This window comes from Neolamprologus multifasciatus, chromosome 15 (genome assembly GCF_963576455.1).
Source record: "Neolamprologus multifasciatus chromosome 15, fNeoMul1.2, whole genome shotgun sequence".
Lineage (NCBI taxonomy): Eukaryota > Metazoa > Chordata > Actinopteri > Cichliformes > Cichlidae > Neolamprologus > Neolamprologus multifasciatus.
This window is the reverse complement of record NC_140453.1, coordinates 38,575,778-38,697,735: the sequence shown is the minus strand read 5'-3', so window position 1 is coordinate 38,697,735 and position 121,958 is coordinate 38,575,778. Positions and strand designations below refer to the sequence as shown.

The window sequence follows — 121,958 nt, the reverse complement described above, 5'->3', positions numbered from 1 at the left end:
CATAGCTTGAGAGTGGTTCCAGATTCTTTGTGCGCCAGTAATCCTGTACAGTATTGTTCAGGTACAAGGCAAACTGTAAATAATGATGAAACATTTTTTTTTTACCAAAAACTATTTTGGTAGTCTCTTATTGTGTTCATGCCCCTTAATGTATTAATAGCCATATTGTGAACTTTGGACAGAACTGGGTTAGCTGTTTCTGAACCCTGTTTTCATGCTATGTTATTCTAAACACAGGGTTATTTTGTTTTGGAACCAAATCAGACGTTAATGAAACTCGAAGTCTGTACTGTAGTAACTGTAGTGTCTAGACCTAGTCTTTGTCGTTTTTAGTGCCTTAATGTAACCGAATGAATTTTTGAAGAATTGATGCCAATGTAGAAATCTCTGATATATATGACTCAAACTTGGGTGTAGTGTGTAAATTCTTTGCTCTACTGCCCTTCCATTTTCCAAATGCAGACTTATTTGCTTTAAAAAATATTGATACTGTGTACAAAGCAAGATTAAACATTACATTCAGGGATATGAAAATAATGTAGGGACGCATGTGTCCAGAAACATGAATCAAGAGAACATTTCTTCAGGGAGACACCGATGGTGATTTTGGTTTGTACCCCACTAAGTTTCTTTCTTTCCACCATTCAGAATTACAACCACGGCGTAAGTCTGCAAGTCAGTTATTTCTGATCTACTACCCTCAAAAAGAATATTAAAATACACCAATACACATGAAATCCTCTCACAAATGTTTACACATTCTATTCATTTAACAACACACTTATGATACAGAATGAATATTTGCACAGAACAGATTTCTTTTTTTAAAAAAAAAATCAGCATAGAACAAACAGCTGGTTTGACATGAGTCATCAGAGGACACCTTCTTTTCTTCACTAAGTGTTGGTAACCCAATGAGAAAGCAGTAGGGGAAAAGAACAGTATACTTACATTTAAAAACACAAGCTCAAGTCTTAAATGCTTTAAAGGTTTTGGACATGGTGACAGCCAAGCTTGCAACACTTATAACTATTCTGATAAGCCAGTCTGTTCTACAGACTAGGTATTATGTTAAAAACTAAAGGAGGCCACCTTCTAAAGCAGCGGTCCCCAACCCCCGGGCCTCGGACCGGTACCGGTCCGTGAGTCGTTTGGTACTGGGCCGCGAGAGTTGAGGCTCAGGTGTGAAATGTATGGTTTTCAGGGTTTTTATCGGTTTTCAGCGTTATTTTGTTATCGTTTTTATCATTAACTCGGTTTTCCTGGGTCTTTTCACGTGTGTTATGAATAAATCTTCTTTTTTTCGGTACCGGTACTAGTTTTATTTTGTTGTATTTATCCGCGACACCTTAAAGACCGGTCCCTGAAAATATTGTCAGACATAAACCGGTCCGTAGCGCAAAAAAGGTTGGGGACCGCTGTTCTAAAGGACTGATCACAGCAGGCGTTAAATAAAACACAATGAGCAAACACAAAAGTCTACTGTGTTATACCGGCAACTGGATTTTACATGCAGTTTTGGCCAGGTAAACACCACGATAAGGAATGATGAACTTTTTCTGTTCGGTTTTGAAGGTGTTTTTTCATGAAAAAAAGCATCACACTTATAGCTTATCTAAACAGCATGAATGTCAGTGTTTGATAGTCTCTTAAAAATAATCTCTTTAGTTAATCACACAGCTCAGCACAGTTTTTTTCTCTACATGGGGAAAACATTGACAGACAAGTGAGTTCATTTGCAAGATCAAGTGCTTTGAACTGCAGCTTTTAGTCAAACCATGAAACTATTTTGTTCCTTTTTTCTTTCACACATTTGAAAACAAATTTACATCAAGTTCCTCTTATATTTGGTCACACTGTCATCCTGGTATTAAATGCCATCAAAGTGCTACTAATGTCTTTCGAGGTCTCAGAATTTGGCATTTTTAAATAAACACCAATTCAAAGAATCTCATCAGAGGAGTTTGAGCTCATCATGGCCAGTTGAATGTCCTACCAGTGATCTGGTAAAACTTCTGATTGAAGGGATGAAAGAATTTTTGCAGTTTAGTCACTACTGATGGGTCCACCTCCGGATGGGTGCGGCCCTTGCTGCCTGCCAGGCACTTGTTAAAGACAATGTTAAATCGCAGACAATAAAATCCCCTGGTGGCATTGAAGTACAGGTTATACTGGCTGATCCTGGAGGGGAGGTTAAGGAAGCGCTCAACAAGCTGCAGTTCTGGCAGCGGGTCTGTAATAAGGCGATCCCCATCCACAATGTGAAACTGCTCCACGGGAAAGTACTTCAACCAACGCTCCAAATGTTTGGTGTAGATGCTGGTCCGGACTGCTTTGTATTTCGTGTTCACCTCGCAGGTGTTGGTGTCAATGACCAGCTTCTCAAACTTGTGGTAGGTCTTGTTTTTGCGCTCCTTGCCCTCCAGCACTTGGGTATAGTCCGACACAGCTCTGGTGGTAGGCTCGCGCACGATGATCAGCAGCTTGATGGAAGAGTTCATCTTGAATATCCGTTCAGGGACTTCCTCTGTGATGAAGTAAGCGGGGCTCTTTTCAATGGTGATCTGATGAGGGAAGGAGAAGGGCATTTTCCCCCTGTACCAGTCGATGCCACGAGCGTAATTTTGGTCATTGTCAAAGAAGTGGATCTCTTGTGAAGCCTTGACAACTGCTGGATGCAGGTTGAGCATTTCCAGCAGGGCACGGGTGCCACCTTTACGCACCCCGATGATAATGGCCTGAGGCAGTTGCTGGACCAGGTTGTGCAGGCGAATTTGCTCTTTGGTGGCATTGCCCTTACGGATTTCATGTAGGAGGCCACGCTTAAACTGCAAAGTGCGGAGAGGAATTTGCTCTGGTTCAGGGGCGGGCAGTCTGCTGTCAACTGGGCAAATGGGCTGTAGCCTGAAACACAGGAAAAGAACGCATCTATCTTATTTTGTATCTCATTCTATAAGCAATTTTATCGCTCATAGAATACATTTATCACTTCAATCTTGACTAAATAAGCTACTTAATGTAAAACTTATTATTAATGGAACAATTCTCTGAAGATAATGCAAAAAAACATCCTGAAACATCTATGACCTTCTGAGACCTCTGAAAAGCCTGTGGTATGTTAAGACTAAGGCTTTTGCAGCAGATGTTTAAAGTACTGTGAGTTGCAAGTTAGAGCCACCACAACAGACTCGTCCTAGCACCAAGGACACAGCAAGCATAAAGTCACCCACTGGTCTGTCCTGTTTCTGGGGTACTGAACTGAATATTCTCACTGTCACCAAACCCCTTTTTTTAAAACAAGGAAGTATAGTGATTTATCAGTCACTGAGTAGTAACCACAAACAGCCATAAACTGCCAAAGCTGCTGCCCCCTGCTGGCCATTATGCAGGTTTAAGGAACTGTCTCCACTTTTTAGACTTGAACGCTGCATTCATATTTTACATATTTTATATTTTTCTGTGTCTAACAGATCCCTCAACTGGTTCATGGTTAGTTCCTCATCAACTATGGTATTCATTTCTTTGGAATACCATTTCTCTTATGCATACCCAAGTCCTCACACCACACCACCTTTTCAACATGCAAAATTGCAAGCACTACATTTTTGTCAATAAAGATGACTACAGCAGTGCATTTACCAGATATATGACTTGTTTGTTTTTCAGAATAACTGATGGCACTAAGTAGTGTAAAAATTTCACCTCAAGAAATGAAAAATGCAGACGATGGTAAATGCCCAGGACTTATGCAAAAGCATAACAAGGTTGCACTGATTAGACTGAGCATATCAGAGAAGTCAATTGGCTCCAGGTCATTGTTTTTAATATTGATGGGCAAAAGAATTGTATTTTCTTTGAAGACCATCTGAAATTGTTAAAAGGTTTTCTTTTTTCTGTTTTTCAAAGTAAATAGCAGTTGCGCCTCCTTCTCTGGGGAAATGATGCCCAAAGTTGAATCTTTCAGGAAGAATTTCTCTCATTTAATCTAAAGCAGAAAATCTGCCTCAGTCAGGAGAACTTCACAACCTCCATTTTAGGATAAAAAATGATTTAAATGTGTACCTGTCAAAGCTACACATTGCCGAGTTATACATACACTGTGATTGGTTTAAAAAGTATAGGACACTAAAGTTTGTAATGCAAGTTGCTTTAAATTAAGGCAATGTATGTTTTAAAATATACCCGCCATGACTTACCTATCCAAAGTCCCAACCCTGGCCACGAGATAGAGGACACTTCCGATAGCAATGCTGCCCAAAACGAAGAGCTTCTGTCTCAGCAATGCCTGCTGTTTGAATAGCATGGCCCTCCATCAATCTTCAGGACTGTGACTTCAGCCTGCAGAGAGCCAAGCACATAAACCACTAATCACCGAGGGAAGAGAGACAGCCTAATGTTTATTAACACACACTCACTCAAGTTTTACAAGTGATTAAGCCACGCTCACATAAGGCTGAAAAGTGCTGCATTGCCATTAAAGGAAACGCTTGCCCAACCACCACTTTGTTACATTTATTTATTTATTTATTTCAGACAAGCTGAGAATCTGATTTAATGGAATACACTGGCATGCTGAGAAAGATCAGTTACTGCTACGGTTTTAAAAAGTTGGCTTCAGCATTCCAAATGAACAATTCTGTATGCACAAGTTGCAGTTCATTAATCGATACTTCTTGAGAACGACCACATGACGGTGAATATTCTGAAAGAGGTCCTTCTGTTGAATAACCTGCAGATAACTGCCAGTCCTGCAGTTACCCTGAGGTCAAAATAGCTTTTCAGCAACACTGCACTGCTGTTAAGGTTTTTCTCTTGCTTGATGAGAAGCCAAGAAGCAGCCTTGGAGAGCCTTCTATGTGTTACAATGACAAATTCACATGACTGAACTCAGCTTTTCGATCATGTCGTCAATTGACCCATTGTTAATCAACAGTGTTTAATTATTGCATCCCGACTGTTACATAATGAATTTATTAAGAAACTGTGACTGTTTTATTTCAACTGTCTCAATAAATAAATAATGTTTCTTAGCTTCTTAGTGTCCTTAATGTCTGTCCTCACTTTAAAACTAAACTTCATATCTCTATTTGTAAAAACATTCAAAGAAAAGTTTAGAAAAAAATCCCCCAAAAAGCTTAGTCACATTATGGTGATGCATATTGTACTGTTTACCTTCAAAATTGGAAGAAAATCTCATATTGAGCCAAGAGAGGGCACTCCATCCTTTCAGTGGAGTGCAGAAGCACTGGTCTCACTGCCATTTCTGTTTCGCTCTCAGTGTCTGAACCTTTTGTGCATCTGCAATCTTTGCACAGCATGAGCAGGTAAATTACATTATGAAATAGCAGTTCAATACAGAAGGCAGAGGCATTGTTAAAAAAGGGCCTCTGAAAGTGCAGTCTAATCCAGCCCTTAAAACAGGCCAGCATTCGCGACAGAGCGCTCCCCCAGTGCCTCATGAATAAATACGGATGGCTTTTGACCCCTCTATGACTGGAAAACATTTTGCTCATAATGCCTCATAGTGACTTCTGAATGGAGACCTGCAAAGCAACTGCAATTTCATCAGTCTGACAAAGCAGGAGAATAAAGCCACTTAGCCAAGGGCCAGCCCTGTGGCTGCGGAGTCCCATTTAGAAAATAAATGTTTTTCATTACAGCCTGTACCACTAAAACAAGCGGTACGTCAGTCAATTCCAATGAAGGGGGAAAAAAGTCAGTTTAATACTTTTTATGTGCAGAGACAGACCATTCCAAGTGCCAAGCAATCCACCTTCAGATTGTGTTATTTGTAAAAAACAACAACAAAAAAACCCCAACAAGAACTGAGATTATATTATCAAGGTGATTTTCTTTCCTTTTACTATAAACTGATTTACAATGAGCCCCTTATCTATTATTTGTGTATAATAACAACATTTCAGCCCATCTGCATTCAGTACACTCAGAGGTTTCTGTTTCCCCACCCTCCTTATTGCTTGTCTTTTCTTTCTTCTACTTTTGAGTCAGATACTTTCTTTTTGAGAATAGTTTGGTGGTTTCATCCCGTCAAAGAAGAGTGTAAGACAAAGACTATACAATAATTTCAAAATACAAAACACTGGGTCACCTACCCAGGACCGCAACACTGTGCAATTTTTCTTTTTGCATGGTTGTAGAGTTGTGGTTACAGACTTTATTGTCTCGTCCATACACTTACATTTTGAGTTGAATTAATTTGCCAAAAACAGATTAAATACAGTTTCAAGTACTAAAATAATTTACACATTGGTAACACAGAGTGAAACGAGACTATGGAATTCAGGACGTGTTTTAGTGTTTTAATGTTTGCAACTGCACTTTAAAAATCATAAAAGGGATGAAAGTGTGTCGATATTATCTCACTGAATAAAACATACATGTATCAAAAATATTTAGTTCCCGCAGAGAATACTTTGTCCAATAATCAAAGAGCTAATGAAAATGGTCACCCTGCTCAAAAGCTACACTTGTCTCATAAGCATATGTCTGAAAGCTAGAATATTTAGCAAAGGTCAAATGAGCTCGTTCTAAACTAGGGATGGGTACCGGTATCCGGTGCCATTATGGCACCAGTTCTGACATAAACGATAGTAACCAGACCGAAAAGCAGCGCACATTTCGGTGCTTTATTTCGGTGCTTTTTTTTCGTGCTTTTTTCCCCCTGAGATGTCATACACTTTGGATTCTAGCCAATCATTTTACCTTTCCAAGGATAGTAGGTGGGCCCAGGTACGTACGTTCTTTTAGAGCAGAGCTACAGATTAAAAATGCCCAAGGCGAAGCGGTCAAAGTCTGGCTGTACTTCTCAGCAAAAGATGCAAACTCAGCAGCCTGCAACAAGTGCTTTAAGGTGATACTGTGCAAAGGAGGTAACACCTCGAATCTGATGAAACACCTGGCGACGCATAGCATTTTTTTAAAAGACGAGAAATGCACCGTATTTGATAGCTCACTGCAAGACCTCACACCGAGCACATCTACTGCCGGTGTGGTGCCTGTTATCGGACCGGGAGTTAGCAACATCCCCCAAGAACCCGAAGAGGAGAGTCCTGGCCCCTAGCCATGTCAGTGTAGCAGAAATGATGACGCATGATGACGGCAGCAGCAGCTGTTCTTCTCTGCGCGAGTAGCTTAATGTTGTTCGTGTGTAATTTACGTTGAGTACGCTAACCACGTTATGAAATTTATGCATGTAAAGTGAACTAGCAAACAACGTCGTAGTTACATGCGGCTGTCTTCTTGTTTGATGGCAGATACTCCCTTCACCCTGGCCAAAAAGGCTAAAATGACCAAAGAAAAAGTGGAAAACAGTTAAACATGAGAGGTTTTTGGACAAAGTTTGTGTTTTTTCCATTGTTTAAGTGCTGCTTCCAGCCAAGAGTGATACCATATATGCCCTATAGTTGCAGAAAAGGCTAATATTGTTCTGTTAATATCTTTTTACAATAAAACAGCTAAACATGAGAGGTCTTTGGACAAAGTTTGTGTTCTCCATTCTTTACGCACCGGTTTGAGCACCGTTTAAGCACCGGCACGGTTTCAAAAGTACCGGTTTGGCACCGGTATTGGATAAAACCTAAACAATACCCATCCCTATTCTAAACGCTAAAAAAATCAAACCCATTAAATATTAAGATCGAAACTGTTGGATTGTAGGTCTTTTGACTTGCAAATACATTTAGCAGCTCTTAGCTGATACTACATTGTACTAATAAATAGAGAACATCAGTTACTCCAAGTTAATTATGATTTATTGATAAGCATACAAAGCTTTCTGTCACTGAGTTACATCCTGAACACTGGTGGCTCTAGGTATCTGGACCTAACCTTACAGCTACAGAGAGAATTTTTAAAAATATATAAATTTTTTTGTTACAGCGCATTGTGTTCTACGTCCTGATCGGCTTTAGACCATTGTCAATTAATCTCCTCTGTGCCATGTCTCCTGTACAGTACAGAATGCGTTCAGCTTGTCAAATTTACATAAATCTTTGATCGCTAGCAGTGTGACTCTGAAGTGCTGTATTGTATGTTTGTAAGTTTTCTCCCCAACATACACAACAATGTCGATGAAATGTTTTGCACCGTCAAAGGTACCTGCTGCAGCACCCAAAAGGCAGAGGAAGATGCTAACCATCAAAAAGTTGGACTTCTGGACATGCTAAAGGAAGGTAGATCCAAGGGATCATTAACACCGCCCAAAAGATCACTGGCTGCACTCTCCCCACACTGGAAGTTCTACACAACATCCACTGTTTTAAAATGGCCCAAAACATCATAAAAGACACCTCACATCCTGGCCACTCCCTGTTTGAACTGTTGCCCTCAGGCAGACGGTACAGGGCAATCAGCATAAGGACTAATAGACTCAAACACAGCTGTTATCCAACTGCAATAACACATCTGAATACTACAAAAAAAATGTCCATCACGCCACTCTTGTGTTAATCTATGCACGGTCTGAAGCATGTATGTGGGAATGTATGTGAATGTTTACTGTTACGTCTTATTAGTATTTTAAGTATTCTATTTTATTTATTGAATTTTATTGTTTTATTTATATTTTGATATTGCTAGGGATGATGCAATGATCGGGAACCATTCTTAATTTCGTTGTACCTGTGACAATGACAATAAAGTTTCTGATTCTGATAGATCATAAGGCGCATTATGCGAAACAAAACAGTCAGATAAGGCAAACTTTACTCATTCTTCTTGCTTCCTCTACCCTACGCGCCAGAGTTTTTCCCCGTCACCGTCAAGCACCTCCCGGCTCCAACAGGAGTCCAGCTTCTCTCGTGGACGCCAAGCTGGGGTGAGTGAGAAAGACTCTGTTCCTCCGCCTTTTATGTCAGGGATTACACAGACTGTTGTCACCAAGGCATTATGAACCCCAGAGCTCCTGTTCTGAGAATACTGTTTGTTTGTTTCATCCTCATCGTTAGGTGTGTTGGAGAACACTTTCAGCCCTCTGAGGACTGCATCCCACTGTCACTGCCCGCATCCCACTGTCGCTGCCTGCTCCAAGCCAATGTGCTGCTCAGCTCCAGCCAGTGTCCACACAGCCAGAGGTCTCCGTACCTGCTGGTTCGGTGACTGTCTCCGCTGGAGGGTCCAGGAGGCCCATTCAGCCACCTGTCTCCGCTGGAGGGCCCGAGGGGTCCATGCAGCATCAAGCCACGTCAGCTGGGGGTTCTGGAGAACCCAGCCAGCATTGTGTCAAGTTAGCTGGGGGTTCAGGAGAGCATAGCCAGCATCAAGCTACATTAGCTGGGGGTTCAGGAGAGCCTGGCTAGCATTAAACTACATCAGCTGGGGGTTCTGGAGAGCCCGGCCAGCACATCCTCGTGTCCACTGACGGCTCTGGGGAGCCTGTTCAGCCACCACCTGCTCCACCACCTATAACTTCCACACTGTCGCCTGCAGCATCACCATCTACAACTTCCACACCGTCACTTGCAGCGTCACCACCTACAATTTCCACACCATCGCCTGCAGCGTCACCACCTGCAACCTCCACACCGTCGCCTGCAGCGTCTGGCTCTGCAGCTACCACGCTGCCGTCTGGTTCCGCAGTTGCCACGTTGCCATCTGGTCCTGCCTCGTCTGGTCCTGCGGTTGCCACACCGCCGTCTGATCCAGCTCGGCCTGTACCACCTCACCTTCGCCGGCCGCTTTCCAGGCCTCTAGTTGGACGTCATTGCCGTCGAGGGCGGCCTCCTGAAGGAGTTTGTCGCCGCCGCTGGCTTAACGGCCGGCCTCCGGACAGCCTCTGGACGGCCTCTGGACCTGCTCTGTTGCCGCCACTGCCTTCCACGTGGCCAGCCTCCGGATCTGTTCTGTCGCCACCGCTGGCTTCGCGGTCGGTCTCTGGACCTGCTCTGTTGCCGCCACTGCCTTCCACATGGCTAGCCTCCTGATTTTTTTTTTTTGCGAGAGTGTCTCATGACAATGACGTAAGCGAGTGCAACGTTCATGGCAACAGCTGTGTGCAGATCAAAAATGGATAATATAACGAGTGCGGGAGAGAGTATGACCGTGCAGCGTTTAAGGCGTGGAAGTACTGACCTTACTTCGAGTTTGATTCCGTAAAAAGTGACAAAAACATTAGCGTCCACTGCTCACTGCGTGGGAAGAAAACTTCTTTTCACAGCAAAAAAACCCCTAAACGTCTGAGCAAGCACCAAATACGCTGCCGCTGGAATGTGAAATCCACAGAGAAACTGCTGTATCCTTCCACTGACCGCTGCGGCACACTTGCACCAGGGCAAACCTCCGCCTTCCACACTCCTGCTATACAGGTGAAAATAGAGCAACACGACCGCTGAGTCTTTGATTTTATTTATTTTCTGCTGTGTTTTATGCGCATCTATTTGAAAGAGTGTAAACACAAAAAATTATTTTATTTTATATGCTGAAATATGCAGAAAATAGGTTTAAATGTTAAACAAATTTCTTCCAGTCAGAGAATGTTGCATATAATTTAATGTTTGCTTGATGCATAAAGTTAAAAGATTAAAACTAATAAAACAAGTTTTAAAAAGAGACCTTCTCATTTGATTACATTTTATATGAGGGATTATGCAGAAAAAGAAGAATTGGGCTGAAAGATCTATTGCTTTACTACCTATTTAGGGGATAAATCATGTTTTAAAAAGTAACTAAGTAACTAATTACTTTTGAAAATAAGTAATCAGTAAAGTAACGGGATTACTTTTTGGGGAAGTAATCAATAATTAGTTACTGATTACTTTTTTCAAGTAACTTGACCAACACTGGCAGCCACAAACGAATATTTTGATTGCCGACAAGTCACAGATTATTTTTGCGATTAGTCGACTAATCAGATTATGCATCCATTAGACATAAAATGTACAGCTTATTACAGCCAGCATGCATCTGCTCTTATATAACTATCATTAGCTTTCATCTTGAAGTGTTTAAGGTATGTGCTAACTAAAAATAAAGAGCAGATGATAGTTTATTAAACTTTTAATGAAATTTCCTGAACTCAGCCGTCGGTTGTGTACAAATTCATGGGCTGCATCCTCTACGTGGGCTGGGTCCTCAGAAGGTCCGGTAGGCCGGAAGTAAACGGCTGTGAAATTGGACTTCAAATTAGCTTTCAGATTTGTGTCACCGCTGTCTCGGTGGAGTTTAATAAACTCAGCTGTCTGCTCCTTGCTATCTAAAATCTAACAGGACACTGGTGTAAATTCTCGGCCATCTCACACTTCTGTGTAATTAGTTTTCTGTTTGACGTTTATTCAGCTGTGTGAAAACAAAGGAGGAACCCACCTGGAGGATTAATAAAGTTTTATTTTATCTATATCTAATCTAATAACTTTAATCTCAGCCAAACCGATTTACTCACGAACAAATAAAACACTAAAATTTTTAGGTTATCTAAGTGACTTATATATTACGTTTAACCTGAGTAGCGAAAGACCGCGGTGATCTGAAAATGATGTGCTGGGAGTTTGTTGTTCTCAGCAGCTCTACTGACCCTTGAGCTCCCGGCTAGCTATCGAGCTGGTGGATGACAGACGTCTCCGAAAACGTTGGAGCACTTTTGCAAATATGTAATATCTTGATAAACCGAGCAGATATTTGAAGTTTACACAGCTACATTCTCGCCTGAAAATATGTTAAAAGTTTATTTTGTGACCCAGAAAGAGTAATAAGTGTAATATTAAAAAAAGGAAAAGTACCTGCCACCATTGTTGGAAATGGGAATTGGCTGGGCCGCGCTATGAATCCTGGGATAGGTTGGGCCACAAAGGTTTTACACCAGACCCATCCTTCAAATCTGTGAAAAAGGAGTGATACTACCCAATCCGTACTGGAAACCCGATCGGTACCACGCATGCGCCACTTCCTCTCTTTGCCAACATTGCGACAGTTATGTATTTGAATGACACGGTTAGCACCCAGTTAGCTCCTAGTATTTCTCAACAGCTCTGCCTCCTTATCGACTGCCCGGGACATTTAAACAATGGATAATCCGTATACAAACAAATTCATGCTTTTCTCCTCAACAGAGAGCGTCCCGATTGAACAACAGCGCCGTAAAATATGAAGAATGGCTCTTAATTACAGACTTAATAATACTGACTTAGTAATATGTCACGTGAAGATTCGTCAGCCAGATTAAGTGTTTACTGACAACTGACAGTGATAGCAGACATCATCATCACTATTCCAACAATCTTCTCCTCACAGACAAGCAAAAATACACTAAATCAAATTTAACATGCATTTGTAATGACGCTAGTTCAGTTTACAATAGGGTTCATTCACGCGGTCAGCAGGTGGCGGTATCCTTGTACACTGGGGAGTAAACTCCCATTAAACGAAACAAAGAAGAAGAGAACATCTGCACATGCGCAGTACGGATCGGGTAGACCCGATTTGTACGGTCCGACTTTGCACATGAGCAGTAATCGGGGAGTCCTGATCCGTAACTATCTGTTTATTTTTCGTTTTTGTCTTCATTATACTGAAATGTTTCATTATTGCAAAAATTTTAAGACATACTTATTATTCTTAACATCTTAACAGATACTCTGACCCGTAACTATTGTAAAATGCTTCGACCGGAAGTAGACACCTTTCGCACATGCGTGGTACTGATCGGGTTAACGGTATGGATCAGGTAGTGACAAGGAGGACGCATTTGGACAAGTCTTTGAATTTGGACAGCCTTCATCGCGTCGCTGTAAAGTAATCGGCCCACAAATGCGGCCTCCGAAGGATGTGGCCCCTAAATTTGGACATAACTACGATACCAGAGGTTGCTTCTTTTTCTTCGGGGTTTAACGGCAGCTGGCATCCTCGTAGATGTATTGCTGCTGTCTTCTGTCTCAGTCCGTTATTACACTCTTAAAACCTACTTATGCCTATGTCTTTCAGCATCTTACAAAGCTTAAAATGATGCGTCGACTATTAGATTAGCCGTCGACAATTTTGATAGTCGACGTAATCATGACTAGTCGACTAATCGTGGCAGCCCTATACCATATGCAGGCACCAAACATCCCATACATGTATAGAGGCGCAGTCTGGATCTACGTAAGACATTGCTTTTCCCCTCCAAGTGCAGCGATATAGTCTGAATGTTATAGTACTGAAATGCTGATTATTACTTTTAACTCCATAATTTTATTTTATTTTTTTCTTTGATAAATAAGGAGGCAACGTCATTGACCTCTACTCGTTGGCTAATGACGTAATACCTGTTGCATGGAGACAGGGAGTTTTGTTATCTAGTCGTAGCCTTTGTCTGTTCTCATTCAATAATTCAGTTATACCAGTAGTACTTATTGAACTACATATGCCTTTTTGTGTTTGGTTGTTTGTTTGTTTACATACTTGGACTCTGCTTTGAAACACTCCAGCAATTACATTTGGACTTGGTGGCTGATACACAATTTCAAAACTTAACAGTAAGATAAGGGGTTTCAGCAGTGGTTAGATTGCTTCAACACCTAGGTTGTTGCTATCATAGACAGGAGGAGTAACACTTTAAATATGTTAAGTTTGAAGAGCTCGCTGCTTGTTTTTTTTCTTTTTTTTGGCAGCCATTTTCTGTTGTGGGGAGGGTTTGGGGAGGGTAAGGCTCACTGCTATGAACCTCATACACTGTTCTTTTTTTTAACCTGTTCTGAACTAATTTCCACCAACTGTAAAGTTATCCTGTTCTTATCATCTAAGGCCAGTGTGCATATTGTCTTTGCTCTATAAATCAGATGAGTCTGCAGTTAAACTTTCTAAGCTGGAATGTTAAAGGTCTAAATCATCCAGTCAAGAGAAGGAAGGTTTTCTCACATGTGAAACACCATAATACTGACATGGCTTTCCTGCAGGAGACCCACGTCAGGGCCTCTGATAATGTCCGTCTCTTCTCACGTTGGAGGGGCAGGCAGAACATTCCGTTTGAGGCCCACAATGTCATAGCAGACAAATATGGCAGATATGTCATAGTCAGTGGGAAACTGTATAACAGTCTTGTTGTCCTTGTAAATGTGTATGCTCCTAATACAGATGACGAGAATTTCTTTAAACAACTATTCTTCTCTCTACCCGACTATCTACTCTCTTTTTCTGGGGGGTGATTTTAACTGCTGGTTAGACCCAGCCCTGGATTGCTCATCCACTAAGAGTAATGTTCTCAGCAGATCTGCATCTGTCATTCATGCCTTTCTATCAGAATATGGAATGTGTGATGTTTAGCGTACCCTAAATCCTCATAAAAGAGATTACTCTATCTATAACTCTTACTATTTTTCACATACATATTCAAGAATTGATTACTTTGTAATTGACACTAATTGTCTACAGCAGGTCCACTCCTGTGCCTACCATAGCATAGTTTTTTCAGATCACACACCTCTCACTCTGTCTCTGTCTCTTCCACATCCTCCTGTTAAAGCTGCACAATGGCGTTTCAATTCGACCCCTTCTGTCAGATGAAAATTTTGTAAAGTTTATCCAGGATGAGATACGCTTTTACTTTGCTCTTTACTCTTCCCCAGAGACTTCCAGCCTTGTCGTATGGGATGCCTTTAAGAGGCCAGATTATTGCTTATTCAGCAAGAATTAAAAAAAAAAAACAGTCCACCCATGAAAGAAAAAAGTTAATGCAACAAATTAATGAGACCGATGAACAGTATGCTCTCAAACAGAGTCATGAAATGTTTAAAAAGCGTGTAGAACTTAAAACAAGACTTGACCTACTCACGATGTACTCCACTGAACGTTTATTCTTACATGACAAATCCAAATTTTATATGCATGGTGACAAACATGATAAATTACTGGCGAGCCTTCTAAAAGGTTCTAGGCAAGGCAAAGTATTCTTAAAATTCAACAACAAGATGGCAACATAGTCAAAGATCACAAAAAAATTAATGAAGTGTTCAGGACTCACAGCTTTACACCTCAGAGTCCCAAACTGACTACAATGCAATTAATGAGTTCTTAGCTAAACTTGACATTCCTGAAATTCCACCAGAACTTAAAACAAGGCTGGATGAACCCATCTCTCAGAAGTTTCCTTGGCTATAACTTCAATGCAATCTGGCAAGTGTCCAGGTCTGTCTTGATGCTGAAAAGGCCTTTGATCGAATTGAGTTCGATTATCTCATAGCAGTCCTTGATAGATTTGGCTTTGGAGCAAAATTTACTTCATGGATTAAATTACTCTATTCTCAACCATCTGCTACAATATGAACTAACCTCCAATTGTCAAAACCTTTCAAACTTCACAGAGGCACATGCCAGGGATGTCCTCTCAGCCCCCTGCTTTTTGATCTACCATAGAACCCCTTGCCATTGCGTTCCGCAGTTGCAAAGAGGTACACGGCATTTGGAGAAACAATACAGAACACAAGGTCTCGCTCTATGCAGATGATCTCCTGCTTTTTATTTCTAAGCCCTTAGCCTCACTATCATCTGCATTGAATCTGCTTAGTCAAGTTGGTCAGATTTCAGGGTATAAACTGAACCTTAATAAAAGTGAGCTCTTCCCGCTAAGTAGCAAAGCAAGTATGTTAGACTTCACCAGCTTGCCCTTCAGAGTTGAAAGGAAAAAATTTACATATTTGGGATTCACAGTGACAAAAAAACATAAAAACCTTTTCAAAGAAAATGTGAGTGCATTGCTGAACCAAGTGAAGCGGTCCCTCACCCACTGGACACCACTCTCTATGTCTCTGGTAGGACGTATCAATTCAATTAAAATGACCATTCTACCCAAATTTTTATACCTTTTTCAGGCCTTACCCATTTTCATTCCCAACACTTTTTTCAATGAGCTGGACTCTGTCATCATCTTATTTATGGCAGGGTAAACGCCCAAGGCTTGATAAGATGCATCTTCAAAAATGTCTGTGAAGGTTCTCAGTCATCCAGGTCATCGTAGTCAAAGGAGCTTGCAAAGAAAAGCATCTGGGCTTCTTTAAGTTAAAGACCATCTTCAAAAATCTAAAATTGAGGGTGGGTTTGCACTTCCCAACTTTCATTGTTTTTATTGGGCTACTAACATACGATGTTTGGTGTTCTGGTACTTTTACCAGAATCGGAGTGGTTGTCTTGACTGGGTGACTATGGAACTCCATCCCCAACCCTGTAGTGGTGCACTCATTAAAAATATAGGGCCAGTTTAGGAAATACTTTAAACTCTGTGACTTCTCCCTACTCAGCCCCATTGCATCTAACCATCTCTTTAAACCTTCTATCCAGGATGGTGGGTTTGTGGAGTGGCACAGAAGTGGGTAACTTGCTTTAAGGACCTATTCATAGCCAACAAACTAGCATCATTTGAACAACTTGCTAATAAACAAAGTCTTCCACCATCACACTTTTTCAGATACTTGCAAGTCAGGCACTTTATTTGTTCCCAGACCTCAGACTCAAGCCCTCCACCAGAGCCTACACTATTAGAAACTATCCTACAACTCCAGTAGAGGGCTGATTTCCTTGCTTTACAATAAAATGTTAAATTTGACACATCCCTCTTCATCCAAGCTCAAGACACAGTGGGAAGAAGTCTTAAACATGACAATCTCTGACGAAACATGGGCTTCTATACTCAACATGTCAACACAACATCATTATGTGCCTGCCACTGTTTAATCCAGTTCAAAGTGGTGCATAGAGCCCATTTCTCAAAATCCAGACTATCCCGTATCTATCCTGAAATCACTCCATATTGTGACAGATGCAAAACTGCTGAAGCCTCACTGATCCACATGTACTAGTCTTGTCCCAATCTCGTTCAGTTCTGGACAGACGTTTTTCATACCCTGTCCAGGATTCTCAGTGTGACACTGGCCCCTGGCCCCCTTCTTGCTCTGTTTGGCATCAGTGGGAATGAGGTGCTTCGACTGGCCTCTAAAAAACAGCCATTATCATTCTGTTCCCTGTTGGCCAGGAGGGCAATCCTACTGAGGTAGTGGGATGCTGCCCCTCCCACTCACAAACAGTGGTTATATGACCTCATGGCATGTCTAAAACTGGAAAAGATAAGACACTCACTCCAGAACTCCACTGGGAAATTTCAAAGCATGTGGGGTCCCTTCTTTGATGCATTTCAAAATCTATAAGAATTTTCAGCAAACTCTCTTATGTCAGGTGTGGAAATACAGTGTGCAGGTTTAGGGCAGTGACCTGGGTGGGAATAAATGGGATTATTTTGCAGGATTTATGTTACTTTGGGATATATCATACATATGTTTATATTTTTCTTTCTTCTCTTTCTTTCCCTTTTTTTTTCTTTTTTCCCTTTTATTTCACAGCTGAAGATACATTTCTGAACTCATTTCACAGCCTAAATGTACTACTTAATCCAAATGTACAGATCACCTGTAACCCTTTTCTTTTCTTTCTGTTTATATGTATAATATATGTTTATATTTATATGTATAAAAGGAAAACCTCTTAATAAAAAGACATTGTTTAAAAAAATGTGCTAACTACATTATAAAGGAAATGCTACACCAGCCATAAAAACCCTGCATTTCAGACTGATGCTAGAAAAACTCTGAGGATTGAGTCAGTCCTAACCTTCACCTGCATGTCTACAAGCAAGCTGAGAACTCGCATTGGTGAAGAAAACTGCCAATCCGTAGCTTCAAAGATTAACTCTTCAAATTCCAGCCAATAAAATCACATTTCTTCAAATGCTCCAACATAGCTGTTACCAATCAAATCTCATCAACCACTAAACATCAGTCATGCCCATCATCAAGTCCTGAAATGACATCTAAGTAAACACTGATGAAACTAAAATGTGATGTCGAATGAGTGGCTACATAAGCAATCACCTCCGTCTTGGGTTTTTTCAAACTGGGTGTTAAATGGTTAGCATTCCAGCTGTAGTATCTGAATAAATGCAGTGCAACTGCCTGACACTTTCAAAGCTCAACTTTTCTCAGTTCTTCACCTAAGGATATAGTCTTATTAGGTTGGAGACAATTTCGTTTCCTTTCAAAGACCAGAAACCAGGCCTGAGACACTCACAGTCAGTTGATGTGGTCAAACCCACGTTGGTGCATCAAGACGCAGATTCTGCAGTAGACCATGCAGAATCCCCCACATCAGATGTGACTCTCTACGCCACAGGTGGGGCAAATTTATAAATAAATTATATATAATTTTTTTACATTTATCAACAAACAGCTGAAGCTAGTTTATTTAATTCGTGGCCAGCATTCTACCAAAAGCAGAGCAAATTGATTTCTAAAAAACGAGTGGTTCATTCTGAAACAGTGTGTGACAGTTCAGATAATGAACTGCTACACACCCATCCCTTGTGCATGTCTATATAACTATAATTATTATATGTTCCAGTAAACAGGTAAAAAAATAACTTGTGTCAGGGTCCAAATATATATGGACCTAACTGTATGTGTCAGTCAAATGCTGATTGCTTGACAAGTAGGACGGGGAAAGATGGGAAGACAGTGAAAGTTCATCAAAAAATTGTGTTCAAAAAATTAACTATTGAATTAATTAATTCATTTTTACTTTAGCTCTTTGTAGTTTGCAGCTTTTCACATATGTAATGGTATTTAACATATGTGGGTAAAAAAATTAAAAAGACAAAACAAACTGCAACCCCCCACGAGCGCGCGCTGGACGGAAGCAGAAAAAAATCTGTCATAAAAGTAGGCTGGTTTTTACTACAGTGTATATTTATCCTTTCTTTAAACTGACAGCATGTTGTACTGATGCATTCTGACCTTATTTTGTATTGAACACTGAAGTTAAGCAGCACAGATGATCAAATAGGAAATACAGTTAAATGGTTGATTTAAAGCCGACAGGTTAAACCTTTGGTGTTGTTGTGTCTGTTGTCAGCATCTGAAGAGAAATGAAAGAGACTTTACTGCACATATTCATTTAACTAATCCTAATTCTAACAAACATTCAAGCATTAGTCTAACGTACTAACATAGTCCCATTAATAGCTTTAATGGGACTATGCTATTAACATAGTCCCATTAATAGCTTTATTTTGACAGATATGTTTTGTAATAGAGCCTATTAAGGGAAGTAAAAGGAAAAAGATGCATTAATGTTGTCTTGTGTGTGCACTGCTGGGAAAAGTCAGGAAGTTGTTGTTCTTCTATTTCAGTAAAATCCCATTTTTTTTTTTTGCAAAGTAGGAATATGTGGGGCTCAGCTCTAAAAACTGTGAGACAACACTACACTCGCTGATTTGATCCATCCAGCTCTGCCAGTTATGCACTTGTTCTGACAACCTCTCCACCTCTCATTCCAAATAAACTCTCCTAGTGGGAACTATCATTCATTTATTAGGTGTAAAAAAAAGACCTGCTTTTCATTGTTAAATTTAGCACAGTTTACTATGAACTGATTGCCACAAAGCTTTGAGTTTCATTATTTGATTGGACTCATCAGTACAGATTGACTGATTTTACCATGCCACGTGTCTGTGTAAATTTGATGGCCCTTTGATTGGTTGCAGTCAGTCCTTGTTGGACCATGACAGGTAATCTCCCACCTGAGGAGGTGCATACGGGACCCCAAACTTCCGTGTGACCAGTTGTTCGCTGTCACTGCTTGCAATCGGTCCCAGACATTAAAAAATTCAATGCAATCATTAATTTTTTTCTTTGTTGCAAAGAGGTTGCTCTCCTACTTTTCTTCTACTGTTACTGAGGCCTTAAGCAGGACAAGCAAAATGAAGCAATTATTCCACAATTAGAATAGAATAGAATAGAATAGAATAGAATAGCCTTTATTGTCGTTGTACAAAGTACAACAAAATTGGAGTGCCACTCCCTTGGTGCAAAATGCAATAATAAATATAAATGTAAAATATAAAAAGTACAATAAAACAACCGAAGTACTCAGACAATAATAAGTACGATATATACAGGATAGCAGCATAATATAATGATAGTATGAATAGCAGCATAATATAGTGACAATGGCAAGTATGGTATAGTTAAGCAGGTTTAATTGTTTTGTGCTTATTTACTACGGTGATAGCTCTGGGAAAGAAGCTATCCCTGAATCTGTTTGTTCTGGTTTTATGTGACCTGTACCGTCGGCCTGACGGTAATAGTTCAGACAGTTGATTACTGTGGTGAGAGTAGTCCTTAATGATATTGCCAGCTCTGCTGAGGTATCGGGAGTTTGCAATGGCCTCCAGACTGGGCAGAGAGCAGCCAGTGATCTTCTGGGCTGTGTTGATGACCCTCAGTACTTTCCTGTCTGCAGCTGAGCACCCTGCATACCATGTTGTTATGCCGTACGTTAGGATTCTCTCTATGGTGGCTCTATAGAATGTCACCAGCAGCCTCTCCTCCAGGTTGTTCCTCCTGAGCACTCTCAAAAAATGGAGACGCTGCTGGGCCTTTTTTACCACCGCCCTGGTATTTGCAGTCCAGGAGAGATCATCAGAGATCTGCACGCCCAGAAACCTGATGGAGTGTACCCTCTCCACACAGTTCCCGTGAATGTAGAGTGGGGCCGGGTCTGCTCTGCCCTTCCTGAAGCCCAAAATAAGTTCTTTAGTTTTCGTGGTGTTCAGGTGGAGGTTGTTAACTGAACACCACTCAGTCAATCTGTTAACCTCATCTCTGTAGTCCGACTCATCCCCCCTTGAGATGAGTCCAACCACTGTGGTGTCATCCGCGAACTTTATGATGGTGTTTGAGAGATGGGTAGGGACCCATTCAAACTGAATTAGAGGCGGGAACACTGAAGCCTTAAATATAGGTGGCAACCTCACACATATTCATTCTTGTTGACAACTTGGCCGACTTGGATTGTAGCTTGTAACAACATTCTTTTTGTGTGGTAAGAAAACTTACTGCAAGCTTAAGGTCCACACCAACCAAAACCAGAACTGATGTGCTGCCATACTGAACACACCACAGGAAAGTGGAAATAGTGTCTGTTCATAAAAATGAAGAACTACATGGAGATCCAGCTGATGATTGTCACATTAAAGAATTGAGCAATGCATTTATTAATATTTTAATATATGCCAGCAAACTCATCCTTGGAGACACAATGCTACAGTGCACCAACTGTGCTTGTATCTTCAAGTGAACTTCAAAGAAGTATAACATTATTATAACACTATTTGTTTGTGTGCACAACAGAGTGTAATATCTGCTTAAGAATTAGAATTTATTTTCATCACATGTTAAATGTTGTAAGCATTTTGGCCTCACTGTCATGATAGGCTGTGACAGGCAGGCAGAAAAAGTGGACCCAACAGCAGGACTCAAACAGGGAGATTGAACTCTAAGCGCAGCTTTATTACTGGGAAAAAACCCCTCAAAATAAGACTCACAAAAAAAGAGCACAAAAACTCTGAACAGAGGAGCTGGAATTCTGGGCCACTGGAACACGACAGACACACAGCATGTAAAGGGTACAATGCAACAGAGAGCAAAGGAAAACACAGGGCTTATGTACACAGGGGAGTAATCAGGGAATGGGAAACAGGACTGAGACACAGCTGGGAGACATTAGCCTAATGAGACAGGGGACGTAAAACTGAATACACTGACGTAAGACATGGACCTTCAAATTAAAACAGGAAACAAGAAACAATTTACAAAGATGCGGACTTGACACTGAGAGACACACTGAAGGAATAATAATAATAATCAAAATTAGCACAACTAAAGAATCAGAGCCTAAGTCATAAAAGACAAAAGTACCAAAATAAAAAAAACAAACAGAAAATGCTAGGTCAAAATGACCCAGAACTGTGACACTCGCAGATTTGCTGTTATTAAATTTCCATTTTTTTTATGTAGATGTGAATCTAAACTTAACACTTCTTTCAAAAGTATTCTGGAAAAAAATTAAAGGAAAATCAGTTTTAATTTTTCTATTATCTTTTTATTTCTAAAAGGCACTAATTTAATAACTCAGTTCAAACCCTTGTGCTATTGCATATTTACAGTCTGTTGAAGCATATAAATACAATTCCTGTGGCAATTTAAAAGACTGCTAGCTGAAAGACGTGTGTTATTCATGGGGACGGAGATGGCAAACATCTAGTCTGAACAGATCACCATCTTCTATCGCTTTTTTTTACTTGGATCACCCTGCTTTCCTGCTAAATCTTCTATGGACTGTGCCTTTTCTTCAGCTCTTCACTGTTTTGACTGACATGTGTCATTGGTGATCCATCATGCATGAGCTCACAGCATTACTGCACTAACCCTGACCCTAAGAGGCTGAAGAAACTCTAATAGAAAACCCTTAAAAAACACACACGTACACTGAGCGATTAGAAGAAAGCTGACTGGCCTATTTTTGTGTAATTAAAACACTGAAGAGCATTGCTGTTTACAGCCCAGTTAACAAGTATAATTAATTTCCAAATACCAGAATGTGGAATTAAAAAAAGTGCCTATTTAGGATGTCATTGCAGAAAAAACAAAAAAACGTGCTTACTTATAAAGGCCCTTGCTGTGCTGTGCTAATATTCTGCACTCTGTTCTCATTTTTGCAGGAGCACACAAAGGCAATCGTAAAAATAGACCACAGCAGCTGAGCTCTTATTAGAATCCTTCCTTTTCTGTTTATTCTTTGTATTACTGAAACACTCCTGTTAGGTGAAGAACAGCACTCCCTTTAGTGTACCTGTCTCACACATTCACTACAAACTGTGGGGCTCTGAGACTGACTCAGAAGGATGGCAGCAGCAATAACAGCTGGATGGTGTGATGGAAGAGTATTCATGGGGACGTGCTAAGATCTATCAAGTCAATGTCATTTTCTCCACTTTACATAATACTCTGAGGCTCTACCCTTTTATTTTGGTGTTTCAACAGGGGAAAGGACTGTGTAGACAGATGGAGAGGACATTAGTTACTTGACAAACAGTGGGACTGTTTTCATGTCCAAGGTATACAAAACCTTTTCCAATACAGTTTTTCTTTTGTTATCCTCATCTACATAAAAAACCCTCTGTTTTTGTTGTAGCTGAGTTCAGTATCAGTCTAAAAACAATAGTGATAAATAAGTATGGTTGCGATTCTCTCCTCCGTGAATCGCAACCTTATCGTGGTGGAGGGGTTTGTGTATCCCAGGGATCCCAGGGGCTATGTTGTCTGGGGGCTTTTGCCCCCTGGTAGGGTCTCCCATGGCAAATTGGTCCTGGGTGAGGGACCAGACAAAGAGCGATTCAGAAGACCCTTATGAAAAAAACACCGAGGGAACAGTTTACCCTGCCCGGGATAGGGTTACCGGGGCCCTGCCCTGGAGCCAGGCCCGGGGAGGGTGCCCGAGGGCGAGCGTCTGGTGGCCGGGCCTTAGTCCATGGGGCCCGGCCGGGCACAGAGAGGAGACATGGGCCCATCCTCCCGCAGGCCCACCACCCGCAGGAGGCGCCATAGGGATCGGGTGCATTGTGTGCCGGGCGGCGGCCAGGAGCGGAGGCCCTGGCGGACTGCCCCCCGGCTGCCAAGACAGCAATAGGGACATGGAATGTCACCTCTCTGGTGGGGAAGGAGCCTGAGTTAGTGCGTGAGGTTGAGAGGTACCGGCTAGATATAGTCGGGCTCACCTCTACGCACGGCTTGGGCTCTGGAACCAGTCTCCTGGAGAGGGGCTGGACTCTGTCTCAGTCTGGAGTTGCCCCTGGTGAGAGGCGGCGGGCTGGGGTGGGTATTCTAATATCCCCTCGGCTTGCTGCCGGTACGTTGGGGTTTTTCCCGGTGGACGAGAGGGTTTGTTCCCTGCACCTTAGGGTCGGGGAACGGGTCCTGACTGTCATCTGTGCTTATGTGCCGAGTGGCAGTTCGGAGTACCCAGCCTTCTTAGAGTCCCTGGGGGGGGGGGGGGGGGGGGGGGGGGTGCTGGAAGGTGCTCCACCTGGAGACTCTGTTGTCCTGCTGGGAGACTTCAATGCTCACGTGGGTAACGACAGCGAGACCTGGAGGGGCGTAATTGGGAGGAACGGCCTCCCTGATCTGAACCCGAGCGGTGCTTTGTTATTGGACTTCTGTGCTAATCACAGTTTGGCCGTAACGAACACCTTGTTCGAACATAAGAGTGTCCATAAGTGCACGTGGCACCAGGACGCTCTAGGCCGTAGGTCGATGATCGATTTTGTAATCGTATCACCAGACCTGCGACCATATGTTCTGGACACTCGGGTAAAGAGAGGGGCTGAGCTGTCAACTGATCACCACCTGGTGGTGAGTTGGATCAGGTGGCGGGGGAGGACGCTGGACAGACCTGGTGCACCTAAACGCGTAGTGAGGGTGTGCTGGGAACGACTAGCAGAGGCCCCAGTCCGCGAGATCTTCAACGCACACCTCCGGCAGAGCTTCAACAGCATTCCGAGGGAGGCGGGGGACATTGAGTCCGAATGGACCATGTTCAACGCCTCCATTGCCGAAGCTGCTGCATTGAGCTGCGGCCGCAAGGTGGTTGGTGCCTGCCGTGGTGGTAATCCCCGAACCAAATGGTGGACACCAGAGGTGAAGGGAGCCACCAGGCTGAAGAAGGAGTCCTATCGGGCTTGGTTAGCCTGTGGGACTCCGGAGGCAGCCGACAGGTATCGACAGGCCAAGCGGAATGCGGCTCGGGCAGTGGCTGAAGCAAAAAACTCGGGTGTGGGAGGAGTTCGGAGAGGCCATGGAAAAAGACTTTCGGACTGCCTCGAAGAGGTTCTGGCAAACCGTCAGGCGTCTCAGGAGGGGAAAGCGGTGCTCTACCTGCACTGTGTATAGTGCTGGCGGAGCGCTGCTGACGTCGACTGAGAAAATTGTCAGGCGGTGGAAGGAATACTTTGAGGACCTCCTTAATCCCACTGACGCGTCTTCCGAGGAGGAAGCAGAGTCTGGGGATGAGGGGAGTGACCCGCCAATTTCCGGGGGCGAGGTCACTGAGGCAGTTAAACAACTCCTTGGTGGCAGAGCCCCTGGTGTTGATGAGGTCCGCCCCGAGTTCCTGAAGGCTCTGGACGTTGTAGGGCTGTCCTGGTTGACACGCCTCTGCAATGTTGCGTGGAGATAAGGGGCAGTACCCGTGGATTGGCAGACCGGGGTGGTGGTCCCCATCTTTAAGAAGGGGGACCGGAGGGTGTGTTCCAACTACAGGGGGATCACACTCCTCAGCCTCCCCGGGAAAGTCTATGCCAGGGTGCTGGAAAGGAGAGTTCGTCCGCTAGTCGAACCGCTGATGCAGGAGGAACAATGCGGTTTTCGTTCTGGTCGCGGAACACTGGACCAGCTCTTCATCCTCTCGAGGATACTTGAGGGTGCATGGGAGTTTGCCCAACCAGTCTACATGTGTTTTGTGGACTTGGAGAAGGCATTCGACCGTGTCCCTCGGGGTGTCCTGTGGGAGGTGTTGCGGGAGTGTGGGGTGTCTGGCCCATTGCTACGGGCCATTCGATCCCTATACAACCGTTGCAAGAGCTTGGTTCGCATTGCCGGCAATAAGTCGGACTCGTTCCCGGTGGGTGATGGGCTCCGCCAGGGCTGCCCTTTGTCACCGGTTCTGTTCATAATTTTTATGGACAGGATTTCTAGGCGCAGCCAAGTGGCGGAGGGCTTTCGCTTTGGTGGCCTCAGGATCTCATCTCTGATCTTTGCGGATGATGTGGTTCTGTTGGCCTCATCAGGTGAGGGCCTCCAGCTTGCACTGGAGCGGTTCGCAGCCGAGTGTGAAGCAGCGGGAATGAGGATCAGCACCTCCAAATCTGAGGCCATGGTTCTCAGCCGGAAAAGGGTGGAGTGCCCACTCCGGGTCGGGGATGAGGTCCTGCCCCAAGTGGAGGAGTTCAAGTATCTCGGGGTCTTGTTCGCGAGTGATGGGAGAAGGGAGCCGGAGATCGACAGACGGATTGGGGCTGCAGCTGCAGTAATGCAGACGCTGCACCGGTCCGTCGTGGTGAAGAGGGAGCTGAGTGTAAAAGCGAAGCTCTCAATTTACCGGTCGATCTACGTCCCTACCCTCACCTATGGCCACGAGCTGTGGGTAGTGACCGAAAGGACGAGATCGCGGATACAAGCGGCGGAAATGAGCTTCCTCCGAAGGGTGGCTGGCATCTCCCTTAGAGATAGGGTGAGAAGTTCGGCCATCCGGGAGGGGCTCAGAGTAGAGCCGCTGCTGCTCCACATCGAAAGGAGCCAGCTGAGGTGGTTTGGGCATCTGATAAGGATGCCCCCTGGGTGCCTCCTGGGTGAGGTGTTCCAGGCATGTCCCACCGGGAGGAGGCCCCGGGGCAGACCCAGGACACGCTGGAGAGATTATATCTCTCGGCTGGCCTGGGAACGCCTTGGTGTTCCCCCGGATGAGCTGGAGGAGGTGGATGGGGAGAGGGAGGTCTGGGCCTCTTTGCTTAGGCTGCTGCCCCCGCGACCCGGCCCCGGATAAAGCGGATGAAGATGGATGGATGGATGGATGGAAGTATGGTATCACTCCCACTTACAGTCATAGTAAAAAGACAGCACACTCCATCTCATTTCCAAAGTTTTCTGTATCTGGAAATACTAAAACGTCATCCGGTTCTTCTTCGATCTTAAAATATTTAAACACAACCAGACGGACAACCAAACATGACATATTACACCACGCTATTCTTTATTTAACAGACACTAAGCCAAAATACAGAAGCAATGTGTGAAAAACTACGCTACATAACTTAGGACCTTGTAGAACCACTTTTAGCAGCAATAGCATTCAGTAATAACCTCTATAGCTTTATCATTATCTAAAATATTTGTTTTTTAATTTTTCTAATTCTCCTGTCATTTAACAAGGAAACTGAAGTCTATAGAGTCTGAAATGTAGATCTTGGATTGTTTGCATTTTCTCTGAGCACTGCATGGTCTAACCTTGGGGGGAATTTGCTGGGATATCCATACCTGTAAAAATTGTCTTGAATGTTTTCCACTTGTGAATAATCTTTCTCACTGTAGAATGATGGACTTTTGAAAATGCCCACATAACCCTTCCCAAATTAATTTGGGAAGGGTTATGTGGCCATTAACTAATTAATAATTAATTTATTTAAAGTGTCCACAGATGTCAGGACAGACCAGAGTGGTGTTGTTAAATGGTTCTGTATTATTGGGAAAGGCCCATTTCTATTGAGAAAACAAACCAGTACTTTCACTTTCCCGCATTTTTTTAAACCTGTTAAGCATTTCATTACTTAACTTAATTTCTACACAAAAGTGTAAAGACTTAATTCCATTTATCATTTCTGAGAACCACAAATGCAAAAGTTTACCAGTGATGTTAAAAAAATACTATTTAAAGGTAGCCGTACATCCATACTCCCCTCAGCCTATTCCCCCTACTATATATCTGGATCTGTAAGAGTGGCAACATTAAGCAGCCATCCAGTTCTCAAATACTTTGGTAAAATTGAAATGAATTTACAATAATAAATTATGTTCAATGAGTGGGCTCGCTGAGTAGTTACTTTAGAATATGAAAATAGTGACAATCCTAATACTTAAGACAATTACCAGAAGTAAATTTCCATTTCTTTGGTGGTGAAAATAATTTCTCCCAAATTAAATGAAGACAGGCAGCAGCAGCAGCAGCAGCCGTGTGTTGCTGTAGTACAGTCAGCTGAGGACATTGTGAGGAAAGAAGAGAGAGGGCAGAGCATTGATGAATTATTCACCACTGTGTGCTTTATTATTGTTATAGATCTTTGCCTTATGCACAAGGGAATGATTCTGCTGTTCAGCTTTGAGCTCCGCCCTCCTCCGACCTCAAGTCTACTCTTTCAAACCAGACGCCCATTTTGTGATATTACACTTACATTATTTATCACCCGTCGCTGCAGAAGCCGTTGTCTCCAACTCTACGCTGCCAGCGTCTTATCCTCATTGTGATATGTGTATTTTAGAAGAAGCTTCAAGGCAAGGAAATACACACAGGCTCATGAATGCATTTGCATATGTGCCAATATGCTCTGGAAAATATAATTGGCCTGCACCATCTCTGAATTCCCATATCTGAAACAGAATAACTTGGAGAGTGTATTTATCTTTAAGAACACACACACACACACACATACACACACACACCGTACAGTACACACCAGCACACCGGTTGACCAGTACACTGGACAGAACGCAGAACTCTTATAATCTGATACATTTAAAAAACGTTTCCCAAGTTAACCAAAGTATGTTTCTACTGCAGGGAGAGTAGCATCTAAATTAACTTCAAGGATAATAATTTTATAACTGAAAACGTCACCGTTCAGGGGTTATTACTTTTAACTAATACCAAAATCGGTAAGTAACTATGGATATGCGAAATGTAAAAAAACAACTGAATGTTCCTGATTTTTTCATTATTTGCACATATGTCACAGTGTTTCAGATCATCAAACAAATTTCATATATATATTCAAATTACTTCAAAACTACTTGAAAGAGTTGTTTCCAAACAGCTCAACTGATCATTTGCAAAGGAGTGGTTTATTCGAAGAGTTTCAGTCAGGATTTAGAGTGCATCTTAGCACAGAAACCGAACTAGTGATGTCAGTGCAGCATTTGCAGAATTTAGATGATACCCAGGTTTAATATTCAGCTTTTGCTTTTGTTTTTTTTCTCTTTTATTTCCCACGAAGCCAGATAATACAAATCAACTATTTAATACAACAGTACTGTGGTTAATCCTTACCAATTCCTAAACTCTGGCTATCTCAAAAGTTTGCCTTTTGTCCTTTCACCTTCTTGCTCATATGGGATCAAATGACTGTTGAGGTTGAGGTGAACTATTACTATGTTACAGTTGAGGATATCTGGGACAAATATACCGCAGAGTGCAGAGAAGTGCTATGCTATCAGAATTCAGGAATTTCTTTAAGCATTCCAGATGATGCATCCCATATGGCTTCATAGAAACTGGCTGAGTGAATGGGATTTGTGGGAAGGTGTTCTCAAAAACCAATATTTCACAGTTTTGATGTCCTCATATGATGATAACCTGGATATTCTGACGAGTATAACTGTTGGATCAAACACAGTCAATGGTGAGTTTTGCTATTCGACTATAAAGAGAGAATGAGATATGCCGATTTTAAAGCAAAGCATGAAACTAACATCAGTGAAATTTGTTAAAAATTAAGATATTGAGAGAAATTCTTAGATTGGCCAGTGGCTTTAGGTTGAGATCCTAGGTGAAACTGTCCATCACTGACAGAGGAGATAGTTCTAATTTGCTTGAGTTTCTGACAATAATCTAACAGTTGTTCGAAATCCTAAACCTGATTTGCTCTGTTGGCTGCATGCTCTCCAGCAGTGAGAAAAGTCAACCTTGGATGTAAACCCTTGGACAGCTGCAATGCTGGTGTTCATCTTTGAACATAAGCTGCTAATTATCAAACTTCAGATCAAGGTTTGACGTGGCAGGGGAGGAGTATAGCTGGACTGCTGTGTGACCGTCAAACAAGACAGCAATCATAAACATTGAGCTGCAAGACAAACAGGAGAAGAAGCTACAAAATGATCTCTGGCATGCCAGAGGTGTGACCATCTCTGACTAAACACTCAAGCAGACATCCTGAAGGTCATCTGAGAGCCCAACGTCCTCTAGTGGGCCGTGTGTTCACTGCCCAGCACACTGGAACCCAATTGGAATTTGAATAGTAGGTCCGCCACTGGTGCCCCGTGCTTTTTAAAGATGAGTGCAGGTTCACCCTGAGCACCTATGACAGATGTGAAAAGATCTGTAGAAGCCGTGGAGAATATAATGCTGCCTGTAACATTGTTCACCATGTTTGATGGTGGGGCAGTGATGGTCTGGAGATGCATATCAATGGAGGGACCCACAGATCTCTACAGGTTATTGGGATGAAATCCTTGGACCCACTCTCAGATCCTATACTGGTGCATAGTTTATGTAAGACACCACTGTTGAATTGTCCGTCCTGACTAAGACTGAACCCATCAGAAGGAGAAGATTTTGAAGCATGATGAGATGGACAGAATGCATCATTCTGCATGTTTAACATTCATTGTGTGGCAGTCTTTAAAATTGTGTTTGGACTGTACCTGGTGAGTAGATAAAAGATCATCTTTAAGCCTTTCTACCTGAAATCTTTTCTTTTCAAAAAATCCAAACCCTTTCCTTTTGTGTCCAGCAAAACCAAACAAGAATTCCACCAATCATCTAAGTCTTTATTTTCAACTTGCTTTTCTGTGATTTAGAGATGATGATGACAGATCAGCAAAGCTGGTCCACAAACATTCACTTAAACAGTGAACAGTGGAAGTGCAAGAATTGATAATGTGTACACACTGTCAGTTGACACCTACAAGGGTCTAGTTCAGCCTCCACACCGAGGTAGCATGAGAAGCTTACCTGTTTGTTCAACAGCGGAAAATTCCCCTCAATTAAAAAAAAAAGGCAAACTTGAAGTGTGCTTACGTTTTTACTCCCAAAGACTCCCCTTCTTCCTTTTCATTTGCACCCCTACTGGCAATCCTCAGGAATACCTTGCACACGTGTTGGTCGCATAAATGTCCCATTTAATCCTGAGATTAAATTATTATAAAGAATATTAATCATACCACTGGTTTAAAACTGGGCTAAATATCACCATATTGTAATAATGTAATCATGTATTGTAATCATTCTAATCATGCTACCTGAGATCTGAACCCTACAGTGTTTTTAGTGGGGTTTATAATGAAATAAGCATATGAAAGAACTGTCTCAAGAATTGGAACTTTACTGTACAGGAAAGGTTAAATCTTGATTGTTAGGTTTATCAAGGTGCTTTTCTGTTTTTAGTTTCTAGAACCTATTAATCTTGAGGCTGACTAGAACGTGCCAGATTTCATCCTTTACTAAGCTTGAGTAGCAGGCTTGTGACTGCCTTGTATTTTGAGGCTGACATGCGAGCATGCTTCACGTCACATCTTTGCCTATATCACTGTACTTGACAAGTAACATGATTAAGTGAGTCTGTTTTTATCATTTGAGCCAAGTGCCCTGTGATTTGTGAGTGGAGGGCATATAAGGAATATCCAGAAGTGTGTGTGTGTGTGTGTGTGTGTTACTAAAGGGCTCTGGATTCTCTCTGTCTCTGGGGAAAGCCTACATCGCATAAGATACAAACACCTGCTAGCTGAGAGGTCTCAATAGCATCTGTGTACCTGCTGATGCTGAACAACCCCCTGAGAGGAGAGGCTGTGTCCTAACAACCGTCCACCTTCTGGTTTCGAAAGGACTAATGAGCTGTTGGTGGATGGTTTGGGTGATTTGCTGGGTTCTTTTATTAACTCCACAGCTTGAATAATTTTGTCGGTTCATAGGTTGGGTAGCTTTGATCAAATATTGGGTCAAAATTATACCCAAATGGTTGGGTTGAAGACAAGCTTACAAGAAGCCACATCATTCTTCACAAAAGACCATTTTCAATTAGACTGTGACCTGATCAGATATCACTGAACCTCTCCTCTACTTTGAAATAAAACATGGTAAGTAAAAAGGGTTATTCTAGAATTTTACCTGCTCAGTAAAGGCTTTTTAACAGATAACACCAGCTAGCGTGTGATGAAGAAAGCTATATTTATTTCTATTTAAAAAGCCTGATGTCATATTTTAAAGTTATAACTTGAAATGAGACTTAATTTGCTTTGTTTGACAAAATATTCAGAGATCACTGTATCTAGAACAAAGAAAGTATAAGATTTGGTGTTGCTATGCAGCATTTGATTTTAAAAAAAGGGTAAAACAAATAAAGAAAAGAAAAAGGAGCACAGTTTAAACTATTTATTTAATTTAATTATTTAATTTATCCTAAATTATCTATGTTGGTAACCTAACATCTTTTCGTTTTAAAAGTTAAGTCAAGGATAATCAATCTCATTAAAAAAAAACGAATAGTTATGTCTATAACTTCTGTTCCCTGAAGGAGAGGAACGAGGTACAACACATAAGTATGGGATATCACGCCCCCGCGTGTCCTGGCTGAAGAAACCTTTGTTCACGCCTTTAAGGCAGATGATGTGTGATGACACGTGCGCGGCCCCGCCTGCACATATAGCCGCTGTCATCACAGTCATCCCCCAGTTCGATAGCCACTCTTCACCGAGCCAAACTGCTCAGTGGGGCCACCTTGTGTTGTACCTCGTTCCTCTCCTTCAGGGAACAGAAGTTATAGACATAACTATTTGTTCCCTTTCAGTCAATTCACTCGGTACAACACATAAGTATGGGACATATATACACGCCCCGCAGAGCAGCCACCGAACCGGAATCGGACCACCACATCCTTAGTGAGTGGTAGACCTAGCAGAAAGGACAGCATGAGCCACCGAAGGGGCTATAACGTCCAACCGATAAAACCGCGCAAACGTGTGCGGTGATGCCCAACTAGCTGCCGCACAAATATCAGCTACAGGCACCCCTTTAACCCTTTAAAACCGGTGGGAGCGGGCACGCACTGTTTTGCATAACTATTTTTAAATCCCGGTAGCTCTGCAACCACGTAAGCTAGTGCAATAATTTTTTTTGCATATGAAACCGGAGGAGTTGTACGTACATCTTATGCCATCAGCTTGTCCTCGGTCACAGTTTCCTTCCACATATAACTTTGCAAAAACTGCATAAAAAGCGCTTGCAGCAACAAAAACATAATATTCCAGAAACACGCTTTGCCGATCCGATCAGCTGTTCATAACACTTCCTACATTGGTTTAGACGTCGGCGCGAACTATCGCATGTCCGCCATGTCCTGCCCGAAACCGGAAGTGACGTCATTTCGCGGAAATATAGTTTTTTACCATCCGGGCTTCAATGAGCCTATACTGGTGTTTTTAAAAGTTATGTTTGACTTTATGACTTTCTGTGTCATTTCTGAGATGCTTAGGACTCATATTGCACTGCTGGAAATAGTTTATTTTGATGCACATGCTGTTTTTTTGCAAATTTGCACTATAATATTTATTTTCGTTTTTCCTGCAGTGTATAAAAATTGGTGTATTTCAAAAATAAAACTATGAAGGCACTCAAAATAAATTTCCTGTGGTGGGAAACTATTTGTACAACTTTTTTGTATTTACAGTTTTGAGGAATAAGCCTCTTAAATTTCTCTAATTTAGAAATATATGTTAAAAAAACAAAAACGATTTTCAATTTTTTTGTAGTTTATTGCACTTTTTTGCAAATTTATGTAATTACTATGCACTTAATGCATACATATTATTAAAATCTAGGCTGTAATGGTTGTATTGATGTATAGCAACTTGAAATGCTCCCAAAAATGGCTCCACAGCATGTAAAAATATAATATAAGCTCTGGCGAACTTTGTTCTATGTCTTAAAGGGTTAAAAAGAGCCCATGAGGTTGCCATCCCCCTGGTGGAATGAGCTCTCACCCTGTGGGGCAAAAAAAGACCTCTGGTGCCGTATGCCAGTGAGATAGCTTCTATAATCCAGTGGGACAGCTTCTGTTTGGACAGAGCTCTACCTCTATTTGGATTAGCGAAGCAGACAAACAGCTGGTCACATAAACGCACATTCTGAGTGGGCTCAATGTAGGTGCGTAGCACACGCACTGGACAAAGAGAATGCATCCTCCTCTGCTCCTCAGATGCAAAAGGAGGGGAGCAAAAGCTCAGCAACTCAAACTCCATTGAGCTATAAGATGCAGGCATGATCTGGGGAAAATAGGCAGCATTTGGACGCAATATGACCTTGTGGCCATCAGGAAAGAACTGTGTGCATGAGGGATGCACAGACAGCGCATAAAGGTCACCCACTCACTTTGCCGAAGCCAAAGCGAAAAGTAATGCAGTCTTATATTAAAGAAATTTCATATCCACAGACTCAATAGGTACAAACAGGGGGGCTACAAAGAGCCTCCAGCACCAAAGACAAGTCCCAAGCAGGGACACTGGACTTAAGCACGGGCCTCAGCCGGCGAACCCCTTTCAGAAAACGTATGGCGAGGGGATGTGCACCTAGTGTCACCCCGTCAAAGCCAATGTGACAAGCAGATATAGCTGCTAAATAAACCTTAATTGTCGAAAATGAAAGGCCCTTATCCAGCAGCTCCTGCAGGAATGTCAAAACATCCACAATAGAGCACTGAAATGGGAGAGTGTGGCGGTCCTGGCACCATTGCTCAAAGGCTCGCCATTTGTATGCTGTAGAAATGTTTAGCTTATTTTAGAGTTTAGAAATGTGTTAACATAGAATGTAGAATTATTGTAGAGACATTGACACTGCCCTCAATGTAATAAAGGCCTGATGGTGTCCTGAATTTAGGAGCAGAGTATAGGAGACCCTCCCCAGTTGAACTGTGAAAGTAAAACAGAGAGGAGTTAATCCTGAGAGGAAATTCCCCAGAGAATGTTTGGGTGGGGGTCTCAACATTTGACCTGGATAACTGTGGTCTGGAAGGGAAATGGGTTTTTTTATGACCTCTAGGGAGTCACCTACACCCACAGTGTTTTAACTGTCACGCACACTCACTTACGCGCACACACATACATACAGGTATGCGTACACAGTCACACACGAGCACTCACATAGACACAGACACAGAGTTTGCAGCACACCGTAGGGGGGTTTTATGATGGGGACGCCTCTATAAAGCTGGCTGTAACTAACAAAGGGGTGAAGATTTTGCAGAGGGACCACACCGGGCCTCGTCTTCCCTTCTAGAAGTGCATGCTTAAATGAAGATGAATAAAGATAAATAAAAGTTTTGTGAAAATGACTACTGAGTTCCGGTGCCGTCTCTGGAAGTTTCGACGAATAAAAGAACAGGGGTAAACTGATTTCGTAACAGTTTTGGTGCCGAAACCCTGGATTCGCTCGAGGCCCAGAGAGGATGAATTGGCAGAGCTGAGATCGTGAAACGAGGCGAACAGAGAGCTAGCTCACATGATTAAAAGGTAAGCACGACCTGTTTATTTTCGAACCGTGCATATTGTTTAAAGCCTAAATTATCTGTTCGCTAAGTTGAACGTTTATCGCAGTGTAATTCACTAGGTAGAAAAAAAGGCGGCTAGCGTCCGTCTCAGTGCGTTAAAGCAAGAGACTTTTGTAAGAACTCCAAGTTGATGTTTAGCGTACTGTGAGCGACTAAAGCAAGAGACTTTTCTAAGAACTCCAAGTTGATGTTTAGCGCCCCGTAAGAACATCTCAGTGCGTTAAAGCAGGAGACGTTTGTTACGGATTAGTAGAATCGGTGTTTCATCCGTTATTAGGTTATTAGGAAAAAAAAGTGGCGGTGTGTGATCCGTCCTCCGTGCGTTAAAGCAGGAAACGTGTGTTACTATTAGTTAGAAAGCGGGGTTTAAGGCCTCGTCACCGGCTAAGGGCCGTGTGTGCTCCGAGTTTGGCAACTCCACCCTCCTTCGGACGCGTCGTTGGGACCTGTGGGACAGGAGCCGGGGTGGTGACCTGGGCACCGGGGGCGCCTTAAATAACTAAAGCTAGGTGTTGGATCCTAGTCACGGTTGATAACCTACATGAGAGTGGGGGCAAGTTGCTTTGTTAGTGAGAGAACGACTGCTTGGCTCAGCCCACTGACTGCAGTGTGTGTAGACGGTGTAGTTGTGTGAAAGCGCCGTTAGAGTCGGCGTCTCGTCTGAAGTACGGGAGTCAATTAAAGTAACAAAAATAATTTGTGTCTAAAAGTGTGTGTTTGTGGTGTGCAGAAATTGCGGCAGGAGGCCGTGTCGCGAATTGTTGCAAACTGTGAAGTCAATTGGGGGGTTTAATTTGGTTTTATTTTTTATGGGGAAGAGAAACTGCGGTATCCAGTCCGTGGCGCAGTTTGAATAATTCGTGAGGCAAATGTGGCGCGATCTGAAGATCGTGAGCCTAATTGACCTAGTTGGGTTGAGGTGTATAAGAGCGGACGGCACCCGCTCTTTGTTCTGATCAGGGCGTTGTCCTGAATCAGCAGAAGTGTCTCGCAGAAGTTTGTATGGGACTGCAAGAAGTATGAAGTGTTTTTGAGCCAGCCTCGAGGGGCGGGTTCACAGGTGGAACGAACGAGGAGTAAAATGTGCGTGTGTGTGAGAGAGAAGGAAAAGGTGGGGGTGAGTGACCAGCCTGTGAGTGTGTGTGAATTCTTTGATGACAAATAGGGAGATAAAGTAGATTAGTTGATTTTCTGTGAAATAGTAATAGTCAAGAAGTGGTAGTTATCAAATAGGAGAAAATGAACTGAAGTAAATAAAGCAAATTAAAAGTGGATTAGCGTTAAAGAAATGATAAATAAATTGATAAAATTAACAGTGACATTTAAAGCTGACCAAGTATTCAAGGATGAATGGAGAATTTGATTGCTGACTGTATGAGAGCTGTTGGGGTGAAAGGAAAATGAGGTTGGAGGAGTGAGTTAACAGGTTAATGTGTGGGTGTAAAACAATAGGGTAAAAAAAAAAAAAAAAAAAATTTTAAAAAAAAATAAAAAAGAGAAAGAAAATGGTGAAAACAAAGAAAATAAAAAGTGTGGAAGTGTGAGAAATTGTCTCCAACTGGGGGAAGCAGTGACACTACAGGTCACCTTCTTCCCCTGCTGGACACAAAAGAAAACATAATTTGGAGTGTTGTGGATGAAAATAATTAACAACAACATCAAGAAGATTTTTTGTGTTTGCGGTTAAGACCAAATAAAAATTTCATTTTTGGGGTTTAAAGTCAGTAGAGTTCAAAACAAAATAAGTAGACATGTGTTGCTTTAGGAGTGATTAAAACATCTGGAGTCACACTGAATAATGAAAGTCTCTCAGTCTGTCGATTACAGGTGGGGAACGGACCTGGATCAATTCTCCACGGGCAGCAGTCGGAAGAAAATTATAGGTTAAAATCATTAGAAAAATAAAATAAAATAGAAACACCCAGCCAGAATTTTTGGCTGAATTGTTTTGCAGCTTCCCGTCCTCATCCTGAACAAGCAAGCTCCAAGGAAGCTAATCTCTCCCTGAAGACACAGAGTGCAGTTCCAGAAGCACGAGCTTGAACATCAACAGTGGACAGAAGTCCAAGAGACAATACCAGAGTTATGAGCAGAGAGGTCCAGCAGCACTATGGGCAAACGGCATCAGAAAGAGAAGATCCACCATCTAGATTGGATGGATGGAGATGCGTTTCCAGCAAGCTGCAACCTCACTGTGTGTGAAGGACCTTTGAGAAGACTGTCTGAGTTTGACATTTGCCATGTTTGGAGTGAGATGGCAATGAAAGAGACAGTGGGACAAAGAGATACACGAGACAAAGCTGAAGAGAACTGACTGTCATTGGACGGCAAAGTGGGAGAGAAGAACGGAGAGAAAGGAGCAGAAGAGGACTGAGGCTGCTGTTTTAGTTTGGGGAATCAAATTGGGTTAAGGAATCCAGGGGGGACAAACGACTGCCTGGAAGTGGAGGATTGACACAGTGTCCAGATCACCACAAAAGGGGGAGGAAGACAAGCACTGAGGTATGCAAAAGTACTGTTAGGAAAAATGGAAAGTGACACCACACATGCACATGATATGCACTAGAGATAACACAAAATCATACATAAAGTGGCACACATCAAAAGAGGGTATTTGTAGAAGGGGTTAACAACATACAGTGTGGTTGCCGATGGTAACCTGCAAGCATTTGGGGTTTAGCGGTGCCTGACTATGTCAGTTTTTCATTTAGATGTTTCTGAAACAAAATTTGGAGTGAACAGAGTTTTGTTTCAGAAAAAAGGGGGAAGGTACATAAAAGGATACATAGAAATAGAAAATGTATTAACCCGACTAACACACACACACACACGTAATGAAGCTCATTAGGATCAAACATAATTTTAAGTAGGCAATACTGTTACTATCATCCTGTCTGGTTTATTGAGTGGGTTGAGAAGTGATACATAGACGACGGAATCAGTATTATTTTGGGGAACATGATAGCAGGGGTGAACAGAATCCTGCAGCCAGAGTTTAAATGAGTGAAACTAGCAGATTTTTTTGTTTTTGTTTTGTTTTGTTTTTGTTTCTGAAGTATGGGGAAAGTTTTACCATGGCACCAAGTTTTAGATTTGGTGTTTTCTCACCTATAAGAGAGAATATTCTGTGACAAGTCCTAAGACCGGGCTTCTGTATTTTTATTTACTTTTGTTTTTCAGTTTTATCTGTTATTTTTCATTTTATTTTTATTTTTTGAACAGTGCACTGATTTTTGTTTGTGAATTTCTTTTCTTTAAGCAGATCTGCACGTCGGGAATTAAAAGCGCTACACGTCGTCGAGAAAATTGTTACAAGTGAGTTTCTCCACATTAAAATGGGCTCTGGAGAAAGCCACTTATTTGGGACAATTAGAAAATGAGAGTCCCTGCCTAAAAAGGATTCAGCGAGGTAATCCGACCTAAAGTTCTTCTTTTTCTTTTTGAAATGACGTCATTTTGCTGAAGGTGGAAATCAAATGCGGCGATAGTTTCCACTATCAGCAAAGAAAGAAAGAATGGATGAATGAATGAATGAATGAATGAATGGAAATAAAAACAAACTGACTGACTGGTAAAAGCTGACAAGACCTCCACCTAGACAGGACAAAAGGGTGGATGAATTTATGTGTTTCTTTTTACAGGAGCAGAAAGATGACAGCAACATCTGAGGTTGCGTGAGCTTTGGCCAAACCGATTTAACTTGTAAAGGCCACTTTCTGTGTTTGTAAATCTACCAGGGGTGTGTTATTCATGGGTTTGTGTTGCTCACAGAGATTACTGTGAGAAAGTGTGTACACACCTGTGCAGCGCTAACATTTACATTCTCTTTTCTACAGCATTACAGTTCTTCATGTGATTTGATGATGTGATTTATAACAGAACAATTGGTTGATGTTTGTTTCTCTACTACAGGACTGATGATGCTGTTACACTGTGTTGTTGGGAAAATGTTGAAGGTTACTTTGACGATGTGAATAACGTGAGAAATTTCCTGTGTTGAAACCAGTGTCATTCCGTTTACAGCAGGCTTAATTTTATGGCCTTTTACGGCACCTCTGGAATGTGGATGGCTGACGTCTGCACACCAGGATTGTCCATGTGTGCTCCTAATGTTTGTTTTTCTTTAAGAGTGGAAGGTTCAGCAGAAAACAGACAAGTGACATGAGGAAACAAATAAGATGCAGTGTTTATGGAATAGTTGAATATGAGCTCATTAGCTGGCCACTACTGAGCTCATAGTGATAAAATGGGTGGAGTGATATTGTTTAAGGGAAGTCACAGATTAAATTGTGGAATAAATTGGGATGATTCATGATTTGGGACAAATTATGGTAATAATAGTGATTTAATGATTGGAGAAAACCTGCACATGATACTTGTCTTTTACGCTGAATACTTTATCACTCTTATGATCTACAGTTGGTTGCAAATGTGAAGTTTGATTTAATAGATTTGTCTTCCAGGATACAGGCTCCAGGTGGAGCTGGGAGTTAAATAATTAATATTTAACTCCCATTTAACTCCAATAATTAATAAATAATAATTACACAGGGTTACAGGTTGGAGTATGGTTGCTCCAAGTTGGAAACCCTGAAGATTGTTTTAGAGAGAATGTGCAACATTCTTGTACATGTCTCATTGGGGAGTTGACACATGGTGGAAGCCATGTGGGGAGAGGAGTGTTATTTTTTAATCCGTAGATGTCGTGAGGTGCCATGACGAGAAGGAGTGGCTGAGAGGATCGTCCACAAGATGGGAGCTGAGGCCAGGAGAGAGGCTTCAGGAGGATCAGAGATCATCTTCAGCACAGCAGACATCACACAGAGAGCTGTGCTACTGAGCTTCCAGGAGATCAAGAGGAGACTTCCCACAGCAAGATTTTAAATAAAATGAGAGATTCATCGTTGACATTGAGGAAGACAACTAAGGTGTACGACGTGCTCTGCCTTAAATCTTCAGCAGCGTTGGACGTGACAACTCGAGGGATGGAAAGAGCGTGCCAAGCTCCAAAAGTGACAGCGCAGAGGAAGTCCAGTGATGGAATTGTGTTTCTGTGTGAAGCACAAATACTAGGAGACTGGGAAATAGTTGACACCACTTTTCCCAAGGATGAAGATCACCTAAAGTGCGTCACTTTGCCATGCAGATTTGATGCTCTGCAGAGAAGCCTTCTGAGAGGGAGAGATGTAAACAGACGAGGCTTTCATCTACATTAAATTCATGTCAACTTTTTTAGGCTGGTTGAGGTGGAATTGGAGAGAAACGGTAGTGTCAGGTGTGACTGTTGTAATTGTAACTGTGATTTTTTAAAAGTGAATTGCCCAGAGACAGATCTGAGTCCACTCCGGGGATACCACCATCACAGGCCATGGTGAAGCAAACCAAACGTAGTGAAACAGGTAAATCAGATGAGTGTTTTGATTATTATGGCGGTGTAGAGTTGGACTACGTTAAAGGGTCCACAATCTCGTATACATTTGATCTTTGTGCTGTCATTAAATGCAAGGGCTTGCTGAGCAGTTGGGTCCAACATCTTTAATGGCAGTACAAAATCGGATGGCGTTAGATATGTTGTTGGGAGAAAAAGGGGGCGTCTGCGCAATGTTTGGGGATATGTATTGTACTTTTATTCCAAATAACACAGTCCCCCGACGGCTCTGTGACCCGAATTCTGGAAGGCCTAAAGACGTTGTCCACCACAATGTATGAGCATTCGGGATTGGATAACCCGTTGGAAGCGTGGATGACCTCTGTCTTTGGGCAATGGAAAGGTTTCATTAGGTCAATTATGGTTTCTTTGTTTGTTTTATTGCAGTATCAGTGACATGTGGGTGTTGTTGTGTGCCTTGTATCAGAGCCTTGTTCGTAAGACTCATCATGATGCCACTTTTGGGAAATGGGGAGTCACAGTATGAAAACATTATGGTGAAAGATTTAGTGTAGTTTTATCTGCCATAGGGCAGATAAAAAGGGGGATTTATAGAAATGTTTAGCTTATTTTAGAGTTTAGAAATGTGTTAACATAGAATGTAGAATTATTGTAGAGACATTGACACTGCCCTCAATGTAATAAAGGCCTGATGGTGTCCTGAATTTAGGAGCAGAGTATAGGAGACCCTCCCCAGTTGAACTGTGAAAGTAAAACAGAGAGGAGTTAATCCTGAGAGGAAATTCCCCAGAGAATGTTTGGGTGGGGGTCTCAACATTTGACCTGGATAACTGTGGTCTGGAAGGGAAATGGGTTTTTTTATGACCTCTAGGGAGTCACCTACACCCACAGTGTTTTAACTGTCACGCACACTCACTTACGCGCACACACATACATACAGGTATGCGTACACAGTCACACACGAGCACTCACATAGACACAGACACAGAGTTTGCAGCACACCGTAGGGGGGTTTTATGATGGGGACGCCTCTATAAAGCTGGCTGTAACTAACAAAGGGGTGAAGATTTTGCAGAGGGACACACCGGCCTCGTCTTCCCTTCTAGAAGTGCATGCTTAAATGAAGATGAATAAAGATAAATAAAAGTTTTGTGAAAATGACTACTGAGTTCCGGTGCCGTCTCTGGAAGTTTCGACGAATAAAAGAACAGGGGTAAAACTGATTTCGTAACAATGCATACAAGCCTCTAGTAGATGAGTCCCTAGCGCACTGAATCACACTAGGTGGCAAACTCTTAGCAATCAAGTTTAACCTCTCAGCAGGTAAGCATGAAGGCGCCACAGATCTGGGCGCGGATGAAACACTTCTCCTCCTGAGAGAGGAGATCCCTGCGGAGAGGAGGATGCCAAGGACTCGCTGCTAGCAGGCTGATTATCTCTGCATACCACGACCTTGTGGGCCACCAAGGGGCCACTAGAATCAGAGAGAGGGAATGCCGACGCACTCTATCTAGAACTGGAGATATCATTTCCACTGGGGGAAATGCATACAGGAGCACGTCTGGCCATTGGTGCACTAGCGCGTCCAAGCCCAAGGGTGCATCGTGGTCGATTATGGAGAAGAACAAGGGGCAGTGAATATTTACCCTGGAAGCAAAAAGATCTATTTGCGCCTTGCCAAATAGATCCCAAATCTGAGCCACTATTAAGGGTGCAACCCCCATTCTCTCACCAGAGGACCCTCCCGGAGAGAAGGTCCGGCCTCAGGTTCAGGTGGCCCGGGACATGGTGGCTCTTAGAGACAGAAAATGAACACTGCACCGTAACAGCTGTTTTCACCATGTTTGATGGTGGACCAGTGATGGTCTGGAGATGCATATCAATGGAGCGACGCACAGATCTCTACAGGTTATTGGGATGAAATCCTTGGACCCACTCTCAGATCCTATACTGGTGCATAGTTTATGTAAGACACCACTGTTGAATTGTCCGTCCTGACTAAGACATGCTGGCCCTCCAGGACTGGACGGAAATGCGTTAGAGCTAAGAACACTGCTAACAGCTCTAAGTGGTTGATGTGCAGCTGGCGCTGGGCTGCGGACCAGATCCCTCTCACTGATGCAGCCTCGCACAGCACTCCCCACCCTCTTAGGGAAGCATCTGGACACCACCTTGCAAAACAACACCCTCCCAATCCGAGAGCCCTGATGCAGCAGCCTGGGCTTCCTCCAAGGACAGAGAGCTAGCATGCAAGACGCGGTTACCGGCAGCCTCCTCCGGAGGTGACGCGATGCACACAAATGGTGAGAGAGAGTCCAGCGTTGAAACACTCTCATTTTTAACAGCCCAAGTGGCACTACGGCGATCATAGATGCCATCATGCCCAACAAGCTTAATATTGTCTGGAAACGCAGTCTGCGTCCCAGCTGAAACTGAGCGAGGCAGCAATGAAACGCGGCCACTCTGTGCTCCGACAAACGTGCACGGCTGGAAAGCGAGCATATTTCCAAACCGAGGAAAGAAATCTGCTGACTTGGGATTAGTGAGCTCTTTTGAAAGTTCACAGAGAACCCCAGTGTCTGAATGTGTGACAGAACCAGCGACAGCTGTGTCTCCGCCTGCTCTCTGGAGCAAGCTACGAGAGCCCAGTCGTCCAGGTAGGTTAGGATGTGGATGCCTCTCTCTCTGAGGGGCGCTAGCGCTGCCTTGGCACATTTCGTAAAGGTGTGAGGAGCGAGCGACAGCCCGAACGGCAGCACTAGGTATTCGTAGGCTACGCCCTCGAATGCAAACCTCAGAAACTGCCTGTGTTTCGGGTGTATAGCCACATGAAAATAAGCATCTGTTAGATCGATTGTTGCAAACCAATCCCCCGGGCCAACTGCATTCAAGAGCTGTCTGAGTGTTAGCATCTTGAACCTGTACGTTCGCCCTCCCCCTTTTTTCGGAACAACAAAACGGCTGTACCAGCCTTTGTCTGTCTCTGAAGCGGGAACCACTCGCATTGCTCTTTTCTGCAATAGCGCCTTTATTTCCTCTCTGAGTATCATGGCCGCCTCGGTGTTGACAGTCGTGTTTACGACTCTTTGGAAACTAGGCAGCTTGACCCGGAACTGCAACCGGTAACCCATGGCAACGGTTCGCAGCACCCACGGAGAGGGGGCGCAAGCGCGCCACTGAGGGAAGAGAGCAGCCAGCCGGCTGACCTGCAGCACCGTTGGCGGGGCGTTGTCGCCCCCCCCCCCCCCAGTGTGTTTGCAGGGGACTGCATCACCCGCCTGACCTGGCTCATTCTGCCTGCAGGCTGAGCATTTGTGATTGTTTGAGAATGAACAACACTCTTTATTGATTGTAGCATGGAAAAGTGTACATTCATACATTTTGTTGGAGGCACCTTTTCTGGGGCACAACAATGAAAAACAGCGGGAACACTCGATGTGGTCACCTGAACATTTAACACACCTGAACGGGGAGTTACCTGAGGCATTGTTGTGTGCAGGGGTTTTGTGCTTGGGAGACAGTGTTAGGAAAGTGCAGCGCCTTCTGGGGCTGACAACCTGAACAGAACTTAAGCGGCACCTCTTGGGCGGCTTAAGCTGCTGGACCCCTTCTCCACTCGAAACCACAGCTAGGGGGGCTGAGGCTTCTTCCTCCTTTGAGTCGGGTCCCGCCGGGGGCCCGAGGATGGGCCTTTATTTCTCCAGGCCGACTGGCATGAGGATGTGCTCTCGCTGGCAGCACACCCACTTCAGCGGTGGGCGCCAGTCGACAGAGGAACGGCGGGCCTGTGAGAGCTAGCTGCGGGCTTGGGCTGACGTCTGGGGACGATGTTGCGCAGAACTTCCGTCTGCTTCTTCCTGAGATCAAATCTAGCCTGAATGGCCTCAAGTGAATGTCCGAATAACCCAGCCGCAGACACTGGTGCGTCTAGATATACAGCTCTGTCCCTATCCGGGACGTCAGAGAGGGTCAGCCACAGGTGCCTCTGCGGCAGTACTGTCGAAGCCATCCCTCTGCCCAGGGAGAGCGCTGCACAGATGACAGAGCTCATGGCGCGAGCAGTGCCGGCCTGAGCCTGATAAATCTTCTCCAGCTACGAAGCAGAGAATCTGCAGTGCTTGGACGGCAGAGTTGCCGACACCATGGTTATGGGACGGGGCCAGATAAGCAGCCAGAGACGGCTTCATAGGGGGTGGGTTAGCTAAGCCAGCCCCCTTGGCGCCATCCAATTCCATGTACTGTCCATAGCCGGGCACAGGGTAGACAGAGGTTTGTCCCATGATGGTGTTAGCACACAGAGAAAGTCTGGGAACATGGGAAGGCAGTTTTTGAGCTGGCGGAGGAGAGGGCCAGTACACCTGCAGCTTCTCAGCAGCACGGCGAAACAGGGAGAAAAGAGAGGTGTCATTGTGGCCGACCGGCGCAGCAGTGGCAGCACATTGGGCCGATAATGAGCTCTCCTGCTCATCCTCCGACAAACCATGGATGTCCAGGCCGATGTCCAGCACGTCATCGTCTTCCTGGGGAGCGCTGGCGGGCTTCAGCCTGGGTTGAAGAGCGTAAGAACTGAGGGATGACTGTGATGACAGCGGCTATATGTGCAGGCGGGGCCGTGCACGTGTCATCACACGTCATCTGCCTTAAAGGCGTGAATAAAGGTTTCTTCAGTCAGGACACGCGAGGGTGTGATATCCCATACTTATGTGTTGTACCGAGTGAATAATAATAATAATACTAAAATTTTTTTTTTTTTTATATTTTTAGCACCTTTCAAGACAGAATCACAAAATGCTGCACATAGGATTACAAGTCATAAAAAGATTTAAAAAAGAGAAAATAAAACAGGCAAAAAATTAACCAAAAGCAGTTTTAAAAAGGTGAGTTTTGAGTTGTTTTTTAAAAACAGCTACTGAGTCCACAGTTCTTAATGTTTGGGGGAGAGAGTTCCACAGTAGGGGCCACAGTGGCAAAAGCTCTATCACCCTTAGTTCTCCTCTTAGTATTTTTTATAGCAAGTAAGCCCTGATCAGATGACCTCAAGGACCTGCTGGGGATATAGGGCTGTAGCAGATCAAAGATGTAGGCTGGTGCCAGTCCGTGCACAGCTCTGTAGGTCAAGACCAGGATCTTAAAATTGACTCTAAATTTAACAGGAAGTCAGTGTAACTGAGATAACAACGGTGTCACATGTGAGTACTTGGAGGATTTTGTCAAAAGCCTTGCTGCAGCGTTTTGCACAACCTGCAGACGATCCAAAGAACCTTTGCTTAGACACATAAACAGCGAATTACAATAGTCCAATCGTGAGGAAATAAATGCATGTATAGCAATCTCCAGTTCAGAGCAAGATAAAATAGGGCTTAGCTTAGCCACATTTCTTAAATGATAAAAACAAGATCAAACCAGAGATTTCACATGCCCATCCAATGTGAGAGTCGAGTCAAAAGTGACACCTAAATTCCTGATAGAGGATTTAACATACACTGAGAGAGGACCAAGGGCTTTCACTATCTGCGATAAAAATCTATCAGGGGCGCATACGAGGACTTTGGTTTTCCCCTTGTTGAGTTGGAGGAAATTTGCAGCCATCCAACATTTGATCAAATCTAAGCAATCATTCAGACGCCGAAGCTTAGATAATTCCTCGGGCTTAAAAGAAACGTGCAACTGAATATCATCAGCATATCAGTGATAAGAAATGTCCTCAAAAGAGCCCATTATATGCTGGAGGGGGAGAAGATATATTAAAAACAATAAAGGCCCCAAAACTGAACCTTGAGGGACACCATAAGTAAGGTAGAGGATGACCTAAAATTGGAGACTGCCACAGAAAAGGATCGGTGATGGAGATATGAGGAGAACCACTCCAAGGCAGTTCCAGATACACCAACCCAATTTTTCAGCCTTTCAATGAGGATGTGGTGGTCAACTGTGTCGAAAGCTGATGTGAGGTCCAACATGAGTAGAACAGAGCATTTTCCTGCATCATTATTCATCAAGATATCACTAGAGACCCTAAGAAGAGCTGTCTCTGTGAGTGAAATCGACAAAAACCAGACTGAAACTTTTTGTAAATGCCATGTTTATCTAGAGCTGCCATAAAGTTGCTTAGCCACAACCTTTTCTAGAAGCTTAGCAAGTAACGGTAATTTAGAGATAGGTCTGTAGCTGCTCCAAAGAGAGGGGTCTAGCTGAGGTTTTTTTTAAAAGTGGGAGAATAGCAGCGTTTTTAAAATAAACCGGAACTATACCAGATGCCAGTGAAGAGCTGATTAAAGTGAGCACACATGGGCCAGTAGACTGGAAGACATTTTTGAATAATGATGCAGGTACAATGTCAAATGAACAGAAGGATGCTTTCACTGAATTCACAAGTTTTACCAACTCAGGTAGTGAAACAGGAGAGAAAGTATCCAAGATAATGGGCCGAGATGGGGTAGAGATCGAGATAACAGGTGCTGAATGTGAAAAATTCATTCTCACGTTATGAATTTTTGCAAGCAGAAAAGAAAGAAAATTTTCACAAAATAGGGGCCGCAGGTAGAGCAGGAGTAACAATGTCACTAATGGTGTTGAATAGCACCTTAGGATTGCCTCTGCTCTTTGTAACCAAGTGTGAGAAATGGGCAGCCCTCGCATCTCTGATCGCATTATTAAAAGAAGCTAAAAGGTCCTTAAGATAGAGGAGGTGCACATTTAGATGAGTTTTCCTCCACCTGCGCTCCGCTTTACGACAATCACGTTTTAGACAACGAATACTGTCATTTACCCAAGGAGGAGATTTGGAGGCAGAAACACTCCTCGACTTAACAGGACAAATTTCATCTAAAATAGAAAGGCAGTAATCATTAAAAAGACTGGTTGAGAAATCAACACCATTTTGAGGAGATAGCTGTAAGTTAAAAGCATCCACAAATTTCTCCGCTGTGGAGTAGTTTAAGATGCGAGAGCTAACTATCCGTCTAACGGGGGACAAAGGCTCATTAAAAGACAAATTAAAAACAATAACATAGTGATCAGAAATAAAAATGTCCTCAGAGCAAATAAAATCAATATTTAAACCCAAAGAAAAAACAAGGTCCAGTGTGTGACCTTTGCTGTGTGTACGACCGGACACATGCTGAGCAAAATGAAAAGAATCCATAATGTTCATAAAGTCTCTGGTGAATGGGTTGGAGTCATCATCAACGTGTATGTTAAAGTCCCCAACTATAAGCACCCTAGACAGCTTCATAGTAGCGGATAAGAAGTCACTGAGCTCCGATAAAAATAAACTGTTATATCCAGGTGGACAATACACCACAGCACAGTAGAAAGGATCCTTGTTACCAATTTTAAGCAGATGCAGCTCAAACGAACAAAAAAGTCCAGTTTTCACGGAGCGGCAGGAGAAACGGTCCTCGAAAGCCACGGCAAGCCCACCACCCCGACCAGATAACCGAGGCTGGGTAATAAAAGTATAGCCATCCGGGCAGAGTTCAATAAGTGACGAGTAGTCTACATCCCACTGCCAGGTCTCAGCCAGGAATAAAAAATCCAGTTTTTTAGATAATATAAAATCATTCAACAAGAATGATTTATTAGACAGAGATCGAGCGTTACAAAGCACCATATTCAGTGAGCTAGAAGCCTCATTATTTGCAGAGGCTCGAGTTAAGGGACGTCAGGGCATCGATCACTAGACATCCCTGTGCTTAGCTAGCTTGCTAGTAATCAAAATGTGATGGCGACAGCGACACATGTGAGTTTATACTGCCAATACACCACCAATATTTAGCCACCATCTTTGATCCTCACTAAATAAACTACCTTTGTGGGTGGCAGAACCTGGATATCTGTCATTGTTGATCAACAGTGGTATTTGATCAATGGGATTTGATCAGTGGTCATGACAGTTTGCATATTAATGATTAAGGAACTGACCTCACAGCCCATTGTTTATTCAGTGAGCTGGTTTCAGTCATTGTGCAAATGTACTATTTATAAGATTGGGGAAACCTGCAGTCAGTTGAGACTGAAGAAATCACTTGGATGAGTGACGAAACCCTTTTGGGGTTCCTGTTATTTAAATATCACTAAAGTTACTGTCACCATACAAGATCACCCAGTCACACATAGTCAGAGCATTTTTATCTAACACTCACACACTACATCGTATGCATCGTTGGAAACTTGGGGTTCAGAATCTTGCCCGAGGGTTAGGATTAGTTAGTTAGGTACTTTGACACATGGCCTAGTGGAGCCAGGGATCGATCCACTAATTATCTGGTTGGTAGATTCTACAACCTAAGCCACAGCCACTGAAAAACACCCCAGCACCATCTGCACTAAAAAAAACCTTGTGATGACATTCATACCTGGACTAGCAAAGGCCTCAGGGGATCGAGTAGTGACAATAAGGTGGGAGGACGAGGTTAAAGCTGAGTAATGTGTAAGTGATGAGAGTCTGAGTCATGACAACACTGCAGGGACTGCTGAGATATCTCCCTGCTGAATGACCAGCTTGTGCCATTCACCTTCTTGGCAATCAACTCAGTCTCTGATTGGTTTATCTTGAGTTGAAATGCAGCAACCTTGGGGGCATCCTAACCGTGCAGTTTCAGTCAGGCATCAGCAGTGAATGCTTTATGTGTATGCCCTTCGACAAACCGGGTCTGACAGCCTGCGTGAAAATCCTGGGGATTGTTGAAGATGAGGTGAGGGAGGGAAGGTGGGGGAAGCAGAGGTAGCTGTAGGTGTAGGGGCAGCCCTGCAGTGAAGCTGACATGTGCACAGAGCTAATTGGCCATGCAGCACTTATGCAAAAGCCTTTTAACTGTTTCCAGCCATCAAGCACCCTCTGATTTACTCTGACAGACCCTCTGCTCCACTTTGCATAAAGACGCGTAGGTGTTTAAAATTTCATCTGTCTCTCTCAGCAGAGGCCTATCATCACTGTCCAGGATTATTTATCCATCAGGCTGTCAGCAAGAAGCACAGCTCAGCAGGACATTAACCCTTTCAGGTCATCCACTCAGTTCATCCATCACATTTCTTTGTTTTACACAAGAACATAATCAAAAAATTTTGCAGCTGCTATGAATCATCTAAACATTGGCACAATCTAAATATGCTGATCAGAAGGAGTATATTGGTCCCCAGTGAACTCATCATCACCCACCTGTCTCCCCAGTTGATTGCTTGGCACAGTGCACCATTCACAGGGCATCAATAAATTATCTGACAAAGGAGAACTTGAGATGTAATATATATCAGGCTCTTAAAGCCAGGATGTCTCCAATACAGAATATACTTCAGTTTCGGGTGGTCTTTTATAGAGATCTCATCACTAACAGCACCATACTTAAGTTAATTGCTATTAATTTAGCAACACTGCTAAAGAAAGGTCAGAACAGGAAAGAATTTTGCCTGTTTTAATAAACATCCAGGATTTTTTGCTTTTTAGAACATTTTAGATCCTTTTCCAGCATAGCCAAAAAAGTACTCATGTACAGATATTACTGTTTATAAGAAATAACAAGCAAAGACTCAATGTCATGACTAAAGGTTTTTAAAGCAGTGGGCTTCATCCTGCAGTTTATTGTGTCAAAAACCGCTTTCAGGCTCTTGTCACTGTCTGCTGCCTCAATACAACCTGCCAGGAGAAAGTTCCAAAGTCAGTGCTGGGTAACAAGACTGTGGGTTACATCCAATCTGAACATTTTCTCTTATTTGGTAAATTGTATATAGCACTTTTCTACTCTCCCAGAGCACTTTATACAACAACATGCTCACCAGCTAACATTCACACTCAGATGCATCGCAGAGCGACTTAGGGTTAATATCTTGGTATGCAGACAGGGATCGAACCACCAGCCTTCCAAATAGTAGATGACCTGCTCTACCTTCTGAACTACAGCCACCTCTTTATGTCCACTTGTTTCATTAATGTTTTTCTTTTGCTTTTACTCGACTTGTTTTGTTGTAGGTTAAAACTGTGGTTTGTATGTATGGATTGATTGATTTTTTTGGCATTTTTTATTTTATTTTTCTACTTATTTTAGATTGGGCATCTGACAAGGATGCCTCCTGGGTGAGGTGTTCCGGGCATGCCCGGGCATCCCAGGGCAGACCCAGGACACGCTGGAGAGATTATATCTCTGGCCTGGGAACGCCTTGGTGTTCCCTCGGATAAGCTAGAAGAGGTGGCTGGAGAGGGAAGTCTGGGCTTCTCTGCTTAGGCTGCTGCCCCCGCGACTTGGCCCCGGATAAAGCGGAAGAAGATGAATGGATGGATGGAAATATATTTTGTAGTATCTCAGAAAATGACGATTAGTTCGAAAATTTCCCAAAGTGAGGACACCTATAACAGTTTAAAGGCCCACATGTATAAAAACACATTTTGCATAATTTTGTTCAGCTAACATAGAGTAATTAAAATGCATGAATAGGATATTGTTAGTTGTTTGTTAATAGTAAAGTTTTGACAATTAATTACATTGGGTGAAGATGAGCTGGTCTGTCACTCTAAAATAAAAGGAAACCTAACTATGCATAGTTATAAGTGGATTGTCAGATTTTCCCTGTTTTTACACAGATGAGACAAAAATGCTGATTACGTCAGTGCAACTCATAGATAGCTGTCATGTTCATATTTAAAAACATTTGCGCTGTTGTTCATGTCAATACTTAGATAAACATGTTTCCATGTTGAAGTGACTCTGTCCCTATCACACTCTGTCAAGTCGCATCATCATCGTCTAAAATTAGTCATGCATTGTTTGGTTACTGGGATTTTTCCTGGGTCAATCCACCTGTGTAAACTGGTTTGCCACATAATACGGAGTCAGTTTCACCATTTCTATACCTTTGTATTTTCACTAATTCATAATTATCCACAGTTACTGCTCCCTTCTTGATCTGAGGGCTACATTTGAAGCCCCATAGCTGAACAATAGTTCAGTCAGGATAACTACAGTGAACAAAAAGACATTTATTTGTTACTGCAGTAACTTATAATGGAAGGGTGGTTCTCTTCTCTGTGAGAGGGTACACTACCTTACTACTCTCATGTACATACATGAAATTCATTAGTTAAAAAAAGTAGAACTGATACGGGGGGGGGGGGGGGGGGGGGAAAGCTTGGAATTGTAAATGAACTTGGTTATCCTGGGCTCGCTTTGTACTCTACATTTAAAAGCCACAATAAAAAGTTGCTGTGAAATTTCACTCACAGAATTTTGAATAGACCCTGGAGGAATAGCTTAACCCTGGAGAACCCAGAGCCGACCCCATTGGTTTACTAGGGAAACCATGGGGTCAAATTTGACCCCATGGGTTCTCCAGGGTTAAGCTATTCCTGATTGTCACTCAAGCTAAAATGTTTCTATAACTGGTTAAACAACACTTCAGCAGTGGTAATCAAGACTTTAACAATAGTGAATCAGATCAGTTATAACTAATTATTGTTTGATTTGTTTTTTGGTTTTTTTTTCGTATTTTTGTATATCTTTGCATATTATAAAGTCTTATGTGACTTGCCATTGGACTAAAAATGTAAATTAGAAGTTCTGCCATAATCTGGCATGTTTACTTTATATATTTATTAGCATTCGATGCTCATTAACATGCATAGTCTCTGTCAAAGAAAGAAAGATGAATGGATGGTTCTGTGACAATTGAGGGCAGACTAATATATATGTCCAATAGATTGTCCACTCAGCTGAGCCATCAGATCATGGGGGGTGGTAATCACCTGATGTACTGGCTTGAAGATGGTCGGTACTTTACATTCATTTTAATGCTCATTTATAGCTTGATCCCAGTCAAGAATAAAAGACTGTTTTGAGTGGTCCCATTATATAGAAGGACATTTTAATGTTTTGGGTTATGTGGACTTTGATGCTTATCTCCTGCATTTCATCCTATCCTCTTTGCTAAATTTCACACAGAAAGATCTTTATATTCTTTGCTGCTGGCAAACTGGCTCTTAGATTCCCATATGGGGTGGAGCACATTTGGATACAGATGTTTAAAGGCAAACTTTGCACAAAGACATAAGGTGTGTACTTTTTCTGGCTGCTCTGCCAGTATGCACTCTGCATCAGTGAGTAGAAAATTGGTACTTGAGTGGCTCACTAGTCATAAATTCGCCACAAATGTGTGAGGAAATAAGGTCCAAATTGCCAAGGGATAAAAACAGTTTTGTGTTGGCTAGAAGAGGCAGTTCGTCTGCCCATAAAGCTCTTGAAAATTTGCCTGACTCTAGAAGTGCACTTGATGTCTAAAATGGTTTAAGTAGGAGGTGAAATGCAACACAAAAAAGAGAGTTTTTCTTTTTTCTAAGACTGCAGGATGCTGTTTTCACACTGTGAAAGAAAGCAGCAATGAGCTGCCCATCATCTGCTCAGGGAGCCAGTCAACTGTTGCCAGTCAGGGCAGGGAGCTCTGCTTGGTTAGGCAGATTCCTCTTCACATGTCCATTTAACTGTGTCTCCCTGCAAAATTTCATCCTAGCATCAGTGAGCTGTGAACTGACATGGCCCAGCAGACAGCATTGAGAAGGAGAGTAACCACTGTAGCACAATATTCTTCATTCTAGGCATCACTTTATTCATTCTAAACATTGTGTGAATTAATATCTTTCATAACAATCTTAAACAAATGACAAGCTTTAATCTCTTAACATCTATCAAGTGGTTGGCAACCACCTGACTGATATCTGTAACTTGAGAGTTTCACATATTTGGACACCCAAATGGAATCGTACAGCAAAAGGACTTGAAAGGTAAAAACTTCCAATTTTTGAAATTATGCTTATTAGCTACATCCACTTCTGAGTGGTTTAGACCTTTATGCAGAATTTCCATTTATTATTTATTTATTGTTATCCACAAATAGAAATCTTAGGAGAACTGTAAAGCCAAAATGGATCTTCGACTGTTGATATGAGGGTCAGCAACCTCTAGTTTCTGGAACTATGATTGCTTAGCATATGGCTAAAATGCAATGTACCCTTAAAACACTACCTTACCCCTAAGTGGTCTGCCTGTGGCTTGCTAAATGTTAAGAGGTCGGAAGAAAAGGTGGTGAGATAGTGTGAGACAGTGTGACTTTCACGAGTCATATTTGCTAGAATCTGAAACATCATCAGTTTCCAGCGCAAACCACATTAGAAAGATGGCTTAAGGGAGGCACTCTTGAGTGTTTCAAGGCTGAAAAGGAGCACTTAACTTATTTTGCACTGCCCCTGCGTTATTTCATGTTTGTGATGTTTCTTGCCAGATTTCATGGAATTGTGGAACTACAAGTTAAAGTAACTTAATATCTGTCAGGGTCTTTTTGTTTGGTGTTGCCTACACTAAAATACGTAGGAATGCCTCTAGTGACCACTCATGATCAGAATTACAGCTTAGCTATGTCCACAGCTGGACTGTTAGAGAGGAGTCCAAATGATGATAGAACAGACAACTAATGTGTAGCTTAAAAAAGGAAGTTTTCAAAGGACTCTTTGCAGTTCTGTGGAAAACATAGTACACCCTTCATTAGGATTGAAGAGGATAAATAACAGCCAGATTCTGCTAATAAAACACACTTGACTAATTGATTCACCTCTATAAAAACATAAGTTTTGGCTATTTAGTTATGTTTTAACACAAAGTCACAATTTTCCTGGGAGAAGATTTCCCAGCAAAGTCACTTAAATGCTCAGAGCATGTAAAAAACTCAAGACCTACATCTTAGACTACAACCTCATTTAAAGTTCATGACAGCATATTTAGTAAAAGACTGAACAAATATGGCTTGTTTGAAATATTTGCCAAAACCCCCTCTTCTGACTACAAGAAACATGGCAGCACAGCTAAAACTTGCTAAAGAACTACAAATTCTAGAAGAATGTTCTTGGGTGGGCGATATAGCCTAAAAATTATATCATGATTTAACTTTTGCCACTTGCAGATTTATAAGTATAAATAAATGAAGGGCATTTACCATCCTTCATTTTCAATGAGCCATTTTCATTGATGACACACTTCCTAATCTAAAGTGTGAATCTACTGAAACAAGGTGTCTACAGTGAGTGAGGGGAGAGTGGAGTGTGAGATTGACCGACAGCTTGGTGTAGTGCCTGCAGTGATGTGTGTGCTGCCGTTGTAGTGAGGAGAGAGCTAAGCATTAAAGTGAAGCTGTTGATTTGCTGGTTGATCTACTTTCCTACCCTCACCTATGGTCAGGAGCTCGAGGTAGTGACCAAAAGAACAAGGCCATGAATACAAGGGGTGGCAATTAGTTTTCATAGAAAGTTTGAAGGGTCCTCCCTTAGAGATATGGTGAGAAGCTTGGTCATTTGAGAGCAAATTAAAGTAGAGCCACTGCTCCTCCACCTCGAAAGACACTAGTTGGCGTGGTTCGGGAAGTTGGTGGATGCCCCCTCCGTGATGTATTCCAGGCATATCAGACCAGGAGGAGGCCCTGAACAGACCTGGGACTCACTGGAGAGATTACATCTCTTTAGGCTGGCTTAAGAATGCTTCAGTGTCCCCCAGATGAGCTGGAAGATGTGGCTAGGGCGAAGGAAGTCTGGACTTCTCTACTGAGATTGCTGCCCCCATGATTGGATGACTCAATGGATGGATTGATGAATGGTATGAAATAACTCCTTAGCATTTTAACTTAACCACAAATAAAATACCCTAACTTTGGGACCTTTCAGAAGCCTGCACAATGTTGTCACATAATGAAACTGTAAAATATTTTCTACCTGGGATCTTGTATCTGGTTAAAGCCCTTGCTTCCAACAATGCAACAGCATCAGTCATTTTTATCCACCATTTGCTCTGTCTGGGGTGTAGGTAACAAGTACAGCTTGTGAGTGGTCCAACAATGCTCAGTGAAGTCATTTGTTTACATGTGGGTTGCTTATCATCAGCTGTATCTACTTATTCATAGCCGGGTTGTACACACCCACCCCAACCCAAAGAGCTGCGCGAAGGGGCAGAGCAGCGGACCTGCAAGGAGGACCCCAAAAACGCATCACACGGGCCAGGACAATGCATGGGAGGCAAAGCGAGGAAAAGGGAAAAGAAGGGAAGGGAAGGGGAGGGAGCCAGAGAGCCAAGTCAGAAAGAACCAGCAGTTCCCCCCTCACCCCCTCACCCCGGTCCCATCAGCCTACATATCTAGTGAAACTCCCGCCCCACCCGGAGCCAAGAGATAACACAGGAGAGAGCCCCCGATGACCACCGAGGTACCCACATAGTCATAGGGACCTCTCTTAATCATGATTCCTTATGAAAAAGGATTAATCAAGATGACAATAAAGCGAAGAATCTATCTAAAAATCTGCTGCCTTCTTTATCTTCAAAGGATGATACCACAGTTGATAATGCACCCGTTTAAAAAGCTGTGGTGGAGGTGACATGGTATCACAGACCTTGACAAATTTCCACTAGGTTAAGCTCTATACACTGTCTCTTTATTTGGTCCAAATAACCTTTGCGCTCTGCAAAGCATCCTCATTGTCCTTCAGTAAACAAGCCATAAGATTATAATGCAAGGGCTGGAGGAGAATCCATTAAAAGTCTCTTGATCCCCCACAGCCAGACACTGGAAGGCTCATTCAATTCAAGAAAGGCCTGGAGTCACAAAGGAAACAAAGCTCTGTTATTAATGGGCTCCGTCTGTCTTGGACACATTTGCCATTTCTGTAATGTCACAGAGTGGCGAATAAGGACGCAATAAAACTCAGAGCCTGGAAACTCCACTTATTACAATTAATAATTCATTTGACGGCATTAACTAGGCAAAACCCTACATCTTACATAGCTGGAATAGAAAGTGTGTGGTAAGTATGTATACCACCAGGGACAGACCAAATCAAAGAGATTGTTACTGCCAAAAATGACTGCACCAAGAGCACGGATCATGAATAATAGATTTGATTTTAGATGAACACAATGATCACCAAACATGGGTAAGAGACTGTTGCATTTCTTCAAATTGGCAGATAATAGTCATCTTGAAAATGAGGTATCTTTAAATTGGCAGAAAAAGGACACCTGGACATTCTTCTAAGTTCTGCACACGATGGGTTGAGGATACTTCCAGAACACATTAAAGATGTAATCTAGAAAACCAAAGAACAACCATAGCACAAGACGGACCTTTGAGTGACATACAGGCAACGCAATCTGATTGGTTTATATGCGAGCATATAAACATCAGCAGTATAAGCTACAATTACTTACAAACATTGATGAACACATGAAGAATCAGCGTACTAAAACTAAAGGAGGTGGATAATGTAATACACTAAACAGTGGGACTAGTTAATTTTAAGAACTCTTGGTCGACAAGTGTGAAACAATACCAGTTCAGGCTTCACAGTATTTCTGTTTGTTACAGCCAGAAAGTGCAATTTAACCAAAATTAGGGTGGAGGGACCAAGTACTGCAAAACAAAAATGGAAATCAATGGGCTGTTTTCTGTTTTGTTCTGTTCTGTTTCTAGAATGAAAGAAAGACGTACAGGTGAGGCTGCTCTGGGCTTCTGCTTGTGAAAAACATGTTGTTCATGTGGAATATTGTGAAGCTTCTCAGACGATACAGTTCGGCTCATATATGAAAAAGCTGAGCTGATTTGAGTGGAACTAAATATATTTAGTTCTATTCAAATCAGTCTTAACAAAGACCCATCTGAATTATGTAAACGCTTTATTAAAACAGATTGAGACCTTCTGCCACTAGTGATTCAAAAATCTGCTTTGCTTTCTGCTTTGCTTAACTACAAAGAAAACCAAGTATTTGAATAATAGAAAGGCAAATAGGTGCCCACAACTTCAGTGAGGCAGATGATGTCAAGTCCAGCTGACTACACTGTGTGCTTTAAAGCGCTGCAAAGTGTAATAAAGCACAGCTGGAAATCTGATTACAGCAGACAGTCTGAGGCAATCTGGCAAAATTTTCACTTTAATCATATTTTAAACCCACCTACGGAATAAATGTGCACTGAATCAGATTTTCAAAAACTGCTTTTAGCATTCCTAAGCAAATCAAGCTGTTACACTTTTAAGGAAAAAAAACAATCATTAAGTGTTCCTACATGATATAATTTAATTTACAGAAAGCATCTGTATAGAGCATATTTTAAATCAAGCACTCATGCTTTGGGAGTTTGGGATCTCAGTGACATTAGTAGCTCAGTATAACAGATTACAAAGACCTCGCTGCACCTACGATCCTAGAAATAGACTGAGTCAGAGGACTTCTGTAGCACCTACAAAAATACATTAGGTAGCACTTCATAATTTTACTTCACAGTCTGCAACTTTTGGTACAATTTCCCAACATTTAATTATGCAATGCAATTAAGGGTACAAATTCCAGTACCTAAAAATATCCACAGGTACCTAATTACACTTACAATGTAGATAAAATAGAACAAGTAAAAAATAAAAGTTTTAAAGGAAAAGAGAAACCAAGCACCCACTTCCCAATTTGTTACCAAGGAGGGCTTTTAATATCTGCTGTTTGATGAACTGACTTTTTATAGGCTTAGAATTTTATCATGGTGGATGGGGGTATGGTTCCATGCTTTAGTGTAAAAAAAAAATACTAGTTTTCATACTTAAATTTCTACAACATTCGCCTTCACTCCGTGTGAAAAATGCCTGTTTCCTTTCTCCAGAGAGTAGTCATCTTGAAAATGAGGTAGCTTTAATTAGGTGCGTAACCTGTGTACTGTTTTAAAGAACAACTATGAACAAGCATCAGTAAATCTGCTAACACGAATCTTTAGCCACATATGACTTCCAATTTCTTTCAGAAAGGCCATTTTACACATGAATATGGATGAAACACTGGAACATTCAAGTCTTTAACATTTGTGAAAAGAGCTTTCGTCTGATGAAAGGGCTTCAGCAGTGAAGAGAAGTACGCTGGAATATGTGTAGAAATGAAAGGCTGGTCACATTAGTCTTAATTGGTCAGAATTTGTTGCATTTCATGCCCGTACAGTCGTCTGACATGAAACAGAAAGTACAGAAACGTGAGTACAAAAAGTAAAACAGAAGCAAAAAGATGTAATATCAGCTGTGGATAACTGTTACGGTAAACACATACTGGTTTCTGTGTAGTTGTGGAAAGTTAAGTAAATCCAATAGGTCCTCAGTTTCTCTGATACCAGGAGTATGTGATATTGACCTGCAATGCTGCTGAACCATGACACATGAACATCTGTGACACAGGGGAGAGTGTGGCAAATCCTTTAACATACTACTGATAAAACTACCAGGTGAGTCTGGGCTGTAACCGAGAGCATTTCCTACACAGTGTTCAGACAGCATAAAAGTTGGATCCTGTCAAAAGCTGCAGCTTAGCTGGCTGATCCAGCACCTGTGAAAACACAGCTGCTGCGTATGAGATGAGAGCTCCATACTGCAATTTCAGAATGCTTCGTTTATATTCTCAAATGTTTTTATTTTGACACTCAGGATTAAGCTTTGATAAGGGCTAAAACCACTTTTGGGGATCTCTATGCACATTTTCAGGCACTGAAAAGTTTTATGAATTGCAACAACACATCATAAAGTCAAAGAGATGCTGAAGTATTCCTGTTGCTGCACACCTGTTGTTTAGTCTTTACTTGACCAAACGGTTTCCTGCCTTCTATCAGAATTATGTTGTCAGCACAGTCTAGGCTGAAATGAGCATGGCCAAAAATTAATGTTGCTGAAAATTGATGGCTGTGGGCTATAATGCCCAGCAGGTGTTTCAGTAATGCAGCAGTTACCCTTCATGGAGCATACAAACAGCTTGAGCTAAGGTTGATGTCATTTTGCATTTTACTCTCTCCTTCATGTTACCGTCCTGTGACTACATCTTAAGTGGTGACGCTGCCACTATGCCAACGCAATGAAGTTAAGGGCTTGTGTGAAGGGCAGTAGTTTATGTGTCTGTTTTGCTCCCTGTGTAGCCCGGTGGCAGCAGTTTATCAAGTATACTGGAAAGGTGACTGCAGTTACACCGACGTGTTATTGAGCAGCAATGACCCCGGTCCCTTCCTCACAGGACTCAGCAATTGCTTCTATCTCTTAACATCCACTTCAATTACAGCTCATCACCAGCAGCTTGTTGGAGTCGCCAGCAGCAATATGCAACGATAAAAAGGCACAAAGCCTGAGCACACTGAACAGCCCTGAATGTTGCTCATCATTTTTATCACTACATTTCTGCCAGTCAGTTCACAAATTTGCAGAAAGTAAATCATTCTTTTCCCTGTAAGGCTTTGGATATAAATGCAAATATTTTCAAATACACCTAAGTAAATAAAGTAAAAGATATAAAAAGAAAGAAATACATAACAGGTATGCAACACGTTCTAATCCCAAAACATAACATATCAACGCAATGTGACAAAATGTTATGCTTTCGGGTGCCCAACCCAACTGTATGTTACGCATGAGAGCGGGTTGGAGCGAATGTATAAATGTAAGGTTAGGGTTAAGGTTAGGTTAGTGCTGCAATAGAAAGCCGTGAAGCGAATAAAAAGGGAAGCGGGCAGCTTTCTATTCCGCTTCAATCAAGAATCCAGAGCATTTAATAAGGACGCGGAGGTGTACTTTTCGCGTTACTATGACACGCCTCGGGCCGTGACAAATCACCAGTATGTTACGCGTTGGGAATGATAATGCTCTGTAGGTATGAAACTACCCAGCATAACAATAGACCTTCTGTTTACGTTGGATACAACTTCTTTTGTCACTTTAAGCTGCTGCCTTAATCAGGGAACATAAACAGCCGGTAGCTAACGTGTTTGATTTTCGATCTGAGATTTGTGTCTTCTCCCAGAACTGGACTGGTTATTATTTCCCACCTCCTCATTTTATCTATATTTATTTTATGTATCATTTTCTTTGATCTATCTCACATTAGAACTAGTTCTTAACTGGTTTCAGGTTCTGCTTAGATTGCTTAGATGTCGAAATGAATGACCACTTATTGTAAAGAAGGTGGAGTTAGTCCGACAGCAGGGCATGAGTCTCATTGAAGAAGCAGCTGAGTGAAAGTCAAAGGCCTCTGGAAGAGAAACGTGGCCAGCAAGCCAGACAGTAGGGAAATAGAAGGGCAGATGCTGTTCAGCAGCCACTAAGCTAGCAAATCTAGCAAATCATTTGCTGATGTAGTCATTCAATCCGTCGGATTAAAAGATAAATTCAAATTCTAACATTTGTTGCTCAGTATAATTTGGTGAACATTAATGTACTCTTGATAGCCCACCCAAGTACAGCCTGTGTTGGAATCACTGAAGTCAGCATTATTTGACAGAGGAAGGCATTCATTTTCTATGAATAATTCAGCTGTCATGACATGAGCGGGTCGGGGTGAGGGGATTGAATAAGAAACAAAGAGTTGAAGTTCTTCTGACATGACTTGAAACAGAATCTCTAGCAAAAATAGGCCAGAGCTCCAGCAGATTAAAGACTTCCACATTTGCTCAGGCACCTAATTTCCATAAAAATGTACGATGAGGCACTTGAGTATTACAATATATGGAGCTGTTTAGTTTTATTAAGTAAATTGATGAAAAAATTAGATTTCTCAGTCTAAGTGGATATAATAACCTACAGTATTACTTTAAAAATCTGTGCTGCTCCCAGCTTAGCTTTAAAAGAGAATAATTGGACAGTAGAAAATACTTCTAAACCCTTCCTCTTTGCAATACCATAATAAACAGATTGGTGTGTGGTAAGGCCAGTTCAACCTCACTGTGGATTTGTCAAGGTAAATACTCGGACACATTCATTTTTACCTCATCAAGTACTACACTGAGGCCAAGGCAGTCGGCTGCAGAGAAGACATTAAATCTCTGTGCATTAACACTAACAAGGCCAGAAGAGACACATTACCCTGTGGACTAAAAGTACCTCGCTACTGGCTCGAGTAGGAGATAGGGCCAAGAAAAAGAAATACATTTAACCTACATTCAGACAAACTCTAATAAACAACTCCCCTCCAACCTTTAAACAGTTGTGTGTTATACACAGTAAAATACATTTAATGACTGGAGTCCTCTTTTGGGGCTGTTCTCTCGATTATGCTGTGAGCAGCTATTGATTTCAGGTTGTCTTCTGCCTCATTAGACCATGGCAGAGCACTGCCCTGCAAGCTAAAAGAGGATCCATAAATAAGCTGACTACACAAGATCTTTTGTAAAATTGTTAATCTTTTATGGTTACTGTGAAACAATAAAGCCACAAAAGGACAGGTACATTTGATGGCCTGAGAATGAATGCAGCACCAAAGGTTTGAGGTTTGTCGGGGTTTCAAGTTGCACTGAATTAGTCCTAACTGAGTCATTATTAGAGTCATTATACCTATTACCATTTCATTATGCCAGTAGCCTATGTATGAGGCAGAGGCTTGGGAAAGGAGAAACCAGAGTCAAAGCCACAAACAAGATCAAAATGATCCCTCTGAGGGTGTGTTGCAATTGATCTGCTTTCAACTCCAGAAATGCTGGGAATAGATGCAAACCTTGCTCACCACACAGCCAAAGACCAGTGGCCCTGGCTGCTCCTGAGTGTTTGATCACTTAATTAAAACACCAGTACAGCTGCAGGAAATGTAAAAGAATAAATGATGTCTATTTCATGGGAAACTCTTTGAATGATCAGAGGAGCAGACAAACAAACCCTTCTAACAGGTTTCACTTCTCTTGGCAAGGTTACATTGATTAGCAGGTATAATCCATCAGTCCTGTCCCATCTCCTATCTTCATTTGAGGGTTTTTTTTTGGTTATTGTTGGAATAATTGTCACAATTGTTCTGTTATTACAGCAATAAAGTCACTAAGCTAATTTCTACAACTCTTTCCAATATCTACGTGGTATAGCTCATCAAATTTATCTCTCTTTCATCACTACAGCTGCACATCCTTTCCAACTTGATCTCTCCATCTATCCAAGACAAGTCCTGAACTTCTTCTTCAGTGTCCAGCCTCACATACAACTCACTATAAGCCTTTTCTTTTGCCTTTGCCATACACCTAGCCTTGCAGTACTCAGTATTTAATTTCTTCTTCACTTTCTTTACTTTTTCATTTCCTACTCCTTCCTTTGAATAGTCTCATGCACTTTGCGTTGTCTTCATTCCTCTGTTGAGATGATACTGCAAACACCTTGACATTTTCACTTCAGCTGTACTTTCCCAGTCACCAGGTAACTCTCCCCTACCACCGAGAGCCTATGTCAACTCTTTCCTCAACTCAACACATTCTTCCTTCTTCAACTTCCACCATTTAATCCTTTCTCTCCCTAACGCCATACCCACCCAACACCTCATCATATCTGTTCCCTTCACCTACATGTCCATTAAAGTCTGCTCCAATCATCACCCTCTGTCTATTGGAGAAACTATCTACCACTTCCTCCAACTTACTCCAGAAATCTTATTTCTCTTCCAACTGACATCCAATGTAATTTCTTTCATTTGATATATGTAACTTCCTTCTCTCCATAATCTCAACAGCTCTCTCCCTTTACCAGTCATAGTTCCAAATTTAAAGACCCTACTCTCACCTCCACATTGCCTTTCCTTCTGTCTCACTGCCTTCTAACATGCCTTCCTTCTCTTCTCCTTTGTCTTATAACAGTGGCATGTTTTCCACTGCTGGTTTAACACCGCACTGATTGGAACGGCTGAACTCAATGATTTGAATGGGTGAGTGAATACTTTTGGCAATATAGTGTGTAAAAGTAACAAAGCTGGTGGACACTGGTGACCCAAACAGTGTTGGTCAAGCTACTTGAAAAAAGTATTCAGTAACTAATTCCCGATTACTTCCCCAAAAAAGTAATCCCGTTACTTTACTGATTACTTATTTTCAAAAGTAATTAATTACTTAGTTACTTAGTTAATTTTTAAAAACACGATTTACAACCTGAATAGGTGATAAGGCAATAGATCTTTCAGCCCAATTCTACTTTTTCTGCATAATCCATCATACAAAATGTAATCAAATGGAAAAGTCTCTTTTTAAAACTTGTTTTATTAGTTTTAATCTTTTAACTTTAGGCATCAAGCAAAAATTTAATTATCTGCAACATTCTCAGACTGGAAGAAATTTGTTTAACATCTAAACTTATCTTATCTTCTGCACATTCCAGCACATAAATCTTTTTTTGTGTGTGTTTACACTCACTCTTTCAAATAGATGCAAGTAAAACATAGCAGAAAATAAATAACATCAAAGACTAGCGGTCCTGTTGCTCTATTTTCACCTGTAAAGCAGTAGTGGCGTAGGCGGAGGTTTGCCCTTGTGCAGGTGTGCCGCAGTGGTCAGTGGAAGAATCCGCGAGTTTCTCTGTGAATTTCCCATTACGTCGTAGCTACTCGGTGCATGCTTGGAAGTTTAGGGGTTTTTTTCGCTGTAAAAAGAAGTTTTCTTCCCACGCACAACGGACACTAATGTTTTTGTCACTTTTTATGGAATCAAACTCAAAATAAGGTCAGTACTTCCAAGCTTTAAACGCTGCACGCTCATACTCTCTCCTGCACTCGATATATGATCCATTGTTGATCTGCACACAGCTGTTGTCACGAACGTCGCACTCGCTTACGTCACTGTCATGAGACATTCTCGCAAAAAAATCATGGTTTTAGTAACGCAGTAACGCAGCGTTCCTACGGGAAAGTAACGGTAATCTAATTACAGTTTTTGCAATAGTAATCCCTTACTTTACTCGTTACCTGAAAAAAGTAATCAGATTACAGTAACGCGTTACTGCCCATCTCTGGACCCAAATAAACTAATTGTCTGCTGACCCTTTGCGTGACACAAGAACGTCTACTCTGTCAAGCGCCAGAGTCTTGTGATACAGGATCAGTACTTACATTTTAACCAACAAAGTATTATATAGTAATATTCTTTTATTTATTCAGAACTGTCATTCAAACTGATATGCAAACTCTGCACATGTTAGCAGTACTCCAGCAACAGCTCTTTGTAAGTTCATGTAAGCTGCAAGCTGGTCTCACCCTGGACTTATTCCAGTGCATTGCATTGGCCACTGTCAATGTTATTCAGCTCCAACACAATGACTAAAAGCACCAAGAGTTTATATGCTGTGTAAGATATCCCAGATCTTAACATAGATTGTTATGATGCTATCTGCTTGAGCTGTGAGTGTATGGTGTATGGTGAGACTGTCCAGGGTAAACTACCTAGCAGCATTTACATAAACAGTGAGGCTAAAAGCTGGAAGTCTGTATGTATCTGAATGGAAAACTCACTTTAGGGAAGTGAATTTTATTCTTTTTTATTTCCCCCCCAAAAAAACTGTACACGAGTGGAAAGAACACTTTCTTCTTTTTTTATTCAGTTTGCATATGTTCGTTGGAAGAAGCTACAGCTGACAAATGTTAGTGCTTTTTTGTGAGCTGAAGAAGGCCTACAAAAGAGTCAAATATGAAGGCAAAAAATGTCTTATGATAAATGTATTATTTATCTAGAAGATAAAAGCATGCCTTTATTGATTTTCCATGTTTCTAATAATTTGGCTGCCTTACAGCACATTTTAGTCTCTAAAAGTCTTTACATTTCCCTACTCCCTGTTTGGTCGCTATGCAGAGCTGCCAGAGAAAGACTGAGTTAAATTCCTGTGATCTTAAAAGGAAACGAGGGAAATTAATGGCTAGCCCTTCACTGCCTGCACTTTATGATGGATAACAGCAGAAGGAGGGTGGTGGGTGATTTCAACAGTATGGCAAATTTTGAATTCCAGCTCCTTCAGAATCAGGGTAAATTTGTGCTGACAGGTGATAATTTAAACACACTGGAACAGCTGGTTCTCAGTAACAGGGCATCTGTATGCACGTGTGCATGTGTGCTACATTCAGCTGGCTCCATGCACGCTTGTATGAAGACTGGTTGTCATATTTCCTTTGAGTGAATTCTATTCGTTCACATCATTTAACTTCATGCATATGCAGGTGTGTTGGTCTCAGAGGCCAAGAAAGTCTTTTTTACAGAATACTGCCTGCTCAATCCACAGCTCTAGAGATATGATTTTCCTTTGTTTTCTCCCTTATCAAATGTCTCCCTTCTTATATAAACCTGCAGAACTTTCTGTGACTTCAGACTAACAAGGGGTTTCATTTCAACACTCTTGTAGGACATTTTTATAAATATATCCTGTCTAGAAAGTGCTTCTGTTGACTTGCATTCTTATATAATTTAGTTGCAGTGACTTTGGTGGGACCACACTCATTCTTCCCTAAAGGAGTCAACAGTATTTCTCACTGAATGTATCTGGATCTTCTTGATGAGTCTTTAGTTTCACAGACTATGCAATAAACTTTATAACACATATACATTTAGATGTGTGTCACTGAGATGGATAACCATTGCGCTCTACTCTTTTATTCCTTTATGTGTGCATTTATGTAAATGGCTGCGTAATGTACCATCACAAATATGTAAATTATAGTGCTTGTGTGTAATCTCCCAGAATCCAGGAAATCTTTTGAACACTTCAGCTATTTTACACTGCCTGACCACAGACTGTATATCAAAAATGGACATAGCACAGCATGAATAGGTTGGTCAAATGCAACATTGTACATTTACTCATGTACTTTACTAATATATAGCAGTGTTTTGGATGGAAATTTTGTGCTTCATACATTGTACTTGCTTGAAAGCTTTAGTTGCTTCCTGTTTTCCTGCACTTGTCAACATCCACCAGGTCAGTAAAAAACACTTAGCAAGCATAGTTTCAGAAACTAGAAGATATCACCTTCCAAATCTGTTCTTTTGTTATTCAGATAAATGTTCTATATAAAGAAGTCAATTAGATGGGATTTACATTATTATCTGGTACATGCAACACAAATGGCTCCTAACATTTCCCACATGCCCATGTTTATTTGGGACCTATAAATCTACTTGTGACTTATGAATGCAATTTTTCAAGAAGGAATGTACCCAGCATCACAAAGAGTCAGCTGAGACATGACTAATGTTGAACCAACCTAGAACAGCTGAACCACACAAAACAACCTTTAAATATTACAGGGTCAACAAAGTTTTAATAGAAGAGTTAGACATTGCCCTCCATTTGATTTGTGGGTTTTGGTGTATATTTCCGTTGTTTACACATGCCAGCAGTCTTAATTTGGTGATATTTCAGAGTAGAGCTGTCACTTCATCTCAGAATAAGCCTATAAAGCACTGAAGGTGCTGACACATGAAAAGAGATATGAGAGGTGGGATTAATCATGTGCCACAGAATGTGTATAAGGAGGGACGTACCTCAGCTAAGCTGCAGGAAATATGATGCAGGGAGAAGGAGGAAAGATGGGGCACACTGATGGATGAGTGTGGTGTGGATTTAGTTCTCTGCCTACCTACACTAAACTCCACCCCCACCCACCTGAGGTTGGTTTAAAGTAACAGCATGTGCCATGAGAAACAGCAGCAGGTTCCATCAGCCATCTAAGCAACACAGGTGGACAAGAAAAAGTCAAAAGCCAAGGTCAGGCAAGGAAGTACTATTTGCGGCTGTGTTCATAAGAGCAGAGATGATAGTAGACTAATATAATGTTCAGCCAGTATATAAAAACACCTAATACCACCTAATATTGCGTATAATGTGTAATCAGAAGCTAGGATGATGGTAGTGGATCGTTTGAGACCTGTATGTTGTAGCTTGGGAACTCTATGGATCAAGTTTTTCATGCACATCCCACAGGTGAACAGTAAGACTGGAAGTGGGAAGTCTGGAGACCAGGTTGTGTTCCTTGAGCAGTTTTTGCAGTATGACAATGTGCATTTTCCTATACAGGGAGACTACAGCCATGGGAGTGTGTTACCTTCAGTGTTATGTGTTAAAACACCGTATTCTTCTCACTAAAAATTGCATTTCTGTATTGATGTAATGTTTATTAAAACATTATATGAGCTAAAACATAGGAAAACTAAGTAACTAAGTAACTAAGTGACTATGGCACTGACAAAAAGACATGAAAACAAATTTTTCACATTTTAAGCTTTTTAAAACAGCACAATGATGTTGAACTTGGCCCATGCTGTTAGTCATATTACCTACAATGGTGTGAAAAAGCAATGGCCCTCTTCCTGATTTCCTTTTTTTATTAATGTTTGTCACACTTAAACATTTCAGATTACCAAACAAATTTAAATGTAAGACAAAGACAATACATTTACATTTCTAAATGAAGGTGTTTATTATTAAGAGGAAAATGTTATATTTCATCTTCCTTTGCAGAGCTTGTTCAATAATGTGATTTTTAATGTTGATACTGATACCAGCATTTGTTATATGTAGTTATTGGAGTTATATGGAGTTACTAAGAAAAACTGACAATGCCGTTTAAAAAAGAAGTAAGTCGTGGATTATTTGAATCCACTCTGTTTGGATCAGCTGGTTGTTGAGTTTGTGACATTCAAAACACGCAATGCCAACAAGTGCAACGTGCCCTCTGGTGGTTAAACTATGTGACACCAACACTCATATCATGGTTGGAGGGTGTTTCGCCCATCTCTATTTTACTTTTGTTCATTTGGATTTATCAGCTATTATAAATGCCAATAATCTGACATCAATTAGAGATGAGCCATCATCCAGGCAAACATGTCGAACTACATCTGTGGTAACATAGAGTAGTCACACAGACAGTACTACAGTACATGTACAGTGGGGCAAAAAAGTATTTAGTCAGCCACCGATTGTGCAAGTTCCCCCACTTAAAATGATGACAGAGGTCAGTAATTTGCACCAGAGGTACACTTCAACTGTGAGAGACAGAATGTGAAAAAAAAATCCATGAATTCACATGGAAGGATTTGTAAAGAATTTATTCGTAAATCAGGGTGGAAAATAAGTATTTGGTCAATAACAAAAATACAACTCAATACTTTGTAACATAACCTTTGTTGGCAATAACAGAGGTCAAACGTTTACTATAGGTCTTTACCAGGTTTGCACACACAGTAGCTGGTATTTTGGCCCATTCCTCCATGCAGATCTTCTCAAGAGCAGTGATGTTTTGGGGCTGTCGCCGAGCAACACGGACTTTCAACTCCCGCCACAGATTTTCTATGGGGTTGAGGTCTGGAGACTGGCTAGGCCACTCCAGGACTTTCAAATGCTTCTTACGGAGCCACTCCTTTGTTGCCCGGGCGGTGTGTTTTGGATCATTGTCATGTTGGAAGACCCAGCCTCGTTTCATCTTCAAAGTTCTCACTGATGGAAGGAGGTTTTGGCTCAAAATCTCACGATACTTGGCCCCATTCATTCTGTCCTTAACACGGATCAGTCGTCCTGTCCCCTTGGCAGAAAAACAGCCCCATAGCATGATGTTTCCACCCCCATGCTTCACAGTAGGTATGGTGTTCTTGGGATGCAACTCAGTATTCTTCTTCCTCCAAACACGACGAGTTGAGTTTATACCAAAAAGTTCTACTTTGGTTTCATCTGACCACATGACATTCTCCCAATCCTCTGCTGTATCATCCATGTGCTCTCTGGCAAACTTCAGACGGGCCTGGACATGCACTGGCTTCAGCAGCGGAACACGTCTGGCACTGCGGGATTTGATTCCCTGCCGTTACTACTGTTACTGATGGTGACCTTTGTTACTTTGGTCCCAGCTCTCTGCAGGTCATTCACCAGGTCCCCCCGTGTGGTTCTGGGATCTTTGCTCACCGTTCTCATGATCATTTTGACCCCACGGGATAAGATCTTGCGTGGAGCCCCAGATCGAGGGAGATTTTCAGTGGTCTTGTATGTCTTCCATTTTCTGATGATTGCTCCCACAGTTGATTTTTTCACACCAAGCTGCTTGCCTATTGTAGATTCACTCTTCCCAGTCTGGTGCAGGTCTACAATTCTTTTCCTGGTGTCCTTCGAAAGCTCTTTGGTCTTGGCCATGGCGGAGTTTGGAGTCTGACTGGTTGAGGCTGTGGACAGGTGTCTTTTATACAGATGATGAGGTCAAACAGGTGCCATTCATACAGGTAACGAGTGGGGGACAGAAAAGCTTCTTACAGAAGACGTTACAGGTCTGTGAGAGCCAGGGATTTTCCTTGTTTGAGGTGACCAAATACTTATTTTCCACCCTGATTTACGAATAAATTCTTTACAAATCCTACCATGTGAATTCATGGATTTTTTTTTCACATTCTGTCTCTCACAGTTGAAGTGTACCTCTGGTGCAAATTACTGACCTCTGTCATCATTTTAAGTGGGGGAACTTGCACAATCGGTGGCTGACTAAATACTTTTTTGCCCCACTGTACATGTAGAGTGCCAACAACACATTAGCAGCAAATCCTTTCATTATAAAATGCTTTAACACAGAGCCAGTGGAATTCTAACTCGTTCAGCAAATTTCTGTTTGCATTCTAATGGCAAGGGGTTACAATTTGTTTCTGGATGTGTAGTTAGCACAAATCCATCTTAACACAAAAACTGTAGCCCAGTAATGTTTTGTAAATTTCTATAATTTTTTATAATAAACCAAAGAATGGTGCATGTGGTAGGTGTATTTCTGGTAGTGTGCTGGATGATTAATGATTGTCATGGTTCTGGGCCATTTGACCCAGCATTTGGAGTTTGTGTTTTTGGCGACTATTATGTCTTATTATCATGTCTGGTTTAAGGTTAATTTCATTAGTTTTTATTCTGTGTCTCTGAGCTAGGTTCCCCTTGTGTTTTTGTCCTCTGTACCCCCTCTGTGTTTGTGTCCTTGTGTCTTGTTTCCCTTTTCTGTTCCTGTGTTTCTGTTGTCAAGCTTGCGTGTCTTTGTCTGGTTATCACTGTGTATATAACTTCCTGTCTTACTTTGAAGGTACCTTGTCTCATGTCATGTTCAGTTTTGTTTCCCCTTTCTCATCGTGTCTGATTAGCCCCGGCTGTGTTTCCCTCCTGTTTCTCATCCCCTCATGATTCCTTGTGTATTTAAGCCCTCTGTTTCCCTCTGTCCGTTGTCGCAATCTCCCTCATGGTTGTGTTTCTCCTGGTTTAGTTTGTATTATTTCCTGTCTAGCAATAAGTCAGTGACTTTTGAGTTAAAGTCCTGTCTGCGAGTCTGCGTTTGGGTACAACCCCGCCTGCTTCTCACAGCTAGTTTATGACAAATGACACCTTTGGAAAATATTAAACTATGATTTATCTCATTCTCTTGTTGTACCTCGCCTGGTGTGAAGCTACACTTATAGCACATGTCATAAATCTGAGTTTATAAATGTATTTATTTCTAAATATGAATTAAATGCATTTTAGAATACTGACTGTGCAGTACATAAATAAGATCACTGAGTATGTTTATGTGTTATACTTCTTAAAAGAGGAACACAGGTACGCAGGTCACACATCTCCATTGCATTTAAACCCAGAAAGTTTCTCTGTTCACTCAGCATGGATGAGTGGAGTGATGTGATGTGAGAAGGAGAGCTCATACATACCCTCTATTCCTCATGACTGCCAGAGCGGGTGTATTGCACCTGGATACTTCTTTATGTACTCACGTTGCTGCAGTATCTAAAATAGAGAAACTGAAATTCACTCTTCACCAAATGGACAATCACTAATTTCTATTCCAGCACACAAGCAGAGGGTTAAATGAAAAATATCCTCCCACCATCTGTCTTGAATTACAAACCATCACATCATGGAAATGTGTAAGCAAACTCAGCTCCTGAGCCCAGGGAGAGGTTCATCTACTTTCTAGTTTGCATGACAAATGGGAAGCTACATTTGGCATGCAGTTGGGAGACCGTGTGCATAGTTCAACTATACTCACAGAATGAAATAAAAACACAACTCATGGGTGTAAAATTGCTCCCCTCTTCAGTTAATTAAAAAAGCAGCCCAAAGGATTTTAATATTTCAAAGGCAGAAAACAGGTGATGTAAACATGACCACCACTGTATAAAACCTAGCTGAATGTTTGGTGCACATCAATGAATTCCCAGAAAAATCCGGTCTTAAAGAACTCTTCAGCTACAAGAGGAACTGGTGACAGGTTCCACAAAGCCCTGATATCGGTATCAGAGTCCAGAATTTTAAAACAGGAGGAACTGAGACATCACAAGTAGTTTTTCCACCTTTTTCTTTACAACCTGCTCTTTATATCTGCATCTCAGAGGCCAACTGAAACCAAATCCACCTATATAAAAACACCCCATCAGACACAGCGGTGTGAGGTAGTTAGCACACAATTTGGCCATGTAGAAAGCATCGTTTGTTTGGAACACATCAGCCGAGAGGTAGAATTCATCGCTGTTCATAAGAGTTTAATTTAATCAAACCTCATTTTACGGATCTACGTTGCTCCTCATCACTAGCCGATTCATCATTTTATTTAAATATCTGAATTTTCGGAATGGTGATCCAAGCGGAACAAAGAGGCTGCTAGTTTTAACGCACCAGAATGCCTCAAATATAAATAAAAGCCTGACTATCCCGAGAGCCTAGCCACAGCGACACTTTTCTTTCAAACGGATGCCTGCAGGTGCGTTGGAGCCGACTTTGCTACCCGCACAGTGCGTTTCTGACAGTCGGGATTCGTTTATGCAATAGAGAAAATGCGTGTTTCTCTGCTCCAAGACATCCGCGGTCCTTTCACACGGTAAGCATGTCTGTTATACCCAGCGCATAAATGTCTGTATGTCAGCGCTGATTATTCAAACCCTGTTTAAAATGTGACTGCAGATGATGAAATCCTATTTATTGGAGAAAGTGTCCTTCAGCTACTGTTGCTCATACTTACTGAGTTCCCTAGCTACTTCTTTACTATGTCAGTAAACCTTTTGAAAAGGAAGGTGTTGTAGATTTAAAGAAACATCTTAATTGAAGCAAAGGCAAAAAATTTTTGCCTTTTATGTGACTGTTCATATTAAATCCAACAACAAGTGAAAATCCAAATCGGGCTCCAATCCTTTGTATTAATGATCTCCCTCTCTCTCTCTCTCTGTGTGTGTGTGTGTATGTGTGTGTGTGTGTGTGTGTGTGTGTGTGTGTGTGTGTGCGGGCGCTCACAGAAGGAAGGTCACGGCAGAAGCTTTTCTCAAACGCATCTCTAATCAGTTTTTTTTACAAGTGTAGCTCATACAATGGTATAAATGTATTCTTTGCAATACTTTACAAATATATGCATAAACTCAAACTCTAAAGATTTTGAGTTTATGCACATTGTGAAACAAGAATCTAAATATTTGTGTCACAATGATTTCTATAAAAACATGTTGTTTATGGGGATGACGTGACAAATCTATTGTGGGCCCTAATAATGATCAATGGTAATTGAAGAGGAAGCTTGAACCCTAACTCTGGACATTTTCATGACAAGTGACAGCGCAGACATGTGCTAACGAGAGAACATGTTTTTCATCATAAAGACTGTGATATGAAGCATCGTTAAAGTGTGACTTCAGTAATGTTGACTCATGTTTTTAATAGATGACTTAAAAACACTAAACTCTAACTTCAGTGGTTTATTTTAAGTTTACAGAATATAACATCTGGTAAGACGGTGAGTTTTACTTCTCTCTGTTCGTGTTATGTGTATCTATTTATCATATATGTTGCTTTGCTCTGTAAACTGTAAAATGTTTCATTGTATTCATGAAATAAACCAGACTTTCACTGTCGGCATCTTTTAGTGTTTTTCTGCTTTTTTTCACTCCAAGTTAACAAAACCCACAGACATCCAGAGTTAACTCACTAACAGTGTGGAGCAATCTCAGTGTATTTAGCTGCTTTTTCCCTAAACACAATCAACTGAGAGAAATGGCTGTAGTCATCCACTTGGGTCATTGCGAATGTTGAAGGAGATTTGTTCCATAGACACTGTATACTAGTGTTTCCTACACTTAATCCAACACTACTATGTTCTATTTAAACTCAGATTCCTTTTATAGATTGCAGTGAAATTTGTTAAACCATTGCTTAATGGGACAGAAGTACAAGTCACTCTTTTACTAACACATTGTAGATAGGTTTATTGCTGGACAACACAGCTAACAGCCTCACACACTCTTTAGATTTTTGAAGTATTGTGTGTAACGGTTTTAGTCTATCAAACCTTACCCTTTTCTCCCAAGTATCACAACAGTATGACTCCCAAAGTACGGCTCAGTAAACGAACAAGGACTCTAAAGTCAGAACAGAAAGATACAGTTGGAAGTTTTTTATGATGCGTAGTAAACTACACCCTCTTCTTCTTCTCTTTGTTGTTGTTCTTTGTGTGTGTGTGTGTGTGTGTGTGTGTGTGTGTGTGTGTGTGTGCCTTAGAAGTCAAATAATACATTAGCCATACTTAAAAAAACATCTGAATTTCATTTAGAACTGAGATTCTAAGTTGCAAGCAGAAATCTTATGCACAGCCAGAAGCATATTTTCCCACTTTCACAATGCTAAGGTGTCAAATCCACAACCCCCAACAGATGGTTTGTTACACACGGGCGAGAAGAGCAAGCTTTACTTACATAGCCTCACAAACTATAGATTTTTTAAGTTTTTGGGTACAATGGTTTAGCCACAGATGTAACTTCTACTTTTTATAAAGACCACTCCACCTGCATATTTCTTAAGAAATTAAGCGTCTTTATTAAGCTCTTATTTAAAAATGTCTACACAATAATAGACACCGTGTGCTCTGTGACATTATAGTCTTCTACTTCTGCTTCCATTGGTTTGCATTTTAAACTCCCAACCTTTCATGTTGTTATGAACAGCTTATATTTCTAACATTTTGTGATGTAAAAAGTGAACCATGTGGCTTTTTTAAATTTTCTGTGTGATGGAATGAGTTAAGACACGAGTTATTTAAACAATTATAAATGACGGTGTGTGATGGCCATAGTACTTAGTGCGGGTCAAATATGTTAAGGATAATGTTTATCAATGTAAAATTGCAAAGAACTTTTGGATAGGATACAACATCTTGTAAACAGTTACCTCAAATCCTGTACTGTCAGATCTATGTATGTAAGGTAAAACTTTCCACAGTACTTCCACTTAAGTAAGTAACTAAACACATAAAGTTACCTTTACCAATAATCGACTGCTCCTTGAAAAAAGAAGCACAAACAGACAACTGACTCAGCAATGATAAGTAGAGATACCCCAGGCCGATACTCAAGCAGAAGAAAATTAAAAGTTGTTGTTTTTGTGGCTCGAAAGAAAAATATGTTTAATAATTCAACAAGACCAACACCTTCAACATATGTACATTCAAATTTTGGAACAGGCTCGACATTGCTGTTTGTTCAATAGTTTTTATCCGTTCGAAAAAGTCATTTTACGGCTTTAATGTTTCCAGCTGATAAGGAGAATTACTGCATTTCAAATGCGCGTCCAAAGGCTTTAAACATCCAATCTGTCTGTAACGACAGTATCAAACTACAGAGCATTGTTTTTACTAAAATTCAACATTTTCAGATGAAAATTTGGCTGCTTTTTGTTTTTTCACTGTAACACCCCCCTCAATGCAATTTTTAGGATATTCTTGGTGATCTCATTTTTTTTTCATATTTATGCTTTTGGAGTAAGCGTATGTAATACGCACGTTGTCACTGTGTTTTGTACTACCAACTGTGAGGGCTCTGCTTTTGCTTTGAGCAGTCTGTTTTTATTTTGTCTTGTGAGTGTGGATCTTTCAAAGGAGATCTTCATCAGTTTGATTTTGTTACCACAAACTTTGTGTGAAGTTCACAAAAGAGGTAAAGAGATTTAAACACACCGGTTTAATGAGGCAGGCAGCGGTTGGACCTGCTGCACAGGACAGGTGAAGCAGAGAGTGTCGTGGAGATGTGCAACAGAAGCAGAACATTTTACAAGATGATAAATGGCAGATTTTGTTGACAAGATTAAAAGACACGTCCATCAGACTTCAGCAACATTTCAGATTGATTAAATTAAAGTTTTTAAACTACACAGGGTTTATTTTCTCCTCTGATATAGTTATCATATTGAACATGTCAGTGATGGAAGAAAGAAAGAGTATAAAGAAAAATTGTAAAAGTGTGTCTAATTAAACTGTTCCTGTGAACCTTAAATCATCCTTTAATATGTTCAGTGTTACAAACTTGAAGAAGCAGAGAAAAGATCATCAGACATTAATCTAATCAATTTTCAGCCTTCATTCATATTGAAAAGTTGAAATCTTTCCTGCTAAGTGCAGCATTTGATACCGTTGGCCATAACATTTTATTATTAAATGGAGAGTCCTCTTCACTCACACTGAGGTTAATTATGAAGCTCCACGGGCTTCTGTGCTAAGACCAGTTCTGTTTACATTATACATGCTTTAGAAGGCATAGCATACATTTTCACTGCTATGCAGATGATACCCACTTTTATTGGTTAAACTGCCGGGATGTCTTAGATACATGAGCTTTAATGTTCTGCTTCTAAGTTCAGATAAAACTGAGGTTATTGTAACGGGGTGGAAAAATCTTAGAAACACTGTCTAACAAGATCCTTACTCTGGACGGCATTGCCTTGAGTTGTCTGTTGTAATGATTTGGCACATTATAAGTAAAATTGAAGCACACAATCCCGTCGCACAACATCAACATTTATTTATATAAAAAATAAAAATGCTTTTTTACAGAAAAGACTTCATACTTCATATTTTACTTAATGGTAAATGGCTTGTATTTGTATAGCGCTTTACTAGTCCCTAAGGACCCCAAAGCGCTTTACACATCCAGTCATCCACCCATTCACACTCACATTGGCAAGCTACGTTGTAACCACAGCCACCCTGGGGCGCACTGACAGAGGCGAGGCTGCCGGACACTGGCGCCCCCAGGCCCTCTGACCACCACCAGTAGGCAACGGGTGAAGTGTCTTGCCTAAGGACACAACAACCAAGACTGTCCAAGCCGGGGCTCGAACTGGCAACCTTCCGATTACAAGGCAAACTCCCAACTAGGGATGGGTACCGGTATCCGGTGCCATGATGGCACCGGATACCGGTACTGGCACAAAAAATAATCCACAGTCAACTTCTCTCTGTTTTCTGCTTAAAATTAGATATGTTATCCCATGCAGGGTTACTTAGTACAGCAAAACTGATTTGTTAGCACATAGCGTAACATATGACATAGCAACCATACAATGTGTAGTGGTTCTCCTTGCCTAAAACGGGGCCAGGAGGTAGAGCAGGACACGGTTGCCAGGATCTGTTCCGATTATAACGCTGAAGGCTAACCCAGGAGGTCGGGGGCTCCAAAAAAAGAAAAGAAAAAAGAAACATGCAAAAGAATAACTGTATGGAGAGGAAGTTCAGTAAATCACATATTACTATGTCACACATATAGCAGTGAAGCCCTTCTGCGTCACTGCCGCAGTGTGCAGATTGCAGAAGCTGTAGACCCTGACTCAGACTCTGACAATCATGACCATACTTACAAATCGTGGTGAAAAGATTGTGTTTGCCAAGCCTTGTGGGACAAATATTAATTTAATTTATCCAAATATGAACAAGAGTAGATTCATTTTAATTATTTAAATGAGACAGCTCTGTGTGCAGCAGATTGTTCTGCTGGTGAATCTGCGGCATCTTACACCTACTCTCTAATTGTTGTTGTTGTTTCATCCATGTTGTACATGGATGAAACAGAACAGAGCTGGGAGGGAGCAGGATTCCCTGTGGCCGGAATTAAATGTGAGTCAAAAGGAGATAACGTATTTTTCACACTCTGATGCTATGTTGATATCTAGCTTTCTCTCTGGCCCATCTGTCTCTTTCCCAACTCTCTTTGTCTCTCTCCATCTTAAACTTCCCAAGCTGAACTTTGATTAAAACTGGTGCACTTTAACTTGTTGGATACTTTTACTTCATTAAAATATAGCATAGGCATTTCTTTCACCCACTGATGAGATCTGGGAATGTGGTTGCTTTGACAAAAAAAGGGTGCATAGAGCAGGTTTCAATTGCCGTTTGAAACTGCATGAAAAAAGGTCACTCGTAATGACAGTATGACAAAAAAGCATCATCTTTCTCTGCAGTTCCTGTCAGCACAGAGTCTTTAAGTATGTTGTTTGATGGGTAGCAAATGTAATGTTCAATTCAGTTTTCATCAGCTTTATTTTCAAAATGCAGCTGTTCTCACAAAGAACTATGATTAAAAAGACACCAAATAGCAAATACAGTTAACAGCTTTGCATTTGATTGCTAGAAGACTCAAAAAGACCTGAAAGGCGAAAATATTTCATCTGCATTCCAAATGAGTGCTTATGTTAAGCTGGCAAAAATAAATACAACATGCCAATCCCAAAAACTGCAGTTCCTCTAATGGCCACTTGAGGCTAGCTTTAAAATGGAGTCAGTCTGCATAGAGTCCCATGTTTAAATAATAGGCTTTACAACAGAAATTAAACTATTTACAGTATCTTATAAATAGGCATCCTCTACCCATAGTGAGCAGGGCTGCTTTAGTTAGCATCTATCTTGTATCTTAATAAGATAAAGTGGCTTGTATCTTCTAATATAAGCCACTGTAGCCTAAAGCTGTCTGCTTGGTATAGTCATGGCTTATTCCACTCACAGCATTGGTACTGTTGGTGCCTTTTAGAAGATTTTGGATCTTTATGCATCCCAGCTGTCCTTTTTTTTTCTTTTCTTTTGCCTGACCCGTTTGGTTCTTTAGCCATCAGAATTATTGTCTGAAGGCCAAGAAAGATGCCCAACGGATTTACTTTACCAAGTGGATAATCACGGCCTTATTGGTCCATTTGATTGACCTTTGTTATTATTATTTATTTATTTTACTTTATTTTCAGTTGTTACAGATGTGACAGACATGACTGGGGGATAGGTAGGAAAGAAAGAAAGAAAGAAAGAAAGAAAGAAAGAAAGAAAGAAAGAAAGAAAGAAAGAAAGAAAGAAAGAAAGAAAAACAGAGGGGAAGAGGGACCAGTCCAAAGCCAAATAGCATTAGACATATCAGATTGGAAAAAAGTTGGATCAGAGCATCCCTAATTATTTAAGAAGATAGTATTATCAAAGCAGATAGAAATACTATGCAGAACTATGAAAGACCCAAACCTTTGCCATAGAAGAGAGTCTAAAAACTCAAATCTGAATGCTCTGATGCTCTGAATAAAAGTACAACGTTTCATTGTCACTGATTATACAGCACCATGCATGAAAGACACAGCGGTTAAAAGATATAAAGTTGTACATCGTGAGAAAATGGGAACATTGAATAGTTTTGTCACTGCACTATTGGAAAGTATCTGCAAGCACCACTCCTCACTCTCAATGCTTGCTTACTTTTAAAGCATAAAATAATAATAAGAAATGCATCCCTGCTATTATGATAACAAACATTAGCAAGATTAATTTGACAAACACATTTCCCAGCTTTACAATAGTATTTTAATGCATAAAGTATCATTCAACGGAACCTATAGGGCTGATGAGGCTCTTGCATAATGATAAAAGGCTCCCACTGGTGAAATGGAAAACTTTATTGCACGCAATAACATCAAGTATCAGAGAAACTATCCTGAGAATGTGGGTTAGAAAAGTGTAATTTGCTTCACACTAAATGGACATGAGCTGGTGTGCTACATTAGTGTTACCTGGTAAAATGAAACACAAAAAACATTTCTACATACTCTGAGTTTCCTTTGTTATGTCTGGTCCCCCTAGTATTTTTTAATACCCTGAAGAATTCAACTGATGTATCTAATACTTGGCGGATTATACTCAGGCAAAACTAACTCTAAGCCTACTCCTAAGTGGTCGACTAGCAACCTTATGGAAGTTAAGAGGTTAAATCTACCTGATATGAATAATATACTTATTCAAACACCTACAATATGACTCTGCACAGTGATTGGTAGTTCTGGAGTATGTAACAAAAGTGTGTCCCATGTGTGAGGTTTTTTGTGCACTTCTGTTTGGCTATCATTTTGGTGAACTCTAGGCACCACACCTGGGTGCTGTGGTTTTGGAAAACAGCATGGTTTTGGTCCTAAATAAGCATTTGTATGTGGTGTCCACATGTGTAAGTTTAAAACAATAATAACAACCTCATTAGTCAATCTCTTTCATTTCTAGCAAAGTATTTAGCCTTTTTAATATTAGAAACATGATTTTAAGTAAGAAAATTCTGTACCCTGAGTACTTGAAAGTGAATTAGATAGTCAGTTCATTAAAGTTGCCTAAAACAATCCCCTGTGTTAACCTGTTCACAATGTCCCCTGCTACACTCCTGCTGCTCTTCTGCTTATGGTTGTTAATTAGTTTGGATGTCAAATGATGTCAAATAATTAACAAAGACAAATAGCTTTCGTGTCCACTTGCTCCTATCCCACCTCCACAGCTGTGGAGATCTTGCTCTTCTTTAGCTTGTGTTTATCAGGCTAGAGAAGCCAAACCAAAACTGCTAATGCATTAATTTATAACACAAGCTGGCAAGACAGCAAGACAGCTGCTGAAAGGGAAATATAGGCAGGCTGATCGGGTGAAAAACTGCAGTGTAACCACGTGAGTCCACTATTAGCCCTCTTGCATCAAGTTACTTTGTATGTGCTGATACAGCCTTGGGAAACAGATGTCCTTGTGTGACTGATTGCAATTATTATTGTGCAAGACTTGCCAGTTTTCATCAAAGCCAGAGCTGTGCAGTGGCTTACACTTTTATTTACTGTCAGTAGGATTGCTTGTGTTGTTTACAATAATTTAGGTGGACTGAAAAGCAGGATGGAAACGGGGAAAAGCAGTATCACTTAATTAAATACATTTTTACATTTTGGGGGATATAAGGCCTTCCAAAGTAACATACTATTGTAATCACATTACATTTGTATGCAAATGCAATAATAACCTATTAGTGTAAAAATGCTTACTGCACATATATTACAGGGTATGTATAACAGATTTTGGATAGACTCGCTTACTTAATAAATATGATTAACTTGATTGCTGATTATTACTTTCCCAGGAAACATGCTCCCTTGAAGCCCATTCAGGGGAACTGTGGGTAAATCCACACTGCACAGTGTGTGATTTTACACAACATGCCCACTCTTTAGCTTCCCTACTTGCACCCCATGTTGCGAGCACAGATGTGTAAAACATTTCCTCGGCTACTGACCAAGGCCTACATGTGCCCCACTGTACAATACCACCAGCAATTGGTAAGGAATGTCGACCAGAATGCTGCTCTAAAAGAAAAAAGAATCTTTATTCACAAAGGGTCACCACCAGTGTTGGGGAGTAATGGAATACACGTACCGCCGTTACGTATTTAAAATACAAAATATGAGTAACTGTATTCCGTTACAGTTACCGTTTAAAAAGGTGGTATTTAGAATACAGTTACTTTGTTGAAATAAATGGATTACACGGCGGTACTTTCCTGTTTCATATTGTGGGGGGTCAGGACTGTTTGGGTTTTGTTTGACAGCTACGTTCTGTTGTTCCAGGTGGCAGCGTTACGGTTGCCATGGTTACAGGGTGACGCTCTCTCTCTGCGTATTCTACAGTCAATGGTATTTCCTGGGTGAGAGAGCGCCTGTTGTTGTTGTTGTGCTAAGCTAATAGGCAGAATGCTACCGGTATAGCTCTAAAGAATGTAGCATCATAGGCAGTGTAGTCCGTGCTGCAGGGAGAATGGACTGCCATACTCGTTATGTGTCTGTGAGCGAGGGAGGGAGAAAGAGGAAAAGTACGAGCTGTCATCGAGCAGAAACGGGAGCTGGAAGCATGTAAATATAATAATAACCACTGCAGCCAAGAAGAGTGCCTGACGAGCCCAGTTGTAAGTAAGCTATTAAGACTCGACTGTACACCGTGTTCGTGTTTTCCTCCAAAAACAATAAATTATGTTGGAGCAGCCTTTCAACGCCTCTCTCTGTCTCTGCTAGCAAAGTTGACCCAGACAACAAAGTAAAGCTAGTTTTCAGCTACGAGCAAGACACAGAACCCACCGTATTAGTCAGAGGTCCCTTTACTACGGTTCGGAGCCGCGGACCTTCAGTAACAGTAATAAATCACACAGCAATAGTACATTCATGTAGTTGTAAACAGCTTGATAATATATTAAGTAATCCAAAGTATTCAGAATACGTTACCACCATTGAGTAACGTAACGGAATACGTTACAGAATACATTTTGGGGCATGTATTCTGTATTCTGTAATGGAATACATTTTAAAAGTAATCTTCCCAACACTGGTCACCACATGGGTCTTGATACGACCAGGATCTTTTGTCTGTAAACAAAACAAATCATAGAAGTCTGTCTGAAACAATTCAGGGACTACATGCTTGAATTATTATGGATTAATGAACTGCAGAGTTATGTGGGTAGGGAAACCCCACACTTAGCCCACCCAAATTGGTGTGTCCACAGAGGGCAGTTTTGCCCTCTGACACCCCCTTACGTGACTACACACTCTCACAAGTCACCCAGAGCTACCTGCTTGGGCATGTTTGCTGGGTCTGGGGTCTTTTTAGTCACAATATTAATTATAAAATAGCCAATCTTTATAAGGGAACTGTCCTCATGAGTTCAAATCGTGAGAAAGTGAAAATAAGAAGAGTGACAGGAGGAGCAGTCAAAAAAGAAATCCTAATTGGTAGCAGACAAAATACAATGACCTCAGTTCAAATTTTGAACAAATATGTGGGGTCATTACAGAGACTTCTTTCATTTAAGGACCTAATGTGTATGTGATACGTCATTTCTGTCACATGGCCAATATGTGCAGCACTAAAAGTGAGCTTACTTCTGTTTGTGACTCCACCAAAGTCACTGGACTTTAACTTAGGCTCAGACTATCCCATCTGTCATGGAACAAGAGGTGGGGTACACCCTTGACAGGTTGCTGGTCTATTGCAAGGCTAACACAGAAAGACAGACAACCATTTGTATTGATAAAAACTATCTGCTTTTAAAAGCATTGATTCTATCTTCATATAATTGGAAAGGTTTGCAAGCTGGCTAGTATAATATTTTATAAGACTGTGTTGTCAGGAGAGGTGATTGTCTTTTAAGACAAGGTGACGGTTGTGTAAAAAGTGACAGTGAATGTTTGAAATGGGACTCAGAACGTTATTTGCTATAAATTACTGGGAGGATCTCTTCTCAAGGTCAGCTGTAAATATGACAAGCTTCAAACAAAGGCCAGTCAAGCTCGCCATCATCACTTGATGCTTCATCAAGGGGCCACATATCCTGCTGCTTGTACTGCCAGGGCCAGTTGAACAGGGGGCATGACCCAGTTCTATGGGAAGGCCTTTTAAAGTGCTTCTAGTAAAAGATAGTCAGCCTTCAAGAATATACGTAGAAAACTCATAACTGGAGACAGCCAATTACTTGGCAGCTTCCATAAAGACTGAAAAGGATGAGGTTTGGGACTGATTTGCTCTTCCGTGGCACTTGATGAAAAAGATGCCCGAGTTTACGGATCCCTTAAGAGATCACAATCCAACAGCTGCAGTATATAGAACTCAATATACATTGTTTTGTAATATAGAGGTTGCTTTGTATTAATTCCAAATATTTGCAGATAACAGTAGAATTACTAGTTCCATCAGAGGCTACTTCATTGACACATTTTAAAAAAGCATTGCTTACATTGCTTAAAGAGAATTGTTTGTTAGATTTTTACGAGCTGTTTCCATCAGTTGCATGGCACCAGTGATCAGAGACTGGCCTAAAAGGGATAAACCAACTTCGGCTGTACAACTTAATTTATGGAACAGATCTACTGAGTAGACTTTAAAGACTAAGCCGGCTGTCAAAAAAGTTAAAAATATTCAGTCAAAGAAGTGTTCTTTTTGTTGTATATATAATTTGTGTGTATTAAAGAAAATCCAAAATGAATTTAATCGAGTGCAGGTATGCTGTACAATTAGTCCACCCTGGAAAAAGGTCAGCTAAAAGACACCATTAAGGCCCAAAATCACCATGACATTTATGCAGCTGATGAGTGAATGTAAAACGTCTGACCACAACTGTATATTGATGTCTTTTTCTCAAGCATATGGTTAAAATGTCAGAAATTCGGATCTCCTCCATGCCTGCTTCATGCCCTGGGGGACAGGGCTATGGCTCTCTACATCCTCTAGCAGACCATTACATGGGGAAACCATTTGAATGCAAGCGCGCCGATCCACACAGGTGTGCACATGGGTGTTCACTATTCGTAGACTTAAATCACACCTTTCTTGGCTGCTACTTCAAAGCACATTGTGCGCTGTCTGTCCTGCGTGCTGCACAACAACATTCAATATTTAGTATTTACTGCTGTTTACACTTAGCTAGATTAATGCGATGGTGTTGTGTATAGTATGTTGCATTGTTTTGTTTTTTTTGCTTGTTTTCTATTCTTTTTCTCTCAACAGGTGATCCCGGAGATATTTTTTCTTCCCCCCTTTCTCACTGTCCCTCTCCCCTTCTGTTTTTCTTTTCCTTCCTCTTTCTTTCTCCCTTTCCTATCCCTCACTCATGTCTGTCCCGTCTGTAACAACTGAAAATAAAATAAATAATAAAAACAAAGGTCGATCAAATGGACCAATACGGCAATGCCATGATGATCCATTTGGCAAAATAAATCCATTGGGTATCCTTGTTGGTCTTCAGACAACAATTCTGACGGCTAAAGAACCAAATGGGACAGGCGAAAAAAAAAAAAAAAAAAAAAAACAAAAGTCAGAAATTTAGACACATTTGGAATGCAACATATTCAAGATCAACCCCTTCTGTTTGAAAGATGCACAAGTAACCTTACATGCCTTTGTCTGTCTTTTTTTTGTGTGAAAAGACTTGACTACTGCTAGGTTTAACAGTCTGAAACCAGAAAACACTAAAAGCTTGAAATACTAATAATGAAAGCTGTCAGGATTCCAGAGGGCAAATGCTTATCCTTTTCACTGTTTCAGGGACAGCTGAATGAATTGTGTTCATCCTCTGATTTTCCATTTTGCTCTGTCCAACAACCAGGAACTGCAATGACATTCCTGTCAACCTCAGCTGTACCTTCTGTTTGGCAGCACTTAGTAAATGTTAGCATGGTAATATGCTAAACTAAAAGCTAAACTAAGAATTTAGCTACGCTAAGCTAAATTCTTATAAAATGTGTAGCATAATTGTTCCAAAGTACAGAGATACAGAGATTCTTTAAGAAATTGGTAGTTTTTCATTGTTATAAGTTATTGTAAGATATCTCTATAATCTGAAATTGAGATTAAAGCTGTGTTTGTACTAACACGAGAGATCTCACACTGTACCAGGATTTCTACTTTGAGAAATACTGAAGATACAACAAGCCGATGTTTTATGTTTGTGTAGACCGGTTTAAATTGATTTTCAAGAAAAAAATCTGAACTGCTGACAAGACTTTTGTCTGTTATACTTTGCCAGCGCAACACTGAAAAATAGTGCATAAAACCATAGTGGATAAGCATAGTGGATATGGCTGTTTTTAATTTCTGACTCCTTATATAAAGGTTCTCCAGCTACATTAAGGAAAAGCTGTGGTCTGAAAGAGCTGTGACTGAGTGTAGAAGCACAGCTGACAAACTTCTGACCTTTGACCTTTATTGTCCTTTTGAACATTTTGTTGTGCAGCTTGCTTTGTAAACGTGAGCATTTGCAGTGCATTTTACTTACATCACAGTACATGACGTGACCTCTTACTGATGAGTTGCTGCTAACATTCAAGACTGCCTTGTGTAGCTTCAATGAAAAATGTAAGCGCTTGCTATCGCAGACACCACAGTAACATTTCCTCAGACGGTCCGTTGGTCTCTCGTGACTGGTGGCGGTGGCGGATGGAGACATGTGATAGCGCTGGCCTTATTCTGCTTTATTCCTCCGCTTCCAGTGATCATTTCCACAGGGTGTGTAGCCCTCTGCATTGCTTTTATACAGAGTTAATACCACTGGCTCTCGTTTTCCTTGCTGGCTCCTGTGCTGGCTGGTCTTATGATAGCGCAGTAATCATCAGCGTGTGTGCCAGAGATAGGTCTGCTCTGAGAATTTCCTGTAATGATCACCTACTCATCCCCTCTGTCTCAGCCTTTCATTTTGCTATGTCAGGCTTTCATACTAATCCATGCTCATTATCTTATCTGATGTAATTTGTAAAGCACATAGACAAAACCATTCAACTAGGAGCGAGGTTAATGTGTTTCTCTTTTCTTTCTTGAGGATTCTTGAGTGCTCAAGTGTCTTATTTGCCGATTGAGCCTGACATTTGACAGTCAGTGAGTGCATACATACAAGTGTGTAAGCACAAGCAAAGTCAGGATCTGGTGGATGACAAGATTAAGACACACATTGTTTGGGATCAATAGTTCTCGAATCTACCAAGCAACTGACTCACAGGCAACCTGCTCAACGTGTCTGTTTTATTAGACCGGAGATGGAGTTGCCATCCCCTTTGTGCCATCGCAAATGTTTTCCTGCTTAATTTACTAAAGCATTTATTCACAACTTTTTCACACGTTAGCCAAGGTAGTTAGCAAAAGGATCTCTGTGACAATTCTAAGTCACTTTGGTACGTTTTCTGGCTAATACTAGTAGTAAAAGCTGCAGTATGCAGTTCGAGGCGGTGCTAAACATGGGCAAATGTTAAAAGTAAAGAAGCAGTTTATTAGTTACCGTATTCTTTGGACCATAGGCCGCACTATCGATGAACGGGTCTGTTTTCATACATAAAGCGTGCCAGATTATAAGGCGCATTAAGCGAAACAAAACAGTTAGATAAGTCAAACTTTACTCAAATCATTCTTCTTGCTTCCTCCACTTCCGTACCATTGATTCATTTATGTTGAATTCTCTCGCAGCTGCTCTATTTATATGTTGTTGCAGTATATTAATGACTAACCTCATATTGTGGATGGATTATCTCAGTTGTTCTCCTGACTGAAGTTTGGTCCATTTACAGCATCCTGCCATGCGATTGCATTTGTCCCTAACCATCGGAAACCCTCCCATTAACTTTTATCGAGTGGAAAAAAGTTAGCATTCATCTTCCAGCTTCACTGCGTTTATGTTATGCTAACATAGCTGTGTCGCTAGCGATCTCGTAGCACATTATTATATACCAGCTGTCCAACTTGAGTAACCCTACAAACGTCACTGCTGTTTAGTTTTCTGTCTTCATTTATGTCAGACGTGATAGCAGGGCTGTACATTTTAATTTTTTCAGAAATCTCTCAGTCAGAACATGGTATATCATGTTTAGGTGGAAACTAGAGAGCTAACTTCCTGCTAACTTCTAACTCCGTTAAATTTAATAAATTCTGTTTTCATGCCTGGATGTTAAACTTAATTGTTAAACCTGGTAAAGCAGCAACACTGATTATTTTATTAAAGATGAAAGAATTTAGACAGATTCTCAGTGATGCCACACTGCTCGTTTGACTTTGGGACCTGAAGCGGATCCAGATTACTCCGCGAGGCTGCTGACTATGGTAGCCGTAATGCTCCGACAATCCATCAAGCGGTGCGGCTTCGTAGCTTACCAAAGTTGTACCAAAACATTTTTTTGACAGAGTTTTGAATGCCATGTACCACATAAAATTGGTTCGAGGTCAGTAAGCATACATAAGGTCAGTATTGATACATAAGGCGCACCGGATGATAAGGCACACTTTTTTTTATCAAATTAAAGGATTTTAAGTGCGCCTTATAGTGCGGAAAATACGGTAGTTGACATTTTTACAATCCATAGTTTTTTCCATGCTGCCTATATTTTCTTTAAGTATAACACAAAATTACCCTGGTTGGCCATGACATGTGTATTTATGTGCACATGCTGAATTTCTTTTATACATTACATTATATCAGTTACAGTAAGGAGATCAGAGACCGAAGTGATGCTTGTGCATCTGAACAATGAGCATTCGAATATGGCTTTATTCATTTTTTTAAAAATACAGAAAAACTCACAATTGCCTCACTTTAATAACTTCAGCATGTCTCGGAATCAAACTGGGAACTAAAACAGAACATAAATATTTTCTTCAGTTCTACAAAGTCCCTCAGGCCATCAGGCATTTGCAGCTGTTCAACTGCCCTCATGCAGTCTTCCCCATCCAGTTGAATGTAGCAGCAGATGGGCGGAGTCAAACATTTGAGCCAAACTACGTTGAACCTCTCCCTGAATTGCACACTGCAGTCAGGGACTTCTCGTTTGCCTTGCACCTTGCTCTCCCATCAGTTTACCATCAAAGACCTGTGGTTTATCCACAATGTACATTCACAAACTACAAAGAAAAAAGGTGCTGGCCTCTCATCTTGCCCAGCTTCAGTCACTGTTAATGGCAACCAAGGCAAACTGTGTGTCTTGATTGTCCTAAAAGACACAGATAAAAACATACTACAGACTGGAGCCCAATCAGTGAAATTTAAGACCTTTTACAATATGTGATTTAAAAATCTGACCTAAACAAGGTGATGTGTCTGTCTGTGCGCCCCAGGGTGGCTGTGGCTACAATGTAGCTTGCCATAACCAGTGTGTGAATGTGTGTGTGAATGGGTGGATGACTGAATGTAGTGTAAAGCGCTTTGGGGTCCTTAGGGACTACAATACAGGCCATTTACCATTAATGTGTTTTTTCTCTTTCAGACAATTTTTAAGTTTTATTCACTGGCTGTTATCAATGCTGATAAAAAACAGATTAAAATAGCTAATATTAGCTGATAATATCCTCCCACCAATAAATTAGTCAGGTTCTATTTTAGACATTCTAAATAGAATAGGCAAAGAGTAGAAAATATTTAAATCAACCAATTATATAAATCAACACAGATGTCCACCAGTGAGGCATTGTTGGCCAACCACTTCCTTGGTCAACTCTGCCCATGTCCAACACTTATGTGGCACCATATTTGAGCTTGCAACATGGAGTGATTTCTTTTATTCCCTGTGTTTGTCCACATGATGCTGCATACTCAATACTGGAAAATTTTGTAAAATTTCTATAACCACATGTATTACTGAGCTTAATATCATAAATCCCTTAACAAATTTGAGATGTTGAAACTAAAACATATATTAATGGTGGGATGACTTCAATTCAATTCAATTCAATTCAATTTTATTTATATAGCGCCAAATCACAACAAAAGTCGCCTCAAGGCACTTCTACTGACTCTATTCATGTGCTTGGGTAAAGGAATGCATGTTTCCTTTTAAGCTGTGTGCAGTTATTGCACATGGCCCATGGCTATATAGCACTACAAGGATGAGAATTAATTGCTTGCTGAAGTTAATTTAAACATTTTTTTGGTACATGGAGCAGGAGAAACTGCTCGATCAGCAGGCTGATGTATGAATAGAATGCGCTAGGAATGAAAAGGGAACCTTAAGAGACTAGACACCAAGATTAGGGCTTGGTGCCCAAACTTTCTGTTCAACCTTTAAATAACCCTCAAGAGTAATGATCAACTCCCCACTTTCTCTCAAAAGACAGATTACTGAAGCAGTTCAGAGGAGACTGCATGATGGTGAAAGACATCTAGAACTCCTCTACCCACCCTCTCCACCCAACCACCCTCTTTGCTAGGACAGATGTGAAAGCTTTTAAGACTACTGCAAGTGTTCATTAGAGATAAGGGAGTTTGTCTGCACACATAATTGCCCAGCTCCCATGGCAGCCTGCATGTGCCAGTCAACTATTACTACTATGACAGGGGTCTGCCAGGCTCCCGCCACTGTTATTGTTCCATGACATTTAGACCCATTTAGGCTCATTAGGATTAAGAAGCCAGATTGTGTTTGCCTGTTTTGCTCACACAGAGGATAAATGAGTGGCAGCTTCAAGTATTTTCTTTACTTTTCCTGCCCTGTGGTTCAATAAGGCGCTTAGACATCAGAATATCATTGTATTTTACTTCTCATTAATGTTTAGTACTTATTAGTTGTTTGTTGTCCAATTGTCATTTATAATTTTAATTGTAATTTTAACTGTCTGTACATCTGATCCCACAAAACAGCTCTTAACTACCCTTCTTAAAACTTGAAAGGCAGGCAATTGAAATCAATGAATTAAACCTTGTTATGGATGGTGAGATCAATGGATGACTACAAGGAAGGCAGGTTTCTATCAAACTGTGGCATGAACTCCAGAAAACTCAGCTAAATTTGAATACATGCTCATTTCTACCCATTTCTAATCGAAACTAAGACATTGGTACATTGAGGTACAGAAATAAAATGACAAATGATATAGACTCTGCACACACCACTATTTTGTTAGAGGCACACAGTCTGACCAGGACTGATGACTAAATGCAGTGTGCTGCAATTGGCTGATTTTAAACAAGTAGACAATTACGTTTCTAAAATGTATGCCTTGATAACGATAAGGTTTGACACATTTATCAGAATGTGTGTCACTTCTTTTAGGTGAACTTTTGTTAAAATAGGATTATTATTCCATTTGCAGTCGGGAATATTTGGCAGCATGTCTCTGCATGCAGAAAGATAGTCCACATCAGCTGACGACTGTCATTGACTTTAGCTGATCTGTTGGGATTGCTGCTGAATTTGATTTTGTAGCATGCTAAGATAATGCTCCACAAAGAGTAATGTAGCCTTCACTGTAGTGCACTTAATTGCTAAACTGCTAAGCCTAAACATCTTTAAAGTATTAAAACTAGAAAAACCTAAATATCTTTATAGAATCAGAAATTAAATCAAGATCTAAAACTTTTCTTAGTAATGACCTGACATCTGGAAATATTTAGTAAAATTAGGTAAATGTGGCTTACTAAGAATTGTGCTATTGATTTTTTTGGGGTCTAGTAGGGACATGAAGCACCTTATGTTTGATAATGCAATTATGTCGATTTGTGCCTATGAAAAGCCTATAGAGAGGAGTTGTCAATTATTGGGGGGGTCATAACCCCCCTAATCCCCCTGGAAATTACGCCCCTGACTATACTTAGATTACAACTGAACTAAAGACATTTAGCTGTCTTTACTGAGCTTTGTCAGACTTGTGCTTTTGTCACAAGATAATGTGGCACCTACTATTATGGACAACGGACCTGAGAGTGCCTTGGACCTTGTGCTGTGCCAGAATCAGATAAAATCCTCAGAAAGGGAGGCATGGCTGAAACCATTACGGTAATTGAAATGGAGGAAAACTGATGTTTATGTATCTATCTAGTGGCTATAGGCCAAATAGTTTATAATATTATATTTACATTACAAGTCAATTATATAGATATTTGGATCAATCCAACCACCCCTAGTGTGAAGTGGCCAAACTTTAGTTTGTGATTGCCATGCCCCGCCCCCTGAACAAAGTCTGGCTCAGCTTATGGGCTCAGTTGGCTTTAACGGATCCGGCATGATCCACGTCTGGCTGCTGCCAGAGTGGATTCTATAAATGATTGATTTAAGGATTGAAACTTACAAATAAATTAATTTTGAGCTTCTGATTTTTAATTTGTAAAAACTGCTCTCACGTTATTAATCTGTTATTCAAATAAAAGAGTTTTGTCAAAGCCATGTCTCAGCTGGACACATGCTGTCCTTTGGTGTCAAAGTGAAGCAAAGCTGAAACTGTGTTCATTTTAAACATGCAGAGTAGCTTTGTACAGGGACAGATTTCAATGTGAATTATGTTGTTTTCCTAAAATTAACCAAATGGTCATTTCTAGGTCCTTTTTTAGTAGCCAAATTGACGTAGTCCCTAACTCTAGTACCTTTGAAAATATTTTCAAATTTTTTGCAAAGACTATTCCCGACCACAGGGTGAGGTGAAACTAAGTAAACATAACATGGAACACAAACACACAGTCTCCACCAACTTTATGACAACTGCCACTCCACTGTCCTACCACAGACTTTGTACAAACACTGAGATACTGAGCATAATGAAGATATGCAGCCGGCACCACATGATTAGAACATTTTGAAAAACAGTAAAAAACTGACGAACTAAAATTTAAATTGAATGTACAGAAAGTAAAGAATTCTGAATACTTTTTGAATGGAATTTATGGAAGATTTCTTTACTGCAGATTTGTTTTAGGCTAACAAGACAGAGCCCGGGTTTGATGAGTGAAACTTTTAGCTCTGTAATGTGCCAGTTCAGTAGAAACTTCGGACAACAACAAAATATTTTAGAGTCCTGTCTGGTTTCAACTTTAAACAGCCTGTCTGAATGACATACTGTACAAACTTTTTTGCTGCATAATTTCAAAGAGAATATTTTTACTGTTTGCAGACAGGCTGCTTCTATCCTCCAGCTCAGAGTCTCAGGGGAGTGCCAATTAACTTGTTTTTCTTTTCTTTGATCATTCAGTCTGAGATGGTGCAACATTGTGCCAGATTTAGGTAAAGATGAGATTATCTCCTTTTTGTCTTTGTAAAAGTATTCAGGGAAACTGGATCACATCTGCTCTGTCCAGGTGTTTGTATTACAACACTGCAGATAAACACGATTCAAGAAATGACAGACACAGACTTCTGAGGATAACCGGTGGTGTTTTGAAGTGGATTAAACAGAGGAGTAAGTGTGTTACAGAAACACAGACTGACACTACTGAGCTGGCATTCAGCCATTTTTGGATCTTTAAGGGAGGGATTCACATAATTTGGCCCTGGCACTAAGCCTCCTCTAGAGAACTCCTTAACAAACGCCATGGCAAACATGGATGCGGTGTTTGTGAACGAGTGGCATCCATAAAGATGACAGCGGGCCTTCATGGGATACCGAAGCAGAGGTCTGTCCTAAAATAAAGCAAGCTGTTCAGGGTAGATGACAATGGTGAATGTGGTCCTGTTGGTTGGCACTAGGCCAGTTTGGCATAATGACACTTGCTGTTGAGCAGGTGATAACCTTAGATTGCTAAAATCATCAGCTGTGAAGCTCTGTAAATGGACGCCAACACCGAAGACATGTGGTGATGAACGAGCGAGCCAGAGCTGATGTCCTGCCTGCCCAGATGACTGATGAAAGCACACCTGTTAAGTTACACAGTCTCCTCTAAGATGGCCAGCACACATCATCAAGTTTTGCTTTTGGCAAGCTGCTCCATCCTTTAAAGTTTGATCTAACTTCCTCTGGGCTCTGTGATCAGTGGCATGTCACATCCCGGGAACAAAATGCAGTAAATATGAGAAATAAACAACTTCAGGTTTCAGCTTGACAGAGTTATTTTTCACCAGCGGGAGGAGGATGAGCGGACTCCCTGCCTGGTCCCTGATGAGGTGTTATGACAGTAAGTTTAATAAAGTATGAAGAACTCATTAATAAGTAATGCTTGGCTGTGTTGACAAATAATGCAGAGATCATCAGCTGGAGGCCTGGAGTAAATCACATCAACTGAGGCAGTGAAAGTCACCAAAGCCAAACCAGGAGTTATTCCAGTGAAGGGAGCTCAGCTTGTGAACGATCTACAGAGATGCATCGCTAGACGGGGAAAATGCATATAATTCTCTTGAGGCCTGGAGTGAAGACAGCACTATTTCATGCTGTGACATCTATCAATATGTAAATATAATACTGAAATGTCATTTACAGTAATATTAAAAGAATAGTTCCAGATTTTAAGAAAATATAAAGACATGTCAATACATGAAATTCATCTTCTGTTACAATTTCTGCTCACATCAGAAAAAAAGTGGCGATCTTAGTGGTTAAAAAATTAAAAATTTTTTTTAAAAAAATGCAATTCCTCTAACTCCAGGCTGACTCCAAAATTGCTTCAGTTTCTACAGAGCACTATGACCAAGATGGTGCAGTCCTATGGTGGTGTTGCTTTCCCTGTTTGTTGTGTGTTTCTGGGTCCCTGGAATGAACCAATTCTGAATGTGTCCATTAACGGGACAGTTTTTTCTGGGCACTTCTGCCTAATTTATCACTGATCTTCCCATGATCAAAACAAAGCTCACAGAAGAGGGGCAAGAGAGGGGGAGCATTAGTTCGGTTAAGACGTTAGGGAAACCGCATAGCCTGATCCTCTCCAACATTCACTTTCTGGCAGGCAGGATGAGCCTACTGATCTCTGCACTTAGAAACAGCATAAAAAAGTGCTCGTGTGAATGGGTGAATAAGGTAAGTTGTGTAAAGCACAGATAGAGCAGAAAACCGCTATATAAGAAAGAGTCCATTTACCATTTTCCATCCTCTCCTCTCTCAAATCCATTTGACTAACAGAAAGCAGGCTGCATGTGAACACAACTTTTTACTGCTCTACCAGTGGCTCTCTTGAGCAGTGGGATGCAATGATGGTTTCTACATCAGCCAAAACTGGTGTATGAAATCAAAACCCTGTCACACAGCTGCTCACTAAACCTGTATTCTCTCACAGTTAACTGCACACCCTTTTATTTGCCTAGAGAATTGTCTATTGTTTTTATGATGATAGCCAACATCATAAAGAAGGCTCTACATAGATACAAGTCTGCACATTCCCACCAGGCTGTGGAAGTTAACATGTTTCTTCTCAGCATCATCATCCTCAGAAACTCAGTACATATAAAGTATATATTGATTTTGACCAACATATATGAGTATTTTAAACCTGACCTCATGTGGAATTGTTTTTATGTGACACTTTTTGTAATGTTCTATTTGTTATAGTCTGCCACTGGTCGGTGAATGTTTTGATTCCTTTGAGTGTTGGAGGTGTGCGGCAGATGTTGGAGTCTTTCCACTCCCTGGCTAAACCACCTGGGATTCATCAGCCTAATCAGCCGCAGTACAAAGAGACCAGCGCTGCCATACAGACCTTGCCAGATCATCATCTTACTCAGTGTGGTAAACAGGCCAGCATTAAAGTCTGCTCTGTATACTAACAACATAGTCCTCATCTCTAACATATGCCTTGCCGGTCTTGTGTGCAGTTCCAGACCACATACTCACCCATCTTCATAGGAAACTGGTTGTCACTCACCTTACCTAGATCAGATACTCATCTGTCAGCTTCCTCAGCAACATTCTACAAACCGCCATCATTTTTCACCTGCCAACCGTCTGATAGCTCTTGCTTCCTCATATTCATGACCAGCGGGAGTCTGGTCCTTTGCCTGGATAAGCGTGGATCCCCAGTAACCATTCTGACTAGTTCCTTTTTCACTCGTGAAAATCTCGTTGACATTATAAACTCTGCCTGGACTAATTTCTGTCTCTTCTCCCTTTGACCACGCCCAACCCCTGTTGTTCACTATCCCCTAGCAAGAAATCTCCCCTTTGTCACAATTAGCTGTTTTGTATGTTCATATGTTCCCTATTCTTGCTTGGGTTTTGCTTTTGAGTCCACCAATCCTCCGTTTAGCCAGTCAAAACTCTATTCTGTTCTGTTTTGTTAGGTTTTTTGTCTGATTAGGAGCACATTGCAACTATTTTTCCTAGCCCCGAAGAGCGTCTCTCCACCATAAAACTATACCACTAACTACACCAACAGAGTGCACGGTGTGTAGCCCAAGAGACAAAGAGTTGCAGAAACAGTAAATATTAGATTAAGATTATAATGACTAAGGACTTTAAAAGGACATTTCTGTAAAAAGAAAATAAAAAGTATTGCAAAAAGGCAGGTTGACAATGACAAATAATAGAAAAAACTACAACACAGCTTGTGTTAAACTAGAACTACCTTTTAAATGTCTTGAGAGCTAACAACTCTACTGACAATACTATGCTTTACAAGCAATAAGAAATGGCAAGCAGACATGAAGAACTAAAATGTTGTGGATTATGTCTCTAAAGGTACACTGTTTGGCTGAACTATATATATTATCCAAAAAAGAGAGATTGAGCTGCCTGCTTATAAACCTTGGTAGGCAGTAAATGATTATAGGCTAAAGGCACAGACCTTGGTCACCACAGAGAAGGTGTGTTTATATATACATACATTTTTTATAGAGGGAAAAGTGCAAAGGCAGATAAAGAGCGAATCAACCTTGCTCTGAAGGTAACATCTGTGATACCTCTCCTGTAACGTAACAAAGTAGCAGTCACACCACTAAATGCAAAGTTAGAATGGTGTAATTAGTGTAAATGATGCAACGAAACACATACTTCCCACTCACATCTAAAGAATGAGGTCGCATAAGTTAGCAAAGTCACAGGTGGGTTCATTATGTGGAGCGTGAAGGTGTCAGCCTCATTAAACCTAAGTCAGATCAGTGGAGTGGAAAATGATCATACCACTGGGACTCTAAGTGTTCACTGGGTAACATATTTATTACAGTGGCAAAAAAAGAGATGCAAGTCAGCCTTAGAGAGAATCAAGATCTGCATGAATATGTGGACACTAAAACTGGTAATAAACAAAAGCACATTACAACAACCTCTGACTGAATAAATTAAAGTCTTGCCTGTTGTCATTCGTTTTGACCACAGCTTTAATGCATCGTGCTTTGCATACATATGCAGGTACAGTGCCAATTACAATTACCGATGTGCAAATCATTTCCATTTAATTTGTTTATTAAGTTAATATTATAAGCTGCTCAATAATAATCTTCTCAACCTTCAATGGTGAAAAATGATCAAATGGCTGCCGCTTGTCAAAGAAGGGAGCAATGTGCTAGATCAGTGATCTCTACTCAAGATAACCACTAAAAGTCTAGGCATTGATCCACATTTTAGATGTAGCTGCCAGTTCAGAATGGATGGCCCTACTGTATGTGACTCTTGTCCTAGTTTTAAGTGTTTCAGTCCACCAGCGTTTCCCCCATTTCAGAGTGCTTGTGTAGGAGAAGCCCCACCCAATCATGAAATAATACAAGCACACCCTCAGCGTCACTGGTTAAGTCAGTTCCATTTTTTTGCCCATTTCCTTCATTCCTTTTGTTTAACAATTTATCCAGGGTAGGCTGATTAAGCAAAAATAGCACTGTCCTTGTTCCTACTTGCAGCCAGTCACAATCATAACTGATGGTTACCCAGTATAGCCTGAAGAGACTCAGACTTCACAGCTATTCAAAAAAATACACAAGCTTTAAAGGAATGGTGTGTATTAGCAGTACTTGGTGACAGTAGAAAAGAAAAACTCTCTTTTAATTATTAATGTGAGGTTTTGATTTAGACAACTAAAGGCCATGGGTCAGTTTCAAAGCATTTTCAAAGCAAAACTAAAAAGGTGCAAACTTATTAAAGAACCAATCTTTAGACACTTTATTGTTACCACTCCCTCAACAAAGCACATCATTTGTTGCAGTTTCCTAAGATGAATCAAGAAATGCCAAAGATAACACAATTTTAAGGTATCAGGTAGTAACCTGGTGAAATGTAGCAACAAGGTGAAATACTTGTAGTGTGTCCTTACAAACTCTTTCCTGTTAACCTCCTTAACTTAGTCTTAGAAAATGCTGAAGTATGCCAAATTTTCAGCATGAAAACGATCCCAAGCACAATGGCCAAGTAATAAAAATATACTTGGAAAGAATAAACTCAGTCATGGAATGGCCTCTAACTGTCAAAATTGTTTCATCTTTAATAAAATGATCAGTGTTGCTGCTGTACCAGGTGTAACATTTAAGTTTAACATGCAGGCATCCATGAAAACAGGATTTATGAAATTTAACTGAGTTTGAAGTTAGCAGGGAGTTAGCTCACTAGTTAAACATAATATACCATGTTCTGACTGAGGGATTTCTGAAAAATGAAAACCTACAGCTCTGCTGTCACTTCTGACATAAATGAAGACAGAAAACTAAACAGCAGTGACGTTCGTAGGGTTAGTGAAATTGGGCTAGCTGATATATATTGATGTTCTATGTGGTGGCTAGCGACACAGCTATGGTTAGCATAAACACATTAGCACAGTGAAGCTGGAGGATGACTGATAACTTTTTTCCACTCAATAAAAGTTAATGCAAGGGTTAGGGACAAATGCAATCGCATGGCAGGATGCTGTGAACGCACCAAACTTCAGTCAAAAGAACAACTGAGATAATCCATCCACAATACGAGGTTAGTCATTAATATATTGCTGCATGGGTTGGGCTGTATCTAAATCATAAGGTTTTAAAAACTGAGCTTTAAAATCAATAGTGGTAATAAAAACAGAGACAGGCTGACAGTGGTCACTGACTGTTTTTAGGGGCTTGTTCAGAATAAATAGAACAAGATACAAACTATTAAAACATGTTAAAAACACAACAGACTTAATAAAGAGTTTGGGCCTGGGAGCAGGGCTCATACATCATCACTTAATGACAGTGTTAGAAAGCAGTGTTAGATCATCTTGACAGAGAACGGAAGAAAGGACAGCCAACATCTAAAGAAGAGCTTTGGAATGTCCTTTAAGAATCCTGGAGATGTATTCCTGAAGACTATTTAAAGAAATTACAAGAAAACTTCACTGTGTTGAAGAATCAAGGTGGTCATGACCACCTCATTACATTCATACAAATTCTGTTTTTGCCTGGTATTCTGTATCTCCGTGTACGTTTCAATAAATTGCTGCCCTTATTTCCGAGTGACTGGTGGTTCAAGACTTCTACACGCACACACACACAGAGAGAGAGAGAGAGAGAGAGAAGGTGATAATGTGCAATGTTTGTGCTGAAGGAGCAAAAGTGAAGGAAATGCTCATTCATCGTTGTACTATGTGCAGGTGAGAGGAAAGTGAAAGGGAAGACTCAGCAGAACAGGGCTGAAGAATGGGACCTCTGGCCTGGGATGTGTTTCTTTCAGCACTTCTAATTGCAGCCGCAGAGATTTTACACAATCTATCTACTTCCTCAACAGGAGCACCATCCAGACACTCTGTCTGCAGTTGCTTGTGTAAATGTTCTTCCCATGTGTGAGCAAATACAATCTGAAACAAACTGGCTCAGAGGTTTGTAGATTTCTTTTTTGCAGGGTAATAAACTATAGATCCTATTTTCTCTGCCAGCCTCCTGTCTCCCCCAAGGTCAACAGAGCAACAGTATTGAATCAGAGACACAGCAGGTATGGCAGCAGATCTGAGCAGATAAAAACATCTAGGTTACATCCCAGTGGATGTTCTGTACCCTGACTTGAAACAAATTTCCGCCTCATTCTATCCTGTGACAAAAACTCTTGATGTATTGTAGGAGAAAGCTTTGTCCTGAGGGGACACAGAAACACTTCCCACCTGTTTCTCGATTCTGAATTCTAACAGGTTGCATAATGTTGTCTTTTCTTACTACTGAAAGTTTTGTGGAGTTGTGACAGAAGGTGTTATAAACTTGTTACTTATTTAAACTTGTTATAGTAAATGCTGACAGCTGTTGCACCTTTTGGGCTGTGGCTTTTCCATATTTTAAAAATGTGAATTCCATCTGGAGTTGGATGTGTTTTTAAAAAATTGATTTAGTGTTGTTGACTTGTTTGAGAACCAGGGAAAGAAGGAAAGGTGAGTTGTAACTTGAAAATTCAATGCCTACATCAAAGTTAGATCTTTAATTGATTAATTAATTATTTGATTGACTGTAGTGTGTGTGGCATATGGGCACACAATCAGTCTGTGGGAGTCAGAAATCTGTCTGGGATCAAATAGTTTCAAACTGACAGTGAGAGGTAATCTGCAGTAGACTGGACTAATCAACATAAAGGACCTGAGATAGGTTACTACTGTGTGATTTCCAAGCTAATCAGTCCTTAATTAGACTTAGGAAACACGGTCCAGAATGTAGCTAAATCTAAAGGAGTGGTTTGGTTTAAACTAGATTAAAACCAACAATGGTCAACAATGGTCTACATTTTAAAATTAAACATACTAACCGAAAATGGATTTAGCTACACTTTGGACCATGTCCATGCAGTAGCTAGCGAGCTGATTGGGGACCAAAACAGCTAATCAGAGTTTTTGCATCTAAGTCTGTGATTGGTTTGTTTTGTGGCATATTTATAACGGTGTACAGAAAGAGTTGAGCGTGCAGGGAGCAGAGATGTTGAGAGCGGGAGCAACACAGTGAGAGCAGGTCTGCAATGTCTGTCAGCACACAGAGCAGAGATCTGAGCAAGAGCAAATGCCAACAACTGAGCAAGAGGGCTGTTATTGTGGGTGTATATGGATGATAGCAAATGCTGAAATACATTTCTTGCACACAGCAATGAATTTGTTCGCTCAAATTAAGCTTTTCTTCGCTCAAAATAATTTTATCCTAGAAATGCAACATTTGTACTTGCAAAAATTATTTGCGTGCGCTCAGAATAGAGGCACAGAAATAACGCCATAGAAGTGAGGTTCAGTCATTTTGCTGACAGATTGATTTATTACTCCATCTTAAGCTTTGGGTTTGTACACAACGTCAATATCCTTGCTGTGCCAGTTTACAATTTAATAAGAGAATTTTAAAACTTTAAAACTTTCAAATTCAAGCGTTTCAAAGAATTTTCTTATTTCTTTGCATCAATCCACTGTTGGTTTCTAATGAACAATAACACTTCATAACAAGGATTAAAAAAACTGAAGGGACACGCGTACATTTCAAATGATGGTTGTCAAAGACAGGTTTGAGGGATTTGAGTCTCTGTCGTCTGACTTCTAGAGTTTGACTCGTGTTTCATCTCTCGTTCTAATTTTTCTGTCTTCACTAAAACAAAATAAAATAAAGCCATAATTAAGCCAGTCTTAAAACATGTGTAGGTTTTCAGGGGGGGCTACTGACTGTTTTTATCAAAAGAAAAACCCACGCTGATAACAGCCAGACATCACTAATTCTAAAGTAAGTGTTTGATTCACTGTTATCATATGAATAATTCAGCATGGCATTAAATGAAAGTAGCTCAGCCACTATCTGAAATAGCCCACATACGAGCAGCACAAATGGCTCTTTCCCATGGTTTTATTATCCCATGTGACAGCCAATCTAAAGGGATTCACTGACCTTTGACATTAACTTGATAAAAGTCGAAAAGATCACTTATCTACGCTGCTTTTTTCCCCCCTCCACACACATTTGACAGTTTAAGAACAGATCGCTAAGAGCACAGGGAGTCTTTTCATTATGCAATAATGTCACATCCTGTTTTGTCAAATTACTTTATTAATGAGTGTGAAAACCCCTTCAGTCCAACCAGAGACCTCTGCATTAGGCCTTTCATCATATATTCCCAACAGACTTCATGGAAAAATGAAAACAGAATGAATTAAGAAGCCTGGTGTTGGCCATTAATTTCAGTAAATGATTATGCTGCCACTTGTACAGCAGTATTTTATCTCGCCATCAGTTTAAAGAAAACATTAATCACCCCAGGCGACAGAAACCAGTGCAGCATTAATACTTTTAAACCGTGCTTAACATTTCTTCTTCAGCAGCATGCATGCAAAGGCTATTTACAATTGAGTTTTGGCTTCAACCCACTTCTCAAACTGCATCTACTTGAGCCTTAATTACAGGAGTCTGCCTGTGAAAGAAGGCAAGGTAACAGAGAATGGCCGCAGGTCATCACATTTAATAGTATGACTCATCATTAACACTTGGCAACAGTGATCGATCGGGTGTAAGTGAAAAGAATACTTGAAAACAAGGCAGGGCTAGCGACTTAAGTGCTCCATCAGATAAAGAGGAGCCATAACTCACAGTGGAGATACATGGAGGCTAGTGGGTTTTTTCTTACTCCAGAGACGGTTTAGATTACATCTCATCAGTGTCACCTTCCACAGACAGGTAGCCACACATTTTAATGCTTCCTTCCTCTAACAGGAAGGCTGACCACTCATTACTGGCTGACACCTTATAAAGTCATAGTCAGAACATTTCATTTTATATCTCAATTACCTTTCACAACATGTTTTTTTTCTTCTAAACACTGAAACAACTTGGACCCACTCCCAGGCAGTAATTCTTTTTGAAGACTGTGAGAGCTTTTTGCCTTGAAAACAATACAACGTTTACATTAACCAATGAAACACTTAGGGTCTGGGTTACAGTGTCCTTATATTTACCACATTCTGAACAACCATAGTTTGATTAACAGAAGATGTTAGTTTTTAGGTCAAGTCTTTCTTCCTTCTTCTGTTTTATAATTTCCATTTGGAAAAAAAAGATATAAAGGGCTTGATATGAACATGACCGTAACCATACGTCTAACTCTAAACAGGTCACCAGGGTAGTTTTTCAGAACAGTTAAATGTCAGAATAAGGTTTAAAAACGTTTATAGCCAAAACTATTATAGCCAGATTTTCAATACTGAAACCAACAATTTGATCGTTTGCAAACATTTTAAATGAAAAACAAGTATGTGGCCTGGTCTGCCAGGAAATAAAAGAAAAAAGAAAGCAAAACACTACAGTCGGGGTCCTTCCTGCATTCCAGGCAAACAAAATATGCCAAGATGATGATCCTGTCTGCTCTTCCAGAAATACATGCCTGCACCATCAAAAGTTACAAACCTCCCTTCATTCAGCCATTTTATTAACACTAAAATCTTTTTGAAATGTCAAATATTTTATGTTGAGTTATTTACACAAGCATTAAAATATATTATTATATTTATCATTATGATATATAACATGATACCAATTATACTCTTCACATTTTACTGTAATTGCATACACGTAATACAAGTTTTTAAGCCTAGTTGTAGCATATATATGAGTTTTTGGTCATTTTTTAACATTCTGCCCTGTTGGCCACAACCATATACAAAATGATTCAATATTGGAGCTGGATAGAAATTTGAAAAGCACCGAATGGAAACCTTAACACTGAAGTTTACCAGAAGCCCCACACACAGACTAGTACATTCTCTTTGACTCCCACCACCCTCTGGAACACAAACTTGGAGTAATCAGGACCCTACAACACCGGGTAGAAAACATTTCCTCTAAGTCAGAAAGGAAAAAGAGGGACCGCACACATGTAAAGAAAGCTCTAAAAACGTGTTTATTCTAATTGGGCCTTCATGAAATCAGCAAAGAGGCACAGAAAAGAAGGTCAGACACCAACTAGGGACAAACAGAACAACATCATCATCCCTTAAGTAGCAGGTTTGTCAGAAACTCAGTAGAGTCTTCTCCAAGCACGATATCCCAGTGTACTTCAGACCCAGCCACACACTCAGACATAAACTGGTTCATCCCAAACACAACGTAGTGTGTGCTGTGCAATGCTTAACCTCTACATTGGAGAGACCAAATAGCCAGTTCATAAATGCATGGCACAACATAGAAGAGCCACCTGGACAGGACAAGACTCAGCTGTACATCTGCATCTAAAGGACAAAGGTCACTCTTTATAGGATGCCAATGTTCACATTTTGGACAGAGATGACAGATGGTTTGAAAGAGGACTGAAAGAAGTAATCTATTTCCACTGTGAACGACCATCTTTGAACAGAGGCGGTGGTTTACGACACCAACTGTCTGCCATCAATAATCCAGTTTTGGGATCCCTTCCCAGACGCCTTAACGCCCACTCACATCCTGGGCCATTTGACCTCAGTAAATCACATGATATGATGGGGCTAAGCTTCACAGTGGATTCACCCGAAAACTTGGCTGATTGTGACCCACACCCGTTTTCACACCTTGGCTTGTGAGATTAGGTAGAGGATCAATTGGGGGTAACATGGTAATGATGGATTGGACACTGAAATATTATTAACATTAGTAATTAACACCTCACCATCATAACATTTGAAAACATTGCATCGCAGCACAGGGCAAACCGTAGTTCTGAGACCGTTAACATGCTCACTTTTCTTCATTGTAGCCACAACATGCTCCTTTAAAGGCTTTAAAAACAATATTATCAGATATCAGATCAGACTAGTGCATTGATGCTAGCAGTATCGTCTTCACCTTCTCTGGCTGATACAGCTACACACAGTTGCACTGCTCATAGGAAGGCCATCCTATGAACAACAGGTGATATTCACCACACTGAACAACACTTCATGGGGAAGTTCCCTTTCAAAAACATGAAAGTATCAAGCAGGTACTATAAATGTTTACCTGGCCAATGCTCACATTAATGTTAGCTATTAGAAATGACCCAAAAGCAGTTGTCATTAAGGAACGCAGCAAACATCCAACCCATCTCTAACAGTAACATAGTTATTTTGGTCTAAATATGATATATTTCTCTTAAAGTCCCAGATCAAAGCTGAAGAAAGTCTACCAGCAACTACACATAGACAGTAGCAGCCTACAGTACAAACACTATTTGATCATCATAAAAATATAGTTCCATGTCACCAGACCATAGACAACCTAAAAATATTGTTGTCTTTTTGTCACTGATATTACTGTTTGTGTTATTCTAATCCTTTATTTTACCAGGGTTTTTTTTTTTTTTTTTTGACTTTATTTGTGTACGGAAGAGGATAAGGGCCACTGAGGTGGGGTGGGCTTTTTTTTTTTTTCACTGTCCCTAATCCTCTTCCGTACTTGTGATATCAAAAATGGTATGGAGTATTTTTCAATGTATTGTTATCCACTTTTAATATCATGACACACTTCGTGTGTGTACATGGACGCATGTACATGCTCACACCTCAAGTTTGTTAGTGTACAGTTCTATTGAACATAAGATGAAATATACTCTAATAAGATCAAAAAAGCTTCTGGCATTTAAACAGTCTAATAGGGAGACACACACAACCATAGACTGAATACTTTTTCAAAGCCAATTAGAAATGTCCTAAACACAGACCAAAGTTACAGAACTCTTCGTGTTAAATGTAAACTCGCTCCAAGTCCCTAAAATGCCAAATTGTGCGACTACGTAGTGGAAATGTGATCTCTGCATTTGGAAAGGCAGCTCTGGTTCTGATTCTGGAGACTCAAAATTCTCTTAGCATTTCTTGTCATAAAGTGTGTTACAGAAGAATAGCCTGTTGTAAAGTCAGACAGTTTCATTCGACACAATCCTAAAGCAGCTTGTAAAAGTGTGGGAGCAGGTAATTCATAAGTACATGCCATATAATTCCAGGCTTGCTCCCAGTAAACTAGCGCTTCTGCCTCCTAGACACTTTTGGAATATCTTATAACTTGTCAGAGCTCTTTATCAACATTTATAATTGCCTTCACAACTTTTAAAGATCAGAAATTGAGGAAAATGGGTCGACATATAGCACAAGTCTGCCAACACGACTAAGTATTTCATACTTCTTGTCTCTAATCCCCAAGTGGTAAAGATTTTGAATCTTTAAAATGCACGGTGCAGTGTTACTTGCAAGTGCTCCATCCATGGGCCTGCAGGGGATGCAATGCACTGCCAATGACATTAGTTGCCATGGTAACTCTGACAGCACCTTCCCATAAACACTCTAATTGATAGCAGCAGATAGCTAGAGAGAATTAAGCATCATGCACCGATCGCTGGCTATATGTACAGACAAAGGTGCTGATGGTCAGACAAAACCTGTCTGCAGACACATGCATGGCCTCAAGAAAGTGATCGGGAAGCTATATATAACCAACGTGTGAATCCTCGTTCTCTCTTTAAGAAGGCCTACAAGAAACTAATTCATTTCCATGTGTACAGCGAAAACTGCATCTGAACACATTCTCTAAATTAACACCTGTTCTGTCTTCTGCTTCCTGCACCAAGGGAAAAAAGCACCTCATTTTGTTTACAGAAGCCATCCCTTTGTTAAAATGGCTTAACTCATTGTAACTCATCGTGCCACAGGAAATATGATTATGAATGATTTTTGCATTTAGTGTGACAGTGTTATCCTTGCGTGTCAATAAAGCTTAAGCTTCAGTCTTTTTTATGGCTGCTTTTCAGCAGCAGCAGCAGGACTAAAGCTGAGTGAGAAGGTATTGAGGCATGATGCAATAGAAGCCAAAGTTTAGAGGGAAAAAAGATTGTGTCTCCTCCTTTCAGTCTGCCTGTTTGCAGACAGCTGGAGCAGATAGACATCAGCTTTTTTGTCAACACAGTGGGCTGCATGAAAAAGCTCACACAGACAGAGGATGGCAGGTTTTTTTGTCTATAGTTTCTTTTTAGACATTTATATAAGGCTTAGCGCAGACACGACAGATGGACCAGCAGAAATGCAACCTATGAAATCTGACTCAGACTACAATAGTGATAAAATATTTCCAAGTACAATGAATTTCAGGCATGTTAACTCAAATCCACTGGCCTTGATGCAACCCTGCGCGCAGAGTCAACAGACAATTTTAGTGAAATCTGTCACTATAGTCACATTATTCAGCACCAAAATGCCTGACAGTGCTATCAGTGTCATCTTTTTCATGAGTGTTCTAATTAAAGACATGTTTCTCTTTTAATTAATTCAGCTGTCTGCACAGGGAGTGTAAGTCAAATATGAATCTAATCTTAGCCTTTAATCGCCATCAATGAATGTAAAAGAAAAGCCTTAAAACAACCAGTCATCATCAGTGATGATGGGTGGCTTAACAATGTCATTTTTGGCTTTTGGAAATTATTATTTTTTTACCTTCTGGCAATTTGGGGTTAATAAAGATTTTATTTCAGCTACTGACAAAGTTGTACTCTGCTTCCTCTGTACCTGACAGCTGCCTCCAGAGTCCCACACGCTAACTTAGCCCAATAGGACTCATTCTTGCATCAGTTGGCTCCCTTCACTTTGAGTGTCAACCTCCTGCCTTGTGGCTTTAGCTCTGTACAGCCCACTCACCAACAGAGGTGGGAAACATGGTCCATTTAGACTCCATTTGCATGAAACATTCCTTTTTGATAACCATATCATTAGGGCTTGATCATGTGACCTTGAATGCTGCCTTGGTTACACTGCAATAGGCGTACACTGCTGTGGGTTTCCCTTGAACAGCTTTTTTCACTTACTATGTGTTTACACACCACTCACTGTTAAATAGATAAATCTGAACTGATATTGAATTGAACTGAACTAAATGTATCCATGTGAACTGAAGAGATGTACATAGCAATGTTCAGCCAAAATGTGTTCCTTATCAACAGTTTTGAGCCATATTTGCCCTGAGCCACATGACCACCTTACATAGGCCATGTATAAGATGTGTCAACATCAGACCCACCAACCCTGTTAATATGCTGCAACCCATGGAAAGCTATAATATATGGCTCATATAATTCTCAGTGACATAACAGAACTATATGTGTCAAAAGTAGCTTCACTTAGGCGCTGATGTATCAGCTATGTAGCCCTTTGAATACACTCTGTACCATTTAGCATAGTGTTTCAACCTGTGGTTGAAAAAAAGAAAAAAGAAAATTAAACAGAGGGTTCACTTACAGGATTTTGACCAAGACAATAGTTTAATATTCATTGTTTCTTTTAGTTATGTTATCAAAATTCTTATTTGTATTCATACTCATTTAATTTCTACAGATGCTTATAGGTGAATGATGTGCAGTTCTGTAATTTACATAGCAGTTATAAAATAAGCAAACGTTTGTGTTTAATCCACATTGAAATATGTGCTTGACCAGTCTTTATCAGCCAAAATCATTTTAAGCAATCTGATGTAAAAGCTCTGCATTTTATTTTATTTTATTTTATTTTATTTTTTTTACTGAAACTGTCTTGGGATGGGTGCTGATGTGCCACTTTTACAAGAACAACTTAGACCATATGACTGGCACTTTCAGTCATATGGTTTATAGCTAACATGAGCACAAAGTGAAAAGAGCCAGTTGAACATGATTACATTTTACGCACAAGTGACCCCTTAAGGGAATTTAACCGCTCGCCCTCATTCCAGTGAGCAACACAGGCCTTTACACAATCTTCACTGCTAGATGGGATATAACGTGTTATTTTCAGATACCTGGAAATAACATCTGTGGTCCACCTTGACTACAGCTTTGGTTGTTCTATGTGTCAAACTTAATGTGCTTTGTTGGGCTATAGCTGCTATGCTGGAGAGGTCAGTCCGAGAGAAAGAGACTGAAATGGAGCAAGAACAAGTTGGATGGAAGTTCTCACTGCTGTCGTTATTTATGTGTTCAGAAGCCAATTAGACTGCAAACCCAGCAGTGGTAATAAATAACTATCCATGCAAAACACCAGCGCAACTTCAAATTAACAGTTTTAAAATGCAAGCACAGCAGTAATTGAATCTAGTGACTCAGATAAAATGAAAAATAAACAAATCATACACATTACAAGCTTTCTGATACTATCATTTCCTATTGTTCCGGCATTTTTAAAAATTAGCTTTATATAATCATTTCTTCAATTTTTCTTAACTTATTCTTAAAATTAACCCTGGCTATTTCACCTTGCAAGTCTCCCATGTTGCTATTGTTAACAGCCCAAAGCATACAAACTCTGAAAAGCGTTACAGTTTTGCTGTTAATAAGAAGACATTGAAGTGAAATAATACTTCTGGTAAGAACTAAGAGAAAAGACCTGAAACTGTGTTCTCAGCAAGTGATGACTAAAATCAAAAGCTATGCCTAGAATTTTCATAAGGAGACTAAATGCTCTTAGGCGTCAGAGGCTTAAAATAAATGTAATTTACTTTCTAAGTAATTACTGGGGATAACCCTATTCCCAACACTATCCCTATATTTTTTTCAATCACTTTTCAAAGTCTTGGCAATCAAGAAAAAATATTTCTAAACAAAATGCATCATCTTCAGCTTGTCTCTAAAACATAGGGTTAGGATTCAACTACGGTTGGAGTTCTTGTTGAGAAACAATAAAGAAGGGACATATTAGATGGTAGTTAGGTAGTAAACTATCTGCTGTCTCTGAGAATAGCACTACATGGCTCTAGATAATGGACAATGGACAATGGAGGAACTAGACAATCTGGTATGTCAGTTCAACAATTTGTGTTCAGTGTTCTCGAGCTAAGACTGGTGCAGCTACTTGGATGAAAACAGACATGTCAGATGCAGCTGTACAGTAACCAGCAAATATTCTGTAACTCTGTTTACAGATACAGCCACGTCTTTAAATGTGAAAGGAAAAGCGATTTAAAAAAAAATAAGGGATGACTATCTTATAGCAGTCAGTGGTAGTTTCTGATGCAAACAGAGATGATTGCCCACCCACCACCACAAACACAGAAACAAAAACATCTTGGATCACATTAAAAAATACCTTTTTGCTGACTATCTGCACTTCAGATGGATGTCTTCACTTTTAGGCACTTTTTCCTGGCTGAAGAATTCTAGAATAAAATAATTATAAAATATATAACCAAACATTTTTTTACTGTGCGCTGACAATGACAAGTGATGGAAGAGTTTTTCAAACCATTAATTTTGGAAGAAATGCAATCAAAAACCACGAAAATTCCTCGCTATACCTCAGACAAATTATTATAGAGTATCCATCCATAAAGTATCCATTTGTTTCTCTTATCAGGGGCATTATCGTCCGGAAGGAATGCAGCCTAAACAGCCTAAGCAGAGAACCTCAGATTTCCTTCTTCCCAACCACGTCCTCCAGCTCATCTTGGGGAACACAGAAGAATTCCCAGGACAAGAAATATAATCTCTCCAGGGGTGTCCTGGGTCACCCACAGGGTTCCACAGGATATCTTGAAGGATGTGGTTGAATGACTTCTTCAGTTCCACGAAATGCATGTAGACTGGTTGGGCAAACTCTGACACACACTCACATACTCTCGAAAAGATAAAGACCTGGTCTAGCATTCGGTGACCAGGACAAAAATCATGTTGTTCCTCTTGAAACCAAGGTTAGACTAATGGATGAACTGTACTTTCCAATACCCTGACATAGACCCTCTCAGGAAGCCTAAGTAGCATGACCCCTGGTGCTGGAGCACACGCTGTCCAGTTCCTCTTCTTAAAGATGAGAACCACCACCCTAGTCAGCCGATCCGGTGGCACTACTGCAGATCTCCAAGTTACATTGCAGAGGCATGTCAGCCGAGACAGCCCTACAACATTCAGTGTGTCACATGATGGTCAAGGGCGCAAACTCTGGCATGTTGGATAATACCTCCCACCCACTCCATGATGTGCTGGCTAGCCACAGGAGCACGTCCAGTGAGAGACTGAGATTACCAAAACGCACCTGAACGACACGGGAAATCATCCTTGCCTGTGGCCATCTCCCTGTACAACTCATCCACCTAACACACTGTATACTGCTATAGCTACACAATTTTTGCACGTGCTCTTCTTTCTTATCCAGATATTCATCAGTAACTGACTTATATATATGTATATATTCTACATATTGTGTTATTTCTTACGTCTTGTATTGTCTGTTTTTGTTACTGTTTGTACTGGAGCACTGAAACCAACATAATTTCCCCTGGGGATCAATAAAGTATTCTGATTCTGATTCTGAGTTCAATCCCTGGCTTTCGAGACATAAGGTATCAAAAGTAAAAACAGTTGCAGGTCTACATCTTGATTTTTTTTAAGTGTATTAAAATCTAAGAATTAAAAATAATTTGAATTAAAAGGCTTGAGCTGTGTGTCACATCATTAACTATCAATATCCAAAATATTGAAAAAAATATTAATGAAAAATGAAGGTGCAGTGTTCACAGACAGCTGGTTAAATTTGTTACATTCAGTCAACCAAGTGCTTTTTCATAGACACTAATCTGAGAGTGCTGCTGAGCCTGCACATGGTCAGTTTGCTTTTGTTTTATTACACTGGAGATGGTCAGAGGTGCTGTCCCTCTCCATCATCATTAGACCTTTTCAACAACTTTTTCACACTCCATCACACATTGGCCAAGGTAGTTAAGGTGTAGTAAGTAACTCATCTGTTACAATGATAAATCACTGATACTCATTTACTTGCTTATGCTAGCTGTGTTTTCACACAAAGCGCAGATTGCAACTGATCTCAGAGCAATGAAAGTAGGGCCTGCAGCAGTTTGCCACACACGCTGGTCATCAGTTTCCTGTGAAAGACCAGAGGTTTATCCACAATGTGCATGAGCAAACCAAAAAAAAAAGCTGCTGCGCTCTCAACTCAGCTCAGGAGATAGACACACCTGCTTTCTGCAATTTTCAAGAGTACGAAACAAGCAGGGCTTTCAGTATAATAGTCAACTGCAGCCAAAGACACAAGATAGAAGTAATGCATGGGATGAATGCAAATAGGTGAAGAGCTTTATGACAGCACTGTTTTTGAATTTATGGTTGTTTGTATGTTTTAATTTATGTATCTTTTTAAATTTGATGAGGCAAGCACTGCCTGGCTAAGACCATGGCAAGCACTGTTTGGCTTGCTTGTTCTCATGTAATACCAATGAGTTTGAACCACAAGCTTAGTTCAAACAATTGATAACAGAAATGGGAGCTCTTCATAACAAATCTCCTTACTTTCATTTGTCCTAAAGGACAATTTGTTGGAAAAGTCAGCAATAATTCTGACCCATGTTCACCACCTGTGATCGTGTTCCATTTTCATGGACATTCTGAATAAATTTTATTTATACAGCACCAAAACACATCAACAGTCGCTTCGAGGCGCTTTATATTGTAAGGTAGACCCTACAAAAATACATACAGAGAAAAACACAAAAATCATATGACCCCCCCCATGAGCAAGTACTTTGGCGGAAGAGAAAAGGATAAACTTCCTTTTAACAGGAAGAAAGCTCGTGGCCATCTGCCACGACCGGTTGTGGTGAGAGAAGGAAGGCACAATGTCCAGGATGTTTTCCTCATCAGTTACATTACGCTCAAATTAAAAAGGATGAACAGAAAACATTTTTTTTCTTCCTGTAGTGTAGAGAGATACCTATTAAGTCCATTTCAATCATTTGATGTAACTACCAAGACTCACTGCAACATAAACCATAGAGACGGAATATTTTTATAACATTTTATGAAGACAAATATTGTTTTTTTCCCACACTGTTGTTTGCTAATGATACAAAATTTATAGGAACATTCTACTATTCTAATGGAAAACTAGGGCGAGTGTTAGGAACACAGAGCTTGTGTTTCAAAATTTCTTTGAAAATTTAGAACTGTTCAAGCTTAAAACTACCCAAGCTAAAGTCCACCCATGAAATGCAGCCTTTATTAGTGGTGTATAATCAGAAAGCAGTAGGTTTCTAAGGTAAACTAAAATTTAATATTGTTATTTATTCAGTATTGGAGTTTTCTCTTTATACACTGCAGAAAGAGGAAGAATAATGTGTCTGTGTGTCCCTGGCAAAAATTTACCTGTTGTGGTAATTTGATAAAATGCCATTTCATTCTGCAGTGTATGACGTATCAGCAAATCACTCCCCTGAAAGAGAGCAAGAAAAAAAGCAATTACTGCAGGACCTTAGTTGATGTTGTAATTACGTGGTTGAGGTTCATGTCCAAGTACAAAAATAGTCCAATACTGCAAACCTCCATCAGTGCTTTAAACAGCATACATAAAATGAGTCCCTGGATCTAAAAGAAAATCTACATTGGGATTAGTTTGTAATATCTAATAGAGAACTTTAAAACAATGTCCACTTTTCTTATTTCAATTTGTCATGTATTTGTCAAGATATGATGCAACATATCCCATACGCCATATTGATGGAGTTTTTGACCATTACAATCAATACAGAAAAAGAAGTAGTAATTTAATAAACTGTGGTAGCCTTGTTTTTGCTAAATTCACTGATTAAATGTTTAATGAATAAAGTAATCTCAAAGAAAATCATCAGCTTTTTCCATAGGACATACAAAGTGGAAACCACCATTTAACGTAGGGTATAAAAGCTAGAAAAAGAAAACAATACCGTCTAATTAATTGAATCCTAGGCGTGTCACATGGGTCTACTGTGCGAGGACACCTAAATTGCATCAAGCAAATCTGGGGAATGGAACCCATATGGCTAATGGATATGGGTTATGATATTGTTTTGGAAAGCTCTGCAACACACCGTCCTTCAAATGCTACAGCAACACAGACCTCCACAAATCATTACAGCAGCATAATGGAACACAGTTGATCAGACCCAGGATGAAGGGATGCCAGGGAAAAGAAGAAGAAGACTGTTCTGTGAATAATGATTATGGTCACCTTAGTCATATATCACCATCCGTGAGAAGTTGTCTTGGATAATGGTGTCAGTGCAGAGGGCTGACAAATTTCTGCACCATCCTCAGGTTTCAATCCTATAGTTACCCTCCTCTTCTCGCTTTGTGTCTGCCACCATAATTGCTTAGTAAGCAAGAAATTAATCCATGTTGCAGTAACCCAAACATATTTTCTAAATTAGAAATAGGAGACTGACCATCATGAATGTGGAGTGATGACACAGCAGGCCTCACTTCGACGCAAGTTGTTAGCAACTCTTAGCCAAGGTCAAGTTGGTATAGTATGTGGGTCCTTTCCTTAATATTGGATGAATTCAATTAGTGCTTCTACAAAGACAAACGTGAGCGAAATATAATGTGTGGTTGAGTAAGAGGTCAAACCAATGTAGTGTAGAAGGTTCTGTAAAATCAGACCGATAGACTAATTCTCTCTTGTTCGCTTTTCTTTTCACAGTTTTACTGCAGTTGGCAGCTCAATTGGATCGACAGCCATGTGCTGCTCCATTTGTTTCTCTCAGAAGGTCACAGGAGAGAGTTTTCAGGCCCTTCCTCAACTTTCGCGGCCACCCTGCCCACAGGAGTTATTAAGATGAATAGAGCAATATGCTGTCCTGGCTGCTGCTAGCTTTGTGCCATCATGACCTCTGATAACTCAAATCAGACCTTCGGGAACACATCTACAGTTACCCACTGATGAGATCCATGCTCAAGAATATGATATATGGGTGTCATTTTAAGGTGAAACAGAATTTGTAGGTTGCAGTAAATACAGACTATGCAAGTCATTAAACCAATACAGTGTTTGAAATTACCCAGTGTGGACACTGAGATCAAATCCAGGAGGAAGTTTAGCATTTAGTATTTTACAGACTTTTTACTTTACAATTTTAAATCAAGTTAAGAAGAACCAGTTACAGTATGAGAACCAGTTGTTCAATGCCATTCAATGTAACTGACAACATGTTTGAGGGATTTTAATGGCAATCATTTTAAGTAATTAAATCAGAAATTGTTTAATGAACTCTATGCAGTAGAGCCTTACACCTGTGCTTCTTTCATGGCCAGCAGGGGTACCTCCTGTGGTTACTCCTGGTTATATACAGTGGGGCAAAAAAGTATTTAGTCAGCCACCGATTGTGCAAGTTCCCCCACTTAAAATGATGACAGAGGTCAGTAATTTGCACCAGAGGTACACTTCAACTGTGAGAGACAGAATGTGAAAAAAAAATCCATGAATTCACATGGTAGGATTTGTAAAGAATTTATTCGTAAATCAGGGTGGAAAATAAGTATTTGGTCACCTCAAACAAGGAAAATCCCTGGCTCTCACAGACCTGTAACGTCTTCTGTAAGAAGCTTTTCTGTCCCCCACTCGTTACCTGTATGAATGGCACCTGTTTGACCTCATCATCTGTATAAAAGACACCTGTCCACAGCCTCAACCAGTCAGACTCCAAACTCCGCCATGGCCAAGACCAAAGAGCTTTCGAAGGACACCAGGAAAAGAATTGTAGACCTGCACCAGACTGGGAAGAGTGAATCTACAATAGGCAAGCAGCTTGGTGTGAAAAAATCAACTGTGGGAGCAATCATCAGAAAATGGAAGACATACAAGACCACTGATAATCTCCCTCGATCTGGGGCTCCACGCAAGATCTCATCCCGTGGGGTCAAAATGATCATGAGAACGGTGAGCAAAGATCCCAGAACCACACGGGGGGACCTGGTGAATGACCTGCAGAGAGCTGGGACCAAAGTAACAAAGGTCACCATCAGTAACACACTACAACGGCAGGGAATCAAATCCCGCAGTGCCAGACGTGTTCCGCTGCTGAAGCCAGTGCATGTCCAGGCCCGTCTGAAGTTTGCCAGAGAGCACATGGATGATACAGCAGAGGATTGGGAGAATGTCATGTGGTCAGATGAAACCAAAGTAGAACTTTTTGGTATAAACTCAACTCGTCGTGTTTGGAGGAAGAAGAATACTGAGTTGCATCCCAAGAACACCATACCTACTGTGAAGCATGGGGGTGGAAACATCATGCTATGGGGCTGTTTTTCTGCCAAGGGGACAGGACGACTGATCCGTGTTAAGGACAGAATGAATGGGGCCAAGTATGGTGAGATTTTGAGCCAAAACCTCCTTCCATCAGTGAGAACTTTGAAGATGAAACGAGGCTGGGTCTTCCAACATGACAATGATCCAAAACACACCGCCCGGGCAACAAAGGAGTGGCTCCGTAAGAAGCATTTGAAAGTCCTGGAGTGGCCTAGCCAGTCTCCAGACCTCAACCCCATAGAAAATCTGTGGCGGGAGTTGAAAGTCCGTGTTGCTCGGCGACAGCCCCAAAACATCACTGCTCTTGAGAAGATCTGCATGGAGGAATGGGCCAAAATACCAGCTACTGTGTGTGCAAACCTGGTAAAGACCTATAGTAAACGTTTGACCTCTGTTATTGCCAATAAAGGTTATGTTACAAAGTATTGAGTTGTATTTTTGTTATTGACCAAATACTTATTTTCCACCCTGATTTACGAATAAATTCTTTACAAATCCTACCATGTGAATTCATGGATTTTTTTTTCACATTCTGTCTCTCACAGTTGAAGTGTACCTCTGGTGCAAATTACTGACCTCTGTCATCATTTTAAGTGCGGGAACTTGCACAATCGGTGGCTGACTAAATACTTTTTTGCCCCACTGTAGATGTCTAAGAAAATAACCCCTCTGTTTTCTTGCTGTAAGACCTTGTTAAAATTCTTGAAATACATTTAGAAAGCCCTTTTCAATTCTCTATTTCTATTTGACAATATTTTACTTTGTTTGATTTCTTTTGCTTGTTAGGCTAATTGATGGTTCTAAATTGGCCATGTCTCTCACTGTGTTAGAGTTATAATGGACTGGTAACCTGTCCAGAGTGTTCTCTACCTTTTACCCTATGAAAGCTGGGATATAATACGCCCCTTCATGAACCTGAAGTGGATAACCAGTTAAGAAAAAAGATTAAATTACTGAATCTGAAAACGAGGATAAAACAATACTATACTATACTTGTTATCCAATGAGCATGCAACATTGTTGGATGTCTCAGCCAGCTTCGCACTGCGCTCATAACACCTGGTATGAAAAAAGCCAAGATGGCTAGGACGAAAACACTCAGCTTGAGGCTTCACAGAATTACTTATATGTCCAGTGGATGACATCATGCTGCCTACATCCAAGTCTTATATAAAGGTGGAAATATTACTAGCTTATCATTTAAAATGTACTTTCTATTTCAGCTGCATGAGTGTACATTGAGGTGTGGATCTATTGATATGTTATACTGTATAATGATGGAAGAAAAGAATAACATTCAAGAAAAAAAGTAATCTTTGTGCAGTCATAACAGCATTTGCTTCATGCAGCTCATTGGCACTGCCTTTTTTTTTAGAATTTAGACAAAAGCTACACCAGTTAACTAATGCATTTCGTTAGCCTTTACTGAGTTAAAACTAGAAATATATGGTCTTGTTATTAGTGGTACTACTGCAATATCAAAGCAAACCCAGTTTTTAAGTAATAGAGAATGACAGATAACTTATTTATTGGCCTGTCTTGTTTTTTTGTTTTGTTTTGTTTTTTTGGGTGGGATCCTGCATAACCACAATATTTTCACTTATAATCAGCAGATTAAAATTGGGGAGTGCAAAACAATATTTTTGCACTGTGACTGCATAATTTGCTCTCTTTTCTTAATGGGCATAATGAAGAAAAAGTCCTCAGAGGAAACAAACACAAGAGAGCACTTTTTACGTATTTTGACAGTTTGACGGATCAGACAAATTATTCCTGCACCCACATGCTACAGTACTGTGAAAACATCACCAATGATTTCTATAAACATTACTAATACACACTGATTATAAGATCGCTGTCTGAACAGTTGACCAACAGCAGGACTGCATAAATGGTAGCCATGTATCACAACAGACAGTGTCGATTCAGTTATTCATCCTGAACTGAAACAGACCAAAATTCTTTGAAACTGAGTGGAACACATGACAAGAATTTCTCTACATTTCGCTTTGTACATACTCTGATAGTGTGGTTGGATCAATTTTGCTTAACTAATAGTATTATTGCTTAAAGACTTTCCGTGTACCCGTCAGCAAGCACATAATAGTATTCACAATGTCATAAAAAAATATATTCTATTTAAACGGTTAGAATCATATCCCTGTGAATGTTTCCCTTCACTTGTTACCTTGTCTTTTGTTAACTTTAGCAACTGATGCTAGTTTGAAGAATGGGACAGACAATTAATCAAAACTGAATAAAAACTGACATTCAGAACCTTTTCAATTAAATGAATACTTCCCCCATTATTATACATACTACTGTGTGTGTTGTAACAGGACTGCCTTATCTAATCTGTGACTAGAAACACCAAGGAGGAAAAGTCAAACACCAAGCCGATTGCCCAACTTGCGTACTTTGTACCAAATAAAAAAACAACGTCCATTGTTTGACTTTAGTAAAGGCAACATCAAACAAAGACAACCAACAACTGTAAAAATAAATAAATAAATAAATGTTTTGTGATACCAATATGTTAAATTTGGAGCTCAATCATATTACAGGAAAAAATATCTCAGCTTCAGTAAAAACCTAGTGAACTATGAGTGCAAGAACACTCTATGTATATGTATTAATGGTGATTTGATCTGAGGTCATATTGCCCAGCTCTACTAATAAATACCAATTCAGTAAATTTATAATCTTGTTTCTTAAACAAAATGGAACAAACAAACACAAAATTATGACAATAATATTAAAGCATAGCCTAGAAAAATGATTTGTCTTCCTCAAATCATTCCTTAAATGAATCAAGCTGATTCATTTAACCACGGCACTCAGATCTGCAAAGCTAACATATCGACTTGTACCGGTACAAGTTACAAAACAACTTAATTTGTGAGAAAAACCACAGCAACAACAGATATTGCTGGTACTTTCTAATTTCTTTCTTTTTTTATTCAGAACATTATGAATAAAAGACATGCATGTTAGGTAAACTGTCAGTGTGAGATGACATGCTTAAAATGCATAGAATTAAGTGCTTTATATAGGAGAGTTGGGCTTGTAGCCTAATTTTAGTGAAGTGCTATGTAAATGACTTTTTCCATTTCCAGTCTCAGAGCTGCTGAATGGTGTGAAGTCCAACACTGCAAGCAATGGATGTTCAAGCCTGTAATACAGTTGGCTGAGCCAAGACAAGCAAGGATACTGAAGAGCTTCCACAGGCAGCAGTATTTTCCTGTTGACATTAAACCTAAGCCCTTAACCTAATGTCACTGGCTGCTCCACACTCTACCTTTCATCTTCATTCTCACAGACTGCCACAGAGCTTTAAGCACTTAGCTACTAACAAAAGCCCTATAAGATGGTAAATGTAGAGTAATGATGACAAGCAGCAGGAATGAAAATAGCACCTGCCGCCTGAGACAATAATAAATCACCTGCAATGAGAGTGACTGTGCACAGATACAAGCAAACAAGTTCAGGAAGGTCGAGAGGCAGAAGAAGAGCTAATCTGCACTAACCCTCTCCACCTCCTACAGCTCCAGCAAGGCTGAGGATAAATAACGGGCAAAGTGTTAATATAAGAACGTTTTTTTTCCTTAGCTTGTGTTTACCTGTTCAGCATCCTCCCCAGGACACGCCAGCTACCCTTCCAGCCCGGCGCTCAGCAGGAGCAGTAACGGAGCTCAGAAACCCTCTCAGCATCCCCCGTAAGCTCGCAGGTTCGGCTCCTTATGGGACAACTACCGGCAAGTGCGGTAGTGCAAGTTGGCTCCGACTCGGGATGTTCCGCTCAGCGCGCGTGAGCAGGTGCGAGATTAAAAATAATAATCATAAAAACACGCAGAACGGAACTCTCAGCCTGCGCCCGCCGGTGAGCACAGCGTCAGCTCTCCTCTCGTTTTACGCGGATCCCTGTTAGTTGAAGCCTTTTCTGAAGTCCACGTTCATCGCGGTGCCCTTCACTAGCAATTCCGCCGCGGAGACGCGTGGAGCTCACCCCGTACCGCTGCTGACTGGTGGAGGCGGCACGGACGGAGCCGGGGCGTATTTCTGAAGAAGGAGGAGGGCGAGGGAGGGCGGATGCGCAACGATGCTGGATGCAAGGACGTCACAAAAGTTTCTAAAAGCGCAGAAGTGATTCTGAGAGCACGAAGGGATTATTTTTCCATCTGTTAGATAGAAAGATTACATATTCTAATTATATTCTATTTATTTTATGTGTTGTTTTAAAAATAATGATAATGGGGAAAAAATCTTAGGGTAAAACCAAATGTGGAGCAACTTGAAGCAAATTTAAAGAGTATGGCGTTACGCGTTTTTCCTGCCAAGAAAACATGATAGGCTGTCTGTCTATCTCATGCTGACAAGACATTTAACTAAAGGGCATAAAGGAAGAGACTGTCTATTACACATATCCGTTTTGTTTTTGCTTTTAATCATTATTTTTACTTTTTTTAAAAAACCTTTTGCTTTTATAAATTTTTGTGACTCACATAGGCTTGTTTTATGTGACCCTAAATTACTTGTGAACTGCTGCTAAATGTAATACTACCTTAAATGTTGATAAACCGGTAAGAGAATTGTAACTTAAATAACTGGCTGTGATCTTACAGCATGAATAGATAGTGAATGTAGACAAAAAGGTCCTGCTTGAAAACTCATTGTTACTCTATAACCTTTAAGCTGGTGTTAGTTTAGGTTGGTAAACGGTATTATATGATGATTTTCTATTCTAACTGAGAATTCAAAGCCTAGAGGCCTCATTCAACCATTCATAAACTCATTGCATTGTGCTTTTACATTATGCAATGTAACATTCTAACATTCATGCACATTCACACACACTGCCAGTTAGTGTACTGGGTGAAAATTGAAGTTCAGCATCTTACACAAGGATACTTACACATAAGGACTGAACGGGCCAGGGATCAAAATCTAACCTTCCAATTAGTAGACCCCTCCCTATCCCATCTGAGCCACAGCCACTTCTAAGTTGCTATTTCTAAAATCTTAAAACTATATTAGCTATGCATGGTATTGGCTTGCAATTGTCTGAAGTATATATATTCCTACCTTAGTTCATAATAGGCTTCTTCAAGCAGCTTATAGGCCAAAATTTTGGGTACCTTTTTTGTTGGAAGGTGCTCATTCCTACTACCCAGCACATGCAGGTGCTGCATTTTGTATGCACACATCTGTTGCGTAGATTTTTATGCAGCAGTGTAGCCCACACTGTGGGCTAGTGCAAATGTGTCTGTTGTTCAAAATGATATCTTTATTCCCGATATTCTGCAAACTCTGCAGGGTGTGAGAAATTGAGATATATTTGACATCTCAGCTGATGCACAGCCTGAGGGCAAAGTGAAAATGGGCTTTATGTCCTATCAACAATATTTGATCTTAATTGCCTTGATTGCCTATATGCTCACAAATTAGCCATCAGTCTGACGCAGCATATTTCATTTTGCTGGTAAGCAGCTCAGTCTGCTCGTGCAGCGGTCCTGCTGGTTCACCCAACACGAGCTTTACAAAAGCTATTTGAGGAAGGCTGGTGTCTTTGGCCTGCCAGATGGTCCTGTGTAAGAACTTTGAATTATTCAGCCATCCCACAGCAGACTGAAGCTGTCATGTGTAAGATAACTTCGCTGGCTTCTGCCTGTGCTGGGGGAAACACTGGTGGATCAGTGCATAGAACTACTGCAGAGGCACCACCAGCTTATGCAGCTCCACATTCAAATTTCAGCAGTGCACAATTAAGGCCTGCCTTGTAGTTTACTGCAGCAATAGAACATATTTTTTCTTTCTTTTTTTTATATCAGACTCAGACTGTGTAATGCTCTCACAGAGAGGAACGAGAATCATAAATTATTCACCTGATCCAGCTTTTATGTGTGAATGCTGAGCTTACAGTGGCAGTAGCATATCTAGAAACAAGCAGTTAAGCGTTTTAATAGATACACAGAATCTGTTTGTGCCACTCTTTAATGCATCACATTAAGCCAAAGTGTGTCAAACACAATTATGGAAATTACTAAAGTTGGACAAGAATGTGTAAGAACTCATAAACCAAAACATTGTCATAAATTTTCCCAAAGACATCATCTGAGTCCTTTAATGTGGTACAATTACCATATTGGCCATTAGTGATATTAGAGTGAAGCTTTACTGATGGCAGGGATTAGAGCTATAATTTAACAGGATAACTCCTGTCACTTTAACAGAGCCATTGACACTATGAATACATGCCATTACAAAATACTGCTGTATAACATATCACCACATTAGGGATGATATATGCCTCACATTTTATTTCCTCCTCACACCTCCCTCCTTTGCTTTTAACTAAAACCAGCCTCACTTTGTCAAGGTTGAGAAAATCTGAACCGCGGAGGTGGTCTCATCCCTATTTTTATTTGCCTTCAGTGTGTGAGGGCGCGTGCATGTGTGTGTGAGGGTAATCCTTTTTAAAAACGAACAAGAAATCCACTTCACATCGAGGGTCGCTGTGCGTATACCTGAGTGTGTGAGGTGTGATCACCCCGGGAGCAGCCGTTAATCCACTTGGGGGTTGGCACTTTGATCTCTGGCTGAGTAGCTCTACAGCGAAGCTCTCAACCTCACCTCCTCCACTAAGAATTACTCCAAATTAGAAAGGAGACTTCTTAGTATGTGAAATTGGTTAATAGCACTTCTTCAGTCAAGAGGCCTGTCCCATCCGTACACAGTACTTAGATGTGGGGCTCATTTTGGGTAAGTGTTCCCATTTCAGATGAAGGGCTCTCCACAAGAGGGAAATAGGGTAGTTATGTACTCTACAGAACAACCTGGGTGAAAAAATTGAAGCCATCTGAGATCCTTATCTTCTGATTGCTCGCCATAAGGTCTCATAGGAAGTGTCTGCTAATTGCTTCTGACTAATATATGTATGGATACACCACAACTGTCCCCAAAACATGGGATGCTGTGAAATATGTAAATAAAAACAGAATGCAATGGTTTGCAAATAACTGTAATGTGTTTGTCCAACTCCTTGCTGTTTTTATTCCTGCTAGCCAGCACATGTAGGTGCTGCATTTTGTATGCCTTATCGGTTATGTAGATTTATACAATGAATGTTGTGTAACAGTAAGTAAAAACAAAGAAGTATCAAAAACACAGCGGTAAATGAGTACTACAAATTCTAAAATAAGACAATATTGAATGAGTTCATAATCACAACTCATATTTGGTTAATGTACACCTCTCTGTATTTAATTATTGGTTTCTTTCACAGCATGTCTTTTGTCCTTTCTTCCCCCCCTTCCCCCAACTCCTCCCTGAACCTGGTTCTGCTGTTTCTTCCTGTCAAAAGGGAGTTTTCCCTTCCCACTGTCACTAAAGTGCTTACTCATGATTGTTCGGGTTTTCTATGTTTTCTTTGTATAATGGTTGGGTCTTTAACTTACCAACATAAAGCCCCTTGAAGGAACTGCTGTTGCCATTTGGTGCTATAGAAATAATATTAAATTGAATTAATGTTAGGGCGTCAGTTCCGTCCAGACTTAACTTGGACTTAACTGGCATTGTCAGCGTATACAATTATCCATGTGAGCTTTGCTGTGAGCTTCGACTTCTTCTCTTTCTTCTTTTTTTTAATATTTGTGCAATGTCTTTGTAAACACATATCCCTAACCT

General features: G+C 40.8%; 1 protein-coding gene across 4 annotated transcripts; it reads right to left on the bottom strand.

Annotated features, from left to right (window-relative positions):
* Window positions 1–751: 751 nt before the first annotated feature.
* Window positions 752–118,337, bottom strand: LOC146502724 (heparan sulfate glucosamine 3-O-sulfotransferase 5). Of its 4 annotated transcripts, none has more exons than XM_085132532.1 (5): window positions 117,896–118,337; window positions 108,294–111,425; window positions 70,806–70,881; window positions 4,197–4,338; window positions 752–2,904 (listed from the first exon to the last, which is right to left on the bottom strand). In XM_085132532.1, exons 4-5 carry the CDS (start codon window positions 4,301–4,303, stop codon window positions 1,974–1,976), a joined length of 1,038 nt encoding a protein of 345 aa, XP_084988658.1. In that variant the 5' UTR covers window positions 4,304–4,338; window positions 70,806–70,881; window positions 108,294–111,425; window positions 117,896–118,337; the 3' UTR covers window positions 752–1,973. The 4 variants fall into 4 exon arrangements, with proteins under 4 accessions (XP_084988658.1, XP_084988659.1, XP_084988657.1 ...); XM_085132533.1 differs by having other exon boundaries at window positions 111,359–111,425; XM_085132531.1 differs by lacking the exon at window positions 108,294–111,425.
* Window positions 118,338–121,958: the final 3,621 nt, after the last annotated feature.

What these genes read in the sequence shown, in the direction of transcription:
- LOC146502724 (XM_085132532.1), bottom strand. Translation starts at nt 4,303, where the DNA reads ATGCTATTCAAACAGCAGGCATTGCTGAGACAGAAGCTCTTCGTTTTG. An exon ending in AGGGTTGGGACTTTGGATAG is followed by an intron (nt 2,905 to 4,196) that starts GTAAGTCATGGC and finishes CCTGTGTTTCAG; the next exon opens with GCTACAGCCCATTTGCCCAG.